General features: G+C 34.0%; 2 protein-coding genes and 1 long non-coding RNA gene across 12 annotated transcripts in view; 2 read left to right on the forward strand and 1 right to left on the reverse strand.

The window, feature by feature from the left end:
- The first annotated feature begins 42,048 nt into the window (after positions 1–42,048).
- LOC145242072 (uncharacterized) lies at positions 42,049–87,353 on the forward strand. Its single transcript, XR_013862651.1, has 2 exons — positions 42,049–44,505; positions 86,553–87,353. It is a non-coding gene; the product is annotated as an uncharacterized LOC145242072 (long non-coding RNA).
- Positions 87,354–95,096: 7,743 nt separating this feature from the next.
- On the forward strand, positions 95,097–105,815 carry LOC145242070 (uncharacterized). Its single transcript, XM_080104977.1, has one exon. It carries the CDS (start codon positions 98,808–98,810, stop codon positions 101,217–101,219), a length of 2,412 nt encoding a protein of 803 aa, XP_079961103.1. The 5' UTR covers positions 95,097–98,807; the 3' UTR covers positions 101,220–105,815.
- A 29,949-nt stretch (positions 105,816–135,764) lies between these two features.
- LOC145242068 (uncharacterized) overlaps positions 135,765–144,179 on the reverse strand; it is a 107,004-nt gene continuing 98,589 nt past the window's right edge. For all 10 annotated transcript variants that reach the window (XM_080104970.1, XM_080104967.1, XM_080104973.1 and 7 more), the window contains exon 3: positions 135,765–144,179. This exon is cut by the window's right edge and continues 4,407 nt beyond it. In XM_080104970.1, coding sequence (XP_079961096.1) covers positions 143,842–144,179 — 338 coding nt within the window. In that variant the 3' untranslated portion in view covers positions 135,765–143,841.

A 144,179-nucleotide genomic window follows, 5' to 3' on the forward strand; every position in this document is an offset into this window, starting at 1 on the left:
AAGACCAATGATCATACTGATGTGCCACCAACAAGAAAATTTAAGTGCAAAGATATTACTGAAGATGCTTACTTTTTTCGTGGCACGAAGAGTTTTATTTTTTTTCTAAGCGTTGTAGCATATCCGTTTTTCACAATCAACACTAATACGAATCCGCTTTCTGGATGAAATAAGTTAATTACAAGCGAGATAATAATCAAAAATAATATTTGCAAATGATACGCAAATTTATGAGACTCTGTGAAATCAATACGATTATCGATTACCTAATATGGAAAGTAAATTATTGATTATCTAATATTAAAAAAAAATTGATGAAAACAAATATTGAAAAGAAGATAAAAACAGCGGAAAATAAATGATCGAATGTCTACGAAGAAATTCGAACTAAGATGTGATAAGCACTAAAAAACGATTCTTGCTATTCCTACGCCAGTAAATAAAGATTGCGCGAAATCGTTCGGAGGTACGAAGAGACATTATTGCTGAGCATACTAACAAAATGTAAAATTGATCAAATTGAAAGGAAAAAAATAAAATAAAATAAAGCACCGTGCGAACGACAAGGGCAGATAACTCTACCACACTCAATCTGCTCGTAATTTAATGCTGGCGCTATGTACATATGTACTCCACGTTGTATCTTTGTAGGTTCTGCTATAATCCTTTATGAACACACTTCCGGAGATTCATGTTTTAACAAATTTGGAGATTTCACAAAACATCTGTAGATTTGAAAGGGTTGCCACAAAATGAAAAATGAATAAAAGTTTTGGTACTTGTATATACTCTCCCTATATTTGAAAAAAAAAAAAAAAAAAAGAAAAATATGTATAATGTACGTAACCGTGACGGAAAAATATCGTACACCAAAATCACGTACATTGATTAAATAGTTTTATTTTCATGAAAAAAAAAAAAAAAATCAAGCGAATTTGAGTTTTTTTTTTCCAATGCTCCCCTCTCCCTTCGCATGTTAACCAATGGCTTTTCTGAAATCTCGCAAATTTGAATTATTTGGAGTTATCTCCCTTCTTCCTTCGGAATAGTTACAAGATGGCATCGCGAGTCTGTCCCTCGTAGCTTAACCGTAAAATATGATTTTCTTGTTTAAAAATAAAACTAGTAGATCAATTTACATGGTATTTGTGTGTATGATATTTTATTTCCGTCGACTATGTACATCACACACGTTTGTCTTTATTTTTTATTTTATTATTTTATATAAATAAGATATTCTAGTAAAAAATATAATAAATTTATAATTTAAAATATTGCAGCATTAAGAATTTATTATATAATGTTAAATTGAATTTAAAAAAAATCTTAATGCTGCAATATTTTAAGTTATAAATTTATTATATTTTTTACTAGAATATCTTGTACTTTTCTTTTCCAGTTTAAACAACTAGTCCTTTACTTTTCCATGTTTAAGCTTAACCATGTTACTTTTCATGCTCGCATTTTTCTATTGTAATCTATGGTTTTCCAGGCTTCCAGTAAATTCACTTGTTCAATTTCAGTCTTATTTTCCCCCCATAAACATAACATACACATATGTAATAACAATGTATGGCACTTGTCTGCTTTCAATAACCCCCCCCCCAAAAAAAAATTATCTCCCTTTCATTCTCTCTGCTTCACTTGTTACTTCTCTTTTCATGAGAGCGGTGAATTGGTAGCAACAGTAGTCACTGAAGCGACGTGGTTGCAATGGAAACCAGTCATAAAAAACGTCACTCACCTCCTTACGTTTTTTTTAAGATATTGAACACCATAAAATTAATTATAACCTTTGATTTACTGAACGAAAATTGAAAATTTTTTTCACAATATAGCTGAGAAGGTGATCTATAAACTGTAATAATTGTATGAAATTTGGTCGAAAAATGTGTGAGCGGTGAAGCTTTAAAACAGTTCTAAATAAATAAAACTGCCACTTAACCATATATTCAAACACGGTAATGTTTGAATATTATATATATATATATATATATATATATATATATATATATATATATATATATATATATATATATAATTATAATATATATATATAGGGGGAAGCACCGAACTTTTAATTCAATTTGTCAATAAATGTTAACTAAATTATAAATATAAGATTTAATCATCATTATTAGAAAATGCGCATACATAATATCATAAAACTAGTGAACTTGATTTAGTGGAACTCTCATTGATAGTTTGCGTAACGACGATACCAAACAAATACGAAGGTTTGGAACACATCTTTCATATTTATATTTATACGCACATAAATTTGAGATTTTTGTCGCACTGACATTGATATTAAAAGCTTATATTTTCTATTTAAAAATTATTAAAATAAACTTCTTAATATACCCAGTCATGGATATGATAGCAACTTCATAAAGGTAAACTTATTTGCATATTTCTCTGAAATACGGGCGTTAATTAATTAATTATTCACTTTTATGGTTTCTTATTGGATGATTAGTTTCATTTAACTATTACGATCAATTCTATTTATGCATATTTTCTACATTGTGCATGATTGCGTAGCATTTAGGATGAAAAAGTTCTAGTACATGTATTTCTCTCTCTCTCTCTCTCTCTCTCTCTCTCTCTTCTTTTCTTTTGATTTTCCTTATCAGTTCAGTTTCTCTCATTTTGCATGACCTGCCTACTGAAGGCGGTTTTAATTTCAATTTAATTTTTAATTTTAATTTATTAAGAATTTGAAGTTATTTTTGAGTGAAATTTGAAGCTCATGTTCTATAATTATAAAAATATTAAATATATCAATTTATACGTTTATTAATAAACAGATCCACCGAACCTATATATATATATATATATATATATATATATATATATATATATATATATATATATATATATATATATATATATATATATATATATATATTACCGGACACATTGTATAAACAAAGAAAATTGCTCCAGGAAAATGCCTACTTTCGACCATTACCTTGTAATGTGGATTACTCAAAATACAGTTTGGATCATTTTACCACACTGCTATCAAAGACATTCACTTCGGATTTTACCTTACTCTATGACATTTAAATACTTCAACAATTTTTAATTGTGATTTTCCATGTTTCACTGAGCAAATAAAGTGCAAACCATTATAACTATTTGCTAATATTTTCTCCTCTGAAGAGGTGGTAAACATCGAAATCCTGTAGGATAAGGAGTTATAATATTTCAAATGTATTCTTTGTCTTGCATAGCAAAATAAAAATCTTTTGATTTGAAATTCAAACATTTCACATCATAAATTTTTAAATTTATTGAATGACTAAAATTTTATATATATATATATATATATATATATATATATATATATATATATATATATATATATATATATATATATATATATTTGTCTTTACATAAGAAGTAGTTTGTTGCTACACAGTCATGAGCATGTTTCGGTCTACCAGTATTTACAAACTAGAGACCTCATCAGGCAACAACCCTTATTTCCGAAAACGGAATTCAAGCATATATGGTTATGAATTCCGTTTTCGGAAATAAGGGTTGTTGCCTGATGAGGTCTCTAGTTGGTAAATACTGGTAGACCGAAACATGCTCATGACTGTGTAGCAACAAACTACTGCTTATGTAAAGACAAATGTAAATTTCTCTACTTCTGTATTGAGCACTCTCATATCAACCTCGTTATATTTCACTGGTTAACCTATCTTTGAAAATAGCAACCTCAAATTATATATATATATATATATATATATATATATATATATATATATATATATATATATATATATATATATATATATACCAAGTCAAACGTATTCAGGAGATAAAATCCATGAATTAAAACGAGGTTATTAAGAGTGCTCGATAAAAAAGAGCAAAATATAATATTTTTATTTGTATAGACAAATATTACATAGTCGCTACGCTGAACATGTTAATGTTTCGGACAATTGGTTTATTAAAAAAACAAAAATTTCTCGTCACGCGATAGAAATAAAGTTTATCTGCTATTTAAAGCATCTAGTTCTTAAATGAAAGAAGCGAAATAGTCTTTTTCTTTATTATTTATAAAAATAAAGTATTAAATCGCTAACTTAAAGTGGGAGGGGTGATATTAAGTGACATGTTAAACTCAAAAATATTAAGCGATATGGGGTAAGGGAATGTCAGGGTTTAATAAGATAAAAGTGAAGAGTAGAAAGAAATAGAGAAGAAAAAGGAAGAGATAGCTAAAAGGATAAGAAAAAAAAGTGAGAAACGAAACAGAAAAAGAAAAAAGGAAAGAACAGAAAGACAGGAGGAAGGCCAAGGGGTCAATATAATTACATTACTATAAGAAATGGGGAGGGGTAAAAACAATATGTCAAGACAGCCAAGATATTCTGACAAGACAAATATATATATATATATATATATATATATATATATATATATATATATATATATATATATATATATGATACATATGATTTTGATGTAGTCTGTGCATGAGCAGTCCTGTCGGAAACCAGCCTGTTTGTCCTGAAGTATGTTATCTAAGGTGATCTTCAGCCTCTCGAGAATGATTCTGCTCAGTATTTTGCCTGGTATAGATAGGAGCATGATTCATCTTCAGCTATTGCAAGATGAGAGATCACCTTTTTTGGTAGCTTTACAAGGTGTCCTTGCTTGCAGTCCATTGGTACTCGTTCTTGTTTTCAGTTCTTGGTGAGAAGGGGGTGCAGCATCTCAGATGCATCAGTCTTGAGTACTTCATGTGGTATTCCATCAGGGCCTGCTGCCTTGCCTGACTTGAGGGATTTTATAGCCCTGTGATCTCTGCCTTGCTGGGAGGGTTGGTGTTGATATCCAGGAGCTGGGTTGGTGGTGGAGTGTCTGGTGGGTTGGGTGGGGTCTGGTTTGTGGAGCGTCTCCTTGAAATGCTCTGGCCATCTTGCTCTCTGCTCATCTTCTGTTGCGATGCCATTCCCATTCTTGTCTTTCACAGGGTGGCTTGGGTTGCTGTTCTTCCCGGAGAGTGTCCTGGTGATTTCATATAGTCTCTGAATGTTATGTTGGTCTGCTGTGGTTTCTGCCTTCACAGTGAGCTCCTCTATGAACCTTCTTTTGTCTCTACATGCAGTGCATTTCACTTCCTTGTTTGTTTCCCAATATCACACCTGTAGTTTTTGTTTCTTTACCAGGTCTTGCCTCTGGTTGATAGTAAATGCACACACACACACACACACATACACACACACACACACACACACACACACAGCAATATCACGTTGACACACCGTTTCTTGTCAGATCACCAACGTTAAGCAACAATGAGCCTGGCCAGTACCAGATGGGTGATCATTTGGGAAGGTTAAGCGCTGTATGTACAGCACCAAAACATAGAAATCTCCAGGTTGGTATCTGGGAGGGCATTTTTTTTTGTTTTTTTTACATGGTGGTCACCACTTATCAAGGCCTGGAAGCCACTCGGGGATAAGGGTTACTGCATGTACAGTAAGCAATGGGATAGTATCGTAATAATCATTAGTATTGGAGATTTGATAAAGTGTCTTACTTAAGGGGGCGGTTCATCAGGAATTTGTTTATGTTGGACTTGAAGACATCCAAGTTGTAGTCAGGTCGGAAACAGGAAAACGGAAGAGAATTCCACAGGCGTGCACATCTAAGAAAGAAGCTTTGTTCATGGAATCTACGTTTTGATTTAGGCACAGATAAAGAGTGGGGAAAATTATTGACAGTGGTTTCAGCTAGACGAATGTTTATCGTGAAAGGTTGGCGAGGGAGGACCAGAGATTGGAGCTCAGATGAGCACTTGCCATGGAAATAACGATAAAACAAAGACAGGCTCGCAACGCCTCTTCTGTGAGAGGAAGGTTGCAGGGAAGTTAAAAGGGCATCCCCTACTAAGCCACGAAATTTACTTTTTAATTCACTGAGAGAGATGCACCTCCAGTTTTTGTTAAGACATGCATTTAGGAGGAGATAAACTTTCATGTAAAGCTTGATGTCTACTGTATATTCTGTCTTGTGGCAGCCATTGCACTGACGAAGAGTTGCAGTTGTACTAAAAAGTGTGATTGGTTCTACACAAATCCTTCGCCACTATAAACAAAATATCTGTGTGGATTTCCGAACAACTTAGTTGTTGTGGCAGGAGCTCATACGTCGAAATCGATGGGAGAGCCATTATATATATATATATATATATATATATATATATATATATATATATATATATATATATTAACGGCCTGGGAAGGCCACAGGGGAGACAACCAAGCAAAGAAAGCCCTAAGCAAAATTCATTTCAAAGCAGCAAAATTGAAGCTAGACTGCCAGGACATTATATATATACAAACATAGGCAAATTTGGGCATATTTTATTGGTTTGAAAATATAGGTTCTTTTTACCAATTGTCATAAAATTGTAACCATAGACTAGGATTATAATTTCCAAAAAGCCTGCAAATTTGCATGTAGTTTCATCGCATGGAACCAAAGATATGAGCTTACATATATTTTAAACGTTTTTTTTTTTTTCAGCACCCTCGAGTGGTAATTTTAAAGGATTTTTTAAGTGTGGAAAGATACTGCACCTTTACCAATGTTTCAATCATAGTCATTTGTTTTCCTAGTTTTGCATATGAATTACAAAATATCTGATATTTCCTCAAAACCTCCGACCTTGATGGAGAGGAGACTAAAACTTGTTACTATGGTTTCAAATGATCTGAAATAATAGCCACGGGAGACTTGATTCCAAATATTTCTCATATGTTATATCTCCCCTCTTTGGTTTTCATGCATAAAGTAAATTTCACAGTGTATAAGAATTATTTGATACTGGAGATATTCATAATCGTACCCTATTTCCAAAAGAGAGGAGATATAACATATGAGAAATATTTGGAATCAAGTCTCCCCTTGCTGTTATTTTAGATCATTTGAAACATAGCAGCAAGTTTTAGTTTTCCCCTCCACCAAGGTCAGAGATTTGGGGGGAAATACGTATATATATATATATATATATATATATATATATATATATATATATATATATATATATATATATATATATATATATTAGCAGAAGTATCGATCGTTGACTGGTGGAGCCTTCAAAAAATGGACTCTGATTCGTATATAACTCTTAAATTTTTTTAAGCTGATATTTATTTTTGACATACATTTTATATCTTATATTCCCTTTCGTCTTATATAGATGTACAGGCAGAGGCACATAAACGTTGAGCTTTATTACATACTAGCAGGGGTGCCCGGCGTTGCTCGGGTGTTTGGAGGTGTATGCTGTGCAAAAAAAGCAAAAAAACAAAAAAATGGTTAATTTTTAAAAACTTTGACCCCTATTATGACCCCTTAAAATTTATTGTTTCGGGCTCAAATCACTTTATTAAGTTAGATCCATGTTCAAGGAACCTATATCTAAAATTTAAGTGTCTAGACCCAAAATTGTCGGAGGAGTTTGGTAGAGTTCTTAAAGGTCAAATCGTTGAAATTTGACCCCTTAACAGCCAAATTTCTGGCTGACACCCGTCACATCGATTTTCCCAAATCTCAGTACCCGGTATTTCAAATTTCGAGTCTATAGACTAAAAATTGACAGAGTTATTGCGTAGGGAAATGTACACAGACAGACAGACACACAGACACACAGACAGACAGACAGACACGTTCACTTTTATAGATATATAGATTACATTACATATTATTCCAAGCAATATTGAGTCTGTGCATCTATCTGTCTATCTGTCTATCTGTACATCTATAGGATGGACTCAATATTGCTTGGATCAATTTTGTTGGGGGAGGGAGGCAATTGCTTAAACGGATAGTGGGAATTTTTATTGACACAAACGTATGAACACTAATTAGGGTTTCCCATTATATGTCACCCCATGGGACCCCACCTCGGTTGGTGGGTTTTCATAGCAAGCTCGGTAGCTCTACGTCAAATGGTGTGAGTTTGCATAAGGTTCCCAGTTATAAGTAACACCACTGAGGCCCCACCCCTGTTGGTTAGAATGAACAGTTTAACCCTTGAAAACTTTCCCCGCCCCATGGTGGGTTAACCCACCATATTTGATAACTCTATGGGTGTACATCAAACGGTGTGAGCATGCACAGGATTTCCAGTTATAAGTGACTCCCCTGGGGCCCCCACTCCCATTGGTGGAAATGAGCGGTGTTACCCATCAAAACTTCCCCTTCCCTATTGTGAGTTATCCTGTCAAATTTGCTATGGTGTGAGCATACATAGGGTTCCCCCTTATAAGTGTCCCCCCCCCCCAGTGCCTTACTTTATCATACCCATTTCAGATTCTTGATACCTCTTCTGTCATTGTATGTGGTCAGTTTAGTATGATAGTAAAACATATATGAGCCTATTCATGTACAGACAGACAGAGAGACAGACTGAGCTTTATAAGTGACCTTGTGTGCAAAACAATCTCTACCAAACTCCTCTCTCAATTTTTGGTCTACAGACTTGAACTTTATATATAAACGATTTGAACCTTTGAAACAAATTTGGTTTGATTTTAAGCTGGTAAAAATAGGTGCTAAGGGGTCAAAATTTAAAAAAAATATGAACTTGGTAGGTGTAAGTCAACTGAACCTGTTATGTCTGTCCATGTGCAAATATACATCAAGAAAAACATAGATATTTTAATTTCGATTCTAGTTGATGGCACCCAGGTCATTTTTTTTTTTTTTTTGAAACTGCTACTATATATTGGGTACAATATAATAATCAATAGAGGATTGGCTGTATAATAATAATAAGTACGAAATCTGCATAAATTAAAATATTATATTTAAGTGGACTTCACGACCTGGCAATGCAGGTCAGTCTGCTGGTTGTTATGTAAATGTAGTATAACATCTACTCAAATGTTTGATTCGTTTCATGAACAAAGGGTTCTTAATTTATTTTTTCACTTGCGTTTTTTTAGACAATATATTTACAAAGAATTCATTGACTACAACTACGATGAATCTTACGAGAAATTGGGTGAAGTACCGATTTGTGTGTGTGTGTGTGTGTGTGTGTGTGTGTACGCGCGTGCGAGGCAATGATGGGCGTCATGTAATGTTAGTAGTTAGTAAGATTGCTGCTTGATACCAATGTTGTAATGTTATTAGTCAATATGATCCTTTGACGTACTAGGAATTTTTAAAAGTAATTTAAATTCTTTTAAAAAGTTGATCACTGAGTGAGCTTCAATGCGGAAGGATGTGGTCATAAGGTCTAAGGTGCGAGGCAATCATACCCATGTGGTGATGATCAAGCTAATGAATAACTGTTAAATCAAGATGCAGGATATCCATTTATGATATAAAAGACTTTTTCCTGTATTTGTTTGTATGTATATTTGTTTTTTTGGGTTTTTTTTGTTATTTTTTTAAATTTTTTCAAGGGAGATAATTACATGAAAACTTCTAGCATCAAATGGCGCTGATATTTTGGAGAATAGATATTAAACCTAAATCTTAGATATATATTTTATTGCAGTCAATTTTACAATTTGAAGAGTTTCCAAAAAATAAAAAATATGCAACAAAATTAGGCACAAGGCCCTCTAAGAAATGGGGAGGGGGTGCGGGGTCTTTTGTAACTATAGTAACAAAAGATAAAATGAAGTCTTTGGAGACTTACTCTTGACTGGCAACATTTACCACAATACCACATTCACTCTGTGGAATAATCCTTACTTGATTCCCTAGCGTTTTTGTAAAACTATACATTGTAAAAAAGATTGTAAAAGTAAGTTTTGTGTGTGTATTGTGTGTGCATTTTTTTTTTTTTAATAAAGTGTGTGTGTGTGTGTGTGTGTGTGTGTGTGTGTGTGTGTGTGTGTGTGTGTGTGTGTGTGTGTGTGTGTGTGTAAAGATAAAAAGTTCAATTTCATTTAATAAAAAAGTCTTAAATTTAGAGCAGCTATGTACAAAAGTTCGTGGTTGGGATTAGGTAAATCTAAGAAAAAGTTCATATACAGAAATAAAAGTGAAACAGCCTAGTCGGGTTAGGGTTAGTAAGGACCCCCCCCTCCTTAAATTTATGTCATAGATTCCCCACTGTTTTCCAGGGGACCGAAAACAAGCAGGAAAATCTCTAATTGGGATTGGGATAGTAGCTATGGGAGTTGGGGAGTAAAAACAATGTGGGGGGGGGGACCACAGAGTTGGGGATGACCGGGGATGGCAAAAATAAACAAGTGGTGCAAGGGGTTGTCTAACACCAAAAAACAAAAACAGGGGCTAGGGTCTCATTATACCACCAGTCAAGAGTCTCTTTAATTTTCTACTGCTAACCTAGCAGGATGGGTTCCGAAGGACCCAGCACCGCCTGTGCCATACTTAAGGAGGGAACATGTATTCAAACTTGGCTCCTCGACAGATGCACAAACTAGTGTTGTGCACCTACCTCTTATTAAATTCCACTCTAGGCAACCTCCTCCAATCGCATCTGATCTTTACTTTAAGCAAATGTTTAAAGTAAACGATCAGATCCCAATCCGGAACAGATGTCCCTTTGTAAACCAACTTCAGGCGCATGATCCAGATGACCATTTGCACTACTGCTAGAATCACCAGGAAAACCATTCTTTCCTCCCTGTGGAACGGCGGCTCCATGTTGTACACAAAATATCTTTTTTCAAGAGCAAATGGGCACTCGGTATTGATTCGAGCCATTACCTTCCTGACGTATTCTAATGAATCTGAAATCGACTGCAACAAAAAAAAGCATGGTTATCCGATTCGACCTTGCGTTCGTCGCAGCGACGACACCATATCAGAGTTTCTTCTTTGTACATGCTCAGTTCGTCAAAAAGGGGGAGTGCATTTTGGACCAGCCGCTAGGTAAAGGAAAATTCCGAATCAGTCAGAAAATCCCATCTCGGCGCCTAACTCTACTGAGAGCAGATCTCCTCCCTCGACCATCCCATCTGCCTCCCAAGAGAATCCTTCGCGGTGCCCTCCACTAACTCCTGATAAAGTCTCTTCCTAGGCTGTTCGAGCACACTGGTCTCTGGCAAAGCTCTAAGTGCAGTTTGGCATTTGGCAAAGAACTTGTGCTCCCCCTTTGGTCTACGACGACCTTCTACCAAAGAGTTGGGTTTGAGACTGGGAAATGAGTTCTCAACCGCAGGGATCCAAGGAGCGTTCTCCTCTAGCGAATGACCCAAGAAGGCCAATCTCTCAGCGCTTTTATGACACAAGAGACTGGGCAGTCCCAGGCCTCCCTTGCTCGGACTCTGAACACAGACTTTTCTGCAGACATAGTGCTTACCCTCGTCCCACAGAAGTGAGCTGAGACCTAAATCTTAGCCAAAAGACCAAACAGGCATAAAATTATTATTATTTTTATTTTTATTTATTTTTTTTGTAACTAGACATTTTTAAATGAATAAAAAAAAATATATAACGCATCAACGCATAGGTTGTTTTTAATAAATAATTTGACATTTATACTTTTTTGGACAATTTTTTTGTCTTATTTTTTGAAGAACTCCTTTGATGGGGAGACAATTCAAGAAGACCCGATCCGAAAATGTTACAAATAAAAAAAAATGCATTAAAGCAATACAAAAATACAAAATAAAACATTAATTATGTGAATATTTATTGAATTAAAATGAAATTTAGGAAATTCTGCAATGAATGAAAGTTGTCATTAAATGAAAATGTATGGCTTTTAAAAATTATAAATAGTTTTGTACGGTCATTATTGGAATGTGTGTGACTTTTTTATTTCATCATTAGAATCCTTGGAGATGAGTAATTTGTATATTTATTTATTTGCGGACTATTATGCTCATACTCATAGTTGAGGATGCAGTTAAGAGACTCAGCATTCCTATCCCATCACGGTTAACCACCTGACGAAGGTCAGAGGAATAGCTGAAACGTCGTGAAACAACAACTATAAAAATGAGGATAATAGCCTGCAAATAAATAAATAAATATACAAATTACTCATCTCAATAAAAAAATAATTTACCATTCGGTAGGGACCTGACGATGGAAGACCAAATAAGGAGGAAAAACTTAAGACCAAAAAATCTAACCTTGATCGCCCTTTGAGGCATGTGCCGCAGTGGATAGAGGTATTGAATCTCTACGATTCCAGGTGAGCATTGTCTGAAGATAGCAGTTTCAATCCTACCCAAATTAGCCAGAAGATTAGTTGGCCAAAATATGATGAGACAACAACAACTATGGAAAGCAGTAATTACTGAGAATACAGTTAAGAGATTCAGCATTCCTATCTTGTCATAATTAACCACGTGATGAAGGCCAGAGGAAAAGTTGAATGAAGATGAGTATAACAATTTGCAAATAAATAAATAAATAAATAAATATACCTTTTTTTTGTAACTGTCTGAAAACGAATTTTTTAAAAGTTTTATTTTAATTCAATAAATGTTCAGATAATTAATGTTACATTTTGTGTTATTAGAATTTTCTTAATTTATTTTAATCCAATAAATGTTCAGATAATGTTTAATTTTGTTTGATTAAAATTTTCTCAATTGTATTTTAATCCAATAAATGTTCAGATAATTAATGTGTTGTGTGATTAGAATTTTCTTCATTTTATTTCAATTCAATAAATGTTTAAATAATTGTTGTTTTATTTTGTATGATTGTATTACTTTAATATATTTATGTTGTTTTTAACTAAAAGTTACACAACACTTTCACATTTCCAGATCGGATCTTTTCGATTTGTTTCCCCCTCAAAGGAGTTATTCAAAAATGAAATATATAACCACGAAAACAGTAATGCACAAGAGTAAATAAGTTAACTTTTAATTTATTCATACTAATAATATTGTGAGATTTGCGTTCGTGTTAGACATTTATATATAAAAAAAAAGGAAATATGTTTTACTTTTAATTTATTCATACCAATAATACCTGAATAATAATAAACTGTCCAGGCCCACTCAAAGTCCACTCAAAATATAGGGGTCATTTTATGTGTGTTTGTTTGTATGTCCGTTAGTTATATTATTTTAAACGAATTTCTTGACCTCTTTTACTAAATAATAAATTCCCAACGAATAAAGCGGATGCCATGATCAGAAATACAAACAGAAACCTTCAGAACTTCAGTCTGATGTTCTACGAACTGATCTATATAAATTTTCTTAGAAACACAGCTTAAAACATTACCTTATCAAAATAATTATACATTTGAAGTGACGTCATAGGTTTATGATTTGCGTCATGTTTCAAAACATGACTTCAGACATAAACGATCATAGAAATAAATGGTTAAACATTCTCAGCTTTTGTTCTTGTTAGTTCTTCACATCAAATGGCTTTACGCGTCGTCTAGAGTAATTTTCATTAAAAAAAATAAAGTATGATTGCTACTTGATGCAAGTGTAGTAATGTGTTTTTTTTTGTTTTTTTTTTACATAGGCATCACTTATCAATTAAGGCCAAGAGGCTACTCGAGGATAAGGGTTAAAGAGTGTACAGTAGAAATTGGACAATATAGTAATCGTTAGTAATGGAAATTCGGTAAATTTGTTAACTTACATGGAACGGTTCATCAAGAACTTGTTTACATTAGACTTGAAGATAACCATATTGTAGTTAGCTGGAAAGCAGGAAAGCAGAAGACAATTCCATAGGCGTGCAGTTCTAAGAAAGAAGCTTTGCTTATGAAATCTACGTTTAAGTTTAGGCACAGATAAAGAGTGGGGAAAATTAGTGATAGTGTTTTCAGTTAGACGAATGTTTCTTGTGAAAGTTTGACGAGGGTGGGGGGGACCAGAGATTGGAGCTCAGCCGAGCACTTGCCATGAAAATAACGATAAAGCAGAGACCAACTCGTAACATCTCTTCTATGAGAAAGAGGTTGCAAAGAAGAGAAAAAGACATCTCCTACGAGGCTACGAAGTCTATTTGAACTCTATCAAGGCAGGATAAAACCTCTCTAGCAGCTCCTGCCCAAATGTGGTAACAGTACTCCATCCTTGGACGTACCTGGCTCTTATATAGATATAGAATTGCATCAGCAGTAAGATATCTACTGAATCGATAGAAGGATACCACCATTTTTCCAGCGGCCTTGGCAACGGAGTTAATGTATGTGTTCCATTTAAGATCAGGAGTTATTGCTCAATTTGATCTTTTGACGAAATATGGATTTTTAAAGAAGTTGATTGTTGAATGATTTTCAATGCGGAAGGATGAGATAATTTAAGGTTTTAGATGCGAAACAATCAGACTCATATGGTGATTAAGAATAACCGCTAAGTAAGGAAGTAGAAAATTGGTTAAGTTAAATTGATGCACAGTAGAACCCCAAGATACGGCATTAAAAATTAGTAACAAAATACAATACAGTATATAATACACATGTATATAATCAAATAACATGATATATAACACAGTAAGGCGGGGAAAATATCGTAACCAGAGGCTGGAAAAACATTGTATCCCACATCGTAACCTGAAAAAAACGTATCCTAGGGCCACTGTATCCTGGGGCTTTACTGTATTTTGTTGTGTCATTACTGTTATACCAGCCTTCCTTGAACAGAGGAATTTACACCGATTAGCACTATAAATAGCGCTAGTAATTCCAACACCAGTGAAAGAGATGCGACTGCACTTCAACAAGCTAGCCGAGTGCCCAGCAGATATACACGCTTTCCTATCTTTGTACATTATTGTTAATACACTTGTTCCTTACCGAACCTCGACTTGATTGTTCTTATTTTCACTGTTGTTCCACGCACAACAGATTGGCAACAAGGAATCAAAACGACCATCATTCTGCAGAGAATCACTAAAAGTGATTGAAATAAAGATTCGTAAAATCTTTACGGCAGAACACCTTCATCATTTCAACAGATATTTGGATACGCAAGGATTAACAGCAAATTAATTACTACAATAGTAATTTAGTGACGGGAAAAAACTTGCTACCAAAATCTACAGCGAAAAACACGAATGTTGTCAATTATTTAATAATTGAACACATCAAGTGTTTTAGAAAGGGGGGAAAAAGGGCTCATTTTTTCTTCACCAGAAGCCATTTTTCCTACGGTAAGAATTTTTTCTGTCAAGTTATATGTCCAAAACCAACTAGCAAATACCGTGTAAGCTTATCGTTATTTCGATAACATCTGGGATTTGAAAAAAACAACAACAACAAAAAAAAAAGAGACAAACCGTAAAAAATAATTATTCACGTACGTCATTTGTGCTTAGCAAACACGTCAAGAATCAAGTCATTTTTTTTTGCAAAAGGCAAAGAGGATAAAAAAACAAAAAAACAAAAAAACTAAAAGTTTCCCATACGAATTCGTCGGATATTTAAAGTGATGGGTTTTATTTTTGCTATGTAAAAACACGTGCAAATGTGTGTGTGTGTGTGTGTGTGTGTGTGTGTGTGTGTGTGTGTGTGTGTTTTTTGTTTTTTTTTCTCGCCTATTCGCATCCTTCTGATAAATATTGAGTTGGCAAAAATGTTCGTTTTTTTGCTTTTGTTTGTTTTTTGATGTCATCTTTCCGGACAACTAAGGATCGTTTTATATTCCATTTCTTCAGATCCTGTATTTAATGCGGTGAGGTTGTTAACAATAACATCAATGTGTAAATAAGCCTCTGAACAGGGGAGTTCTTAAATGGAAGATCAGGCAGAGCATTGCTAACATTTGATGCTTTTTTTTCTTTACCACAAAAAAAATAAATAAATAAAATAAACAAGAATAAAAAAGAAACAAAGAATAAAAAAGAAACAAAAATAAAAAAGAAACAAAAAGGCTACAGAAATCTGCCACTCGAGGATAAAGGTTAATGAATCTAAGATGATAGTGTAGTAATTGTTAATCGTGTAAGTTGGGTAGAATTTGATTATTTAAGGGACGGTTCAACAACAACTTGTTTACATTGGTCTTGGAGGCTACGATATTGTAGTCAGCTGGTAAGCAGGCCAACGGAACAGTGTTCCCCAGGTGGACAGTTATAGGAAATAAACTTTGTTCATGTAATCTACGTTTAGATTTAGCTACAGATAGAGAGTGAGGGAAATTGTTGATAGTGGTTGTAGCTAGTCAAGCGTTGTTTGTGAAAGTCTGGCAAAGGAGGGAACCATAGATTGGAGCTCAGACGAGCAGTTGCCATGAAAATAACGATATTGCATTAACATGAACAACAACAAAAAATACGAACAAACTTTTTAGTCACTTTCATACATATTGAATTATTTTTATCTATTATTTCGTATTAATCGTATATTTATTAAAATTCAAATTAAAATAAGGGGAAAATTGTTAGGATCGAAAAATTACCCTTAAATTCGTAGACATTTATGCTGATGACACTACTATATATGGTAGCACATCTAAGATCGTAAACGACCAAGTTCTCTCCGATTCTTGAGCATGTGGTACAATGGGGAAAGGAGTGGCTGGTTACTTTTAATGCATCTAAAACCAAACTTCTATCTTTACACCATCAACGTTCTGATCCACATCTGGCATCAATTGAAATGTATGGCTCTCGTCTTGGGAAGGCCTCATGTTTTGATAAGCTTCTGGGCTTGACCGTTACTCTTGATCGGAAATGGAACACATACATTAAATCTGTTGTCAAGGCCGCTGGAAAAACGGTAGGATCCTTCTATTGATCCAATAGATATTTTACTGCTGACGCAATTCTCTATCTATATAAGAGCCAGGTACGTCCAAGGGTGGAATACTGTTACCACATTTGGGCAGGAGCTGCTGGAAAGGACTTATTCTGCCTTGATAGAGTTCAAAATAGACTTCGTAGTCTCGTAGGAGATGTCCTTTTCTCTTCTCTGCAACCTCTATCTCACAGAAGAGATGTTACGAGTTTGTCTCTGCTTTATCGTTATTTTCATGGAAAGTGTTCGACTAAGCTTCAATCTATGGCCCCCCGCCTCGCCAAACTTTCACAAGAAACACTCGTCTAGCTGAAAACACTATCAATAATTTCCCCCACACTTTATCTGTGGCTGAACCTAAACGTAGATTCCATGAAAAAAGCTTTCTTAGAACTGCACGCCTGTGGAGCTGTCTTCCGTTCTCCTGCTTTCCAGCTGACTACAATCTGGTTGTCTTCAAGTCCAACGTCAACAAGTTCTTGATGAGCCGTTCCACTTAAGTTAACAAATTTACCTAATTTCTATTACTAACAATTGCTATATTGTTCAATTGACTACTGTACACTCTTAACCCTTATCCTGGGGTGGTCTCTTGGCCTTGATAAGTGGTGGTGATGCCTATGTAAAAAAATAAACAAAAAAAAATCATTATTAGTACTTAACACTGCATTTATTTTTGTTGGTTGCAGATCACACTCTTAAGAGGGATTTGAAAGCAATTAGGATTATCACGGTCATCACAATGACAGGATCCGACCCGGAAGATTGGGACATTAAAAATGACTTTTATCCTTTTGCAAACTTATTAGTTATATAAATGTTTGGAAATGCGGAATCTTAACGGATTGTTTTAAGGGGGTAACTCTATTTTACTAAAGTAGTTGGAAATAAAATCATTTTTTTTTTACTTACAATTAATCGGATGTTTTGTTTAAGAAAAACTACGATATATTTTTCTTGTTATTAATCTTATAAACTTTGTGGCATTGAATAAAGTAGTTGAAAAAAATATGTTTTCTTACAATTCTTAGTAAAATAGAATTACCTCCCAAGGAACAATCAGTTAACATTCCGCATTGCCAAATGTTTCGTTATTTAACCATTTTTTTCCTTGTTTTTTTCATTTACAAAATATTGTTCATATTAAATCAGCAGCACTTGTTAGTCGGTAACCCTAATATTCTTCAACGTTTTATTTATTTCCATTTTAATATGCAAGCAGGACCGTTTAATATGCTTCATTTCCTCCCTTCACTATAAACTAATTTTTATAGAGAGTTTATATTAATTGTCGCCATAGTTCTTGGCAAAAAAAAAAAAAAAAAAAAAAACGCAATGGCCGTTCAAGGTGTCACTAGCAAAACCAGAGAGTACGCTACAAAATAAAAACCATCCACGGCGCAACAATCAAACAGACAGGAAAATAAAACAAAAATAAAATAAATATACCGTGAGATTATAAGGAGTACCTTTCAAACGCGCACACATGTACACACGAAGAAATATTCAAAGTCGACTTACATAAATTAACAATAAAAAGCGTTAAACATTGATCTAAAAAGAAAATAACGATGAAAATAAAAAAGCAAAAAAGATGAGATATAAAAAAAATAGTCAATACAGATATTTAAATGTTTAAAGAAAGTTTTTAGCGATGTGCGATGCACTTTTATAAATTAATAAGGTGCTTGTTTAGTTTGATCAAAATATTACAAAATGAAAATATTGAAAAAAAAAATTATATTGTACGTTATGGAATAAAGTTATCATACAAAAAAATCACTTAATTTGATCAAGTAAAATCAAATTTTAATAAGATTGATCGTGTCGTGGCCATCTTGTTTATTTCGCGGATGAGGAGGGAGGCGCCTGGGGAGATAACTCCAATCACCGCTTAAAGTTTGTCAAAATTTAACGACCTTATTTTGAAACATGGGCAGAAAAAAATACTTAGATAAATATTTTAATTTTTTCACTTATTTTACAGAGTTTCTCTGTCCTTTTTTAATCCCTTTGTCATTTTTTTTTGTTTGTTTTTGTTAATCAATATTTCGTTTAAAGGCACCCCCTCCTCGTTCACGAAATAAGCAAGATGGCCGCGACATGATCAATCTCATTAAAATTTGATTTTTCTCTGTAAAAAAAAAAAGACTATTTTATCAAATTGTGACGTTTTTTTGTATGGGAACTTTATTCCATAACGAGTACGTTATATATTTGATGATGGAGTGTTGTTCTGTAAAGAGAAATACTTGGTGCATGAGCAATGGCCTTAAAAACGTGTCTAAGTAAGAGAATTTCCTGAGAGTCGAGCTAATTGAAGGTTTAGATAAGTCTCCCAGAAGAAAATTAACTATTATTTCAAATACCGAAAACATCAGGAGATGAAGTGAGAGACTGACTCTACTGCTACCAAAAAGCAAAGGGGAGATACATCATAATTGATCGAGCTTACTACTGGTGTGTTAAAAACAGCTGTTAACTGGTTAAGTCCAACCTCTCCCTCCCAAATTTCCCTTTGCTCACAGAAGCCATGCTCATAAATCTGAAAATCACCCCTTCTCATGTTCTTGATATCATAAAAAACCTAGACAACCTCCAAGGTGTGTGGACCTGATCCCATCCTTTCTATACTAATTAAGAAATATTTTGATGAGCTAGCCCATCTTCTCCAAACTCTTCAAATGCCTAGTTGAATCTTGCTTCTCTGATTTTTGGAAAATTGCCTTTGTTATAGCAGAATTCAAGAATTCTGTAAAAAGAACTAACCTGCTCAATTATTGCCCCATCAATCTTCTTTCTCTTTTCACTAGAATTTTTTAGTCTTCAATGAATCATACCCTAGCCCACCATACCGACTTGTTTCTATACTGACGACTCTAATCTTGGCACAACTCGTTACACACACTGTCACGTCATCAGTATAGGCAGTATACTTTATCTGTGCAAAGCCATCAGACAAAGTAATCCTGCGAAGGACCGGATTCACCCTAAGCTTGCACAAAAATGGCTCTAGCAAAGCACATATAACATGGGTGACAGCGGACAACCTTAACGGATAGATCTAGATAAATTGAAGGGCTTCGATCTCACCCCATTCACTTCCACCATAGCATCAAGGTTAGCATACAAGAGGCGAATCCAAGAGCAAAACTGTGGACCAAACCCAGCCAAGTAAAGAACAGCCTCTAGGTAATGGTGGTCAATCTTATTGAACGCTTTGAACTGATCTAAATTGATCAGCGCAGCTTCTGTGTCTACTTTTTCTATGATCAAGTGTATCATGCGCAAGTTATCTTAAATCGTCCGGCCCTTAACAAAACAGATCTGGTCGAGACTTATTAGACAGTGCAAAACAATTTGCAGACGGTTTGCTAAGATCTTGGCCAAAATCTTTAACTCTGTGTTTAACATCATTAAAGGCTGGAAATTACCTATCCCATCCCGACCATTTTTATCTTTGCGTAGCAATTTAATGATCCCCCTAGTAAAGTACTGAGATATGCACCCGTTTCAAAACCAGGAGTTGAAAAGTATAGTCAGCAAAGAAATAAACATGGGAGACAGCCTCAAATACACCTCATAGGGCAGACCATCGATCCCAGGGGTCCTCTCTAACCTGACCTGTTTCAGGGCCTCTATGACTTCTTCCTTTTTTTATGCCACCTTCACACCTAGCCGCTTTGGTCGCCTCAAAATGAGAAAAGTCGGCTAAATAGGTGTCAAACTGTTCAATAGTTAGACCAGGCTCCATGGTGAAAAGGCCTTGAAAATGAGCGCAAAAAATCTCCAGAATCCCATCGTTTGTTGCTACAGTTTGTCCATCTGGCAATGTGACACTGGCGATGTGTCGATCAGTAGACCATCGACGTTCTTCCGCACACAGTGATATGGCCATGTTTGTTACCTCGTTTGGCACTCTTTTTAACCTAGCCCTAATTACAAATCCCTGGTCCTCCCTGTTATCCAAGGAATCCAGTTCAGCCTTAACTATCTTAGCTATTACTATCACTCTTCTCCACCACCCTTCTAATCTATCTTCTAGTGTCACTCGCTGCCCTAGAACTAAGATTGAATCAGCGACTACAACCAGCAATGAAGGACCTAATGACTTTTTTTAAGTTTCCCAACACTTATTCCCAATTATAGCCCCTGTCAGTTCCCTCTGTATTGTTAGTAAAAGCTGTTCCCGGAAGTTCTTCACGTCAAACAATGACGTGTTGAACTTCCAGTAACAAGCCATCCTAGATTTAACACTACTTATGTTATTTTGCAGACATCTTTGCCTGTGAAAAAGGGTTGTTTCTTCTTCCTCGATTCACATTCAATTGAGGGTCTTCAAGGACGGTTTTTGTCAGACGAAGTGGCAAGAAGGAGGGGGAGACATGTCAGTTTTCATTGGAGAAGGGGGACGTGTATTTGGGGGTGTTGCAGGGAGTGTTGAAAGAGGAGGGTTCGGACGTTAACTGTTTTTTAGTCCCTAGGGTGGTCATCTTTTTTTCTCTTCTAGGTTGTGACAGGTGGAGGTAATGTCTTGAATGGGTGGAGCAGGCTTTTGTGGAAGAAGTTGTATGTTTTGGGTCCGGGAATAGGAAGTTGGGGAAAGACTTTGTTTCATTTGTTTTGCTATCAGTTTTTCGCTCCATGTCTAATTTTTTTTTTTGGAGTTCTTTAAATTTATTACCTCCAGGGTCATTTGAATACATAATATCGATTTTACTATTATTTTTTCCAGGGATTGAGCGTATAATTTCGGGGGGGATTTTTTCGGTTTAACCAGTGTCCATTCATCAGCTTTTTTTCAAATTGGTCCGGCATGATTTCCTTAAGAGAACTGGTAGTTGAGCTTTGAGGGAGGGGGATGGGGGTGCTGATGTCTTGTTTGGAATTAAATGCCCTACTTTTGGTATGAGATGCTCTGAAGTGCGTTTTATGGGGTTAGGTTGCGCTGGTATGATCCTTTTGAGGCAAGTGAAAGATAGGTGCTCCCCCCCTTCACTGCAAATACAGCATGCTGGGCGTCTTCCAGCTACTACAATTGGTAACTTCTCCTCTCCTGCTTCTATGTAGTGGGGGATTTTCACAAAAACCTTCTTGTTTCGTAATATCTCGAACGTCCATGTTCCATGGTAACGATCCAGATCCTCACCTGTTATTTCCCCAAATTTTAGTAGAAAGGCGCACAAGTATTCCCCAGGGATCACTGCTAGTACTTTGAAAATAGAGAAGATGATCCTCCTTCATCCCCTGTACTCCATATGTAGTATATATTCTTTTGTAATAATCTCCTTTTTAAACAAGCTTACACAATCTTCTTCAGTCTTGAATAAGGCATTCCAAGTATTGTAGCCTTTACATTTGGTGATCCTCTCTGGTCTGAGTCCTGTGGTTGCTATTAGTTTGGATACATGCTCCTAATTTGAGCATATTAACTTTTTAGTTTTTCTATCCACGATAAATAGAAGAATTGTCTTCTCTGTAATTTCTTCCAGCCTTCGCAGTTCCAATAGTACTCCTTTTTCAGTCACAAATTCTTGGCATAGTTTTGCTTTCGCGATAAAGTCCGTCACATTTATTTTGACTACTAGGGATTTAGTCCATCCTGGTGTATTCGTTGTATTGTCCATTTGACTTTTGGTTGACTGGCTTTCCATCGGCGTACCCATAGCTGATGTCATCGCCGGCGGAAGATAAAGAAAAAAAACAACAAAATCGGGCATCAAATTTTGTATGTCATACTTTCGTTTGATGATCACTTTTTTGTCTTTCACACCAAACAAGGCAAATTGTCACCGAAACGTAAAGGGATACTTTGCATTAGAAACACTCCAAGCAGTAAGGAGTTAAGCAGTAAGATGTCTATACAGATTAAACTGTCACGTGTTAGTACAGTCAGGAAAGGATGATAGATGATGGATGATGCATGGATGAGTCCTTTAATCCTCTGGGATCGTGGGGAGGGGGGGGGCGCTGCATTATTTCATGCAGCGTATCTTGGGCAAGAATAACGTAGCGGCACCATCTCTCTCCAGGCTTTGAGCACATACAGTACCTGGTATTACCAAATGGTCATCCATTTTAGTATTGACCAGGCTCAACGTTGCTTAACTTTGGTGATCTAACAGGAACTGGTGTTTCAACATGATTATGCCGTATAGCATAGGAAGCAGGAAACAGGGAGGGAATTCAAATTCTATCAATCTTATCCTTATCAGAGGACATCTTTGTGCTCCAGCCCAAAAATTTAATGTATAAAATATAAAATTATATGAAATAAAAAATGTGATACGTTGTTATCAGCTTGCGGCAAGAAGGCATAGTTTTACTTATTTATTGCTAGGCAACACAAAGTATTCCTGTTAGTCTATTATATATAATCGTCATAATCATTAACATTTCTTTTTTCTCACCAAGAGCATCTCCTGCACAGTGATTTGGTCACAGAATAAACAGACTCCTGTCCATATTAATTTCAACCGAGCTTTTGAAGGACTGCTTGCAGGCCCTTAGGAATTTAAATAGTAGTCACAAAAAGCTCCCTGCTCCCCCCCCATGAAGAAAGACACCCTTTCAGATGCCTCTGTTAACTGAACAACTGAACGAGGTTATCTTCACTTGGAAATATAACGTTCTAAGAAAATAGATTTGGCAACCAAACTTTATTACTTTATTTTCTTTCTTCACTGGCAACCTATACCCAAAGGTGTAGATTACTTAAATAAATATATATATATATATTATTGTTTATAGAAAGGATTTGTTTTTCTTTCACATGACAACCCTTTTTCATAACATATTATAAGAGTTTGTCTTACAGTCCAATCAAAGATAAGCTTCTCTAGATACAGTCGATGTTGTTGATGCAACACCAGCCAAAGTTAAATCATAGTTACACATTATGAGATTGGTCCGGAATAGGACTGACTGGAAAAAGGAAGTTAATATAGGCATTGGTGGTGGAAGTATGCACTCTCTGTTAAGTGCCATTCTATTTTTAAAGAAGAAAAAAAAAAGAACAATGCGAACAGTTGTAATTGAGAATTGGTATTGTAGTAAGAAATGGAGTTGGAGGAGGAGGAGGAGGAGGAGGAGAAGGAGGAGGAGGAGTTGGATAAGAAAGATTAAAAGTGCCAAATCACAATGCAATCCCCCCCAACACACACCCATCATTCTGCAAACAATTCTGTGAGTGTTGCAAAAATGAAGGGGGGAGAAGTGAAAATGAACCATTAAACTGCCATTCTAGAAAAAAGAAGGGCGTTGCCCGATAATTCGCATAAAATTGACCGATTATATTTTGGCACAAGTGCAGAAAGAAAAAAAAACAGTTGCAAGTGCAGAAATGAAGAATGGCTGAAAATGTGCTACACGGCACCATGTCTTGTTCTTCCTGGTTCTGCTTCCTTCTTCCTGAATACTTTGTTCTTCTTTTCGCCGCTTCTTACTTCATCTTTTCGGTATATACGTTTCTGTCCGCAGTACTAGCAGACTATGGTTTACCATCACAAGAGAGGAAGTTGGAGAAAGTCATCAATAAATGTAAAACTAATAAAGAACAACAAAAAACGCCTTTCAGATGATGTTCCATAATTTATGCATTCATTCTTTTTGCAGACTGTTATCCTCATCTTCATATTTATTGTTTCACCATGTTTCGCCCAACTCATCCTTTGGCATTCTTCAGGTAATTAGCCTCATGGTGCAGTGGATAGAGGCATTGAATTTCTACAGTTTCAGGTTAAGTTTAAGGTTTCAAGCTCGATAATCACACATTCTTTCAAAGCCTATTAGGAGAAGTGTTTTCCTTACTGGTGTACACTGTTGATTGCAATATGAAGTGTAAACGATATAACAAAATAGATTCATGGTAGAATACAAGCCAAAGTGACATCAAAATAAATAAAGTAAAAAGCACAAAAGTTATAACAAGTTTCATCGTACACATCATACACCAAAATAAAAATTTGACAGAAAAAATATAGTTATCATTTTTATAAACTGGTCGAGAACACAGCTAAGGGCAGATAACTAAAGTTCATTTTTTTTTTTTTTTTTTTTTTAATTAAGGACAAGACATCGTTTCTTTTAAACGGTAAAAGTATATTTTACCATTTTTGGAGTTAAAAAATGAAAAAATATAAGATGGTGAAATAATATTTTCATTGCTTCTGAACTTATCTAAAAAAAAATAAAAAATAAATGAACGGATAATAGTGAATACTTTTGTTTAAATTAATTTATGACTTAAATAATTTCATTTCTTTCGAAGTAATTGAAAACTTTAAATTTATCTTCTTCCATGATGTAATGATGATGATGATGATAATAATAATAATAATAATAATAATAATAATAATAATAATAATAATAATAATAATAATTTGGGGAGGCTTATTGCCACCCAAATTCCAGTGAAGATCAATAGTCACTACCAGCGAGAAATTAACAGTAAATGGCTGTTGCAATAACGCATATTCATCTGCAAAGGTTATTGAAAGAGGTGGAGAGTACTGGAATTCTGGGAAGACTTGTTGTCACTCAGACTCCAGATGACACCACAAGTTCTCAAAGAGTAATCTTGGATGATGGCCTGTGTGATTACTCCTAGTGAGTACATAATAATAATAAAAATGATAATAATAATAATAATAATAATAATAATAATAATAATAATAATAATAATAATAATAATAATAATCATCATGAAAACTCTTAGAAACTAAACTATATAGTAGAAATCTAATAAAAGGTTTAAACACATGGGCAGTGTTGCTAATAAGATATTCCGGATTGTTTATAGGTTGGACAAATGAACAACTGAGTCATCTTGATAAGAAAACTAGGAAGCTTATGACCATACACAATACACTTCACTCAAAGGATGATGCTGATTGGCTCTATGTGAAAAAGGAAAGATGGAGGAAGAGGGCTCGTTTGAATAGAAGACAGTCTGAATGGCGCAAAAATGAATTAGAAAAATACATAATGCAGAACACAGAAAGGATAATTATTGCAGCAAAAGACACTGAATAAATGAACAGGACAGAAAACAGAGAGGTAAGAGATAAGACGAGAAAAGAAACAATTACACAAACGATTAATAAGAATGATGAAAGATGAGATTAATGAAAACGCTTGGACATGGCTACGAAAAGGAAACCTAAATAGCGAAACTGACTCCCTGACAAAAGCCACCCAATATAAGGCAATTAGAACGAGCTATCTGCATTAAAGCAAAGCAAAAGTTATAACAAGTTTCATCGTGCCCTAGGCAAACCAAAATAAAAATTTGACCGAAAAAATATAGTTGCCATTTTTATAAACTGGTCGAGAACACAGCTAAGGGCAGATAACTAAAGTTCTTTTTTTTTTTTTTTTAATTAATGACAAGACATCGTTTCTTTTAAACGGTAAAAGTTTATTTTACCATTTTTGGAGTTAAAAAAAAATGAAAAAAAAAAAATATAAGATGGTGATATTTTCACTGCTTCTGAACTTATCTAAAAAAAAAAATTAAGTGAACGGATTATAGTGAATACTTTCGTTTTAATTAATTTATGACTTAAATAATTTCATTTCTTTGGAAGTAATTGACAACTTTAAATTTAGCTTCTTCCAAGATACAACAGCAAATTAAAACTATGTGAGCAAAGAGACAAAATGATGGACCACAATATAAGCGAATGTAGCAAACTAGCCCAAAATGAATACAAAAATAGACACGATTAATTACGAACATAATTGCATCTTGAAAACCCAAACAAATGGTACAAGCACAAACCAGCAGCAGTACTTGAAAACTGAAGTTACAAAATCCTGTAGGACGTGGACATACAAACAGATAAACCTATCCAAACAAGAAGTCTGGAAATCATAATAGTTAACAAGAAGGAAACGATCTATCAAATCATAGATTTAGTAATTCCATCAGCCCACAGGAGATGGAGAAGAGGAGCAAATATACGGAATTGGTCACAGAGCTCAAAGCAATATGGAAAATTGTAACTGAGCCAGGTGAGTCACGCACGGGCCTGCATCACTAGCAGGAATGATGTGCACTAACCCTAAGTCTCAGTTGCTACACCTTTTACTTCGTCTAGTGATGGAATCTTCAAAATATAACCAAATACTTACTGATCACTGGAAACCACCACTATGATGTTCAGAGTACACAAAAATGCTCACAACCCTAAGTCTGTGTGGCAATACCTTAAACTCATTAATTGGCTGTTCATAGTCAGACACTGTGGTTAAGTTTTTTCTTAGTAGGGGCTCTGATGTTGCTAGCAGGCTGCTTCCCTCAGCTGTAACTTGGAGTTAAGTTCGTGTTAGATGTGAAATCAACTTTGTTAATCTCAAACCACAGCAATCAATAATTAATGAAAACATCGAAGATCATTTTGTTATAAATGAAAATAATCATTGTATAAAATAATTTCAGATGTTTTTATTTTTAAATTTTTTACTCTTATGACTTTAACAGTAAAATCCACTGTGAAAAATTTCCCCCACTCTATATCTGTGCCTAAATCAAAACGCGGATTCCATGAACAAAGCTTCTTTCTTAGAACTGCACGCCTGTGGAACTCTGTTCCGTCTGCCTGCTTCCCACCGGACTACAACTTGGATGTCTTCAAGTCCAACGTTAACAAATTCCTAATGAACCACCCCCTTAAGTAAACACTTCATCAAATCTCCACACTAACGTAATGTACTTGCAATAACCCTTATCCCTGAGTGGCTTCCGGGCCTTGATAAGTGGTGATCACTGTGTAAAAAAAAAAAAAAAAGAACTCTATCTCTTTTTCTACCTTTGGTCTTTTTCAATAAAAAAAACTATTTTTCTTATAGATTTATAGGGTCTCTGATGACTTGTTTGGTCAATCAATATCATTCAACACAACATCTATAAGACGCACGATACAACCAATAAAATAAGATGAATGTCTTATACTTGTGGTATTGGAAATATGTACTAACGATATATATATATATATATATATATATATATATATATATATATATATATATATATATATATATATATATATATACGAGCTTGATAAAACCAAATAGGAAATAGAGCTTATAATACGAGCAAACAATTAATAAAACATGTTAAAAAAAACTCTTTGAAATGAGTTAAAAACATATTTAATCTGAAAAGGAAACACTAGATAAATGGATAGTCCTTAATCCACAGAGTTTCGAAGAAATACTTTCCTTCTCATCAGAGGGTAGGAATTAAGGACTATCCACTTATCTAGTGTTTCCTTTTCAGATTAAATATGTTTTTAACTCATTTCAAAGTGTTTTTTAACATGTTTTATTAATTGTTTGCTCGTATTATAAGCTCTATTTCCTATTTGGTTTTATCGAGCTTTTACATCTGGCTGAGATAACTTTATAAATATTAATTCTTTAATATTTATAATATACTTTAATTTTAACATCTTGAATCATTTTGGTAAATTTAATTGTAATTTTTATTTTATATATATATATATATATATATATATATATATATATATATATATATATATATATATATACTTTTCACAATTCCAATACAATTACCGATTCTGTATTAAATCCCCAATTCCGATACAATAACCGATGCCAATTTTGATTCTTTAGTAATCTCTAAATATTTTACTGTAAACTAGTTATTTTGTCCTGATTATTGTAAAAACACATCATAAATGTGCATACATTCTTTCATATGTAAAAACACATTGTGGGGTGATGTACAGATTTTAGTTTTATTGGAAATCTAAATCAATAAATATTGATTATTATATTATTACTACCAGCAGTGGAAGATTTTTTTTCAAGAAAATGAATAAAATCATCTATAACGATACCAATTCCAATACCCCCCCAAAGTTCTGATTTTTCCGATTAATTGTTCCCACACTTATATATATATATATATATATATATATTAGTGGTGGGATAATTCCAAAATTTTTACTGATTCCGATCCAATTACCGATTCCGTTCTAAATTTCCAATTCCGGTTCGATTCCCGATTCCAATTCTTTTAATATTTATAAATATTTAATTAGAGACTTGGGGGGGGGTCATGAATTTTTAAATTATTACATAAATAATAATTTCCGGGTAATTTCCGGGTATATTTTTTCTCAAATGTTTTCCTTGTAATGTATTGCAAATTGAAAGACATTAAAAAAGTTTATTTTGATTTTAAACAAAGCCAAATTATATCAGTTCGTCGACATGCTACTCGAAAGTTTTCATAAACAGTTGAAAATAGTCGACGATTGGTAGATAAAATGAGAAAACGATGTAAGAACAAAATATTAACAACGCACCCCTCTCCTTTGTTGCAAACGAATTTCTAAATAATAATGTTACTATTTAGAAAACCATTTTTTACATGAAGAGGGCGTTGGGCTTCATTAACTATTATGTGCCTTCCATCTATGAATGTTTAAATTTTATTTTAATTATATAAAATCGGTGGGCTATTAAATTTATTTGCTTTGCTGTAAAAAACAAAAAACAAAACAACAACAAAAACGAGATGCAAATAATAACAACTAGTCGGTCTGTGGAAATTCCACAGGAGAGTCATTCATTTTTTTTTTTTTACATGGAGGTCACCACTTATCAAAGCCCAGAAGCCACTCGGGGATAAGGTCATTGTGTGTACAGTAATCAATGGGATAGTGTCGTAGTAATAGTTAGTATCGGAGATTTGATAAAGTGTCATTATTTAAGGGGGCGGTTCATCAGGAATTTGTTTGTGCTGCACCGGAATGCAACGTTATGTAAATGGGACTGAGGTTTTTCTTTGTTTTATTTTTACATGGAGGTCACCACTTATCAAGGCCCAGAAGCCACTCGGGGATAAGGGTTATTGTGTGTACAGTAATCAATGGAATAGTATCGTAGTAATAGTTAGTATCGGAGATTTGATAAAGTGTCATTACTTAAAAGGATGGTTCATCAGGAATTTGTTTATGCTGGACTTGAAGACATCCAAGTTGAAGTCAGGAGGGAAACAGGCAAGCGGCAGAGAGTTCCACAGGCGTGCAGTTCTAAGAAAGAAGCTTTGTTCATGGAATCTATGTTTTGATTTAGGCACGGATAAAGAGTGGGGAAAATTATTGACCGTAGTTTCAGCTAGATGGATGTTTATCGTGAAAGATTGGCGAGGGGGGACCAGAGAATGGAGCTCAGCTGAGCACTTGCCATGGAAATAACGTAAAACAAAGACAGGCTCGCAACGTCTCTTCTGTGGGAGAGAGGTTGCAGGGAAGAGAAAAGAGCATCTCCCACCAAGCCACAAAGTCTATTTTGTACTCTGTCAAGGCAGGATAGGCTTTTTTAGCAGCTCCTGCCCAGATGTCCAGATGTGGCAGCAGTACTCCATCCTTGGACGTACTTGGCTTTTATATAGATAGAGAATTACATCAGTAGTGAGATATCTTCTGGAGCAGTAGAAGGATCCCACCATTTTCCCAGCGACCTTGACCACAGACTTGATGTATGTGTTCCATTTCAGATCAGGAGTAAAGGTCAAACCCAGAAGCTTATCAAAACATGGGGCCTCCCCTAGACGAGAGCCATCCATTTCAATTGATGCCAGATGGGGATCAGAGCGTTTATAATGTAATGATAGGAACTTGGTTTTAGATGCATTAAAAGTAACCAGCCACCTCTTCCCCCATTGTACCACGCGCTCAAGATCTGAGGAGAGAGAATCAGTGAGAACATTGTCATTTACGGCCTTTGATGTGTTGCCATAGATAGTCGTGTCATCAGCATAGATGTCAACGAATGATTTTAATACATGTTTTGGGAGATCATTGATGTAGATCAAGAAGAGAGTTGGGCCCAGGATAGACCCCTGAGAGACTCCAGCATTAATACTGTGGGCCTCTGATTTCTGCTCATCAACCACTACTCTTATGAGCCTATCAGAGAGAAATGATTTAATGATTGAGAAAACATTTCCAATTATACCGTAGCTGGAAATCTTGTGAAGTAAGCCTTTATGCCATACCTTGTCGAACGCCTTTGATATGTCAAGAGCAATTGCTCTAGAAATGAAGCCTTTGTCAAGAGATTTGCTAATCCTATGAGATATAACCGTTAGCACGTCTTCTGTAGATCTAGCAGAACGGAAACCATATTGCGTCTTATTTGAGTGAATCAGCCATTCCCTGTTATGGACATTGAAGTCTACGCAAATGTAAATGTTAGCCGAGGGATGAGCAGACAGGATGTGGTCAATTTTCTCAGATATACTCTTAAAGATAGTAACTCCACTGTTGTGGGGGTGATAGAAGGCAAATATAAATGCGGTGGTGTAAGCAAGTGCAACCCTGAAACACATATAAGGTAAATTAGGGTCTTCTTCTGGAGATATCCTTGCCATATGGGAAGCCATCTTTAATGTAGGTACATATTCCATGCCCATGCCGATCTTGGGGGTCAGATTCATATGTGATATATTGATGTTGGTATTCATGGCATCAATATAGCTGCTTTGATATTATTATAACTCTTGTTAAAACTGCAAAAGTATTTATCTAAGCTAGTTACGCCCGGCATAGCCAGGTCGTAAAGTATGCTTAATTATGATATTTTAATTCTTCCAGATTTTGTATATATTATTATAGAGTTAACGTTCTATCGATTTTTATATATTATAAAGTTGTGATTTCAAAAATAAAAAGAAATATATCCGTATGACTTTGGTGCATCAGCTCGAGTTCTTTCAGCTATACTAGAAACCGAAACTAAAATTTATGAAAATTCTTGATAAAATTATTTATTAAAAAAAAAAAGAGATCACTGGAGTTCCGTCAGCTATAATCGAAATCAAAACCAAAACTTATGAATAATTCTTGGTAAAATTATTTATAAGAAAATAAATGACTTGAGTGCCATCAGCTATAATCGAAATCGACACCAAAACCAAAACTTATGAAGAATTCTTGGTAAAATTATTTATTATAAGAAATGGGAATTCATAATTAAACAATAGTCACTCGGATGTAATCGTGACACACAAAATAAATAACACACACGCTATCATATTAATATATAGTATTGTTAAAAGTCATAAAAACCACACTCCTTTCCTACTACTAACCCTAAGTACGAGTGGCAATACAAAAAATATAGCAATTACATGTGATCTTAAGATTTTGCTGATCGCCTTAGAATTAGTGCTTAAAAAGTTATAATGTACCGAAATAGGATTAGTTTACATTATATTTATATGAACAACTGAACCCCCATTCTAAATTCTAAAATAACGTTTCAATGTGCTCACATATAATCGACTAAAAAGTAGAATCTCATGTCTAGGGTATTTTAAATGTAAAGGAAATTTTTTTTTTAAGTTAACAAACTTCTCAATATTTGCCTTTTCAAAGTTTTGCTAAACTTGTGAGATTTTCATCTATATTTTCACTTGTGCCAAAACCAAACAAAATATAAGGAAACATGAAATATTTCAAAGGATGAGGTGATCATACAAAACCAGCACCAGAAAAAAAAAATTCCAAGCATGTTAAATCTTTGATATTAAAGTTAGAAGTCTCTAATAAATGCCATATGGCCATTTATCAAATAGGGAAGAAAAGATTTTTTAAATCTATGATATTGAATAGGCAAGTGACCTCTAGAATATTTACTTTGCTTACAATAAAAACTAATAAAAACAAATTAAATTAGGTTTGGAGAGTCTGATGGTTTCCTTGTGTCTAAAAAGGTTCCAAACATCCCAATGTACAGCTGGCGCCAAGGAAATTTAACCCCTCCCCCCCTTCACCCAGAGCATTTAAAATTTGTTAATAATCATATGAACTCCCTCAGATGAGGGCAAAGACATTTTAGCGAATAGATGCTAAATGATTACAAAGGCAATAGGGAAGCAGGGGAGGGTAGAACGGTAGCTCTAAATATATCTAAGGCTTTTGACAGGGTATGGCATGAAGGTCTTCTCAGGAAAATCAGATCATACTGGACTAATACTCAACATAATTAAATCCTTCTTAGATAAGAGAAAAATCCAGGTTGTCCTCAACGGTCATACATCTAAATAATATGATATAAATGCTGGAGTGCCTCAGGGGTCTATCCTTGGACCTTTATTATTCCTAATATTCATAAATGACCTCCCTGACAAAACTGTCTCTGAGATGAGTATATATGCTGATGACACCACCCTCTATAACAGGCAGGAAAACAAATGAACACATATCTAAGGAAATGGCAGAAATACTAGAGGATGACTTCCGATCTGTAGTGGAATGGACACAAAAATGGATGGTCACATTCAATGCTGCCAAGACTAAACTTGTTTTCTTCAATAGTTACAAGAAATCTTCTCTACCACCAATAGCAATGGCCAAAGTCTCTATCTGAAAATACATCTTTTAAACTCCTCGGCCTAGCGTTCACAGGAAATATGAGTTGGAACAATTACATTGAGAGTATTGCCAGGACCGCTGCGAAGAAGGTAGGCTCTCTCTACCATGCTAGAAAGCTACTAACGCCCCAAAGTATCCTGTACCTCTGTAAGGCCACCATTCGCCCATGTATGGAGTATTGTCGTCATATTTGGGCTGGTGCATCTACTATTAGTCTATCGCTCCTAGACAAGGTCCAAAAGAGAGTCACCAACCTGATAGGTCCTGAACTGTCATCTAAGCTTCAGCCTCTGTCCCATCGACGAAATGTTGTATCCCTCTGCCTGTTCTACAAGTATTTTAATAGTGAATGCTCTGACGAACTGCAAGCCCTTGTACCCCCTCGATGTAAATACCCCCGACAAACTCGACAAGCAGCAAAATCCCACCCCTTCACAGTTGAGATCCCTAGATGTAAGAGAGCCTTCTACTCCAGTAGCTTCTTCCGCAGAACCGCTAGACTTTGGAATTCCATTCCAGGTCCCTGCTTCCCCAACTGTACTGGCATGCAGAAGTTCAAGTGTAATGTGAACCGACATCTTGCTGCCCAACTCCCTACATAGTAACCCAGTAGCTTATGTCCCTGATAGTAGCCCCCTAAACCAAAGTGGCAATGTGACTTGTTTGGGTTGGAAATGTAATAAAAAAAATATATATATAAATAACCAATAAATGAAATAAATTAAACTCTGCTAATCAATGTTAAATCTGTAAATGAGATTTATGACTCATTCTGTGACCCTTCTCAACTATAATTTAAAAAAAAACAATTTGAGCTTGTTTCATTTTTTTTTTTATTTAAAAATTTTAAAGAATCGGTTTGGAATCGGAAATTAGATTATAATTTTTCCGATTCCAAGAACGATTCCGATACCCCAAAAAGTTCCGATTTTTCAGATTCCCAATTCCGATTAATCGTCCCAACACTAATATATATATATATATATATATATATATATATATATATATATATATATACTAACATGGAGACCTGGTGTTGCCAGGGATTCAGTTAGGATCAACAAATGTTCTCACTTCCAATATTTTTATTGCCATCGAAATTGGTGAAATTACCCATTTTTCAATCAAATCCATTGATTGCTGGCTGTAATCAGAAACCCATCATCTTATAATTGATTTTATAAAATTATTTTTATATAACGGTTTAAATTAAAGTTTAAAATGCAAAAGTCAAGTATCATGGTTTAATTGTGTTCTAAACAGAAACATGCATTTTGAATGTGAATACTCTCTTATCAAAGACGATACTCTTGAATTGATACGCCAGGCCCTTCTACTTGGGAACATGAGCTGGAACAGATACATTGAGAGCAATGCCAAGGCTGCTGCAAAAGTGGCTCTCCCTACCGTGCTAGAAAACTACTTATGCCTTAAAGTATCCTGTATCTCTACAAGGCCACCATTCGCACATGTATGGAGTACTGTTGTCACATTTGGGCTGGTGCATCTGCTACTAATTTCTCACTCCTAGAAAAGGTTAAAAAAAGAGTCACCAACCTGATAGGTCCGAAACTGTCATCTAAGCTTCAACCTGGGGCTGCTGTATTGCCATTTGGTGAGTGGATTCTGGACATGCAGTAGTCTCTGGTGGGGCCTCTCGATGCCAGTGGGTAATTGTTACGGCCTTACCTTATCATGTGCTGCAAAAAAAAAAAAAAAAAAAATTCCTGTCTTTTCTCTCCTACTTTCCCTCTTTGTCCTGCTCTAACCAAGTATGCTAACCTGTTCCACAAATCGCAAAATCCTCAACATGAAATATCTCCAACAATAACACAAATAAACCTAGAACCCCATCCTCCAACATAGATCCCTACTACCATGTCTCCTTCTTCAGGGGTCTACATTCCAACCTTCCAGAGGTTGAAACCAAATTACAGGAGACGAAACCGGACATATTCTTCCTAAGCGAAACTGGAATAGGCTCGACCACCTCCCTAGATGAGTTCATAATTAAAGGATACTGTAACTTAACATCTAAATCTGACCCCCAAGATCGCCATGGGCATGGTATATGTGCCTACATTAAAGATAGCTTCCCATATGGCAAGGATATCTCCAGAAGAAGACCCTAATTTACTTTATATGTGCTTCCGGGTTGCACTTGCTTACACCACCGCATTTATATTTGCCCTCTATCGCCCACACAACAGCAGAGTTACTATCTTTAAGAGTATATCTGAGAAAATTGACCACATCCTGTCAGCTCATCCCTCGACTAACATTCACATTTGCGGTGACTTCAATGTCCATAACGTGGAATGGCTGACTCACTCAAATAAGACTGATGATGAGGGGAGGTTCTGTCATGATTTTGCCATTGCCTATGACCTCACTCAGATTGTTCACGAGCCCACCCGTGTTTTTTTTTTTTTTTTTTTTTTTACAAGATGGTCACTACTTATCAAGGCCCGGAAGCCACTCAGGGATAATGGTTATTGTAAGTACAGTATGTTAGTGTGGATATTTAAAGTGTCTACTTAAGGGGGCAGTTCATCAGGAATTTGTTTATGTTGGATTTGAAGACATCCAAGTTGTAGTCAGGAGGGAAGCAGGCAGACAGAACAGAGTTCCACAGGCGTGCAGTTGTGCCCGATACTACCGGTCAGTATACAAGCCTTCTAGACCTTTTTCTCCCAACTTCCCCTGAGCTATGTTCATGTTCCATTCTATCTCCTCTGTGATCCTCCAACCACTCCATTGCATCAGTTAAGATAAAAATGAAATGTAATAAGTCTACAGACCTTTTTCTCCCCTCTCCACCGTACTGTATACCGATACTCTATGTCTGTCTGGGATAGCTTCCTTATATTCATATCTGATCTACCTCTCCATTCCATGTTTAAAAAGGATGTATCCTCTATAGTATCAGACCTGACCAAATGATCAATTGTAGGCATAGACCGATTAATATCATCAAAAAAATTCCAACAAAAACCTAACAGCCAGCCATGGTTCTCCACTGAATGTGCTACTGCCATCGCGCACAGATCACTTTTTCCATATCTACCAACGTAATAGATGCACTGAGACTAAAGCTGCTTTCAGGACCGCCAGCAACCACTGTAAAAGAGTAATAAAAATGCAAGAGAGCTATATGCTCAATCCATTAAATCAAAAGTAGCTAAGCAGCGGCTTGGTTCCCACCAGTTCTGGCAAATAGCAAATAGGATTCTGAACAGAAGTGTGCGTTCTATCCCATACATTATCAATGGACCAGAGGTCATCTCGTCAGCATCTGACAAGGCCAAACTATTTGCCAAGAACTTCACAGCAAACTCTACCCTATGCGACGAAAGCCATCAACTCCCCATATTTCCTCCTATAACATACAACACACTAAGTAACATACAAATATCTGTGCATGAGGTCGCCAAGCTAATCAAGAACCTTGATTCCAGTAAAGCAACTGGCCCTGACGGTATTCCAATTATAAAAAAGCTTCAACCAGAACTTGCACCCGTACTTACAAAACTGTGTAAGCGTTGTCTTCAGGAGAAGCAACCTGGAAAACCTCATCAGTATGCCTTGTATTTAAGAATTCAGGCAATAAGTCATCTCCCCGTCAATACAGACCAATATGTCTCCTGTGTGTCATGAGTAAGTTGCTGGAATCCATATTAAATAGAGAAGTAGTCAACCACCTCAGCCGAAATAACCTTCTTAGTGACACACAATATGGTTTCCGTTCTGCTAGATCTGCTAACGGTTATATCTCATAGGATTAGCAAATCTCTTGACAAAGGCTTCATTTCTAGGGAAATTGCTCTTGACATATCAAAGGCCTTCGATAAGGTATGGCATAAAGGCCTACTTCACAAGATTTCCAGCTACGGTATAACTGGAAATGTTTTCTCAATCATTAAATCATTTCTCTCTGATAGGCTCATAAGAGTAGTGGTTGATGAGCAGAAATCAGAGGCCCACAGTATTAATGCTGGAGTCCCTCAGAGGTCCATCCTGGGCCCAACTCTCTTCCTGATCTATATTAATGATCTCTCAAAACACATACTTAAATCATTCGTTGACATCTATGCTGATGTCATGACAATCTATGGCAACACATCAAAGGCCATAATTGATAATGTTCTCTCTGATTCTCTCTCCTCTGATCTTGAGCGTAATGGGGTAAGAGGTGTCTGGTTACCTTTAATGCATCTAAAACCAACTATATTTACATCATAAACGCTCTGATCCTCAGCTGGCATCAATTGAAATGGATGGCTCTCGTCTAGGGGAGACCCCATGTTTTGATAACTTCTGGGTTTGACCTTTACTCCTGATCTGAAATGGAACACATACATCAAGTCTGTGGCCAAGGTCGCTGGGAAAATGGTGTGATCCTTCTACCGTTCCAGAAGATATCTCACTACTGATGTAATTCTCTATCTATATAAAAGCCAAGTACGTCCAAGGATGGAGTACTGCTGCTACATCTGGGCAGGAGCTGCTAAAAACAGCCTATCCTGCCTTGACAGAGTACAAAATAGACTTCGTGGCTTAGTGGGAGATGCCCTTTTCTCTTCCCTGCATCCTCTCTCCCACAGAAGAGACGTTGCGAGCCTATCTTTGTTTTACGTTATTTCCATGGCAAGTGTTCGTCTGAGCTCCAATCTCTGGTCCCCCCTCGCCAATCTTTCTCAAAAAACACCCGTCTAGCTGAAACTACGGTCAATAATTTTCCCCACTCTTTATCTGTGTCTAAATCAAAACATAGATTCCATGAACAAAGCTTCTTTCTTAGAACTGCACATCTGTGGAACTCTCTGCTGCTTGCCTGTTTCCCTCCTGACTTCAACTTGCATGTCTTCAAGTCCAACATAAACAAATTCCTGATGAACCGTCCTTTTAAATAATGACACTTTATCAAATCTCCGATACTAACTATTACTACGATACTATTCCACTGATTACTGTACACACAATAACCCTTATCCCCGAGTGGCTTCTGGGCCTTGATAAGTGGTGACCTCCATGTAAAAATAAAACAAAGAAAAACCTCTGTCCCATTTACATAACGTTGCATCCCTCCGCCTGTTCCACAAGTATTTTAGTGGTGAATTTTATTTTTGTTTTGGATGAGCCGTTCCATATAAGTTAACAAATTTACCGAATCGCCATTACTAACGGTTACTATATTGTCCAATTTCTACTGTACACTCTTTAGCCCGTATCCTCGAGTGGCCTCTTGGCCTTGATAAGTGGTGATCCCTAGGTAAAAAAAAAAATGCTACAACGAACTACAAACCCTTGTACCCCCTCAACATAAATACCCCCGACAAACCCGACAAGCAGCAAAATCCCACCCCTACACAGTAGAGATCCGTAGATGTAAGAAAGCCTTCTACTCCAATAGTTTCTTCTCCAAAACTGCTAGACTTTGGAACTCCCTTCCGAGTTCCTGCTTTCCCAACTGTACTGACATGCAGAAGTTCAAGTGTAATGTGAACGGATATCTCGCTGCTCAACTCCCTACATAGTATCCCTGCAACTTATCTCCCCGATAGTAGCCCCCTACATCAAAGTGGCACTGTGCTTTGTTTGGGGTGAAAATGGAATAAATAAATAAAATTAAAAAATTCACTTGTGATGTTAGGTTGTATCAGAGCATTTACTTTATTCAAAATCAGACCGTGCTTTCTTTAATCGGATTCTTTTGATTATCGCTAAAATCTATTCAAGAACACTCCCAGACACAAGTATATTTGTGTGAAATTTTTAAAAAATCGGCCAATCGTTTTGGAGTTAATAGTGAACAAACTCACATACACATGCACACACACACACACACAAGTTGCCGTTTATATATATATATATATAGTATGTTTATTTATGCAAACATTATTGGCTACATATGCGCACACATGTTTCTGTAGTGCCTCTATTCAAAGGAAGCACTTCATCAGGCTGGAGACTAGTAAATTGACTTTTCTTGACGCAGATGAAGTGGTTCCTTTGCATAGAGACGATGCAGAAACATGTATGCACATATGTAGCCAATAATGTTTGTATAAATCAACACGCTCTGTTCATCCATTGAGCACTCTTTGATAAACAGATAAGTTTAAGTTGATTTACATCTAAGAAACTAAAAGTATACAATCATTATATATTGCTTTGCATAAACATTTATATACCGCTACACATTTATGAGCATGTTTCAGTCAGCCAGTTACAAGTAAACAGTGACTTCTTCAAGAAATACTGCTTGTACAAAAATAGCGTCCATAATTATGGACGCTATTTTTGTATAAGCAATATCGTTTGAAGAAGTCTCTGATTACTTGTAACTGGCTGACTGGAAAATGCTAACCTGAAATTTATATATATATATATATATATATATATATATATATATATATATATATATATATATATATATACACACATATATATATATATATATACACACACACACACACACACACACACATATATATATAAATATATTGTATTTATTTGCTTCCCCACCAAAGCAAATCAGACACAAGGCCGTTTTTAATGTGGGATAAAAACCAGCTCCCCTAAAAGTAGGCCAAAAGGGGGCACTCTGGTAACCAAAAATAATAATTGTCCCACTATAGAGGGTTTCCCCTCCATTGACTGGTACAAATTATCTTAAGTGATGGGACGATTCCAATATTTTTCTCGATTCCGATACAATTACCAATTCTGTACTAAATTTCCAATTCTGATTCTTTATAAATCTGTAAATGTTTAACTATAAAAGTGTCATTTCGTCCCGATGACCATAAAAACACATCTTAAATGTGCATGTATTTTCTCCAACGTAAAAACATGCTTGTGAGGGAGTGATCTATGGATTTTTAATTTTACTGGAACTTTAAAATCAATAAATAATGATTATTTTATTATGACTATCAGTGGTGGAAGATGTTTCTTAAACAAAAATAAAAAAAAAAGATCATTTAAGGAATTGGTTTTGGCATCGGAAAATAGGCTCAAATTTTTTTGATTCCGATGCAGATTCTGATACACCAAAAAGCTTTGATTTTTCCGCTTCCCGCTTCCAATTAATCGTCCCAGCACTAATCTATATATCTACAAAAGTGAAAATGCCTGTTTGTGTGTGTGTGTGTGTGTGTGTGTGTGTGTGTGTGTGTGTGTGTGTGTACATTTCTCTACCAAAAAACTCTGTCAATTTTCGGTCTAGAGACTCGAGATTTAACATAAGGAGTATTGACATTTGGGAAAATCTTTTTAATCGGTTTTTGGCCAGAAATTTGGCTGCCAAGTGGTCAAAGTTCAACGAGTTGACCTTTGAAAACTCTACCAAACTCCTCTGCCAATTTTGGGTCTAAACATTTAAAATTTTAAATATAGGTTACTTGGACATGGATCAAACTTTTTAATTTGATTCGAGCCAAAAAAATAAATGTTAAGGGGTCAAAATTGAGTTCAAAGTTTTAAAAAAATTGACCTCTGCCGTCTCTAGCAAATTACTCAGCCAATTTCTTATCTAAACATTTGAAATTTTACATAAAGCGTATTCAGAGATAGGGCAAGCTTTTTAATCAGTTTGCGTTGAAAATTTGAGCTGCCAAGGACTCAAAGTTCAAAAGATTTGACCTTTGCGGTATCTAGCAAACCAACTTTGAGTCTAGACATTTGAACTTTTACATAAAGAGTATTCAGATATGCAGCAAGCTTTTTAATCAGTTTTGGGGCAAAAATTTGGCTGCCAAAAGATCAAACTTGAAAGAGTGGACTTTTGTAGATTCTACAAAATTTCTCTGCCAATTTCAGGTTTAAAGATTTGAAATTTTAGATGTAGGTAACTTGGACATCCATAGCCTTTGAGCCCCTGGAGGGGCATAGGCCATCTACAACTTTGTAGATGCTTTTGTAGTGAGGAGTTCTTTTTACAGGGTGAGGGTGCTGGCCCCACGCCCAACCTTCCCAGAAGGTACATACAGTGTCTAGCCTTCCCAAATGGTCACCCATCTGGTACTGGCCAGGATCAACGTTGCTTAGCTTTGGTGATCTGGTGAGAACCGGTATGTCAACGTAATTGTGTCGTACGTTAACTTGGACATGGGTAAAACTTTTTTATTTGGATTTGAGACTAAAATATTAAATGTTAAGGGGTCAAAATTGAGGTCAAAGTTAAAAATCTTACATAAAGGGTATTCACATGTAGGGCAAGTTATGAACAGTACATAGGGCCCAAGCAAAGCTGGGCTAAACTTCTAGTGTATATATATATATATATATATATATATATATATATATATATATATATATATATATATATATATATATATATATATATATATAAGTGGATAATTATATTTTAAAAATAATATATATATATATATATATATATATATATATATATATATATATATATATATATATATATATATATATATATATATATATAAAAAGATTATGTTATTAAAACGCTTTGAAGTTAAAATCAATTCAGTATTGAGTAGTAATAGAGGGAAAAGGAGGGGGATATACGTTTTAATACTGTTTTCGTCATAAGGGATACAAAAAAAAAAAAAAAAACATGGCGCCGTGAACTAAATGCACTTCCGGTTCCTTTTTGTTAAATTGTTTCGATTATCCTAGCACATTTTCACATTTCACACGTGTTTTTTTTTTTTTTTTTTTTTTTCTTCAGATTACATGCTTAATAACAGTAACTCGAAATGGTTCCTCATTTCATTCTGTTTACATTTCGAACTCTTCATGAGTTGGTAATTTCTTAGATAACAAGATAAAAACGAAACTGTGTTGCGGTTTTATTTATTTAAGAAATTAATTAGATTAAATATATATTTCTTATTTGATTACTTCCTCATTGCAGCAAGAGATGCACAAGGCCGAAAGGTGGGGGGAAAAACGGTTCACTGGGAGATGCACTGCCAGTGCATTGCACTGGTTGAGTGCACTTAGCCCTGAACGGACCTGTCAGCCAGTCAGCCACTACCCACTCGAATAAACCAACCTCACTTTCAAAGGGATAAAGCCTGGAAGAGTATATCTTTTGGGGCTGATACGGACCTTACATCATTCCTACAAATAAGAGTCAGATTTACCCCCCCCATCTCTCTCTGTCTCTCTCTCTCTCTCTCTCTCTCATAGTATAGCATGAATGTAAGAAACTTTTTTTTTTAATTTTCTTATCAGTTTGTTCAAGCTGGGAATGGGGCAGGGGCATCCTATGCGATGTCAAACATACCCGCTATCTCATATATTCCAACTGAAAGATCTTTTTTTTTTTTTAAGATTCTAACCGTTCCTTGAAGTGCACATGCATTTTCTCCCGGCAGATTGTTTTCATTTTGCGGCAAGAGAAGAGTTAATCAACCCTCCTCATATTAAGAATGGCTTTTTAAATTTGCCAAGGATTTTAAAATGCACAAGTGTCCCTATTTTTACAGAATTGAACATAAAGTAGCAAATCGGCAATTTCACTTGGTAAACATTAAAGCTCAAATATTCAGATTATATTTTCCCGCTAATTGGTCAGCTTGATGTAATTTTTTTTTTTTTTTTTTTTTTTAATTTCAGCAATGGTTCGGAATAGATGCTACTTTGTTTTTACGTCATGAACAGTAAACTCCCCCCCCTCTCTGTTTTTTATTATTTTTTTTAAACATGCACATTGCACATCACATCATCACGAAGTAGAAATTTATTTCGAAAAACAGTTGGCAATATTGAATTTTCTTTCTCACACACGCTAGTTCAAATACGTGGCCGTAAGTGGTGGTCCACTGGTCCATCATCAGTAGTAGACTGTTTCTCTAATACCAAAAAAAAAAAAAAAAAAAAAAAAGACACAACGTTTTAAGTTTATTTCAAACGTTTTCGAATTGGTCTCAACTAACTCCCAATAAAACAACATTTTCTTGAAAATAATTTACGACGTTAGAAGTAACCTTTACCGCAAATATTGCAACTTGTCAATTATGGCACGTGCAATTGAAATCAGCGTTGTAAACATTGACAATATTGGGAGTATTCAAACCACTATACTAACCTTGGTTATCATATTTACGTTTTGACCGACGTAACAACCTTTTTTTATTTTATTTTTTATCAGATACATCTTTCCAAACTCGGGAATCTTATAGTCGAATTTGATCATAGCTGACGGAATGACACCGATCTTACTTCAGTTGAATATTCCGTTACAAGTTTCTGAGTTTGATATAGAAATTGCGGCACTTGGGCAGAATACGGTTTGTGCTAAAATCATAACGTTATTATTTAAAAACTCAATCTAAAAATGGGGTGGGTTGGACGTTTTGTAATTATTTTGTACTTTCACCTAACAATAAAACTTATAAACAAAAGATACTATAAAAATTGAGTTTAACTTGAAAATCCTATCTAAAAAAAAATTTTTTTTAATAGTAAGGTCCGTATTTATGAGTGCTCACTGCTCAGATTGCTGTTCGAAAAAATGCAACTGAAGAAGATCGGTGGTTCTGTCGGCCGAAGCGTTGTGAATATGAAAATCAAAATGAAAAGAGTAGTTCAAATTATCAATCATCATCGAAAAAAAACAAAAAAAATGAGAAACATTGACAATATTACATAACATTACTTAACAGTTGAAATTCCGAACTTCAGTATGAAAATAAACAAATCGACATGGGTTAGGGAACACAAAAAATGCGACGTAAAAAAAATCAATGTTTTTGATATTGAGAAAAATAAATTAAATTTTCTTTCTTTTTTTATACAGCAGATATATTTTTGAAGAAGCCATCATTAAAATATAAACGCAGCCAAATGATAGCGTTTATGATGGAGTCTCTACCACTTTTAAAAATGTCGCTATTTTCTTAGCTGTTAAAATTTAATTAACATTACAAAAATATTTAACTAAGCATTTTAAAGCTGATTTTGTTTTTATTTTCGTTTTCTTTGTTGTAAAATAGAGTCTTTTATTAATAAGACGAAATGGTCGAATGACCTAAAATACATTGTACTATTAGGAAAAAAAACGATATCCTCTTTTCATGTCTTGGAAAACGCGTCTCGGAAAACTTCCAGTCGAATCGCAGTTATCTGCCCTTGGCTTGCACCCTCTTCCTCGGCAACCGACTCATTATGTTGACGCTTGTTGGTAAAAAAAATTCCGCAAATAAAACTAATTCTGGTCTGTCTGTGTGTCGTATTATTTCGTGCGAGAAGTGTGCGAATGTGTTTTGCCATCCCGGCCAGGTGCGCGCTTCACGGGTAGACAAGTCCGCGCACCTGTGCGTTTTTTTTACTTTGCACTTGGTTGTTGTGTGGTGACGGATCCGAGCCGGGGCGCTCTCTCTCACACTCGCTCTCTCTCTCTCCGGCCTTCCCCGCTCTCAGGTCTGTATTTCTATCAGGGCCGCCGCCGCCGTCGACACCTCCTCCACCCGCTCTTACCACTTTTTACTGTCTTCATCCACAGTCACATCTCTCGCTTCTTGCTAGTGTCTATAATGATAATAATAATAATAATATAACTACAATCCCTGTGCTACGGTACACCAGGCTCATTTCTCTAAAAAAAAAAAAAATGCATATTTCTTCATCAATTTCTTTTAATTATAAGTAATTAACCCTTCTTTAAAATTAAAACATATTTGTGCTTTTGCTTTATTTCAATTCCCTACTAACTAAACAGAAAAAAAAAAAACTTGCTTAAAAAAAGAGACTTTCTTGAAACTTAAAAAAAAAAAAAAAAAAAAAAACATCTCCAAACTAGGAAAAAAAATTTTGAAAGTTTTTTTTAGCGTCTCTTTCTCCGTATCATTTTGCAAGCGGCCTTTTTTTCCCCGCAAAAAATATCATCTTGTAGACTTGGAATGTATTCTGTTTCAAGTAAAAATGGTCAAACCATTATTTTCTCTATTATCTTTTGCTTCTGTGATTGATGATAGAGATATATTTGCCCCCCCCTCCACAATCTCCATAATTACTGAAGTGACCTGGTGTACTGATATTATATGACATTTCATCGATTTTAACTTCATTTATATATTTTTTACGAAAAACATATTCTTGTAATTTAATTTCCAATCTACAATCTATATTATTATTATTATTATTATTATTATTATTATTGAAATTTATGTTCATTTCAAATATGCGGTGTGTGACATTATCGTATATAAGTTTTCTTTTTTCTTTACATAAAGACTAAAAAACAGCATTTATTATTTAAAATATCTTTCATGTCTGTTTGCTGGCCTTGCAGTGTTCCACGCTTGTTTTCATTAGCAGATAAAATAACGATTACCGAATTTTAAATTAACATCAATATTTTTAATTGGAATGTGTTTTAGAAATACAAAAGAAAGAAAAAAAAATTAAATAATGATTCTCCACACACACACACACACACACACACACACACACTAAGAAGAGAAAAGAGAATCCCCTTCCATTTATTTATTTAAGATTTTATTTCAAGAATTTGAGTTTATGTCGTTTTTCGTTTTCTGGCGTTTGCTTCTTTCAATTTCAAATTTTTTGGAACTGAAAAGGGCGGGGGTGGGGATATTCCCCCCCCCCCTTCAACATCTCGCAATTTTATTGAAGAAGAAAAAAAAGAAATGACAAAGTTTATTTAACATCTTTTTTAATGGAAGGAAAAAAAACAAGACTATTTTAGTTTTAAAATATTTTGTAAATCTTGATAAAAAAAAGAAGTTTAAATTTTATTATTATTTTAATATTGTATTATATATATATATATATATATATATATATATATATATATATATATATATATATATATATATATAGTTACTTTTTTTCCAAAGAAAAAATATCTTGTTTTGCGAACTTACAGTCCCCCACTGCACTTTTTAAAAAATCGGTATCTTAAACGGACTAAATAAGAATATGGTGTCTAAGACTGTAGACACATATAAATTCTTCCAAAAAATAAACAAAAATATAGGTCGTCATTCTTGAAAATTATATTTCATCTAATTTAATATTGATTCGTTTCTGCAGGAAATATGTATCAGTTATTGTATAATATAGAATCATATGTTTTTTTGTGACATGAAATTTTCATATATTGGTGGGCAGTGATATGTGGTTGGGGAGAGAGACGGACATAGAAGTTTTGACCCTCATGGTCATTCATAGATCTAAGAAGCTCTTCTCTCTCATTAAATAGCAACAAAATTTGCAATTTTACCTTTCAATTTTAAAATCATAATATAACTCAGTTTTCATGGTTTCCTTTTTTTTTTCGCGTTAAAAACGATAAAGATTAAAATTAAATGTACACGTTGTCCTAAGAATGTAAATATTTTTTTTTTAATTTAAAAAATTCTTTAGATAAATAAAATGGAAAAGCGAATCTATTATTTCTTGAATTCTGTAGAATTGGTTTAAAATAGAAAAAGACACAGGGTTTTATTATTTTCATATCATTTTTGAAAACGAAACAACAACCTGCTTTGTCTAGACGAGTCACCATCGTCTCACAGTTCCGGAATTTCTTTAAAAAACGTCGGTTCGTTTGAAATAATTTGACTACGTTTTAAATATTTCATCTCCTCTCTTTGCTTTTAATTCATTTCCTTTATTACGTAGGGTCCCTTCCTCTATCATTCATTATTTTTAATTTTGAAAAACTTTTTGCTTTTTCTTAAAAATATGCTGATAATTTTAATGCAATTAAAAAGTAAAAAATACAATTTAGTGCTTGTCGGAATAATGTCCACATTTTTAAACAAGGGAAGGTAATGTCGGCTGTAGGGATTAAAAACAGGAGGAAAAATAACAGAATTCTCGTTTCTAAAAATTCAATTAAATACTTTTGGAGAGTGCACATGATAAACCATAAGTAAACTAAAGACCATGTCCCTCTCCCTCCACACACAATTCACAACTTTTTTTAAGTCATCAATATTATTACTGCCTTTTGTGCGTGTGTGTATATATATATATATATATATATATATATATATATATATATATATATATATATATATATATGTATAATGTTTGTGTCAATATAAATATATATATATATATGTTTGTGTATATATAATTATATACATATATATATGTGTGTGTGTGTCATAAAATATAGATGTATTAAATTTATATTGTTCGTATCAATATATGCTTGCATATATATGTTATGTATTTATATAATGTTTCTGTTTTATATATACATATATATACATATATATATATACTGCTTATATGTTCAATGGTATATATATATATATATATATATATAATGTTTCTATGTTATATATATATATATGTTTATATATATAATGCTTCTATGATATATATAATGTTTCTGTTATATATATAAAATGCTTTTATGTTATATATATATATATATATATATATATATATATATATATATATATATATATATATATATATATAATGTTTTGTTTCTGTTAGAGATATGTGTTGTGTGTGTGTCCAAGTTGGAACAGCTTCGGTCTAAGTACTCCATATTTACTCAGGCGGAGACTTACAACAATAATATATATATATATATATATATATATATATATATATATATATATATATATATATATATATATAAGTTTCAATCATGATTAATATCATATATATATATATATATATATATGATATTAATATATATATATATATATATATATATATATATATATATATATATATATATATATATATATATATATGTGTGTGTGTGTGATTTTGGTTATTGCTTTTGTGTATTTGAGAAATTTACATGATAAAATAATTGTAATTTTTCTTTCTAATATATGAATTTACATTTTATTATTTTAAATTAAAAAAGAATGTGCATATATAAACTTTATGATGCGCCCGCCCGTCAAAATTAACAACTTTTTTTGAAAAATTTTCAATCAATTATTAATGTACGTCAAATAATTTTTCGAATTATAATGAACGCCAGAATATGCGTCATGTTCTTTTGTTAAACCAAAAGATGTGAGTATACTTATTAAATTAAAAACGCCCCGAATGGTTAAAAAATACAAAACGACTCAAACGACATGTGTCCCCCTCCAAAAAACTTACAACTTTTTTTAATCATCAATATTATTATCATGGTGGCGCACCCCCTCCGCTCTCTCCAATCGCTTAAAAAAAAGATCGATACTGAAAGCATCATCGCTGGCATCTGACAAGGTGATGTCTAAAAAGCCTCCATTATTGCTATCACCTCTCACCCCTCTTCCCCCTTTCTTTCTTCATCAATGACCCCCCCCCCCTCTCTTCTCCTCCGACATAATCATCGGTTCTGCCAGCCATACAGGAACAAAACTACTGCCAACACCACAGTAAATATGAGTATGAGGAACCTGCATGTTTGAACGTAACGATACTTTAATTAGACTATATCGAAATCAAGAAATTAATTTGTGTGTATGTGGACAAGCTCGGTTTGTACAACGACTAAGTTCTACTCAGGTATTGAGTACTGTTGAAGTAAATACTGCAATATATATATATATATATATATATATATATATATATATATATATATATATATCCACAGACACGTGTTTCAAATCTCTATGACTTGTGGTCAGTTTAGAAAAACTTTAGGCCGTATACAAGATATTTGTATTTTATATATTTTTCAATATATTTATGAAAACACACACACACGCACACACACACACACACACACACACACACACACACACACACACACACACACACACACACACACATACACACACACACACGTCCATCCATCCGTCATAGCCTTGAACCCCTGGAGGGGCAGAGGCCATCCATAACTTTTGTAGATGATTTTGTAGCGAGGAGTTCTTTTTTTAGGGTGAGGGTGCTGACCCCACGTCCAACATTCCGAGAAGGTACATACAGCACCTAACCTTTCCAAATGGTTACCCATCTGTTACTGACTAGGCTCAACGTTGCTTAACTTCGGTGATCTGGTGAGAACTGGTGTATCAATGTGATTGTGTCGTACTTACACACACACACACACACACACACACATACACACACAAACATATAACTTGAATGCCTACTATAAGGCACTATCCTCTGTACAGAGGCTTGCCAGAACAACCTGGTATAAGAATACTTTTCCCTAGAAGTAAACCCTGACTAAATATTCAAAACCACATATTATTCGCTGCCCAAATAAGATCTCACTATGGCTAACTCACATTATTTCTTACAAGGAATGGTGCACCTTCTCCAAGTGATGTTACCTCAAGTAATAGCATGAAGCTGGATACTCCACCAGACTAGATAAATTCTTGTACTGGAATCCAGTAAGACCAAGAGACCAAAACGAAAAATATACTACAACGTATGAAAATGGTTAATTGGGGAGAGGAAAATTATGTTCTCAATTTCTTTACTAACTCCGTGTTTGAGAGATAAAGAACTTTAATGGAACATTCGGATATCTATGTATCTCATAGAGAGTTCAATTGTTAGCTCCAGATAGTGGGCCCTTTGATTTCTGAGAACTTTAACTGAAGTAAAATAAAACAAAAAGGAATATATATATATATATATATATATATATATATATATATATATATATATATATATATATATATATATATAGTCTTGGAAGTTTCTTTAAAACCTTGAAAACTATAAAACAAAAAATAAATTGTCTTTTATTGGAACATTATTTTGTCAGTAAATCAATTAATCTTCCATATCACTTGAATTACTAAAATGAACAAAAAATAGTACCAATAGTCTTAAAGGGATCATCAGTTATTTACCCTGAAACATTGTTTTGGGAATTTAAAAATAAAACAGTATATTAAATCATAGCTCCCCAACAATGTTGATCAAGCACTACCTCTGTTAAAACACTAACCAATTCTATGTAATTTTAAAAAAATATTTCTTACCTGTATCCTCCGTCCCTTTCACAACAAATTTATGTGCCTATTTACAAACTACTGTTTTTATATAGTGTTTGCTTGAATCCATTCTAATACTTATCACTCTCTTTCTTTGTTATTAGTTTTATTTTTATATATTTACATTCTTATTTACACGTATCATCTCTATAATTATTAGTTAATAAAATATATAAGATATATATATATATATATATATATATATGTATGTATAAAATTAAAAATAATATAAATATATATATTTTTACGCATCATTCTACATGTATTGTTCAGATATATACATTTTTAGATATATTATACAGGTTATGAATATATATATATGGCAATTAAGCTTTTAGAACTCCTCTTATCTCTTTCTCTCTCTCTTTCTCTCTCTCTCTCTCTCTCTCTCTCTCTCTCTCTCATGCACACACACACAAACTCTGTCTGTCTGTCTGTCTCTCTCTCTCACACACACACACTGTCTGTCTGTCTGTCTCTCTCTCTCTCTCTCTCTTTCTCTAATACTTTGAGGATATACAAATGAAACCGGCTTGAGCACATTTAGATTAGAAATGAAAAAAAGACAGAAAAAAAAAATTTTAATTTAAAAATATGGGGTGAAACAATGGAACTATTAAAGAGGATGAAAATGAAAATTGTGGAGTATTTTTAGGGGAAAGAAACATGAAATAAGAAATAAAACAAAGAAACATAATAAGAGTTGGTGAAGAAAAAAGGAAAATTTAAGTAGAAATAAGATAGAAAAAAAATCAAAACATATAGTCAGACCAATTCCTTGGAATGTTAATCCGAATGGGATTTGACTATATCCTCCAATGCAAGGAATCTTGGGTTCAATAGAACCTCAAAAGTCGGCAAATAATCGCTTATAATACCGATTTTTATCCTCTTCTGATGAGAAGTATTTAGCTTTGAAATTCCATGGAATAAGAGGTTCACTTCTACTTTCCTTTCATTTCCTGCTCTTATTGAGCTGATGATGAGTTCTATGCAAAGAGTAGTTCCAAAAGTAAAGTCTCCATTTTTTTTTAATTGAAAATGTTGAAGATCTACAAAGGTGGGAGTGCTACCATTAAAACGAGCGACCTTTTGTGCTTCAGAGTTTATTTTTCTACATAATCACCACCATTCTCAGTGCCCTTTTGTCAGGAATTCAACAACACATCTCTGCTTCTGATGCACGCCCATGACAGGGGTTGATTTCTTACAGTCTCACATAGTCAGTATCTGCAACAGAGAGATGAAACTCTCAGGTCCTGACTGCCTAAGTCCTGTCCTCATAACCATGCAATTTGCAATTCCCTATGATCCATTTGTGCGGAATAAAAAATAGGAGTCATCACTTTTGGAACATCAAAAAATAATTCAAAATAATTTAACTTAATTGAAACAAAACGGTACAATAGAATCATCCAAAGTATAATACAAAATAAAATATTCCAAATCGTTATAGAAACGATCGAACACCAAATTTTGTTGTATTTGAATTTTTGCGAATTTTATTTGAGTTTTTCCTTCTTCTCAATGCATGTCTTAACGAAGACTGGAGGTGTATTTCTCCCAGTGAATATAACGCATCCCAGATGCCAACCTGGAAATTTCTACGCCTCGGCACAGTACATACAGCGCCTAGTCTTCCTGGTAACTCATCTGGTACTGGCTAGGCTCATCATTGCTTAACTTCGCTGATCTGACAAGAACCGGTCTGTCAACGTGATTGTGACAGCCATTGATACCAATGAAGATTAGCATTTGTACCAAAAGAGTGGTTGGTTCTGCACAAAGCCTTTACCACTATAAATAAATCATCTGTGTGAATTTCTGAACAACTTAGTTGTGGTGGAGCCCATACATTGAAATCATGGTCCATGATATATATATATATATATATATATATATATATATATATATATATATATATATATATATATATTAGTGATGGTATGATTCTAATTTTTTTACTCGATTCCGATACAGTTATCGATTCTGTACTTAATTTCCGATTCCAATAGAAGTTCCAATTTGGCTACATATGTGCATACATGTTTCTGCAGTGCCTCTTTTCGGAGAGACTACATCATTAGGTAAAATATGTTTTTCAAGACTTATTCTTTTTATATAAAATATTTTTATCTGCTTTTACAAAAGAGAAGAGGAACTACAATGAATTAATGTAAAGTGGGATTTGAAGTAGTGGAAGTGATGGAGAGTGAAAAGAGTTGAATAAAAGATGAGGAATAAAAGTTACATCGAACTTTATTATATCATCAGGTCAATAAGGACAGAAGAGGATAAAAACAAAGAGAGAATCCTCTTCAGTTTTTTTTTAATATATACATTTTTCATTTCTAATCTAAATGTTCTTAAGCCAGCTTTTATTTATATTTTATATAATGCTGACCTTTCTCCTCTTCTGATGAGAAGCATTTAGCTTCGAAATGCCATGGCCTAAAGAGATTTTTCTCTCTTCCTTCTATCCTCTTCGTTCCTTATTGATCTGGTGATATAATAAGATTCTGCATAAGTTTTATTCCTCACCTTTTATTTAAAATATCAATTGCTCCTCTTAATCGTGTTGACCTTTTTCTATTATTACTATTATTATTATTATTATTATTGGCTCACAAGGAGCTTTCATACAGATCATCAAAGATCTTATTGAATACAGCCTGTGGTGTTTCCTGGAAGCTGAGTGACAACAAGTCTCCACAGATTTTTCAGTACTCTCCACCTCTTCTGATAACATTTGCAAAAAAAACATCTGCTGCTTGCCATTGATTTCTCGTTGGGAGTGGTCATTGGTCTTTATTGGCATTTGAGTGGTAATAAGCCTCCCCAAGGTTCCAGTTCTCTTTACACTTATGCAGTGGATGTCTGGTCAGTGCTCAATCCTCGGTCTTTCCTTCCTCCTTGACTACTTGGCTATTTGGTTTCACTCTTTTCTGTAGGGAGGAGGGACTATGATGTTGTAATGGGGGAGGCGGGATGAGTTAGAGAACTCATAGTTATGTAGCTTCAATTTTCTTGGTTCCATGTAGGGCTACATGTTTTGTCTCTGTAGCAGTTTGTCTGGTCTGCACTTGTGGTTCGTGTGTGTTAGTCTCCACATTCAAGGGTTTTTCCTTAATATTTCAGTTGTTTTCATTATTGTTGTTCGCTGTATTTTTCCAGTCATACTCTGATTCGAATTTCTCCCATTCTTTTTTTCTCCTACTATTATAGGTATTATTTTGATTTTTTTCATCTTCCATATCCCTTTCAGATTATTATTATTATTATTATTATTATTATTATTATTATTATTATTATTATTATTATAAGTATTAATATTTTTTATTATTCTGATATTGAAGTAAAAAGACTTATTTTGCTATCTAATTTACATGTGTGTTTATGGTGTGTATAGAAACATATATAAATTAGATGACGATACTTTAAATTCTCATAGAGACATTAAGAAAAATAAGAGAGTGGTTGAATCAACATAGAGTAAGCGACATTAAGAAAAATACAAGGTGTCTTAAATAAGTTTCCAGACATTTTTTTGTACAGATATTTAAAAAAAATTTTTAGACTCTTGAAAATTCAGTATGTTATTGCTATACATCTTATGAGATGATTAACCAAGTTTTATGATTTCAGATTCAAATGAACAGCTACAACAGGAACTGGAATGCACCCTACTAAAGCCTGATTGTCACAGCTGGTGAATTTTAAAAATGCAATCTGAACATGAGGGCACTTTAGAAGAACGATATGCAATAAAATTCTGTTTTAAATTTTGAAAAAATGACACAGAAACATATGGAATGCTTCAGACTGCTTTTGGACCATCTTGCATGAATTAAACATCAGTTTTTGATTGACATAAGAGATTCCAGGAAGGCAGGGAGTCTGTGAAGGATGATGAAAGATATGGGAGGAGTAAGAAAGTCAAAACACCAAAGTTTCATGGATAAGGACCGTCGTGTGTCTATAGAGACAATTAGTGCACAGTTTGATGTAAATGTGAGAACTGTACAAAAATGATTCATGAGGAACTGAATATGCCGAAGATTTGTGCAAAGTTTGTCTCAAGGGTGTTCAAAGAAAATCAGAAAGAAAGACGTTGTCATGACAGCAGGGAGATGGTCGAGCTGATTAATTCAGATCACTAGACAGACAGTCAACAAGTAATACTATATTGAGGTTTTAAGAGAGTTCAGGAAGAGATTCCATTGGAAGAGGCCAGTATTCTTCAAATCAAGTCAGTGGTATTTCCTTTGGGACAATGCACTAGTCCACAACTTCATCTTTGTCACAGACTATTTTACCAGGATGGGCATCAAGACAGTTCCTCACCCTCCCTATACTTCAGACCTTGGTCCCTGTGACTTTGGTTATTTCTTAAACTCAAGGAAAACTTTAGAGGCTGTCGTTATGAGAAAATTGAGGAGATGAAAGAAGCTGTGATAAGAGTCATTAACACACTCACACAAAAGGACTTCCATGCGGCCTTCCAGAAGTTGTTAGAATGGTACAACAAGTGCATTACAGCCAGAGGAGATTACTTTGATAGGGACTAGAGTTTCATGTGCGTACTATCAATAAAAGTGCTCATATGAAAAAAGTCTGGAAACTTGTTGAAGACACCTTGTATATCAATAACTGGTTTGTTTAATTAATTAAGATTAATTAAAACAATTAAAACATAATTATTTTCAAGCATAACTCAATCCCAAATTTAAAGTATATTTTAGCATGTATTTTGTGTATATATATATATATACATATATATATATAAGAAACAAGCTTTAAGGAAACAGACGTTGACCAACTCACATTTGGATATAAAAAAGAATTATGTATATTTTCTTGTTATTTTTACAAACATTAATGTGCAGAACTAGCTCCCATACTTACAAAGCTATTTAAGCGTTGTCTTAAGGAGGGTTGCTTCCCAACACCCTGGAAAACCTCATCAGTATGTCCCGTCTTTAAAAATTCAGGTGATCGCTCATCTCCCTCTCAATACAGACCAATGTGTCATGAGTAAGTTGCTGGAATCTGTGCTAAATAGAGAAGTAGTCAACCACCTCAGCAAATATAACCTCCTGACATGCAATATGGCTTCTGTTCTAATAGATCTACAGCAGATGTGTTAACAGTTATCACTCATAGGATTAGTGAATCTCTCGATGAAGGCTTCCTTTCTAGGGCAATTGCTCTTGACATATCAAAAGTCTTTGATAGAGTATGGCATAAAGGTCTACTCCACAAAATCTCCAGCTATAGTATAGCTGGAAATGTTTTCTTGATTATTAAATCATTTCTCTCTGATAGGTTCATAAGAGTAGTGGTTGATGGGCAGAAATCAGAAACTCACAGTATTAATGCTGAGGCTCCTCAGGGATCCATCCTGGGCCCAACTCTCTTCTTGATCTACATTAATGATCTTCCAAATCACATCCTAAGATTATTTGTGGACATTTATGCTGACGACACTACCATCCATGGCAACACTTCAAAGGCCGTAAACAACCAGGTTCTTTTTGATTCTCTCTCCTCTGATCTTGATTACATGGTGCAATGGGGAAAATGGTAACTGGTTAATTTTAATGCATCTAAAACTAAGCTTCTATCTTTCCATCATCCCCGTCTGGTATCATTCGAAATGAATGGTTCTTGTCTTGGGAAAGCTCCATGTTTTAATAAACTTCTAGGTCTGACTTTTACTCCTGATCTGAGATGGAACATGTACATCAAATCCGTTGCCAGGGCTGCTGGGAAAATAGTGGAATCGTTCTACCACTCCAGTAGATATCTCACTGCTGATGCAATTCTCTACCTATATAAGAATCAAGTACGTCCAAGGATGGAGTACCGTTGTCACATCTGGGCAGAAGCTGCCAAAGGAAGTTTACCCTGCCTTGACAGCGTGCAAAATAGACTTCATGGCCTAATGGGGAATGCTCTTTTCTCTTCCCTGCAACCTCTTTCTCACAGAAAAGACGTTGCAAGCCTGTCTCAGCTTTATCGTTATTTTCATGGCAAGTGCTCATCTGAGCTCAATCTATTGTACCCATGTCCTGACCTTCACGAAAAACACTCATCTAGCTGAAACCACTATCAATAATTTCCCCCACTCTTTATCTGTGCCTAAACCTAAACGTAGATTCCACGAACAAAGCTTCTTTCTTAGAACTGCACGTCTGTGGAACTCTGTTCTGTTTTTCTGCTTTCCAACTGACTACAATATGATTGTCTTCAAGTGCAATGTAAACAAATTCTTGATGAGCCATCCCCCTAAGTAATCCAATTTACCAAATTTCCACTACTAAAGATAACTACAACATGTTCCCCTTAACCACTGTAAACTCATTAACCCTTATCCTCGAGTGGCCGCCGGACCTTGATAAGTGGTGACTCCTTTATTAAAAAAAAGAAGGAATTTTTGATCAGTGTAAAGTGATATTATGTGGTCATATTTTTCTTTTATTACCAAATCCTTTTCTATGCTAACAGAAAAGAAACTTTCCAACTATTTTCTGAAGAGCATACTTTTGTCTCTGGTGAGTTGTTTGGTGGGCTTTCGCTATTTAAGATATAAGATGTATTTCATAAAAAAATATGTATAAATACATATTTTTTTATGAAGTACATAAGCCTACCAAACAACTCAGAGATAAAAATATGTTCTTCGGAAAATAATTGGAAAGTTGGAAAGTGAGAAATAAATACATCTTATGGTTTTGCAATGTTGACTAATCACACACACACACACACGCACACACGCGCACACACACACACACACACACACACACACACACACACGCACGCACGCACACACACACATGCACATACTCCCCCCTCCCCCCACACACATACACCTGCACACATATACTAATGTTAACAAGTTCCTAATGAACCGCCCCCTTAAGTAAACACTTCATCAAATCTCCTCACTAACGTAATGTACTTGCAATAACCCTTATCCCTGAGTGGCTTCCGGGCCTTGATAAGTGGTGATCTCTGAGTAAAAAAAAAAAAAAAAAATACACATGCATGCACACACACATATACATGCATGCACACACACATATACATGCATGCACACACACATATACATGCACGCGCACTTGCACGCACGCACACATGCACACACACAAATATAAAGTTAGTTCGTGTTCTCCATGATAAAAGTGTTGTTTAAATCTTAAAATGTAATATTCATGCTATACATATATAACGTAAAGATTTTGTAAAATCAACAAGTATTCATTTGTTTAAAATTGATATTTCGACATTCTATTCCCGAAGTTTTTATTTGTCTTTTCCGTGCCATGATGTCAAAAAGAAAAGAATTTAGTAGTAAAAATATCCATTTGTTTTGATTCAACAGTGATATTTTTTTAATGTCCAGAAGAGAATGTGTTGGCGGGCATAGTATGAAATAGTTAGGTTGTGTTCTCCCTCTTAAATTTCTGTGAAACCCCAGACACACACACACACACATACAAATTATTTATTTAGAAACTACAGTGTATCACAAAAGTGAGTCCACTCCTCACATTTCTTCAAATATTTAAGTATATCTCTCATGGGGCAACACTGAAAAAAATGTTTTTTTGACACAATGAAAAGTCGTCTGTCTGCAGCATATATTTATTTTCCTCTCAAAATAATTAAAAATATAGCCACGAAAAGCAAATCCCTGGCAACAAAAGTGAGTACGCCCCTTACAAAAAGTTGCCAATATTAACATACAACATGTCAACTCTCAATATTTTGTGTGCCCATGATCATTATCAAGCTTCACATGCTCTTCCACTCTTTAATTACGACATTGCAGAGCTGGCAGATATTTGAGAATTTGCGCACCTCCACCTTCTGCTTGAGGATGCCCCAAAGATGTTTTATTGGGTTCAAGTCTGAAGACATGCTTGGCCAGTTCATCAGCTCCAGACCATGACATTCCTACCAACATGCTTGACTGTAGGCATGACACACTTATCTTTGTACTTCTCACCTGGTCGCCGCCACACATGCTTAAGGCCATCAGAACCAAATAAATTAAATTTTGTCTCATCAGAAGGACGTGGTTCCAGTAATCTATGGTTTTTACTGACATGTCTTCAGCAAACTGTTTGCGGGCTTTCTTGTGTATTGCCTTCAGAAGAGGTTTCCTCCTGGGGTGGCAGCCATGCCCACCAATTTGAAGAGTACAAGGAAAAATGTGCCATGCCTACAGTCAAGCATGGTGGTGTGAATGTTATGGTCTGGGGCTGCATGAGTGCTGCAGATATTGAAGAGTTACATTTCATTGAGGGAAACATGAACTCCAACATGTACTGTCAAATACTGCAGCAGAACATGATCCCTTCCCTCCAGAAACTGGGTTGCAGAGCAGTGTTCCAGCATGATAATGACCCAAAACACTCATCCAAGACAACCACTGCTTTACTGAAGAGGCTGAGGGTAAAGGTGATGGACTGGCCAAGCATGTCTCCAGACTTGAACCCAATAGAACATCTTCAGGGAATCCTCAAACAGAAGGTGGAGGTGCACAAATTCTCAAATACCTGCCAGCTCCACGACGTCGTAATTAAAGAGTGGAAGTGCATTCCATGTGAAGCTCTGGTAAACTCTATGCTCAAGAGAGTAAAGGCAGCTTTGAATAATGATGGTGGTCACACAAAATATTGAGAGTTGACATGTTGTATGTAAATATTGACAGCTTTTCGTAAGGGGTGTACTCACTTTTGTTGCCAGGGATTTAGCTTTTAATGGCTATATTCTGAGTTATTTTAAGGGGAAAATAAATTAACTCTGTTATATATGCTGCAGACAGACGACTTTTCATTGAGTCAAAAAAATCATTTTTTCAGTGTTGTCCCATGAAGAGATATACTTAAATATTTGAAGAAATGTGAGGGGTGTACTGACTTTTGTGATATATGTTACATATTTCAGAGACAAACCATGGTTTCATTGATGCCATCTAAAAGGCCATTAAATTCAATTAAATCATCAGTAGCTCACAAAATGAAAATAAATCAAATTTGTTTTCATTTTAACAGTGGCTGATGATTTGAACTGAATTTAACCACCGTTTAAACCGTGAATATCTAACATACAGGCGTAGCTGGTAACAATACACACAGCTTCTCTATATCTGATTCCCTAATACAGACAGTCACATTCCCGATTTACCGCTCAGATCGTGATGATGAGTAAGCTTCAATTCTAGACGGATTTCTAACCACAGTACCCATATGTGACAAATGCCTATAGTCCACTAGGGAACACCGATCACTTTGTTATATTGGTTGATATTACCTTAAGTTCTCGATCGCAAGCTGAGGATCCGTTGCTCAAAATAACAAAACTCTAATTGAGAAATCATTAGAGAACACATCAGAAATGCTCTATGGACCAATTACAATCTTCAAAAGAAGAAGGAACGAAAGAGCGTGTTGGTTACATGAACCATGAAAGTTGTCCAAAATGGTGTTTTTATAAGTTTTTTTAAGGTGAACATCTGATGAGTACGTGACTAAATATGCAGCAATAACATAATTTTGCAGATTTACTAGTTGCAATATGAAACAATATCGTCATGGATACCTTTTGAAAAGTAATAAATGACCAACTGAGAAAACTTGATATTTGGCATTTGGAGAATTATTATATTACATTATATTTGCTCTGGAACCCAATAAAAAGGCATTCACTGGGCTTCAACTTTTTTCAAAATTTATATAAAAAAAATTTTTTTTTTATTATCAAAAACTTCATTTATAAGAAAGATTTTTTAATCCATTACGATTGGTATACAAACTGAGTATGTTTCAAGTAAAGGATTAACTTATATATATATATATATATATATATATATATATATATATATATATATATATATATATATATATATATATGAGGATAGTTCCTAAAGTACATCCTCCTATTGTTTTTAACTCAAAAAGTTGAAAAGCTACAAAGATGGGGTTGGTACCATTAAAACGAATGACCTTTTTGTGCTCCAGAATTTATTTTTTTTTTACATATTCACTTTTACATTTTCGATGCACTTTTGTCAGGAATTCAAAGATGCATCTCTGCATCTGCCCTGCATCTATGACAAAGGTTGCTTTCATCAGCAATATTTGCGACCGAAACATGAAATTTTTAGATCATGGAAGCGCAAGTTCAGTCATCGTAACAATGCAATTTGCAATTCCCTCTGTTCCATTCGGACGGAATAAAAAATAGGAGGCATTACTTTTTGAAAAGCCTCTCAATTTTTTGTATTTTTAATAAATATTAACAATTATTTTTATACCTACAGACATTAGTGCTTCATGTTTACGCAATCAACAGTGTAAGCAGTGATAATTACTGTTGGTCAGGAGATTCAACTCCAGTCACAAAGTTACTCTTGACTTTGTAGGCTAGCATTTTACCTCAAGACTACCCACAATTAACACAAAAATTTGGGAAAATTAAGTGCCTCTAAATACCAAATCAGCAGAAATAAATAGTAAACATTGAAAGAGTATCCAATGACCGGAAGTCAGAATATTGCATTTGTGCTGAAGTCGACCTAGAGTATTTATATGAAAGTCATTTTTAAAATCCTGTTTTAAATAAAGAGCATAAAATGGCGTTACAGTTGTTTACATTTGTTTTTAAACTGTGTTTATTTTAAGTCATATAAAGAAACATATTCTTTTTTTTTATTGTTTGAACAAAATTTACGTAGGTATCCAGAAAAAAAAAAATGCAAATCAGCAACAATGTGAAATAGAAAAGTTACAAATTCCACGAAAAACGAAAGCACAAATCACAAGAATATATTCATTGTCAAATACCTTGGTAAAATTTTTACATTAATTCCACATCACAATGCACAGCATCTTAATTCAAGAGAGAGGGTAAAGATATATATATATATATATATATATATATATATATATATATATATATATATATATATATATATATATATATATATATATATATACAACTTTCCTGATTCTGCTTATTATTTTTCTATTAAAAAATTAATGGATATGCGATATTGATGAATTTCACCTTTCTGGACTGATATTTGAATTGCAACCATTTATTATTGACAAAATGCATACAAATCTCATCTTTCATGTTGCTATTAAACCATTGTTCTTGTTCATTCTGGTCATGAAAAAAAGTAAAACCACTAACCTTACTTTGATCATCATAACTGTCATGACAACCTGTTACACAGCATTCTTTTGACCATTATGAGAAAGATTTTGAAATCCTGAAATTGAAAATTATTAAGTAAACGGGTTTGTTTTACAATACGCATGGGTATGAAAAAGTGGTAAAACAAACAAATATATAACAAATAAATGTTACCAAAGGCAAGATAAGTTACTTTTCTACCTATCTGGAAATTTTTTTAGTGGTGTTACTCACTTTAAAAATGCTGTTAGGAACCCACCCAATAAGTATCACAGTAACATTTAGTGAGTGAGTTTCTAACAGTATTTTGTTTTATTTTTTATTTTTAAGTCATTGTGAAGACTTCAAATATTTTGGTATCAAATCACAGCCATTTTTCTTGTTCTTGCGTAATGCTAGACACTGTTTGTTTTTTGAACAGAGTAAACTTTTTGAAGTGAGTAAAAACACTAAAACCGTTTTCTAGATAGGTAGAAGAGTAATTTACCTTGCCTTTGATAACCTTTATTTGTTTCTATTTATTTGCCTCCCCACGAGGGCAGAGTTAGACACACGGTCGGTTTTTAATTATTTATCTATATCAATAAAACAGAAGATGTATGTATGTGTGTCTGTCTGTGTGAAAATATTCAACCGATAAACTCTTAAACTACTGGTCACATAACACTGAAATTAACAGGAAATAGTAATCATACACCAAGGATGGTTTCTAACGAGTAAAATCTTTGTTTGGATGGATGAATAACGCGTACAGAAATATGGCAAGTTGAAATGCAAAATATTCATTTCAACTTGACAACATATTTCTATTAATTTTGCGCATGCGCAAATTCATTCATAGTTTGAAGTTTTTTAATTTTAAATTTTTCTTATCTATCTGTCGATAGCTAAAATAGTAGAGAACACAACTGGAGCACTAAATGTTTTGGTTTTGATTCTAGCTGATGACACCCAAGTCATTTCTTTTTAACTTTTGAAATCAGTACTATATATATATATATATATATATATACTAGCAATGGGTGCCCGGCGTTGCCCGGATGTTTGGAGGTGTATGCTAAGCAAAAAAAAAAGAAAACGGTCAATTTTTTAAACTTTGACCCCTATTATGACCCCTTAATATTTATTGTTTTGGGCTCAAATCAAGTTATTAAGTTAGATCCATCTCCAAGGAACCAATATCTAAAATGTCAAGTGTTTAGACCCAAAATTGTCGGAGGAGTTTGGTAGAGTTCTCAAAGGTCAAATCGTTAAACTTTGACCCCTTAACAGCGAAATTTGTGGCCGAAACCCGATCACATCGATTTTCCCAAATCTCAGTACCCTGTATATCAACTTTCGAGTCTGTAGACTAAAAATTGACAGAGTTATTGCGTAGGGAAATGTACACAGACACACACACAGACACACACACACACAGACACGTTCACTTTTATAGATATACTAGCATTTCAGCCCGGCATTGCCCGGGTGTTTGGATGTGTATGTTGAGCAAAAAAAAAAAAAGAAATGGTAGTAGGAAGGCAGGCTCAAACCCATACCGCAAAGGAGGAAAAGAACAAGGTAAAATCTGACGTTTATGCTGTTACGACCACCACCAAACCGGAAGCAACATTTTTTAAAATTAAGGCTAGATAATCTAGAGGAGAGGATAACTTTCAAAAATATCGTCGAAAAAAGTGACCCTCCCCCCTGTAGAAAAGTGCCTAGTTAAAGGGGAAGATATTAATGTTTTTAGCCAATTTTTCAATATTTGTCGTATGAAAGGTCGAACTTTAAAACGATACTGATCTTGGTAAAATTCGTCGCTTCTATTGAAAGTTTAAGGCAGACATGCAAACAGACATACATACATACATTTATATATTGGTAACTAAAAATTTTCGAACCAAACTGATAAGAAAGCTTGTCCTATCTCTGAATACCCTTTATGTAAAATTTCAACAATTTAGACAAGAAATTGTCTGAGTAATTTCGAAGAGACCGCAGAGGTCAATTTTTTTTTAACTTTGACCCCTATTATGACCCCTTAAAATTTATTGTTTTGGGCTCAAATCAAGTTATTAAGTTAGATCCATGTCCAAAGAACCTATATCTAAAATTTCAAGTGCGTAGACCCAAAATTGTCGGAGGAGTTTGGTAGAGTTTTCAAATGTCAAATCGTTGAACTTTGACTCCTTAATCGCCAAATTTCTGGCCAAAATCCGATCACATCGATTTTCCCAAATCTCAATACCCTGTATATCAAATTTCGATTCTGTAGACTAAAAATTGACAGAGTTATTGCGTAAGGAAATGTACGCAGACACACAGATACACAGACACGTTCACTTTTATATATATATATATATATATATATATATATATATATATATATATATATATATATATATATATATTCAATAGAGAATTAGCTCTGTAATAATTAATACAAAATCTGCATAAATTAAAATATGTTTAAGTATTTTTTATGACTGTGCAAAGCTGGGCGCCTCCCTTCTCCTCCTCCCTCTCCGCTAGTGTATATATACATACATAACTTAATTAATAGACATTGATCTTTAAAATAAGTTTTTTTTCTTACTATAGAGTCACTACTTATCAAAGCGTAGAGGCCACTCAAAGATAAGGATTAATGGATGTCAGGTGATGATTGGTGATGGTGGAAAATGGATAAGTTAATTTATTTTAGAGGACTGCTCATGAAGAATTTTTTTGCATTGAATTTGAAAACAACCATGTTGTAGTGAGCTGGAAAGCAGCTTCAGAAGATTGTGTTTCACAAACGAGCAGTTTTGGGAAAAAAGCTTGGCTCATAGAATTTTCATTTGGTTTTAGCCACGTATAGAGAGTAAAGAAATTGTTGACAGTGGTTGTAGCTAGACGAGTGTTGCACATTAGCTTGCAAAAAATAATTGGGCACCTCTCCCTCCTATCAGTATTTCCCAGTAGGGGCACCTCAAGCAATTAGCAGTAATCTAACCCTTCACAAAAGAGTGAGAAGGAAAAACGTGTTAGAATGGACCTCCTAGAATTGCACAGGACCACAGACACTAACTCTGCCAATGGGAACAAATAATCTCAAGAATGACCTTGACTTTGGTTGCTTTGGAGCCGAACAAAACCCCCAGAAAAGCAAGTGGCAAATATCTGTGTGGGTGTATTTTGAAGAACTATATTCATACACCGAGTCATACTGTTGGTTGATGGGCCAAATAGCAATTAACTTTGTTTACATAAATAGAAAATAGTGCATTAAAACATGTGACCTACTGTACCATACCAAGGTGGCACTATAGGCGTGTTGAATCAGAAGGAAGTTTCATGGGAGTATAAATTCACAAGCGGCCTCCAGTCGCATCTATATCCCTGTTAAGGGAAATGACGATGCTAGCTTTTTGCAGCTCTTGCAGAAAGGTGTTAATGTTCTCCTACATACAGTGCTTGGTATTCCCAAATGGTCACCCATTTGGTACTGATCAGGCTCAAAGTTGCTTAACTTCTGTGATTTAAGGAGAACTGGTGTGTCAACATGATTATGTTGGATATAAAACATGTGACCTCTGAAAAACATCAGTTTTAACTAGCAGAACCTGTGGAAATTTCATAGGGGACTCATTCATATGCAATATATTGATGTTGGCATTCTGTAGATGTTCAGTGTAAATGGAGATGCTCTGATATTATTGTAGCTTTTTTGTTAAAACTGCAAAAGTATTTATCTAAGCTAGCACGAACGCCCGGTAAAGCCTGGTTGTAAAGTATGCTTAAATATGATATTTTAATTCTTGCAGATTTCCTATATAGAGTTATAGAGTTAATGTTCTATCAATTTTTATCTATATATATAAAAGCAAAAATGTGTGTTTGTATGTATGTATGTGTGTTTGTATGTCTCATAAAAACTTTCGACATGGGTCACGGATTTTCACAAGATCAGTATCATTTTAAACTTCCATCCTTCGCCGGACAAATATCGAAAAATTGGCCAAAAACATTAATTTCTTCACCCTAAAATCATCAGTTTTCTACAAGGAGGGGTCAGCAAGAACCGTCCTCTAATGACAAGTTCACTTCTACGCATATGTCATACGACGTCGGAACATGATTTACTTTAAATATTTGAAAAACCAGCGCAATTTCGTCGATGTCGTCTTAGCTCAGTTGCTTAGAGCGCGGCCTCATTATCTAAAAGTTTTGGGTTCGAATCGTGGTGTGAGATGTCTTCTTTTTTTTTCGATTTTTTAAATTTTAATATTGAAACAGGGTTATTTAAGCCATTTTTCACGTGTTTTTTTTGGGGGGGAGGTTATTTTTCAGATTTTTTAACGAAGTTTTAACGTTCGTTTTTCTGTTTCGCATTTTCTTTTTTTGTTTTTCCCATTTTTACATTTAACATCGTTCGTTTGCCTTACGTTAGTTTTTTTGTATGTTTTTTAAAATATTTACTTCGCTTATTCTTATGTTTTGATTAACACCCCCACCCCCGCCCGAGCATACACACCTCGAAACACCCGGGCAACGCCGGGTATCCCCCGCTAGTATATTATAAAGTTGAGATTTCAAAAATAAAAAAAATATATCCATATGACTTGGGTGCATTAGCTTGAATCAAAACCGAAATAAAAACTTATGAAAAAAATATATGTATATATATATATATATATATAACTTGAGTTCCTTCAGCCATAATCGAAACTGAAACCAAAACTTATGAAGTATTCTTGATAAAATCAGTTATAAAAAAAATAGATTACTGGCTTGCCATTAGTTATAATTTAAATCAAAACCAAAACTTATGAAGAATTCTTGATAAAATTATTTATAAAAACATAGATGATTAAATGCCATCAGCGATAATCGAAACTGAAACCAAAACTTATGAAGAATTCTTGGTAAAATTATTTATGACAAGAAATGGAAGTACATAACAATTAAACGACCCGGATGTAAGCATGACACAGAAAATAACACACACGCTATCATGTTAATATATAGATTAGGAAATAAGAATTTCGAAACATATGTTTCGTAACATATGTTTCGTAACATGTTTCGTAACATATGTTTCGTAACATATGTTTCAAAGTTTACAGATTTTCAAATGAAATCATAATGGATTCTACTTTATACTGATCAAAATTTTATTATTATTTGTCAAATGTGAAGAAATTCATTATTTTTACAGTTCTGCCTACTACAACTTTTTTTTTTTTTTTTGCTCAACACACACCTCCAAACACCCAGGCTAGTCTACTATGTAAAATGTATGTATGTGCGTTTGTATGTCCAGATAAAAGTCCAAAACTACTAAAAAAAGACCCATCAAGTTAGTATTTTCTTGATTGGTGTTGCCCTGGATGAATAATATCTAAAATTTAGAAAAATTTATTCATTCAATGGGGGTCAACTGGGCCAAGTTTTGTCAGTGATGGTGTTTTTTTTTTAGTATTATTTTTGACTAAATTGAAAAGAAAATGAAAAATCTCTTATATAAAAGATAGTTCTTCATGTGTATGTCTATATGTATATGTATAGAAAGGAATGGGCTGAGCAGCCGGAGGAGTAAAACAGAAGGAAGGGGAAAGAGAGAAAGATAGGGAGATGGATAAAGTGAGGTAAAGAGGCAGAAGTTTTAATAGAAATATGCTGCACTTTTGCCCTGGTAGTTCTATAATAAAGGTCAATGTGTATTTGTATGCATTTATATGAATAAATATTATATATTCATCCCATTACACAAAAGTTAACTGAAAAGACCTGCCTTTTTTCTAGCCTCCAAGGTCAAAGAAAGTATGGATGGAATTCCGAACACAAGCAGTCTGAGGAAATAATCAATTAGAGTAGAAAATCTTCTGGCATTTACGGACCACTAAAGTGAAGGGGTGGGATTTTTCTGCTAGCCGCTTAGCTAAGGGTATTTATGTTGAAGGCGGGGGGGGGGTACAAGTGTACTAAGTTCATTAAGTTGCCTGAGAATGTCAGTCTGAAAAACTTGAATGTTGCACTTTAGGAAAGAGTGCTATCAGTCATGAGAAAAATTTCTTATATTTTTTAAAGGCAGAGTGTTTTTCATTTGATAGCATTAAATGTAAACATCCAGTTTTGGCTCGATTCTATTTCAGAACACAGGTGATTTATCATGGTTTCAGCCATTGCCTTGCTTATGTCGGCATTTGATTTGCCCTCCTGTTGGGAATAAGGTATGATGTCTTCAACAAATTACACGTTTCTCAAACGTGATTGTATCAGGGAGGTTGTTTATGAAGATCAGAAATAATATTGATCTCTGCTGCACATCCGCATTGATGTGATGTTGTTTTACCGTACAGTCATCGAGAACGACCTAGATCTTTCTTTTGGCTAAGAAACATCAAATTACCATATATTTTGGTGTATAAGACGACCTTTAAAGTCGAAAAAGATACCGGGTGTTGCAATATTTAGCCTAAGCTAAACAAACATGGTTTTGTGATTTAGCAGTCGTCCCATACAACTGATACATGATAAATTTATGAAAATTGGCTACAATTTTGTACCTCCGCTTATCTGACGGTTGTCTTATATATCGAAATATACGGTATATACATATTTAAACAAACGTTGTTAAAAACAATAGAGAGCTTCCATTTGATTAAACCTTTTTCATGTTTTCAATTCTTCTGATGATCTGTTTAGTGTTTGAATCAAGAGAATGGATATAAGTTCCATATGTCGTTCAAAGTTTCTGTCTTTTGAAAAAGATATCTTCAAGAAGGCTATGTGAGTATTAGTGCTAGGAGGGCAGGGGTTTTTATATATAGTAGCAGTAGTGAATGTGTACGAGCTGTGAGTAGCCAGTGTAGGAGAGAGGGGTGCCCAGTTCTATATATATTTCTACAATATATAAATATCACTTTGTGTGTGTGTGTGTGTGTGTGTGTGTGTGTGTGTGTGTGTGTTCCTTCTTCATAAGCTCCAAAACAGCAAATTTCACACAAAGCTAATTTATATGTCTGACAGTGTTCTTAAATATGTTTTGTACAGAAATTCATCCAATAAATATCGAAAATCGAAAAAATCCAATCTTAAAAATAGTCTTTCTTCTCTTATAGATAAAAAGAATTTTTATAGGGGAATATTTTACGTTACACCGGTGTAATCTTGACTGGTGTAACGTAAAATATTCTCCTGTAAAAATTCTCATGTTTTATCTATAAAAGAAGAAAGACTATTTTTAAGATCATCAAGCCCAAATATCAGCTGACATGATATTGGAAACACAGGCGGAATTTGATTTTATTACGTTTTTATTTTTTTGGGAATTAGTCTGCGGGACAAATTATTCCTCATAATATTCAATAGAGGATTGATTCTATAATAATACATATACAATCTGCATAAATTAAAATATCATGTTTAAGCGTATTGTACAACCGGGCAATGCTGGGCGTCTAACTAATATATATATGATACGGTACAATCACGTTGACGCATCGGTTCTTGCCAGATCACTGAAGTTAAGCAACGTTGAGCCTAGCCAGTACCAGATGGGTGACCATTTGGGAAGGTTAGGTGCTGTATGTACCACACTGAGTCGTAGAAATTTCCAGGTTGGTATCTAGAGACACATTAATTCACTGGGAGAGATGCACTTCCAGTCTTCATTAAGACATGCCTTTAAGAGAAAGAAACTCTGATGTAAAAACATGCAGTCTACTGTATACTCTATCCTATGGCAGTTATCTGCACTGACGGAGGTTAGCAGTAATACCAAAAAGTGTGGTTGGTTCTACACATAGCCTTCACCACTATAAACAAATCATCTGTATTGATTTCCGAGCAACTTCGTTGTTGTGGCGGAACCTCATACGCCAAAATCAACGGGAGAGTCCATTTTTATATATATATATATATATATATATATATATATATATATATATATATATATATATATATATATACTAGCAGGGAGTCCCGATGTTGCCCGGGATTAAATAATGATCAACAAATATTTCACACTCCTATATTTTTATTGTCATCGAAATCTGTGAAATCATCCGGGAGGAAGCTTCACATGCCTCCATGCAGTAACTTTGTCTAAAATATATGTTATTCTACATTGCACTCTAGAGAACCTATTGTTGCTTTTATAAAATTATTTTACATAAACTTCTTTCCAGTTAACAAAAGAAAACATTAAGAAATTCATGTGTGAGGTTTAAACCTACAGACAACGTCATGCAAAAACAAGAAAGCAAAAAACAACACATAAATTTTCAAGTCTTCTTTGCAGTTAATGAAAAAAAAATGAAGAAATTTACATGCGGAGTTTGAACCTACAGACCACATCAAAAAAAGAAAACACGCTATCAACTTACCCACAGTAGAATTTTCATGGCCTGTTGTTCTATCATTGTTGCTAAGCGACAGCATAGAAAAAATAGCTTTACCGATGATAGATAAATTAAAATAGCAGTTTCGATTATCGGTAATTATCGGGGGTATTCTGAGACAAAACTTAACTAAGATCACTCCTAGACTTACATACTAAATTCTGTAAATTTTAAAGAAAATCTGTTCAGCTGTTTCGGAGTCTATAAGGAACGAACTCAAACACACACACATACACACACACACACATACACAGATAAAGTTGCGTTTATATAATTGTATATATATATATATATATATATATATATATATATATTTGGGCATCATTCTTTTCATTTGATGCATTTTTCATTAAACAGCAGTGACAATTCTTGCTTGTTTCTTTTTGGATCCATATTTTCGAGTTGGCGGACCATCTAATATTCTGCTCGAGGTGAACAATAACTTGACATTTGAATTTTGACAATTGGGAATTGTTTAGACAAAGGTGAAAACTTTATATTATTATATGAATCATTCGGACTACTGTTTTCATCTTAGATGTCATTTCCTCAACGTTTCGACTAATGTAACCTCTGATCTTCTTCAGGTTTATCTTGTCAAACTCAAGAATCTTTATGTCAAACTAAGAAATCTGTATAGAATTTCAAACGTAACTCTTTATTTAATCCACGGGTGTAGCTTTCTATCATTCTGTCAGGGTAGAAGTGATAAGTCATAATTGTATTCTTAGTATCGCCCTCACTGATGATTGAACCTTCAACCTTCAGAAGACTGTCACTTAGAACTGATTATTACTTAGTACTTATATCCATTACACCTAAGTTTCTGTACAGATTCCGAGTTCAACAAAACGGTAAAGTCCGTCTCCAGCCCAAATGGCTCCATCGAACCTCCGACATTAACACTAATAGGATGGCAATACTAAACCTACTTTTGTGCTCCACCAACACTATCAAGAACAGCCTCAAAGAGTGACCTGCTGGCAAATCTGAAAAGAATGTTTACATATGTGATGCGATCTACAACTCCCCAGTGAACATCTTTGGCAGAAAGAGAGGAAAAACCTGAACCAATTTAGTCAGATTTACTAAATTACTGCCAGCAGCCTTTATCAAGTTCAAAATGAAGCCTTCTATGAAAATAGTCACTGCACAAGAAGATCATGAACGATGCTCAAGAAATTGCTTAACACCGTACCAACGATTACTAGCTAAACCTCTATTGACTGCAGCAATAGTCATGGCATGTGACAATAGTTTGAAGAAAGCTTTTAGCCCAAGCATAAACAAAATTGTATTCTGGAGATCAACTGTCGGTGACATATTATTAGATTGAAGTAGGCAGATGAAGGTGGGTTGAACACTATCAGGAACTTTACTTGTTAGAAAACGTTGTTATGCAGCCTCTGAGAGTATTATCAGCCTAGTTATTAAAAAAGAATGCCCACCCCCTCTGTTACAGAATCAAACAAGGCCCAAAACACACTGACTTGCAGCAAAGCTTCAGGAAAAGATGACATCCAAAAATTATGAAAATGGGAAAGAAAACAACTCTGGGAAGAAAAAAAAAAAAATAGTACCCAAAAAGATGTGTGAGTCGTGCATCATCACTTTGTACAAGAACTATGGTGACTGTAACAACTATAACAACTACCGTGGAATATCCTTCCTTGTTAGGAAGATCTTTGTCCATGTCATCCTCAACAGACTGCAACTGCTTGCAGAGCGTGTATATTCCGAAGCGTGATGTTGTGTTAGAGCAACAGGATGACTGGTACAGGGTCTTCTACTTAAGACAGCTTCAGGACAAACAGAGACAACTGCTGTACATTGCCTTCATTTCACTCCTCAAGCAACCCTGTACATGTATAAGAGCCAGATACGTTTTAAGATGGATGACTATTGCTACATATGAGGAGGAGCTGCTCAGAGTACCATTTCTTGCCTGGTCAGAGTACAAAACTGGAAATTTAGTGAGCGATGCCCTTTTCTCTTCTCTGCTACCTCTTTCTCATAGAAGACATGTTGGGGGGATCTATCTCAGCTCTATCATTATTTTCATAACAGGTGCTCAACTGAGCTTCACTCTATCGTTCCTCCCCCTGTAAGGCATTCACAGCAAACACTCGACTAGCTATAACAACTATCAGCAATTATCTGTGCATAAAACTAAGCAAAAATTCCATGAACAGAGTTTCTTTCCTAGAACAGCTCGTCTGTAGAACAAAACACTGCAGAGCTCCTTTCTAGCTGACTATAACATGGTCGTTTTCAAGTTGATGAGCCACCCTCTAAAGTAAATTAACTTATCCAATTTTATCCATCACTGGCCATTGTGGTAGCCATTAACTCTTATCCTTTGGTGGCGTCCGTAGAAAAGGACCTTTTACTTTTCATGAGGACATACAGAGTGCAATACAGTACGATGGCTCTTCCTTGGATCCTTTCCCAATCAAGAGCAGGATGAATCAGGGGTACGTACTCAGCCCAACACTCTCTCTCCCCCCCCCTCTCTCTCTCTCTCTTGATCAGAGTGCAGAAATGAATAAGTTCCACATTGTCTGCTAAGCTTCAGCCCCTGTCACATCGATGCAGTGTTGTGTCTTTACGCTTGTTTTACTAGTACTTTCATAGAATGTGCTTCGATGAACTTACACCCCACCCCATCCGCTTATCAATATATAAAGACTCTCTGCTTCATCCAATAAGCAGCATCTGTCGATACTGGAAGATTTTCCACTCTAATATCTTCTTTCCTCAAACCGTTTCTTTTTTGGGATTCCAGTCCTGCTCTTTGTTACATCGGTTGTACAAACATGCAGAAATTTAAATGTTATATAAATAAACATCTCTTGCTGCCCACCTCCCCACCCCTGTTGAATCTATATAAATCCTACTCCTATCACAGTAGCCCCTTACACTTTAGTAGTAGTACCTCTTGTCTTGGGATGAATAAAAGTATTAAAAAAAAGACACATGACAAATTTTCAGTTTGAGATAATATTGCGTAGATAGCTTTCCCTCTTTGTTCTTTACATAGTGTTGTATTTGTTTTCATATCTCGACTTCCTTTTTTTCTTTTTTTTTTTTTTAATTATACTTTCACCCCAAACAAGGCACGTTGCCACTTTGATGTAGGGGTTACTATCAGGGACCTAAGTTGCAGAGGTACTATGTAGGGAGTTGAACAGCAAGATGTCTGTCTACATTACCCTTGAACTTCTGCATGTCAGTACAGTTGGGGAAGCACGAACCCGGAAGAGAATCCCAAAGTCTAGCAGTTCTGGGGAAGAAGCTATTGGATTAAAAGGCTTTCTTACATCTAGGGATCTCAACTGTATAGGGATGGGACTTCGCTGCTTGTCGGGTTTGTCGAGGGTATTTTCGTTGAGGGTGTGTAGTTTGTCAGAGCATCCATTATTAAAATACTTGTAAAACAGGCAAAGGGATGCAAAATTACGTCGATGGGACAGGGGTTGAAGTTTAGATGACAGTTCGAGACCTATTGGGTTGGCTACTCTCTTTTGAACCCTGTCCAGGAGCGAGAGACTAGTAGCAGATGCACCAGCCCAAATGTGACAGCAATACTCCATACATGGGCGAATGGTGGCTTTGTAGAAGTACAAGATACTTTCAGGCATAAGTAACTTTCTAGCACAATAGAGAGAGCCTACCTTCTTTGCAGCAGCCTTGGCAATAATCTCGATGTATCTATTCCAATTCATGTTCCCTGTGAATGTTAAGGCAAGGAGCTTAAATGAAGTGCTCTCAGTTAAAGTATCGCTAGCCATAGCTATTGGTGGCTAGAAAGGTTTCATGTAATTATTAAAGGAAACGAGCTTTGTCTTGGCAGCAGTGAATGTTACCATCCATTTTTGACCCCATTTCAGTACAGACTGAAGGTCTTCCTCTAGGGTTTCAGCCATTACCTTTGATATGTGCTCATTAGTTTTCCCCACGTGCCTACTATAGAGCATAGTGTCGTAGGCAAATATACCCATCTCAGAGACAATCTTATCAGGTAAGTCATTTATGAATAACAGAATCGATCCTTGAAGCACACCTGCATTTATATCAAATTGTTTGGACGTACACTCATCGAGGACAACCTGGATCCTTCACTCATTTAAGAAGGATCTAATTATGCTAAGCATTCGTCCAGTAATACCTTAGGATTTAAGTTTTATCAGAAGACCATCATGCCATACCCTGTCAAAAGCCTTAGATATCTCAAGGGCTACTGCCCTCCCCTCTCCTGCCTTATCCAGTGCTTAATATAAACGTTCAGAGATTACAGTTAAAATATCTGTAGTAGAACGGGCTTGCCTAAATCCATATTGATGGTCTGACAGAAGTTTAGCAGCTGTAAGGTGGTGGACAAGAGCTTCATTAATTAAGGACTCAAATATTTTGGCAAAAAGAGGGAGGAGGCTAATTGGGCGATAATTTAATGGGTCAGTTCTTTCGCCAGAGTTTTTGTAAACTGGTACCACAGAAGCAGTTTTCCAGCAGCCAGGAAAGCAAGATTCGTTAAGGCATTTGTTAAAGAGTTTAGAGAGAACAGGAGCGACCTCAGCAAAGCATTTTTTTAATAGCACAGCCGGGATGAGGTCAGTTCCACATGTTTTTGAGGTGTCTAGGTTTTTTATAATATCATGTACTTGGGAAGGCGTGATCTTCAGATCATCTAGCATGGTTTCTGTCTGTAGAGGAAAATTAGGGAGGGAATGGCTTGCTGGATCCAAGGTAAAGTTTGAGACAAACTGACGGGCAATCATGTTAGCTTTCTCAGTTGCTGTGCAAACAATCTCATGATTGTTTGATAGTGGGGGTATTGTCGATTGCCTATTATTTACTACACTATTGTAGATTTTCCAGAAATCACGAGTTCCTAATTTTTGCACTTCAATGCATTTTCTAGTGGTTTCAGCATATTTACTCTTAGCTGTTGCTACTTCTTTCTTGCAATTATTTCTAGCTTCTATATACTTTTGTCTGTTTAAACAGGACTTATGCCGGATAAATCTATGGTATGCATGTTGCCTCTGAGCAATGGCAGCTGCGCATGTAGAAGTAAACCATTGGGGAGAATGGGGTTTACTGTAGAACTTCCGTGTAGGATATGTGTTTCAATTGCTGCTTTGAACCATTCAGTAGTCTCATTTGCGCACTGTTCTGCTGGAAGAGAAAAGATGTTTCCCCATGGGGCGTCTCTGATGTGATCTCTAATTGCATCCCAGTCAACCTTATTGTAGTACTGTGGAATTAGGCAAAGTACTATTGTAGTACTGTGGAAGTAGGGAAAGTCCTAAATATCAGTCTCGGTCTCTTATGATTTACTGTACCTAGGGTTTATAAATATGATTTAATACCAAAATTCAAAGGCAGTATAACTAAAAGTAAACACAATTGTAACGTCACTTCCGATTTTGTAATCATGCCTTTTGTTTTCTTTTAAAGTTGAAGAGTTCCCTTTCTTCTAATGAGTTAAGGGCAGAATAAATTCAAAAGTTGACTTAATAATTACATGAATGATTCTGCACTACGAAACATGTGCTGTCAAAAATTGAACATTTTAACATGCTTAAAAAAATAAACAGTAACATGCACAACATTTGGAAATTTGGAATATAGACTTTTGTCTATTATATATATATATATAATTATTCCCACAGCCAGACAACGTCGGTTTGCTTGATCTGTGTTAGTTAATAGATATTCTTGTATGTTGTGCATTTGCACAGTTGGTAGAGCGCTCGCTTCACATGCAAGAGGCTTGGGTTTCGAATCCCGAGTTCAAATGTGTCTAACTGATGAGCTGAAATGAGAGCATTGCTCGAGTCTTGGACTTCCGGTTTGTTGGCTGTCATGGTTCTTGTGAGCTGCGACGTTGTCTGGCTGTGGAAATAATTATATATTCTCTCACATTCTGAAGGTTGTATATATATTTTGACGATGGATCTTATTTTATTTTAACTGCTTCGGATTATTCATCTTAACAACGTCGGATTGGAATATTACCAAACTTGATCATTGCTAATTGAGATTGATTGAAATTCCGAATATATATATATATATATATATATATATATATATATATATATATATATATATATATATATATATTTTCAAACGAACTTTCTTCATTTCTTGATCTTTCCAAAAGACTTCATTTCATTCTGGAATTACCTATTTCGGTTTGTTTTTCATTTTTATTCATTTTTATAAACATTACACAAATATTTTTTTGTATTTTATGACCACCCTCATATAATGCAGTTTCATACAATGCTAAAACCAGCAAATTTTTAGCTTTGCTATAAGTATAAATTTGCTAACTTATTCTTTTCCTCTGAAGAGAAGAATTTTGCATTCTTTGAGACTTTGTGGAAAAAGGATTTATTAATCATCTTTGTTTAGGTATTCTATTGAAAACATAAATTTTATATGTAAATTTTTGTTTACAGTTTTTATTTATGCTTCTTATATATATATATATATATATATATATATATATGCAGAATCTTTTTCAATAAATAACATTTATTTATTCATAACAGAATCTTCATCAGGAAAATCCAGGATTTTTTCTTTTTTTTTTTTGGTCCCCCGACAAAAGAAGGGTGGACCTGTAAATTCACCCTCGTCCGTTCGTCTGTCCGCACTTTTCTCACTAACTACACCATAGAATTTTTTTTAATTTTGCACAAACATTAAACATGATATGAGTAAAAAATAACGGAATGGATTTTCCGGGAAAACTACGGTTTCCCCCAGAGAGGTGCCTTTCAGGTTATAATAGCTAAAATTGACACTTTTGTGCTTATTAAAAAAAAAATGATGCCTTGGATTTTTATAAAACTTTCTAAAAAGTCGTAATTAACTGATTTCTATATAATTTTGTTTATCTATACTTTGTGAAAACTCTTGGGTGTGCCCCAAGGGCTCTTTTAGGGCTAATAAAACCACTCCATTTTTGGGACTATTTTATCATATTTGTCCAAAATTTTCTGTGTATGTCTATTTATCAGTTTTGTATGGTGCTAAATTCAGATTTAAATATACTAAGGCCTTGGGGACTTTGGGGCTAAATGGGGTGGGGTGGGGCAAATGATGGACTTAGTCATTTCTTTTTTTTATGCATGGTGCAGAACTCAAATTTACATATGTTGAGGCCTAAAACTGTACCATTTGTTCATTTTCACCAGGATTTGCGTACCCTGGGGACTTTTGGGGCTTAATGGGGGTGGGGGTGATGCTGAACTCAGTCATTTTTTTATGCCTCGTTCACTGTGCACTTACGGGGGACCATGTAATGCTTGGTATGTCTTCAGATGTTGGTGAAGTATAAAGTTTAGATGTCTGATACAGAAGCGCATATGTGTTAAATAATAGAGAATACACTTACTATGAATACTGGATTTTCTATTATTTAAGGTTCAAGGTATTCAAGAGTGATAACTAATGAATTTAATAAGGTTACCGGTTTGTTCTGTGGAAAGTAACTATTTATTAAGTCGCATGATGAAGACTTCTGGTTTTATTGACCATTTGTTTGAAATATCAGCATGTCCAGTCTCGCAACGATGTAAATTTGTTTACATTAATAAAATTACGTTATTTAATGTATATATATATAAACAGTATATATATACATATGCTTGACTGGCGTTAATCGTGACACCCTGCACTGATGATTCCCGAAAGGTTGAAACACTAGTGTCTGTAGGTATTTAATAATTATTATATTAAATAATAATGCCAGCCCCTTTAACAAACTTGTTTCTTATTGTTGAGCACTTTCAGTTGAAATAAAGTTGGTCAACTTAGCTAATATGCGCAGATCGTCATTTAATGATAAGATCACTCTGACTGACGCTAAAAGCATTTAATAAGAATAAATGTTTAACTTCAACTTGTATCTCTCACAGTTTGCAGTAGCCTAGTGGTTCGGGTCCTTGCTAATGAAGTCAGACATAACTTTTATTGCCAGGGTTCAAGTCTCTTGACTGGCGTTAATCGTGACACCCTGCACTGATGATTCCCGAAAGGATGAAACACTAGTGCCTGTAGGTATTTAATAATTATTATAGCAAATAATATATATATATATATATATATATATTTATATATATATATATTAATAAATAGTGATATATAGGGATAAGTACTAAGATTGTAATTCTAAAAGCAAAAAAAAATAGACTTGTCCACAATCTGTGGTACAGTGGATAAAGTACTTTGTAACATTCAGTTGGAGGTCGAAGGTTCAATCCCCAATGTTGCCAACATTCAAAATACAATTGCAAATCACTTAGGACTTCTACCTAGACATGGCTGATGGAATGAGAGCATGCTACACCTGTGATTAAAGAAAGGGTTCCGTTCGAAATTCTGTGTTGATTCCTGAGTTTGACAAAAAAGTTCCTAAGTCGGACAAAATACACCTGAAGAAAGCCAGGAGTTACATTGGCCGAATCGTTGTGAAAATGGCAATCAAGATGTGAACAGTAGTCCAATAATCCAAATAATCCAAATAGTTTAAATAATTAATCAAGTTCAAAAATTCAGAAACAAGTGCTACGTATATCGCATAGCAAAACTGAGACTATGGGCACCACTTTTCAGAAGTTTGTCTTGTGAGATCTTTGTGATTTATTTACTAACTTTTTATGTTAAGTTTTGTGTTGACATAATGTTTATGTTGAGTTATGTGTTGACATGATTATATTCAGTTGTGTGTTAACATGATGTTTATATTGAGTTGTGTGTTGACATAATGTTTATGCTGAGTTGGAGATATAGATGTGCCTTTATGGTTTAATCTACAAAGAGGTTCAATTGTTATGAGGATTGTTTTCTGTAGGTGTTTTCTAGTGAGGATTATTATTCCTTCTTTGGCTCTAATTGTATTTTTTATAATTTCTTTATATTTAATTGTATTTTTTATAATTTCTTTATATTTATTTTTCTGGTTGTGGTGCTGGGTCCTCCTTGGATTATCTAGAAAGACGCTTTATTGTTAGAATTTGATTTTATAATCTTTTGTACCTCTTGATATCGGATACTTTTTGCATGTTTGATTTGAAAGATTTTCTTGTCCTTTCTGGAAACTTTGAAATGTCGTGATGGCCATCTCCACAATTTGGACACTTGAAAGGATAACTGATGGGACGATTTCAATATTTTTTCCTGATTCCGATACAATTTCTGATTCCGTATTAAATTCCTGATTCCAATACAATTCCCGATTCCGATTAATCGTCCCAACACTAATACTCCACAATTTGGACACTTGAAAGGATAACTGATGGGACGATTTCAATATTTTTTTCCTGATTCCGGTACAATTTCTGATTCCGTATTAAATTCCTGATTCCAATACAATTCCCGATTCCGATTAATCGTCCCAACACTAATACTCCACAATTTGGACACTTGAAAGGATAACTGATGGGACGATTTCAATATTTTTTTTCCTGATTCCGGTACAATTTCTGATTCCGTATTAAATTCCTGATTCCAATACAATTCTCGATTCCAATTAATCGTCCCAACACTAATACTCCACAATTTGGACACTTGAAAGGATAACTGATGGGACGATTTCAATATTTTTTCCTGATTCCGATACAATTCCTGATTCCGTATTAAATTCCCAATTCCAATACAATTCCTGATTCCGATTAATCGTCCCAACACTAATAGGTACATTCCTTTTACACTGTCCCAAATATTTTATGTCCTCTGTGCATGTCTTCATGATGTCCATATCTTGGACATTTGTAAAATCAGAAATGATTTGAAAAAAAAAACTGTTCCACTCTCACCATGATGTACTAAACGCTGATTTTATTTGGTATTCTCAGTAAATGATAAGTGAGAATATATGCTACCACATCTCGTTCTCTAAACTAATAGGCACCACAGTCTACCAAGCTTCAGCCCCTGTCTCATCACTGTAATGTTGCATCTACAAGCTTATTTTACAAGTACTTCCGCAGAACATGCTCCGATGAACTTATTTCACTTGTACCCTCTCAACGAGAAAACTCGGACACATCTGACTTGCAGCAAGATCTCACATCTTCTTTGTTAAGGTTCTTAGATTCTCAAAGATTTTCTGCTCTAATATTTTCTTTTCTCCTACAGCTCGTCTTTGGATTTTCTTCCCCGTTCCATGTTTCCTAGATTGTACCAACATGTAGAAATTTAAGTGTAATGTGAACAAACAACTTGTTGTATAACTCTCCATTGAGGATGTCCCACCATAAGTCTGATCCCTAATAACAGTAACACTTTATGTCTCAATGGCAAAAATGTGTAAAAAAAAAAAAAAGATTTATTTATTTATTTGCGGACTGTTATCTTCACCCCATAGTTGTTGTTTCACCAGGTTTCAACCAACTATTCCTCTGGCCTTCATGGTGAAACAACAACAACTGTGAAAATGAGGATAACAGTTCACAAATAAATGAATAAATATACAAATTATTCATCTCAAAGGATTCCAATAAATAATAATAAAAAAAATAATATCTAAAAAGGATTTGCCTCAAGTTTCTTTCTACATTTTTTTCAGTATTTGCTTCAATTGTATTATGTCTTGTTCCTTTAGTACATACATAGAGATCTGGGCTTCTCAATGTTATTGTAATATAACCGAGTTTAACTGACTCAATTCTCTTCTGCCTTGCTTGTTTATATCGACCTGTTCTCTCACAGGTGTTTCAACCCCAACAGCTGTGAGATCAACTACTTGTCCTATTCACATCCAGCGACATCAGTTTTGACAGATTTACCCCATCACTCGGTGCCTTTAGCCTCAGTCTGCCCTGCCCTGCATGTGTGTGCACAATCTCAACACGCAGCATTATGGCATAAGCTGGTCTACCCATTTCAGGAATAAATGGACTCACCCAGACACAATAAATACAGTTACATCTAAACTATGAAGACGGTGAACAAACATGACATTGCCAACCCTGAAAACTTCTCAAATGCAAAAAGACTTCTAATTAGGAGGAGTTGAAAGGCGTGTGGATTATGATGAGGCAAACACGCCCTGTAGAATAACACCTTCACTTGCATTCTTTAATGATAAACAGTTAATTGAATAAAAAAAACTGTATGCTAGGAGGATCCAAGTTAAGATGCACCCATCATTTTATAGAGCAATTAAATTAACGCTCCCCTTAGCTATCAGGAATGTGTCCCTAGACAGTCTCATTACTAGGGCTCTGACAACAGCATATTCTTTTCATTGTTTTGACTCTCAAGTATATATCCAACACAGTTAGACTCAGTTAATCCACTGAGAACCACACATCACTCTAAATAAAAACATGTAAGATATTAACAGATATTTACTCGAGAATCAAAACAATAAAAAGAATATTCTGTTTTCACAGCCCTACTCATTACCACTGAAATGGGATAGAATTATTTAGGGGCAGCCGCTAGTGTCTTAAAATCGGTCATGTTCATGATACCCAACTTTATAATGGCACTCAAATGAGCTATTTTGAATGCCCAATATTGAGAGACCCCTCTCATAAATTCCGAGTTGCACGTGACCCTTAATGCCTTGGCATATCTGTTCTATACAAGAGATGAACTTTATTACAAGTGATTATCACATGTGCTGTCTGGAGACTTTCAGCTCTATTTAGCATATTTTGTATTTATTTAACATATTTTGTATTTATTTAGCATATTTTGTATTTATTTAGCATATTTTGATGCTCACTAAACCACACTTTGAATGCATCATGTGACCCAGTATTTGCAGATCCAGAGGGAAGGCTGTGCATGCTGGATCTTACCATAATAATGTGTCATTTCGAGTTATTGGGGTTTGTAAGCCCAATGACTAAATTGAGAGGGTTACCTTTTTTCAGTGGATTGAGCCCTTCATGAATATGTCTTGCCAGATTATTTTATTGAAACTGGAACACAGTCCTGGCTCCCAATTTAGACTGCAGGGTAAATTCTTCTATGGATTCTAGCACGATCGGAGCTGTAAAACTATTTGGAGACTTTATTGAAAAGTTTGATCTTGTTGATAAATTCTGGAATGAAAAATCCTCTGATATAGTATGGACTTGGACTCCAATTCACTGCAACTCTTGAGTTACATCGATTAGTTTTTAATAAGGAGAGTTGACGTAAGATTTTTAGATTGTCCAAGTTTTCATAGGATTGTCCAGGTGCACATAAACTTAAATAGCCATAAACCTAGAATGGCTGGGTACTGGAAGTTCAACACCTCATTATTTGAGTTGTCAGACTTCCCAGAACAGCTTTTACTTACCATATAGCTGGAACTGACGGGGCTATAATTGGGTGTAGGTGGTGGGATTCCCTTAAGAAAGTTATTAGGTCCTTCATTGCCAATTATAATCAACAACTCAACCTTAATTCTAGGACAACGAAAGTGACACTACAAACTAGATTAGATTGGGTGGTGGAGGAGATTACACGTCCAGAGGTAAATTCACTTCCTTTGATATGTCAACATTATGCAAGCAGTATTCGCAGTTTAAGAATGATTCAGTGCATCTGTTCCTAGTTTAGCATCACTTAAATTTTTGTATAAAGATTTGGTGCCATGCAGTCATATCCAAACTATAATCTCATGAAACTAACAGACACTTGACCATTTCTTTGAAGAACTCATAAATGAATAAAGATTCGAGATTGCTCAGCAGATTGTGCAGATGACTTTATACTTTAAATATTTATTTTGTTTATGCTAAGCTTGATATGATCAGTCAATTATTTAGATTGAGCCACTCTGACACTGTCTAGCACAAATCAAAGCCAAAGTATTGCAAGTCATATGAAGTACAAACTGTTCAATCAACATTCTTCGACATTACGGATCACCAGCCATACCCAACAGTTTGCCCACAATTAGGAGGGGGGGGGTGTCTAACCACGACCTTCATAATATGTCATTAATATTATTATTACAGAGGTTTATGGTCTAATCTATTTGTAGTCAGCCTCAGCTCACTTTCTTCTTGGATGTTGTTTAATGGAATTTATATTTTGGTGTGATTCACTTACTCATTCACTATCACGGTTTATCATCTATGTCCCTTTCGTAACACGTTCGACACTGTCTCACGGTTTTCATGCTATTTATGTTAATACGGCAAAATCACATTTATACACTGGTTCTTGCCAGATCACTGAAGTTAAGCAATATCGAGCCTGGCCAGTACCAGATGGGTGACCATTTGGGAAGGCAAGGTAAAAATACGAGGTTGGGAAACTGGTGTGTTCTATCCATCTCTCGAAAGTAGATGGGTCTCTCGTACAGCAATGTTTCGTGCTGATGGAACCAGCGTCACGTCCACTGTCAGCCCGTACTCTTTCACGAGCTCCTTTAGAGTGCTTAGACGCTTCCTAATAAGCATCTCACTTGCTGCTTTGGTGCGCACTCGTGCCTTTCCAGTTAGCGTGTCCAAGACCCAATGGTATACGCAGACAGAATCTATCTTTATGTGTAGCACTTTGCTCTGCCACTGTAGAGCCAAACTGATACCTTTCAATATGGCATCCAGCTCGGCTAAGTTGATATGTTGAGAGTCACCTTCAGGTCGCAGCCAACATGCATCCTCCAACAGTTTCGCGCATCTCCAAGGCTGCACCAATTGCTAGGGAGCTAGCATCGACCCATACATTCAGCTCTTTGCCATCCACACACCAATTTCCCCGAACTGGATCGTTCCGCTGCACAGATTCCAAGGTTTCGAACATCATACGATGCAGTACGGCGTCCCTTGCTTCATCATCCCAGCCCTTCGTTACCGAACTTACTCTCCTTCTAAGTATTCCACAAGCCACACGAAACCAACCGCACACTGGAAAGTGCCTGACAAGTCGACCACACAGGGAAAACATTGTTCGTCGCGTAACAATGCTGGGAGCCTCTGGAATTGCATTTCTTCGCTTCCACCGTAGTTCACTGTGTTCCATCCAGACCGCCAATCCCAGCACTCGTGCACCGTCCTTCAACCGCTCCGGGTTCTTGCACTCCAACCCGAACTGCGCTTACATGGGTCGTGGGCACCATGTCCTCATTGACAAAAATGTCATCGATGTAAGCAGATGCTGCGCAGCTTACAACTTCTTCCTGAGACAATCCTCCGCTAACAATTGCTCTCATGATCAGGGGCGCCACATTCAAACCGAATCCCAGACGGGTCAGGCAATATTTCTTCCCATCGATTTCCACATTCTGGTATGGCCACAGTGTCTCATGGACCCGGATTTGTAGGTATGCTCTCCTGAGGTTCAGTAGAGACACGTTAGCACCTTTTTGTCTCCATTCGCGCAGCTTAGCCGCACAAACATCTGCGTTGGCCGTAAACGCGTCTACGTAATGATTTACCTCCCGGTATTCCATTACCGGGCGTACTTTGGCTTTGTTCTGCTGCATCACAGCCATCAGGGGAATTAGGCCTTTGGGAGGTCCCAATTTATCCTCTGGGTACGGCATGAGCCAACCATTATCTATCCAGGTGCGGAGCTCCTGCGTGTATTCTTCACGGATTTCTGCCGGCACTGGGTATTCTGACACTCGATTGTGTAGTCTTTTAGGGGGGTGGTCCTCAGACCACTTCCACGATGCGGTCCACGTTCGGTTTGGATGATCAAAGTTGGCGGTTAAATCTGGTTCATTAATAGAAATGGCTGCGCATTTAATATTTTTCCTGTCGTCCAGCCGCACTGATCCTGTAGGGTGACAACGACACCGCCCAGAGCTTTTATGGCGTCGATCCCTAGAAGTAAGTCACACCCCAGCGGTTTGCCACGCACCACCAACACATCGATTTTGGCACACACACCTTCGTCAGTGGACACAGAGGCCGCTCCAACACCGCAGCACGCATGGGACATTCCACCAATCGTTTTGACATCTACGTTCGTTTTTCTCCAAGACCGACACCGGTCTGCATGTAAAATAGTCCTAGAGCATCCTGTATCAATAAGCGCCAAACATTGCGTCCTGTCAACGTGGATTCTTATCACCGGGAGCGTCGTGTTCGCATCTTGGTGGGGAAGGAGACTGGCACTTATGCATCCTCCCCGTGCTCGTTTCCCGAGCAATTCCGAGCCCAGTGTCCACTCTCACCACAACGGTAACACCGTGTTCCACGTTTTCGACAGTCCTTTGTAAAGTGGCCTTTCATATTGCACTTGAAACAGGTCACACTAACAGGAATATTCTGGGCCCTGTGGTTGTTAGGTGAGCGTGTGGCCGCAACCACGTCCTGATTGTGTTCCCCAGTCGTCGTCAAAATTCTTGCTCTCGACATTAGTTCCCCCATGGTCAGGACTTTGATGTTCGGCACCTATTGAAGAGCAATTGAGATAGCGTCAGGGAACCCAGTGACGAAAATCAATTTTGTGAGTCTCTCTAAGCCATCTCCTGTGAATCTGACCAATCCAACCAACTGCCTGATTTTGTTGGCGTAAACATCCACACATTCGCCAGCCCATCTAACCATAGTTATTTTTCTGTATGCTGCAAACGCGTCGTCGGTAAATGCCTCCTTTAATCGGGCCTCAATCTGGTCTATTTCTCTTTGATCGTCCTCCTCCATTTCCATGTAGAGGGCCAGTGCATCACCTTCCAGATATAAAGGTAGCAGACTCGCTACATCATCCACCTGCTGAAGTTGTGCGACAAGTCTCACTTTTTTCAGCCACGCTACAACGTCTTCCTCTCCAGAAAACGGCTTGATAATATCGCTGCTTATCCACACCTTCGCCATAGTCGTGCCGAAATAGCTTGAAACAAAAATGTAGTAGGCAAAACAAACAAAACAAAAATACAACTAAAAACAGACGGAATAAAAACTTGCTTCTCGCAGACACATGGGTCATAACAAGCACAATCTACTCGCCAGAATCACCTACACACAATCTGCAGAACGCTCCCTCTCCTTTCCAGTGTCCTGCCTTTATAGCGTCCGGGAACGACATATTTGCATAATCGCACGAGAGCAGACGTGATTCAACGATAATTACATTGGGTAAACGCTAATAAAAGCCCATGGACACCATCTTGGAACTCTCTCTTTCGCTCAGCCCAAAACAGATGTATCCGAGGTAAGCTCTCTATTTCTCATTTGGTTACTGCTAATTCTGCTACACCCTGGTAGGCAACCCGTCTAGTGATGGTGTCACAATAAAAAATACCCTTCATAGCCCTAGCGAAGCATCAAATATACAGCTATGGACAAGATTGGAGTTACACTACAAACTCGTGTAATGAGTTCAATCTCAGCTGCGGCCGCATGTTACATTTTTTTTTTATGCTACGTTTCCAGTGATGACGATTGTGGAGATTGATTCTGGTCATTTTCTGTTTATGGTTTTGCCTGTTTATATTTACTGTTTATGGTTTTGCTTGATGGTTTGTTTCTATATCTTCTTCAGGCGCCCGCCTTTCTTTTTACTGTCCAGTCTTTGGTATCTGCACCTTGCTTCTTACAACATACCCAAACCAGCACAGATGTTTTTTCCTTATTAGGACATCAATTTTTGAGATTTCTCAAATAGAATACTTGATCCACTGCTTTGCATCTGGTGTGGCTTTATTGTTCCATATCCATCTAATCATTGCTCTGTCATTTCTCTGGAGTCAGGATTGAAAGGAAAAATGAAAAAAATACTGCTCTGTACAAGGATCGAACTCATGATCTTTATTCCAATGATGTTTTGTGTTTGCCCTTTTCCCATCACTTTTTGTCCCATTTGCCCTTCATGTTACCTGTTACATCATATGTGGTAGTGTTCAGATATACACACATACACATACACACATGATACATAGATATACACACACATACACATGCTTCATTGTTACATTATTTGTTATCATTTGTGAACACTATTCTTTTCTTTTTCTTTTCAGTTTTTCCGACAAAGAAACAAAAAAAAACTTCCCTTCAAAAAGATGAAGCGTAAGAGAGAGAAATTGTAAATTCAGGAACGGCACATGCTGGCACCGTCTAACCAATTCCATGGCCAGCAACCTTGCAAAACTTAAGCAAGAACAATGTGAAAAGTGAAAAAAAAAGGAAAAAAAAAAAAAGCAACAACAAAAATAACTTTGAGATTATCTACCCAAATGTCTTTCTTCCACAATTTCCATTAAAGGTTTGATGAGACCAAGATTTTTCTTTTTTAAAACTACAAATTTTCAAGTTGATTACATAGCAGGCTAGGACAACCAAACACAATGGGACCACAAATCAGTAAACAAATCGTACTCCATTACTGAAGAGTTCTATATGGAAATAATTCACCAATACATTTTTTGAGAAATAACACTCATTTATTTCTTTTCTACCCATTTATGTATATTTACATATTAACTTCTGCTATACATAATTCTACAACTGAATATATTACAACGTATATTGTTTTTTACAATCCAAGTCTATTACAGTAAAAAATATTATCCCATAGTAGAAAAAGAATGCACTTAAAATCGAGTGTTTAGAAACGATTCTCAAGATAGAAAAATTTCCAAATGTGACAGAGATTTTCAAATGCCTGATTATATATGGTCTAATCTTTTAAATTAATTCGAAAATGACACATCAATTTACAATTGTTTTGGAAATATTTTAATTCAAACCAAGCATTTAAATAATACAAAATTCCAATTTGTTTTTCATTTCTTGCAACAATAAAAACACAAAAAAATAAACAGTTTATGAACAAAAAAAACTTCTGTTCAGAAAAGCATTTAATAAATATATATACACGTTTATATGGACAAAAAATTTTTTAATTAATTGTCCCATTACAGTAAAAAATATACATAAACATACATATATTCATACACACACACACACACACACACACACACACATATATATATATATATATATATATATATATTGTCCTATCAGGATGGCTAGAATTCTAAAATTACTTTAGAAAAATCGAATCAAATTTTCTTTTTCGTTTTATGTACAATCTCACAGGCAGGGTTGCTCATCTTTAAATTCAATCAGGGAAACATTAGAAAAACGTTGGCTCAAATCAGAAAACATAATTTGAATGATATTTATTGTTATTGATTGTGATTTTGATAAAAATAAAATAAAGGAAGTGTTTTATTTACAAGATAATTTAAGACCGCAGTTCCGCATGAAATCCTTGAATCAGGAAAACAAAAATAAAAACATTGAATTGTGTACACTCAAACAGATTAAAAACTAACTAAATTAAAAAGCAGGCTTGCCCAAAAGCAATATATTAACTAAATGTGAGAAAATATTCTCATGATTGATTCTATTATTAACTAATTGAACCAGTTTCTTTAATGTTCAGGCTAGGCACCTTCTTGACTGGGACAATTTCTTTCTTTTTTTTTTTTTTTTACATTTTCCTTACATTAAAAATACAACCTTGTATCTTACTTGGCATTCATCTCAAGGCAAGTAAATAGGAACTGATCTATTATTAAATGTGTGAACAGTTTTCAGTACATACAAAAACTGCTTTATTAACAACTTTTATTGTGACCGGATTATTATTACATTGGAAAACTGTGTTCTTAATCTTACTATTAGTACGTAGGGAAACTGCTTTATTCCCTGAACTTTTGTTACATAAGAAAACCGCTTTATTGAACTATTTTTACAGAGAGGGACTGAAATTTTGTTGCATTGGAAAACTGCTTTATTGACTGAACTTTTAATACATAAGAAAGCTGCTTTATTTAACTATTATTACGGATAGGGACTAGACTATTGTTATATATAAAAACTACTTTCTTTACTGAACTATTATTAAATGGAGAAAACTGCCTTCTTGACATTTAACTATTATTACATAAAGAAACTGTTTTCTAAGCTGAACTCTTTACATAGGGAAACTGCTTTCTTAGCTAAACACATTATCCATGATAAACTTATTCTCATATTTCCCTGTGAAAACAGATATCCCTAAAAATACTGTTTTCTGTGTAGGAAACGATGTCTCTCGGAAATTAAGACAGATATAAATAAACAGTAAAACTACTAATTGATCAAACATAAATTGATATATAAGTATATGTATAAATATATATATAAGTATAATATTTCTCTATATAATGAATGATATTGCCTTAGGAACCAAAGTTCTCTAAGTTTTGGTTCTATGGCATGAAAAAAAATTAATATATCATTCGCAAATCAATAAATACAATTACCCAGTAACTGCTGCTTCAACAAATCTTTGTACAAATAATATTAACATTTACAAAATAAAGTTATAACAGTGAAATAAATAAATCCAAAAACCTTCCTCATATAAATATGGTTCAAATTTAGAGATCAATTTGTAATTATTTCTATATGTAAAAAATCCTTTTATACTAGGGAAAAGAAAATAATGCTCCAATGACATTTTCCAGATTTAAGGGAAAATACTTTATATAAATAATCTCAGTAGTAACAAATTAAGTAATTTGATAACTATAAAACCCAAGAAACTTCTTTATATAATTATGTTCACTACTAAAAGGATCAAGCAAAAATAATTACCCAGTAAGTTCTAGATTGAAAACGCTCTTTAAATTCAATATTTACGAATTAAATAAATCAAGAGATTTTAAATTCAATATTTAAAACCAAGTAAAAATAATTACCTACTTATTTCTAGATTTTAAAAAATCCCTTCACTAAATCAATTCAATATTTAAAATCAAATAATAATTACCAACTTATTTCTAGCTTTAAACAATCCATTTACTAAATCAATATTTATAATCAAATAAAAATAATTACCCACTTATTTATAAATGTTTTTAAATCTCATTATTAAATTAATCTAATATTTAAAGTCAAATAAAACTAATTGCCCAATATATAAAATGTCTTTCAATATTTACAAATCAAGCAAAAAATAATTACCCTCTTACTTTTTAGAAATAAAGGAGTTGTTATATTAAACGCATGCATTGTTAACAATTAAAAAGTAATTAATCTGTATCTATTAAACAAAAAGAAGGAACATTTACAAATATATGCAAATACATACAAACCGAGGAAAATAATTATCAAAAATGTCTAAAATCCATAAAGAAACATATCAAATTAACCTAATTTTTAATAAAGAATGAGTCCATATAGCTTGTAAATTTAAAAGCAACTCTTCAAATATATTTACCCATTGCTTACAAATTAAATAAAATTAATTACCAAGTAACTTTTACATCTCCAAAAGTAAATATAATTACCCAATAATTTGTAGAATCAACTTCCTTACATAGTTTATAAAGTAAGTACAAATAATTCCCCTATAAAAATAATAAAATAAAAATATTTTCAGTATATCTAAAACTCAGTAACTTATAGATCAAAGAAACTATTTTTTGAAAAAAAAAAAAAAAAAATTGCTCAAAGCCTAAATATTAAGTGCAGATAATTATTTGATAGCTTTGCTATCTATTGCTGCACTTAATGTAAAGAAAGCCAAGGTTTTCAAAGTAGATTAATATATAATTGCTCTACAATTAAATTCAATTGAAATACAAATCAGATGACAAATAATTTTCCTGTAAGAAACTCCTTCTAAATACAATGAACCTTTTCATTGTTTAAATTATATTTTTGAGCATTTTTTCGCATGTTTTTGACAATGTCATTACATATCTAATGCTTATCTATTAGATAAAGTTAGTTTGACATTTTTCAAACAAATCAAAAAAAAGGTACTGAAACAAAGATGTAAATTGAATTACAAACGAAAATTAAGAAATATCTCACATACTAATGTCCTAAACATTTGCACATATAATTATTGCTTCAAATGCAACACTGGGTATTGTCAATATTATTATTATGTACTTACATATTTCATCATATAAAACAATAGTTTTCTTTTTATAAATAATAATTAGGAATAATAATATTTTAATATATTGTATGCTACTACTATAATTATCAAACCATATAAATAAATATAAATTAATATATATACTACATAAGATTAAAGTATTAGTTTTAAACTATTATCAAAATTAAGTTGTATGTCGCTATTTTTTTTTTTCAAATAAAGTTTGTATAGAAAAATTTTTATGAAAAATTTGTTATATTTTATCATTCTGTTTGAGCTCAATTGGTCATTTTGTAAAACTGAAACAAGTTTTTGATGTTCAAAATCGTCAAAGACACTGAAAATTTCTATGTACTTAGCCTTTTTATATCAAACTAACAAGCTATATAAATCTTCTTATTCATTTATCTTAGTTTGTTCAGAATTTATTAGATAGTTTGTGAATTGTTCTGTTATATCAAAGTTAGTTCATATTTTACTATCTACTTTGTTCTTGTTTTCTATGTAAGTCGGTTAATGTCTTACTAGCTGTCTAAGTTTTATGTTTTTCTTTTCTATGTCGGTTCATTATCACATTAGCTAAGTCTTATATCGATCTTCTTTTCTTTTCTAAGTTGTTTCTTATCTTACGATATTAATTGTATATATTATTCTATTTATCTGTCTAAGTTTTATAATCTCATTTTCTATCTATGTAATTTGGTCCATATCTTACTTGCAAAGTCTCATATCGTTTTTCTTTTCTATCTATTTCTATATCTTAGTCAGTTTATATTGAACTGGCTATCTGGGTATCCTTTTTTCACTTTCCATCTATCTATCTATCTATCTATCTATCTATCTATCTATCTATCTATCTGTCTGTATTCAGCTTATATTTACCTAACTACACATCATATATACTTTTATTTTTAAAGCTAATGCTTTTAATTTGAAATATGTTTTTATTTGATTTCAAAATCTATATAAAAATATTAGTTTGAACTTTTTATATGCATAATTATTGTTATATGTTTTTCTCAACTAGTAGATATATTTTTTATAATCAATATTAATTTTTTCACACAAATAAAATAACCATATATATATATATGTGTGTGTGTGTGTGTGTGCATAAAGTTATAGACAACATAAAATAAAAATAGATCTATATGAATTTATCTGTTCAATAAGGAAAAAAAATATCAACTGGAAGAGGGGCTATAAATGCTCTTTATATCTAGGAATTTCGAAGCCTAATGCTTCTATTCAACAAAGAACGGGACTAGATTACAGATATTTGTTTATGCTCTACCACCGCATGTTGAGCTTCTTATCTCTTGATAAATCTCTATATAAAAAATCTTTTAATATTTTTTAATCCCCTCTGATATATATATATATATATATATATATATATATATATATATATATATATATATATATATATATATATATATATAGAGAGAGAGAGAGAGAGAGAGAGAGAGAGAGAGAGAGAGAGAGAGAGATTTTAAATTCTTGTTCCTTATCGAATGTTAATGTTTAACGATATTCTCAGTATGAAATCACTTGTTTCTTCATAATCTATCTATCTATCTATCTATCTATCTATCTATCTATATATATATATATATATATATATATATATATATATATATATATATATATATATATATATATATATAATCTGGATATTTTTAATGACTGAACTAAAACCTAACAAGAACGTCAACACATGGACTTAAACTAATATGTAAAAGGAAAAGCGATTGTGATAATAATCTCATCAGAGATTAATCTTTAAAATTCCTGCAGATTAACTTTACATTTGCAATTATTATCTTACCTTAACGATTACTTATAAATCTGAGCCGTAAATTTAAATCCTAAACAATTTCAGGGTTATAATAAAAACTAAAATTCGCTCATAAGTCCAACTCAGCGAAATAAAAACACGGCAGAATAATATTGCATAGAAAGATTTACATCCTGTAGTAAAATAGTCTTATACATATATCTATAAAAATAGTCTTATACATATATCTATAAAAAAATTTCATTCAAAGAAGGTAATCTTAGTTTTGAGAGTTTCTAACTAAGGGAAATAATCTCTAACAAGGCAGGTATAATACGTATGACATTAACTTATTACACTTCTGGGTTCTTTTCAAGAATGAATATGCAGTAACTATAAAAGAACTATGTAAAATCTTGCTAGTGGTAATTTTCATTCATATGTCACAAAATTTAGACATTCTTAAATTTCAGAATTCATCCAATGTTTTTTAAATGCTATATAAAGCTTTAATTATTTTCATATAAAAATCAAATTTCCAAAAATAAAATTTAGTAAAAGTGATGCTAAAATTCAAATGATACTTGTTTATGCAGCAACATAATACTTACTCCTACAACATATATGAAAGGAAAATTGCAGATATGTTTATTAAAAATTTGATGAATACATTTTGCTTCATTTTTTAATTTTGTATTCATTTAAATAACATACATTGAAATTGCTAATGATAAAAACTTCTTACTTTATTGATAAGTAAACTAACTCCAAAAGTTCTAGGATCAAAGTGTAATATTTGTGGGTTTTTTTTTTCGGTTGGCAAGGGAGAGGTTTTCTGTACTAAAGGCAATTTGTTAAACTTTTGTACCAATCCAGGGTGCCCATTTTTAGGAAGATAGATGTTCCCTTCATTAAAAAAATAGAAAATAGACTTTGTATCTAACTGTGTCTTTGTGGACAGACAAATAAATAGTCTCCAAAAATAACAACAATAAAAAAAAAACGCTTTACGAAATGTAAAGAAGTTGTTGGAGGTCTATTATACAAGGTGATTAATTTATATAATCTTGTCACTGTTTCCACAACGGATATTTATTGTTAACCACCATTTCTAAGAAACTTGGGTTAGGATCAAAGTGTAATATCTGTTCTGATACTATACTTCACCTTTTCTGATCTTGATCAGTGGAGTAGAAATCCTTCTAGATTGAGGCAATTTTTCATTTTTGTTCCTATCCAGAGTGCTGGATTTTCCCCACATTAAAAACCGACCTTATGTCTAACTCTGTCCTCGTGGGGAGGCAAGTAAATGGGAATTTTATGAAACAAGAAAATAGCTTGCTTAACACATACACAAACGTGTCAAAAAAAAAAAATTAAAGAAATAACAGACATTTTAAAAGTAACAATAAGATACAAAAAATGAATGGAATTTCAATTTTAGTTGAAACAAGTGAAAAACAAAAGAGAAATATAACAGCTGCTTGAAATATTCAAATTTTGAATGCTAATTTGTACTTAAATTAAATTCTTAAAAATACCAAAATAATTATAAGTATAAGTTCACTGTAAAAAGACTTCATCATTTTTAATTTGTTTTACAATTTTTACACCTTTTTTATTTAAAAAAAAAAACAGCTTTCTAATATACCATATTTATGCAATCGATGTTGTAAGATTAACTAATTTGCATATTGCTTTACAAAGAGAACCTTCATTAATTAACTATTCATCTTTATTGTTTTCTTATTCATTGATTGTTTTTGTTTTACTATTAGCCACCATTCTATTTGCAAATATTTTCTATATTGTGGCTTAAAGATTAAGGGGAAAAGATTTTTTTTAATGTTTTAAGGTGAAAAAGAGCCTTTTTCTGTCTTCGAACATAATTTTGCAAACGTACCTGATTGATTTAAAAATAATTATATTTTGGTATAAGATAAAAAGCGACAAATTTAAAAAAAATAAAAATAAATGCAAAACTTTAATAAAAGTATAAGTACTACTGGGCAATGCCGAGTCAGGACAGCTAATATGTAATAAAAGGCACAAGTGTCCGATATATTTAAGGAACTTTTATTCCGTTTACAATAACCGACAAGCATCAAATATAGATAACTATTTATAGTTATTTATGAACTAGAGAGTTCTAAAACAAGGGAGATAATATGTAATATTACCTAAATTTTCTGCTTTTTTTTTGGAATAGATTTATGTAAAAATCAAATTCAATTGAAGAACAAATCTTCATTAAGAAATGTTCATTATGTACACATATCTTTGTTGTAAATTTTTATAAAACAATTAGAATGCATTAAACTAACCAAATAAGTTTTCACAAAGCAGTAAATAAATGTATGGTTTTTATAATAAATAAAAAAATATGTAAAATTAACAAAAAAATGAATATCAGGCAATAGCTAAAGTATACTCTAAATCACAGTACAATACATTTGATTATTAACAATATCTCTAACTTTTAATTATTTTATATGAAAAAAATAATTTTTAGCTTTTTCTCTACACCACAAAAAAAATTAACTGTATTTTTGTATTCCTTATAAGCTGGAAAAATTTACAAAAAAGTAATATATACATAATACTTTTTTTGTTTATTGAACAAGACAAAAAATAAAAAAATAATTTAGTTTATGGGGCGAATTTTTTCTGGGACTTTTCAAAAATCATTTTAACTGCACTTGAAAATTTTTTATTTTAATTTTTCACACTTAGATTATAGTTTAATTTTGAATACAGTAAACCGGTAAGAAAACATTTTTTTTTAATTTTCTTAGCTTCTTCTTTAAAAATATTTTCTATGACACTACGATTTCATTAAATTCTGTCATGATGACACTATGATTTCAGTAAATTCTGATTAAATAGATGTATTTAGAATTCTAGATTTTAAATATTAAAACATTGAATTCACAAATTATATACAAATCAAATTTTCAAAATATGTGCAATACAATACAATAAAATACAATACAATACAATAAGTATTACTTTATTTTTTTCTTAGTTATTCAACAAAAATATTGTTTACATCAAAATCTGAACACATTAAATTCAGTTAAAATTTATTCATATCAAAATCTAAACAATTATAACTATATTTTTGTATGTTTTTATTTATTTATTTATTTTTAAAACTTTTATTTCAATTGCTTTCAAAACTTAAACCTCCCACCCTCAAACACAAAGGAGATCACATATATATAATACAAAAACAGTTTCCTCACATGAAAGAAACAATTTATTTCAACAGAATTTTGTACTTAACATTATTTACAACTAAAAATATTATACAATTATACATCTTAGCCACTATCCATAATAATTTCTTCTTTTTTTTCAGTAAAGATCTTTTTCTTAATTTAAATATTTGGAAAGTCTATAATTATAATTTGGTTGGAAATTAAAATACATATTAATGCCATCCATACATGAAAGGTTACATCGTTATTAATCCTTTATTTGGTTCTATCAGATGAATAATAATTTTGTTGGAGCAAGTAAATAAGCAAATATAAGAGATGCAGCTGAATATGTATTCTATTTTAAAATAAAGTCATAACTCTCCATAACTATAGTCAACATTTAAATAAATTTCATAGAATCTGATTGAAAAAGGGATAATATTAACGAAACTTTCTAAAAATTTACTTTAGTGTTCTATGATTAACAGCTGAATTATGACTTCCTAATTTTATGATCAGTATTAATGCAAAAATTATTTGTCTTCGTCAATCATATTTTTTGTTTTTCATTTTTTTCAATTGGCTGGGTTAATTTTGAAAATTCTCGAATTGTCCAAATAAATTATTATTTTTTTTAAATATGAGTGCTGGGATCTGTGATAACTTTTGAAATCAAAAATAATTTGGACTCATACAAAATATTCAAGTAAATAAAGATATTTGTTTTTATTTCCAACATTGTTTTAAAAAGAGAAACAAGGTATTACATTGTGCATTTCTTATTTAAATCCAAAAAAGAAAAAAAAACATAATTTTCAGCCTGCTTATTACTACAACTCTATAATCTAATATTTATTCAGCCGAATAACCCAGGACCAAGGAATGAATAATAATAATAATAATAATAATGTGTACACTGTAGAAAAATATAAAATAACTTTCAATAACATGTAACTTAATAAACCAAACCCCTATCATGCGATTATAAATATGCCATAAAACCTTCATAAAAAGTTCAATCAAGTTCAACAAATTCTACGTTCAAAATCAATGATTTCTAAACATTTAAGTAAAGTTTTTTTATAAACATCGATTCGTAAACCTTTTATTCCAATATATATCAGCCTGATTATATAAGAGCTTATAAATGAGAATCAATACTTCATAAACATTCAATTTTTATAAGTGTAAAAAGAATGCTTCACAAACATCAACTGGAAATATTTTATAAAAGTTTTTAAACATTGGAAGCATTCAACCAATACTTTTTTAAGACTGAAGAATTTGTTATGCTTTTGTATTATATCTGTGGTTTGATAAAACATACTGGCCATCTTGTTTAAAGTTTTGTGGAAAAGCAGACAGTACAGTAATCTATCAACACTTTACTGCAATTTTATTATTTAATTTGTGACAAGGTCCCCTTCCCTTCGGAATTGGGCTACATAATTCTAAAGTTTAAGCTTTCTCATATACATCTGCATCTTTATCTGGTCAAATAATATATATTGACTGCACTATCGCACCACATCCATTACTGTTTCAATTCACACATTTAGTTGTCAACAGTCACATCTGAGAATCTGGGAATTATTGACTTTTTTTTTCTATGTGAAATCATACTTTTATTACCATTCAATCAATCAATGCTTTTTTAGTTTCAAATATTTGTCAACACTGAGCAATTTATAAGCATTCAATCAAATGTTTTGTAAACTTTTAATCAATTCTAAACATTCAACAGACGTTTAGGAAATATTCAATGAGTTATGAGTCAGCATTACATTGTAAGCATTCAGTCGATTTTTTTGTGAACATTGAACATTTTATAACCCTGAAAAACTGCTTTCAGTACATGCAACCATTGGGATCATTTAGTAAATTGTTTACAAACGTTCAACGAATGCTTTTCAAAGATTCACACATTTATAAGCATTCAAAATAGCTTTGCAGACATTCATTAATTTCTAAGCATTCAGAAAATGGTTTATTAATATTCAAAAATTTTAACGCATTCAGAAAATGCTTTGCATACATTCAACAATTTATAAGCATTTAAAAACTGCTTTGCATATATTTAACAATTTATAAGCATTCAGAAAATATTTTGCATGCATTCAACAATTTATAAGCATTCAGAAAATGCTTTGCATACATTCAACAATTGATAAGCATTCAAAAAATGCTTTGCATACATTCAACAATTTATAAGCATTCAAAAAATGCTTTGCGCACCTTAAATAATTTCTAAGAATTAAGAAAATGCTTTATTTATATTCAAAAACGTATAAGCATTCAAAAAATGCTTTGGAAACATTCAAGAATTTATAATGCTTTAATAATTATATTTTATAATCAGGTGTATTTGGGTTTTCAATTGGTATGCACCTGTCTTAGAAAATCAAATGAGTTTATGAACAAAAATAACTTCTAAGAAGTTTCTTTTATTGAGATGCTTTGCAATAACAAATGAAGAAAATCTCTCATCTAAACGATTCTTGTTCTTAAAAAATTAATTGTACAAGTTTAAAACCCTAGAAGTGTGAGATGGAATTTGGGAAAAACAATCTTTTCTTTTCAAAAGAAAATGAAAATGATTTTAAATAAAACTTGAAGTTATACAAAAATATTTTCATCAATAGGAACTTTATTGTTTGTAAATCTAACATAAGAAACATTTTTAATGGAAAAAATGAACAAAAAAAAGAAACAAAATTTGTGATTTTTGAAAATATTTTAAATTGAAAAAAAAAAAGAAAATCAAAAGTTTTAAAAACAGAAAAATAAAAAATACTTATTTGAAAACATGAATGAAATTGAAAATGCAAAAAAAATGGAAAAAGATTTTTTTTAAACAAAAATGTAATAAAAAATATTAAAAATAAATTTTAACCAAAACAGAAACAAAAATATAACGTGAAAAAAGAAAACTGAAATCATTTTTTTGACGAAGAAAGGAAATAAAGAAATTTATTTGCAAATATGAAAAAAAAATCTTGAAAATACAAAATAAGTTTGTTCAATAAATACAAAAAAAGTCATTCATTTGGAAATCGAAAAAGAAAACAGAAGTTGTTTTTTTTTTTCAAAGTGGAAAGTGAAAGAACATAAAGAATTAAAAGACAGTTCTACCAATAAGTGATTGCAACAAATTCAATTTCAATGGAAACTTGACAATTGGATTAAAAGAATATTTAATACAATTTAAAAATAAAAAGAATATAGTTAATATGATGTTTAACCATTGGAAGTAATTTAAAAAATACATTTTTATAGCAAAAAAAAAAAAAAAAAAAGACGAGAGCAACAAACATTTTACAGTGAAAGAAACAATTGAAGAAAACCCTTCATCATGTACCCAGTTCAGCCACTGTACCCGGCTAGCAATCAGTTTAATTTTGATATGCACAGCCAGGCTTTTTATCAAAGCCCCCATTTAAAATGTCCAGATAAACCTCTCCCTATGGACAAGCCATTTAATTATGACTTCTTTAGCAAAGGTTTCACTCGTCGGGTCAATAGTGGCAGCATTGCCAGTACAGCATCGACCAATCTTGGCGGAAGTGGACACCATCACCTTGGAAACAGCAGTGGCGGTAATAACCATAGCAACGAAGGAGAACGCCACCCTTTATCTGAGAAATATTATTACTGTGGCTTTTGTAAAAAACCCTTCACTCAGCGGGCACATTTGGAGGCCCATGAAATGACTCACCTTGAGAAGACGTTCAACAGTTCGTTTTTTAGTCGAACTTTCCCGATACAACCAGATCTGAAAGGATTCGACCGTTCTCAGGCTCCGGTGAGCATGGAGAAGCCGTATGGCAACACTAGCAACAACAACAACAACAACAACACCAGCAGTTCTGAGAATTGTAGCCCGAATTCGGTGTTTAGTAACCGGACACCTTTCCCGCTACATCTGTCGCATCCACAGCATTTACAACATGCGCATTCGCATTCATCTGGTGGTCAAAGCCACAGCCAGAACCCGTCGGTTCCACCGGATATGAAAGATTTTGATCTGATTCGCTCGCAGATTACGGATAACAACTCTGTGAATGTTGCCGCGTCAACATCAGGTTCGTCCTCGTCGGAGAAGCTATTCAGCTGCGGTATTTGTGGCAAGACGTTCGCACAGCGCACTAATCTGGCTAACCACCAGAGGGTGCATACTGGTGAGCGACCATATGCATGCTTAGAGTGCGGAAAGTCGTTTAGCCAACGAGGAAACCTGAAAATCCATTCGCGAATCCATTCTGGGGAAAAGCCGTTTAATTGCGAGACATGCGGAAAGTCGTTTAGTCAACGAACAAACCTTGACAACCACCGACGTATCCATTCAGGTGACCTATTCAATTGCCGATTCTGTTCCAAGGCATTCTCATTGCAGATCAATCTGCGCAACCATGAACGGGTTCATACGGGGGAAAAGCCGTTTAAGTGCTCGTATTGCCCAAAAATGTTCAGCCAGCAGGGGAACCTCCGGACTCACCTCAGGACTCACACTGGAGAAAAACCCTATCACTGCCAGACGTGCGGGAAAGCATTTTGCCAGAAAATCAACCTGGACAATCACCGTCGGATACACACGGGCGATCTGTTCAGGTGCTCGTTCTGCCCGAAGGCTTTCTACCAGCAGATCAACCTTCGCAACCACGAACGGATCCACACAGGTCATCGACCGTACCACTGCGCTTTCTGCGATCGGACGTTCTGCCAGCAGACGGAGTGGCGGAACCACGAGCGCGTCCATACGGGCGAGAAGCCCTTTGGGTGCACGACGTGCGGGAAGGCGTTCAGCCAGCAAGGCAACCTGAAGATACACATGAGAACACACACTGGTGAGAAGCCCTACTCGTGTTTAGACTGCGGCAAAGCGTTCTGTCAGAAGATCAACCTAGACAATCACCGTCGCACACACACGGGCGAGCTGTTCAAGTGCACGATGTGTCCCAAGGCGTTCACCTTGCAGATCAGCCTGAAGAACCACGAGAGGGTCCACACAGGGGAGAAACCCTTTGTATGTACGGTGTGCCAGAAGGCATTCAGCCAACAGGGCAACCTCAAGACACACATGCGAAAGCACACGGGTGAAAAGCCCTTCCAGTGCCACGTGTGTGGCAAGGCCTTTTCGCAGCGGGGCAACCTGAACCACCACCAGAGAACTCACACTGCTTCCGAACTATCCCAGAAATACTCTTCGCTCATAACCGGAACCACTGCTCCCGTGACGAAACTCAACCTAAACCCCAACAGCAAGCCTCCCACCATGCTACCACTCACCCCGACCTACGACAGCTGTGATAACCGCTTGAGCAACAATAATGGAAGCATGAATCGAGATAAATTGCTCGCAAGGAGCAATCTGAAGCTGAGCGGTGAAAGTCACCTGAACGGTGCGCAGCTTGGCGAAGACGATCACCATCTCGGCTCTTCGTCGATCAGTGCCAGTGGTTTGAAAGATCGTTACCGGGACTCGCAGACTTTAAGCGCCTCAGCGCGTCTACAGGCGTCGGCCATGACATCATCATGGATGACATCCCCTTACCTGCAAGACATGTCCCAGGGATGGGAAAACAACTATCTCTGGTCTAGGGGATTTCCCGTGCCCCCAATGTCCAGCGCGTGCTGGCCAAATGTGCCGACTCCTCTCCCCTGTGGTGTGAAACAAAGCAAGCCAAGTTCGTGGACAGGTCTTCAGAGTATGCACACTTTATCTTCCAAAGGTAACGCAGACGCACAAAGTGGCAACGCCAAATAAAATGCAGAGTTAATTTCTTGTCAACTTTTTTGCAAGAGAGGAGATGATGAAGGTGAGGCCGATATTTGGCAACGTTTGAATTAGAACCATTTTGCCTCCCCCCCACCAAAAAAAAAACAAGATAAAAACACTCTTTCGTTCAACACCACTTTTTACTGTAACGTGAAAATTACTGCTTTTTTTTTCACTAATAATTTAAAGAGTTTGAATGCAGAATGTGATAAATCCAACTTCTTTCAATTGAGACGTTAAGTTCTAAAAGGATGACTATATCAAATGTAGATTTTGACTAAAAGTTTATTTGCTAACATTTTAAAATTTAAACAAACCGTTCGCACATCATTGTGTACATAAATGTGCATTTTTTGCATGTGTATGTTTTCGCCTGTGAGCGATCAAGTAAGCAGATAAATCAAATAAAGTTTCTTTTATAGATACGTGCGCGGTTGCTGGTCTTCCATTCTTTTGATTGCCGCTTTTTCATGCATGGGCCGTGATCCCCTCGTGGTTTTTGATCTTTCTGTTCAAAGATGAATAACTACTCATGCATGAAAATACAATGAAAACTTATTGGAGTTTTCAAAGGTTTTATTTAGAGAGATTATTCTTTGGGGAGGAGAGACCAGGTCACTAATTACTCATTTACTTAATTTTCTTAGTCTTAAGGATGGCGACACATAGACAGAGTCTTGAGGTAAGGTTCGTTTAGATTTCTATATTATCAGGTACACCTCTCATATGTATCGCTCCCAATGATTGGCCTACTAGAAATCTGTTCTATTCACCAAACATGTGATGTCATCTCTATGTAATACAATTTGACACGTGCATTTCTAGTGTTTTATCTTGGGATCCTCCACTTCAATCACACCACATGCAGGTGCCTATCATTACAGTTTAAAACACCAAGAAAATGACAAGCTAACTTGGGGTGGGCTCTGTGTTGGTTTTCGTGCAAAAAATATTTTTTTATTTCAAATTTAATAAAAGTTTTTTTGTCAGGATAAGCGTTTATTTTTGTCAGGAATAATGAACATATTTGTCAGGAAATGTCAGGAATTTTATGTCTCCAAATTTTAATATTGTTAAGTTGGATTTTAAGGAAAGCAGCCACTGACCCCTTTTCAGCAAGGATAATCGTGGCATTTTTTGTTTTCATCTGAAAGAGAAGTTATTCGTCCCCAATATGCAAGTTAAAAAAACCTTTTTAGCAATTTGTCTAAGATTCAGCCACATTTTTACTGGACTACTGGGGTTTACCTATAAAATAATAGATTACCTACATTTTAAGTTAAGCACTTAGAAGAATGCTATGGAAAGTAATGGTATTATAGTAAATGCTACGAAGACTAAAGTGATGATTAGTGGTTCTAGTGTTGGAAAAGGGAGTAACATGCTCCTGTCTAATTTGTAACAGTTTCAATGTTAAACAAAATCCGCTCATCATCGTTATATCAACGCGTTGGGTGTACATGTCATTCTCACCTGTGAGTGATAAAAAAAAAACAATAGAATAATGTCTTGTCATTTTTCCATGTGCGGGCTATGTTTCCCGCGTGGTTGCTAGTCTTCAGTTTAATTTACAATAAAGTTACTCATGCATGAAAACACAATGAAAACTTGCTGAACTTCCAAATGTTTTATTTAGTCTTTGGGGGAGAGACCATGCAAATTATTTCTTACTTCAATTTCTTAACTTGTTTTTCTAACTCAGTCTTAATGATGGTGATGCACGGTCAGAGTCTCAAGCTAACATTGATTAAGATTTCTACATTGTCAGGCACATCTTATCTATCCCGCTTTCTGACTTGGGCTGACTAGAAAAACTCTGTTCTTCCTCAAACACATGACGATCTTTCTATCACCATCATGTTCACTTATTTATAGCACGTTTTGTCGAGCGAGTTTTTTTTTCTCGCTTCAACTGCGCCATCTAAAGCTGAATCTATTTCCGACATGTACTAATGTAACCTTTGCCAATATTCATACTAGTTAACATAATCGCTACTTACTTGCATAGGGTCCCAGAATATAACAATCTTAATTGAAAACAAAAAGAAATTACGATGGTATCGCATTATATAAAACATAATTTGCGAGGTTGATACTGTTGTAATATTATATTACTTTGTAATGATTGTTTTATAATTTTGAAAACGGTGTTTATCGCATTTTGCATTCAAACTCTTGAGTTATATAATAAATCTTCACTTTTGTTGCAATCAAACTTTAATTTATTTTAAATGAATCTAATTGAATAAAATTATTTACAATAGATAGATTAAGACGTGCTTGATCAGCATAATGGATACAATTTCTGATTATGGAATCAGCAACGTCGATTTCTAATCACATTTAGCAAGGTATGAATCCAAAATTTATTTCCTCATTTTCCCTTCCCCAATCTCAGAGTAAAATAACAGCTTGTTTTCAATCAATCGTATGCAATCATTTACAATAAATATTGTGTTTCAGCATCAAACAATCAAAAAATGGTTGATGCGCTATCAACCAAACAAAACCAATAATTTTTTTATGTTGAATTCGTGAATCTGTACAAAATTTCAAACTGAACCTTTTTATTTACTTCTCAAGGATAGATTGCTGCTAGTTTTGTCAACCATGAATAGTTAAAAAAAAGTCTCAAGTAATATTTATAATATCCTTTGTATCGCTTGTACTGAGTATTGGACCTTCAAGCACTTGATTTGTTGCACTGTGAGATCATACTTCTTTTGAGTCATGGCTGAAGGAATAACAACAAACTACCCCCGTGAACTAAATAAAGGGTTCAGTTTTAAATTTGATAAAGATTCCTGAGTTCAGCAAGATGCACTGAAAGAATTTGGAGGTTAAATTGGCTAAAATGTTATGACAATAACATTCGAGATAAGAACAGTAGTTCAAATAATCCAAATAAATTCAAATTATTCCTAATCTCCAAAAATCTGAAACATAAAAACCAATAAAATATTTTAGAACAACAACGTTAGAATGAACTCATCGTCTAAAGTGTTTGTGTAGCTGAAAGAACAATAACAACTTTGAAAGGTAAAATAAGTGCTGCCTTTAAAAGTGTCATCGAATGAATAGAAAATAAATGAGTCTTTAAAGAAAAGTGGTCTTGAACGGAAAGTGTCTCTCTCTCTTTTTTTGTTTTTGTTTACAGTCATTGTTTTTTCTCTCTCTCTGTTTAAACTTTGCCCAATATTTTGATGAAGCCATATTGCTTAAAGAAAAAAAAAAGAGTCCTAACAATACCGATTGCCTAATAAATGATTCATCAATATATTTGTCACTCATCAAACCAGCTGTAACCCATACTCAAGCAGATTTCCGAATGCCACGTTCACCTCCCTTCAAATTGTCGTACTTACGGTCAAATAGTTATACATTAATACTCAGTCCAGCAGAGAGTTGGCGGCTGTAGCATCTGCTAACCCTGCTGAGGTATTTATTCTGGGTAGTTCTAATAGATATACTCTCCCAGGCTCTCTTTGAGAAGAGGTTAGTTTATGGTTAATCACCTATCAGGGAATGCTGACGGGGCTGCTGAGACATATTTTGTGAGGCCTCTTGTGCATTGGCTTATTACCCCCCCCCCCCATTTTCCAGCCTTTTGTCAAATTTTCCTACAGTGGGAGGGATGTAGATACTGTATTTATATTCACAATAGTTATTTTCAATCAAATTTACACACATTTGTCAGGAGCGGATGAATGTCATAGCAATCAATCTAGCATTAAACTCCTTCCCCTGTAAATATTCATCATACAAACATTCTCTTGAATAAATTGTTATCTCTCATATGGCCACAGATGCAAAACACAAATATCTTGCTTTTTTGTAGTCTATCTATGCCATGGCTAAGTTCTTTTTCCTATTTTTGACATCCTTCAGAATCCTTTGGTCTATGTATTGTAGGTCATGTGTTCCTTTTTTCCTTTTTGGCATCCTTTCTGTTCCTCTGGGAGTAGTCCGTGGTTATGAAAGTACAGATAAATTTGTCCACATTGTAGGTAAACAGGTTATAGGCCTGTAGTTGCTGGGGATGGTCTCTTTTTCTGTGTCTTTTTGCACCAGTGTGGTTATACCTTTGGTCATCCATTCTGATACATATGCTTCATGGATGCATCTTTTCGGTTGCTGAACTAGCCTTTCATGTAGTGTTGTAAATTTCTAAAACCAATAGGCATATAATATATTCCGTCATGACCTGGTGCACTCCAGTTGGCCATTTTTCGTAGAGTTGTCTTGAGGGTTTCCTTGTTGATTTCATTCTCTGTTCCTTCTTCGATTTGCTGTGACTCTTTTTTCATTTCTTTCAACCACTCTGCTTTTCTATGATGTTCTTTTCGTTCTTCCAATATCTGGCTCCAATAGCGTTTCATTTCTGTCGGGACTGGTTGTTCTGTTTTTGTTTTTCCTCCATTTACATTTGGTAGAATAGGCTTTCATTATTTTCAAAGGTCTTGTTTTTCTTGCACTGTTCAGATTCGTATCGGTATCGTCTTAATCTTTCTTCTTTTGCTGTTATTTTTTCCTTCAATTCTTCCTGTTTCTTGTTGAGTCTCTCCTTACTGGTCACATTTTTTTCTTTCCCATCCTCTTCTAGTTGTTTTCATCTTGTTTATTGCTTCTTCTTCTTCTTCTTCTTCTTCTTCTTCTTCTTATTATTATTATTATTATTATTATTATTATTATTCATGTAGCCTATGAAATTTTATAAAATGATATGATATTTTATTCATCGGTTTTCAGTATTTAGTTCAACAGGGCTCAATACGTGAGTAGAGCTAGGTGGTAATTTATAAAAATATATATGATGGTTAAGCTAGATAGAATTTTCTGCATTCCACCCTCCTAAGGAGTCATCAGGCTAAAATGCATTTTAGGCTGATGAGTCCTCATAAGAATGAAACATGGAAAATTTTGTGTAGCTTAATTACTCTCCCTATATATAGTATATTTTTAAATGAAATGAATTGGTTAGCCTAAATTTATGTGGAGGAACAAACTATATCCAGTATTAAAAATAATTTTGTTCATGTGTTTTAAGGAAGGTGATGTGAGATCAACACTGCTGAGGAGGCATGATTTAATATACTGTTTTGTTTTTAAATCCCCGAAACCGATTTTCATGGTAAACAACTGATGATCCCTTTAATAACATTGATAATATTGTTTTTTCATGTAAGTAAAACTATTCAGCAATACGGGAGATTAATTAACTGACAAAATAATGTTCCAACGAAGGACAAGTTTTTAATAGGTTTTAAAGAAGCTTCCAAGAGTACACATATATATATATATATATATATATATATATATATATATATATATATATATAGAACATTAACCTTGCTTCCCGCCAGTCATGGCAGAGTATATTTTCTTTCTTCTAAAATTGAAAATGGTCTTCAACCCTTTTTAATTTTTAACTCTTCTTATCTGATGAGATCACTTATGATCGAAACGGTCTGCTCATTGTAGCAAGATATGATTGTATTTACATAAATAATAATAAATAATAATGAAAATTATATATATATATATATATATATATGTATATATATATATATGTATATATATAATTACTTTTATACTTGTCTCTATAAAATACCTGTGATATCGTAAATTTGCACATGAAGAAAAATCTATTGAATGTCTTTAGTTTAGATGTTTGTAGTTTGGAAATCAGTTCAACCATTGAGACACCTCCAACTACCTCACTTCTCAGTGATACACCACTACCTTATAGTCTACCTCTCTTTTGTATATACATTTTTTGTTACTGCAACCCCTTCCTCATATGCATGTATCTACCTCAACTGCAAGGCATTCTCTTCTATTTATGCACTCATTTATCTCTCAACCTTTAAACAATTTTGGATAGGATCAAAGTGTAGTATCTGTTTTGATACTACACTTCAGCTTTTCTGTCTTCGATTAGTGAAGGAGAAGATCTTGTAGACTGAGCAATTTAAATTTTTGTTCCAACTTAGAATGTCTCTTTTTGGGGAGCTGAATATTCTCCACATTAAAACCCGATCTTGTGTCTAGCTCTGCCCTCGTGGGGAGGCAAGTAAATAGGAACAATGTCACTCGGTATTGACCCATTTTTTTATGTTCCTTCGCCAGAGATTGAACTCACAACCTCCCTATAGAATTTACTCTAGAATGTTTTTCATGAATTCGGAATTCACTCTAAAAAAGTTGTAACTTTTTTAAACTCATAACTTCAGCTGTGAAATCTTTATTTTGCGCACTTTTTGTAAAAAGGCAATTATGTTTCTGCTGGGATTGAAATATCGGATGATTGTCTAAAAAATGTCATCTTATAGAATCGTTAATAAAATTCACAATCCCTTATGCAAGTCAGCCATATTTCGTACAAATAAATTGCAGTTTCATATATCTGACTTGTCTATCAAATTTCAGTCAGGAAGTTTTAATAGTCTTTGTTTTATCACGGAAATTATGCAGAATTTCAATCTGACCTGTTTATTTAATTCTTAGGGCTAGATTGTTCTTATTCCATCAGCCACAATTGAGCAGACGTGTTAATTAATTATATTATTTTTATATTACTTGTTTTGATCAGACTATTGTTCTCATATTGAGTGTTTTTTATGTGACGTTTCTGTTGGATTGGCCTTTGACTGTCTTCAGGCGTGTTGGTTGTTGTCTTGGAAAAGAAAGAAGAAAAGTTAATGGCTCTATAGATATTTTCGTGTTCTTGGAGTTGGTCTCTATTTTATGGCTGTGGTTTCGTAGGTGTGAAAAAATTGGTTCATACATACAAAACCGCAGCCATAAAACAGAGACCAACTTCAAGAATACGAAAATATCTACAGAGCCAGTAACTTTTTCCTTTCTTTTCCAAGATAACAACTAACATGCCTGAAGACAGTCGAAGGCAAAACTGACCGAAACGTTGCGCAAGTATTACTCAAGATGAGAACAATAGTCCAATCAAAACAAATAATATAAACAATCAGCCCTCATCTCGAAAATTCAGAATTGTTATATTATCATTTAGTAAGAACTGAACCTTCAACTTCCAGAAGACTGTCAGAACTTATTGTAAATCAATTACTACAGGCGATAATAAGTGAAAATAACATAATAGAAATAAGAAAATAAGTCAGTCGTGAAACTGTTAAGATGAGCTAAAGTTTGATTTGAGCCTTACTCATCTATAGTATTGTTGAAGTTATGCAATGGCAACTCAAAAACCATTTCATTTAATCAGGCTGAAATGTTGCCATATTAAAGAGCATCAGATACATTATATTTGGAAAAAATTAAATTGGGGCTACAATATGGGCCAAGTAGTGAGTACAATAAACAGAATCAAATTAATCACTAAAAGTGACACTGATCTTTGATCTAGATGTCCACAAATTAAATCACATCTAAGTTAGATCATAACCGATATCTGGACTAAGTTTGGTGACAATTGGTCAAGTGATTTGGACACTAGGCTGGACACAAACAAACAAACATAATGACAAACAAACTGAAACTGAACTGAAAACATAACCTCCTTGGCAGAGGTAATTTATCAATCCCGACCTTGAAAATTCTAAAACATTAACGCTTGAGCTGATTTAAAGATTAGCATGGAGAAAAAAAAAAAAACTTGAGGCGTTATAAGAAATCCAGTTTACCAAATTTGCACTACTAATGATTACTACGATATTGTCCCACTCATTAACCCTTATGCTCGAGTGGCCTCCGGGCCTTGATAAGTGGTGGCTCCTTTGTAATAAAAAGAAAAAAGAAACCTGGGTACAGTTTTCAAAAATTTTCCAATGTTTATTGAAATCATGTGAAAAATTATTTCTTTTAAATGAAAAATGTGATAATTTGTGACATCGTAATTCAAAACTGATGGATATTACTTTATTGGATGACGAACTGTGCTTGTTGTTCTGACATATCATATCTACCTCTGTATCTTAAACAGTCCTATCGCTATTGTTACCTCGCTATATACCTCTTTGAACTTAGTTTACATTACATTGAGATACAACTGCACACACATACAGTTATTACTAATGGAGATTTGACATCTGTCTGCCTGAAACGAAACTATACTATTACTTCTATTACTGATATTATTGTATCATCTTCCAATGCTCTATTCAAGGGAGAGAGTAGTGTAGTATCTGTTCTGTTGTCTGAAGCCGAAAATAGACTATTAGTTCTGTCTTTCCCTCTCTCATATATATATAGTGAATGAATGACAAAAGTCTATATTCCAAAGTTCATGATGTTGACCATCTTATAATTTATTCCTTTAATTCAGTTGACATTTACAATTTTTGACAGTATCTGTTTCGTAACGCAAAATCAATCACTTAATTATTATATCAATCAGTGAATCTATTTTGCCCTTAACTCATCAGAAGAAATAGCAACAATCAATCCATCAAAAGGAAATATATATATATATATATATATATATATATATATATATATATATATATAAAGAGAGAGAAAGAGAGAGAGAGAGAGAGTTATATGGTAATTTACTATCTAGCTCTACTCACGTATTGAGCACTGTTTAAGTAAATACTAAAAATTGATGCATAAAATATTATATATCCTTATAATATGAAATCAAACCTAATTCTATTAATTGTGCTATTGTATTATCTTTCAATGCTCAATTTAGAGAGAGGGGGTTAGTGTAATAGTTGTTTAGTTGTCATGAGACCATCCTTCCAAGCATTGCCTCCTCATTTTTGGGGGTGGGGGTGGGGGAGGAAGAGATAGTGTAGTATCTGTTTTCTGGACCATTACAACATTTGGAGTGATAGCATAGTATCTTTCCTATTGCCATGAGACCACTCCCAAGTATTACCTTTTCGTTTGGGGGGAGGAGTAGTATAATATATGTTCCTTCATCGTGGTATCGTCCTCACATGTGCTACCTCTTCTTTTGAGGAAGGAGGCAGTGTATATGTTCGTTATGGTACCATCTTAGGCTATAAAAATATATATAACTGTAAGATGCATGTATTTTTTAATATTTATCTCTATTATTATATAAAAGTAGAGATAACAAGGAACTTTGTCTGTATAAGAGAGAGAGAAAGAGTTCCTATGGACTCGGAAACGGTTGGGCTGATTTTGATGAAATTTCATTTCACACAAAAGGTACTTTATATGCCTGGTAGTGTTCTTAGATAGGCTTCCTATTGGAATGTCTTTGCTAAGTATTAATAATCGAGCAGGTAATCTCTCGATTTCATTGAAAAATAGGTGATTTCATCGATTTCGATGACAATAAAAAATATGGGAGTGTGAAACATTCGTTGATCATCATTCAATCCCAGGCAATGTCGGGTCTCCTTGCTAATATCTTATGTATAGAAAAAAATTAATGTAAAAGTCAAGCAATTGAAAAATATAAAAGAGAAAACCACATTAGAAAACACCCATCAGTAGATTAATATCAGGGCTCTTTTTTTTTTTTTAACAGAAAGTTTGTATTTAAAATGATCAGAAATATGAGCATATATAATACAAATAAGAAATGTTCAAAATACCATTTTAAAAAAAATTTCATCAAAAAATGAAAAGAGGAAAAATAGATGATAACATTAAGCAATATGGCTGACTTTAAAAGATGTTCTTTTTTTTTTTACAGACCTGCATTTTACTCTGAGTTGCCCTTACAAGTGTGTGAAAAAAAATAAATAAATAAACAAACAAAAACGAAAAAAGCTGCACGGTACGAAGAGAGTTGTCCAGTGTGTAGCTTGTGCCTCAGGCTCCCTTTGCTCCGATTGGCTATCTAGGCCGCTGTTCCAGTGACCCCCCTCCTTAATCTCCCAGTAAATGAAATAAAACACATCATCTTTGGAGACTTTGTAACATCCTCTATTATACAAAAACATACATACATACACACATATATATACAATATATATATATATATATATATATATATATATATATATATATATATATATTGTATAGTTAGGCAGCATTCATTCTTTTAAATATATTAAAATTGAATAAGGTAGACATTATGAAGACTAAGTTTTTCCAGCACTTCCTAACTTTGGGGCTGGGATCAGAGTGTAGTACCTGCTTTGTGTTTGCTCGGAAAAGAGGAAATCTTTTTTGACCAAGAAAATTTTTATTTTTGTCCAAATCATTTTTTTTAAGCTGTATGACACTCTCTCCCAAGATTAAAACCCGACCATGTTTCTAATTTTGCCCTCCTGTTGAAGCAATAGTAAATTGAGACATTCTGTGTCTATTTTCATCTGTGGAGGATTTTCGTTTAAACTTCTAACAAACTAACGCCAACCACAGTGTAACAAACACGTATTAAAAAATAATATGAACAGCAAAGAAATTTTTTAGTCTTTTTTCTTGCGAGATTTTTCTGTTCTCTCACCAATACCGATTCTTTCTTACTAATGGGATGAAGAAAATTTCCAATTCAATATTTTAGCTCCATTATTTCTCCATTCGCATTTAACTACTTAACACATTTTCAAAGAATTATGCATCAATAAGTAACGCACCCTGGAATTTCCACGATTGATTACCTAGCGTCTTCTTTGGCTTCTTACCATAAAAATATTTGCCAAGTAAATATTTTTAGATAAATTAAAACCTATAATTGCATATCGACCGAGATTTGCCACTTCCGATTAAGAACATGTTCGGCAATCAACAGTGAATTGTGACAATCAGTTTTCATACAAAAATCTAGGACAACACATAAGAAACTGATTTCTTTCATTGGAAAGTTTGAGTTTTATTTTTTACTATTAATTTATTTATTTATTATAATTGGAATGCTTTTATTTATTTATTTTTTTTTTTGCAAATACTCAAAGGAAATATTTTTAACAAAGTCCCCTCTCCTTCCTATATTAAGAATGGCTTTCTGAATAATAACGTTATCATTTAGAAAGACATTCTTAATATGGGGAGGGAAGTTCTTTGTTAACTATTATTTCACCTAACAGTTGAATAAACAAAAGAAAAATATGTTTATTGTCCAAACAAAGCCCTTGGCGACGACAACATGATATAGCAGAAACAGATTTTCATAATTTACCTCTGATTACTGCTGAACATAACCGGAAATGTTGAATTTTAGTCGTTATGTCACTATGACAATTACAACGTATATTTAAACTTATTTACATTCTATAGCAATTTAAATTTGTTTGTTTGTTTTTAATAAATAATCCAGGCAGGTGTATGCAGTGTGACGATCTATTGAAATGAAACCTGGCTAGTGAGGGTTGGACATACGTTGCATGGAGAGAAATTGTATGAGTATGACACGAAAGATTTGTTATGTAAGTGTTAAAAACAGTTAAGATAAGCTCGGGAGGGGTTAAATCTGGGCAGTATAGATAGATGTCTGCAGAAGACTTTGTTGGTATGGTCACATTGAAAGTTCTTGGGAAAGAGTTCAGGTGGTAGGGTAAATTCTCAGCGGAAGGTGGGGAAAAATATGGGATTGAAGTGATAAGAATGGATTTGAGGGAAGGAGGGATAAATGAAGATCTGGCCAGGGATAGATTAATTTAGAAGTCAATTTTTAAAAGCAGTCCAGCACATGCCAGTATGTAAAATGGACCTTGTATATGACGTTTCATGACATTTTATTCGATTTGGGAACAATTTATTTTTAAATAGGTATTCTTGAATTAATTTTTCACATTTCATCTTTGGCAGTCGGACTGTCATTTTTTTTAGGGGGGGGGGTAAAATGATAGTATACCTATAAATGAAGACACAAACATAATATTCGATAGATGATCAGTAACCACCACCAGCACAACAACCATATCCAACTTTTTTTCCACACACACTGAACGATGTAAGTAAATTAAATAAACCTTTTTCGCTTTTGTTATGAAAAAGGTTTTGTTTTTCTTTTCGTGCGCCAGTGTTTGTTACATAGTACTAATACATAGAATATTGTGTCATGACTATTGTATGTGGTCAAGATATTACGGCTAGATTCGAATGCTATGCTTTTGTTAGTGGTCAGTTCTTTAGGATAATGTTAATAAAAACATCCAAACATGAATTGGAAATTTTATTTATTCCATTAACAAGAAAAAAAAATCGGTATCCGTTTGAACAAAAGAAAAACTACTGATAAAAAAAAGAAAAAGAAAAAGGCTAAAAAGTTCATTGTTGTTCTTATACAGCAAAACATGCTTAAAGAAAAGTCTGCTGCCTAAATATACTTTGAGTGTGTATATTATATATATGAGGGAAACGGTTTATAAATTCCACATACACTTTTAAATATGTACAACTTTGAAACTATACATGATAGAATGAATTTGTAAAAACACCATTTATAAACTGATTGTGTCTATTCATTTTAGTATTCCTATTCGTTTAACCTATTATTTGAACCTATTATTTAGCCTATTATTTAGCCTATGATTTTATTTATTTATTTCATTTTCTTTTGGGCCGGGTGGGGGGATGAAAGCGACAAGATTTTGGATTCAAAAATTGTTAAGTAGCATTGTTGCCTATCTCTTGGACCATCACCATCTCTAATTGGTTTACATGTGCATGGCAGCCGGGCAGTCCGGGCACTTGATCCATACTATATCGTAAGAATCCGAAGATTCTATTGTTGGCATTGATTTCCCCAATATTTTTCTAGTCAGAATTATTTCTAGAAAGACATCAGGTACTTTATGGAAGGAACCACGTGAAGGTTACCAACATTCAAAGTAAAAGTGATTTTTTGTGGAACAAACTGGATGCGAACTTGAGAAGCCAAGGTCGTCGGTCTGTGTCGCTGACCCTGAACCGCCATACCCTCCCAGTCAGTTCATAACACAATACGAACATTAAGTCATATGGTTCTAATAGTAGTAGGTATTTTGAAATATACGTTACAATAGCTGTGTCAGAAAATTCGTGAAAAATATTGAATAATTCGACCCCCTGTCTTTCCAAGCTTATAGCTACTCGAAAAATGTAATTCAAGCCCTATTTTTTTTTTTCAATTAAAGGAGCAAGGACCAAGGTTTCATTAAAAAAAACAAACAAACAAAAAAAAAAACAACGTGATTAAAAAAAAAAGGTTTTAAACTTCGGACTTTACAGGTAAATTTCTAAAAAAACACTTCTTTACAGGTAAATTTCTAAAAATCATTACTTTTTTGTTTTAAATTTGAATATATTATTTATTGATCTTTTATCTTCAATTTGTGATATATAAAACTTTGGTGAGTAAATTAATTATTTACTTTTTAATAGACATTTCAAAATGGGGGCATGAATTTAAAAAAAACAACGTTTGTCTAAAATATTATATTCGGTTTATTGGAAAGAGCATAAAATTTCACATTGACCCTGAAAATATCGTAAAAATAGAATCAATAGAAAAATTTTGATAGACTTTTTGATAGTTTAAAAATTGAAAAATACTGAACTCGTAAAATTCAATTAATTTCATTACTGTTTTTTAAAAAATAAAAAAATAATATTTCTATTACTTTTTATACAACTTTAATAGTTCATTTTGGAAGTATAATCCATAAAGAAAATAAACAACCCACTTTTAAAAAAGAAATTATGAGTTTTTTATATTTTATTCGCAGTTTCGTGTTAGGAGTATCAAAAATTCCTACAAAAATTCTGATACACCCAGTGTTACACTCTCTTTTTTTTCTTATCCTTTCACATATTGAAGCTATCATGTATAGTTCCCAAGATATAATTATTTAAAATAAAAGTGAATGAACTTTATAACCTCCCTTTATCAGTGGTAACTCACGCTTATTCTTATTTCTTTGGCTCAAAGAATAATTCAGAAATGATGTTTTCAAAACGTTCTATATAATTTCTGGTAACTATATTTGAGACGATCGTTTCATTCATTTTTTTTTTTTTTTTAGGTTTGGAGAATCAAATCAGAATAATTTTTTCTAACCTGACTATGTTAATATTTTTCACTTAAAAAATGAATTTAATTCCGATGTTTTAAGCAATTTATGTTTCTGGAAAATAAAAAAATTAAAATTGTCAGGCAGATAAAGTCAGGTTCACTCTAAATAACCAAAGTAGCCTGACTGCTGGAGTTACCACTGATATATATATATATATATATATATATGTATATATATATATATATATATATACATATATATATATATATGTATGTATGTATGTATGTATGTATGTATGTATGTGTGTGTGTGAGTGTGTGAGTGTGTGAAAGGGTGAGTGTGTGCGTGTGTGTATGCATGACATGATTTGGTTTTTCTCTGCTGTAGCGGAGGTTTGCTCTTGCCATACATTGAATTTATGAACATTGCTGAAAAAATTTTCTTTTTAACTTTTCAAAGTTTTCAAATTTGCTCATTCTAATTGCACTCGCGATATTTTGCACCTTGAGAATATTTTTACTAACACATTTGAGAGACATTTAGAGTTATATACTTATGAAAAAAATTCTTACATATATATATATATATATATGCTGATATATTTGAACACTATATATATGTATATATATGCATACAATACTGATATACTTGAACCATGTGTATATATATATATATATATATATATATATATATATATATATATATAAAATGTGTGTGTGTGTATTTATATACAATACTAATATATTTGAACCATGTGTATATATATATATATATATATATATATATATATATATATAAAATGTGTGTGTGTGTATTTATATACAATACTAATATATTTGAACCATATATATACATATATATACACATACACACATATATATACATAATACTGATATATTTGCATGATACATATGCATATACATATACACACAATATTGATATATTTAACTATAAATATGTATATATATGCAATATGTATATATATGCAATATGTATGTATATATATATATATATATATATATATATATATATATATATGTATGTGTGTGTGTGTATGTGTGTGTGTGTGTATATATTAGTGATTTTAATATTACATTAGTATATGTGCATATGTTACATGAGCTCATGCATCTGTCACCTTTCATATTTTTAACTCTTTTAGTTGAGTTTCCGATGTTTCCATGAAACCACAGTTACCGATGATGGATGATCAAAATAATATGTAGTGTCCATTGAATATATATATACTTTTTATTTGTTTTTACATAAGCATTAATATGTCGCTTTTGTATAACCTATATCGCCTGAAGAGGTCTCTAGTTACTAATAACTAGCTGACCGAAACATGATCATTAATCTGTAGCGGCATATTATTGCTCATGTAAAAACAAATAAAACGTATATTTTTTCCTACTTCGGTATTGAGCACTCTTGCATTAACCTCGTTAAAACTTCTATTGGTTATTATTCCACTGGGAAATATTAACCTGGAATTATATATATATATATATATATATATATATATATATATATATATATATATATATATATATATATATATATATAATGTAAGCATTTACATTTATTATAGATATACCTACCTTACTTACAAAACTACCGTTCTATAAAGGAATAAAAATATATGCAATATGTTTTATGATTTCTAAATATTCACCAGTTTATTTATCGAACCCTTTTTTAGAACGGATACATTTGATATAATTTATCAGGAATTATTTTGAGAGAAGCGAAATGATCAGACTGCTGAATTGTATTAGAAATGACGCTATACAACAATTCCGCGAGTCATTAATACCTGTGGTTCCACAGAGAAACTGGAAATCCTACTAATTGGGTTTGGTTATTCTCTTGTCTTGGAGCCAGTAAAAAAAGGGTTGTTAAAGTAACGGTTAAAAAATGGTAATATAATATGAATAGTGCAACACTTTTTTTTTTTTTTTTTTTTTTTTAGTTAGCCTACCAGGCGAGATTAGATGTTTCCATTAAACCACAGGGATTAGTGGACAAGCGAATTATTGTATAGTGTGAAGCATTGTATAGTATGTAGTTAAATAGAATTGTAGAAGGTGTTACAATGCCGAGGTAACGGAAAGACACAAGCTGAAGCAGGTGAGAAAGTTTTATTAATAGAACTTACAAATACATGTGTACATATTCATATATTTCTTATATGCATTATATTTATATTTGCACATTGGTCACCTGGGAAAGTCTGTCTGGTGGTATATCCGTGTTATATAATATTTCGAGAAAGATCTCTTCGTCAGATATTTATTTGACTTTGGTTCAAACGTGCTGTTGTAAACAGTAACTATTACTGTTTACAACAGCATGTTTGAACCAAAGTCAAATAAATATCTGACGAAGAGATCTTTCTCGAAATATTATATAACAGTAACTATTACTGTTTACAACAGCACGTTTGAACCAAAGTCAAATAAATATCTGACGAAGAGATCTTTCTCGAAATATTATATAACACGGATATACCACCAGACAGACTTTCCCAGGTGACCACTGTGCAAATATAAATATAATGCATATAAGAAATATATGAATATGTACACATGTATTTGTAAGTTCTATTAATAAAACTTTCTCACCTGCTTCAGCTTGTGTCTTTCCGTTACCTCGGCATTGTACCGCCTTCTACAATTCTATTTAACTATATATATATATATATATATATATATATATATATATATATATATATATATATATATATATATATATAGACGAATATTGGCTGAAGAGAGCTTCATAAGGATACCTTAAACGGGCCTTATTATCGGGCTTGAAACCGACGGTACCAATGATCTGTCTCAACTAACAACTTTCTGTACACAAAATATAAATACGCTCTTAAAATTTGGATTTTCCTTTTAATTGAGCACTCTGCTGGAATTCTTTTTCCAAAAAAAACTAATCACAATTATATATATATAGTTATGGAATTTAAAATCCAACATAATGAAAAATGAAGAAAGGAAAACAAAAATGTTTTCGTCTGTATTCATCTTGAGAAAGTCTTTGAATAAAGATAAAATCTTGATGAATATATACACGATTTTCGGTTTTAAATACATGTATATTGTATATAATCTAAACAATTTTTGCAAAAAAATTGACCCGATTGTTCAATTACCGGGATAAGAGACAATCTACCTATTAAAACCTGCCTTTGAACTGAAACTATTCTCCCAATATTTATATTAGAACAGCTTCATTTCAAAAGCATGATTGAAAAGTCATTAATGAGTGCTGTAAAGTATGATTTGGTATGACGTATGCCTACGTCTAAATATATTTCTAAATAGATAAATAAATACATTAATATAAATAGTAAAAACGTCTGTGTGCACCTCTTGATTTAATCTATAAATGAAATCTAAGCTAAGCATTTTTTGGATTTAAATATAAAAGAATAATTTTTTATGTGTAACAAAAAAACAATTGGTAAATTTCATTATAAAGGAACAAGCAAAAGTTACTAAAATCAATAAAAAAAAGTGCTTCGTATTTAATGGCAGTCTCTTTAAATAAATGTTTTGTTTTTTCACTCATTTTTTTTTTTTTTTTTTGTAAAAGCAAACATTTATGATTGTTCCAAATTTGTGAATTCCTCTGGAAAGCACATTATGTTTCTTCAATTGATTTTTTTTTCTATGGGCAACAGCTGACTTACTGAAGTCAGATTGTATGTTAAACGTGGAAACAAATTACGTCTTTCTCCGCCTTGGAAATCTTCAAGTCACCCTCAACTGAATTTGAATTTTAGTTGTGATATTTAAACGGTACTGCTGGTTAAAAATAGAGTATCTGCTGTAAAAAAAAATGTTTTATTTATATATATAAGAAATACTGAAGTGATGAAAAATAAAATTGTAAAATTTAAAAAAATCATCAAATGCTTAAGCAAGTAAAATAAAAAAAAAAAAAAAGGCTTAAGCAAAGAAAAAAAAATGCTTAAGCAAGGAAAAAAAAAATCCATGGATTTTTTTTTTTTCCAGTTTTATTAAATCATCATATGAATATTTCTTATATTAATGCTCTATTTACAATATTGATCATCCTTTTTATCATGATAGGATTTAATATATATATATATATATATATATTTAAAAATTTTTTATTTATATAAGCAGTAATGTGTTGCTACACAGTCATGAGCATGTTTCGGTCTTCTAGTATTTAGTAACTAGAGACCTCTTCAGGCAACAACGCTTATTTTCAAAGCGGAATTCTTAATTCCGCTTTCGTAAATAAGCGTTGTTGCCTGAAAAGGTCTCTAGTTACTAAATACTAGAAGACCGAAACATGGTCATGACTGTGTAGCAGCAAACTACTGCTTATGTAAAGACAAGTTTAAAATGTAACTTGCTCTACTTCCGTATTGAGCACTCTTGTATTAAACTCGTTATATTTCACTGGTTACCCTATTTTTGAAAAATAGCAACCTCAAATTATATATATATATATATATATATATATATATATATATATATATATATATAATCTAAGAAAGAATATATGAATGTTTTTATAATTATCAATCATTATACCTTGCTACACACACACACACACACACACACACACACACACACATTTATATATCCATGAATATATAAATATGCATAATATATCAAATAAAACAATATTACAAGTATTTCCCTGATATATATAGATATATTAGTAAGTTGTGTTTCGTGTTTTCCCTTTGTCAGTAAAAATCTTGTATTTTAAATTAAGGAAAAAACAAAAAAGTATTTTAATTTGACATTAAAAATAAAAAAGTAAACAAGAAAACGTTAAAAAAAATGTTGTTATGTGCAGTTAATTACAAATTACATCTTTTTGTACAATTTTGTAAATTCCCCAACTTTTTCAGTATCTGTTTTTTTTTTTTTTGTACTTTTTCTTTTCTTTTTGATATGGGAGGGGTGAAAAATATTTTAACAAAAAATTTCATTTAAAACATTTTTTTTTTTCAAAATGTACAGAGCAAAGATTATCGAGGAGGGCTGTACTAAAGGGAAACAATCAAATATTTCATTAATAAGAAAAGAAAAAGTGACTTTTTTAGTGAAATTTTATTTTATTTTCAGATGTGAGATGGCAAAATTTGTCTCCTTAAAATAAAATTGAATCCTAAATTAAATTATAATATATATATATATATATATATATATATATATATATATATATATATATATATATAGATGAAATATTCATAAATATATAATTTAACTTTTGAACTATTCAATTTTGAACTGTATGTATAAAACCTAATGAAAATAAACACATTTGAATACGGCTCTTCCATTCTGTTGTCAATTCTTTATTTTATAAACCGGTTGTCAAAAAACAGTTACCAACATTCTTGAAGAATTATTATTTTTTGTTTTTTATTTTTGGAATCCTTTGAGATGAGGTTTCATAATTTGTGCATTCATTCTTTTTGCAAACTGTTATCCTCATCTTTCATAGTCGTTGTTGTTTCACAATGTTTTGACCAACTCATCCTCTGACCTTCTTCAGGTGATTAACCACAGTGGGATAGGAATGTTAAATCTTGTAACTATATCTCCAGTAATTACTGCCTTCCACAGTTGTTGTCTCACCACATTTTGGCCAACTAATCCTCCGGCCTGCTTCAGTAGGATTGAACCTGCTATCTTCAGACAATGCTCACCTGGAACTGTAGAAACTCAATGCTTATATTTGCTGTCCTATGAGACCCAAAGTGTTTCAACCCTACCCAAGCAGGCCAAAGGATTAGTTGGTCAAAACGTGGTGAGACGACAACTATGGAAAGCAGTAATTACTGAGTATAAGTTACAAGACTCAGCATTACTATCCCATCACAGTTAATCACCTGAAGAAGCCCAGAGGATGAGTTGGCCGAAATGTTGTGAAACAGCAACAACTGTAAAGATGAGGATAATACGCCGCAAAAAAAATAAAATGAATTCATAAATTATTGAAGGATTGACATTCATTTTTGGGATGAAGTGTTTTTCTTTTGCTTTTTTTTTCTAACGTTTCTGAATTTTTTTTATGAAGCTTGGTTATTCGCATTATTTTGATTCTTTGGAGTATTCTACTCATCTTGAGTGTCATTTTCACAATGTTTCGGTCGATGTAACCTCCAACCTTCTTCAGGTATATTTTATTGATCTCTGGAATTTTTCTGTTGAACACAGAAATCTGCACAAATTTTGAACGGAACCTTTTATTTACTTCATCAGCCTTAGTTGCTTAGAAACTCTAAACAGCTAAATACTATCAGGGAGCCGTTCTCGACAATCAGTCTGACAGAAACTGAGCCATTTCGGTGGCCTGTTATCTGTCAGACATGACTGTATAGAGATTCTAAATAATTCACAATTGTATTTTTCAGTCGCCCACACTGAAGATTGAAGTTTTAGTCTTCAGAAGAATGTCACTTTTGCAGCTGAACTGTTCCAAGTACTCTAACGACTGTGCCATGGGTTTTTGTAGATGCAAGGACTTGTGTTAGAGTGTTTGGAAAAATGGTTGATGGAACGAGAGCATGCTATCTTCATGAATTAAATAAAAGGTTCCGTCTGAAAGTCCATACAGATTCTCGAGTTTGTCAGAAAGATTTCCAAATTCAATAAGATACACCTAAAGAAGGTCGGAGATTACATCAATCGAAACGTTGTGAAAATCACACGCAAAATGAGAACAGTAGTCCGACGAATCAAAATAATTTTTTTTTTTCTTCAGACAATGATCATTATTTTTTATGTTGATAGTTGAATGAAATTGCAAAAAAGTTGTGCAATGTGTTAAAATAGTTTTTGCTGGAAGAATTTATTCAAACAATTTCAAAATAATGATTTTCATTTTCCATGACATTCTTTAAACAACCTGCAAGCTGTTGAATTTAATCAAAACTACCAATTCTTCAACTTTTGATAAAATTTAAAATATTTCGATAGGCTTTTTCATTTTAATGGGGTGCACAAATTTTTCATCATCATTCTTAATACGTTTTGATCAATGAAAACAGAAAATGTATTTTTTTTAACTATTTCTTTTCCAATTAAAATCAACTAGATACTTCGAACTGGAAAAAAATTTTCAAAAGTTAACACGGTTTTAAATAGTTTCATCAATTATACAATTTTATTCTCGTAAACATCAAAATAAAACTGTGGAAATAATTTTGTAAATCAATAAACAGCTACTCAACGTTAATGAAGGAAGAACAATAGTCATGTCGACTCAGTATATTCAACAATTATTTCCCTTCAAGTTATCTCCTCTGAATCATACTGGTCAGCAAGCAAGAAAATTACCTCTTCAATTAGGAAGTACAAAAACAATACTCTCTCTACACATGTGTGAGATTTGAAAACAAGGCTTATCTTCTTTCTTGCTTTGAGCTGATCTTTCTCCAGCCTTAGTTGCTTAGAAACTCTAAACAGCTAAATACTATCAGGGAGCCGTTCTCGACAATCAGTCTGACAGAAACTGAGCCATTTCGGTGGCCTGTTATCTATCAGGCTGAAGTATTGGTCCTAGGTAGTCCTAGGAGGTCTACTATTCAAAGCCTTGCCTTTTCTGTTTGGTATGGAATAAATTTATTGCTTACTGCCTGACTGAGAAATGCTGATGAGGCAGTCTCTGATATATATTTCCCCAAAATCTCAAAAAGAGGTTTCTTTGGCTTTTATACATAAAGTAAATTTCACAGGGTATACAGATTATTTGATACTAGAGATATTCATAATCATACCCTATTTCCAAAGAAAGGAGATATAAAATATGAGAAATATTTGTCATGTATAAATATAAAAAGAATAGTATAAAGAAATTTAAAATAATATAATGGATGTTTAAAATAATATTAGGTATTTTGTAATTTATATGCAAAACTAGGAAAACAAATGACTATGGTTGAAACATTTTATAACTGTGAAATGGGTTGTATAAATTTGACAAAAAATGGATGTTCCCTTTAATGCGTGACATCAAGTTTGCACTTGCTATTACATAAATTAAGCTAAAGGCTGTTCAAAACACCTTAGTTTGTGAAAATGTAAAGGTGACCATAGATTGGAGCTCAGTCGAGCACCTACCATAAAAGTAATGTTAGAGCAGAACAAACTCACTACATCTCTCTCACTAAAATTTGAAGACAGTTTTGTACTCTGTCAAGGAAGGAAAGGATACTCTTAGGAGCTCCACCCCAGATGTGGCAACAGTACCCCATCTTAGAGGATTGTGCCGAGATATTTTCACCTGAACATGAAGGGACATTGTTGAAATACTGACAACAGAGTAGAAATTGGACCTTGGGTTTACTTTCGAGAGTTTCATAGCTCTCAGTGTTTTTATTTTGTCCTTTAGTCCTCACATTCCAGGAGTAATATTTCTGACTTCTGACAATGAGAAAAGAATTTCTGTTTTCTGGGTGTAAAGGTAAGTGAGAGATGAACAAATTTCTATCCAGAACTGTCCATCTTTCCCATATCGTTGGCTGGTTTTATCTGTAAGTATTATTTTATTTATTTATTCTTTCTTGAGCTCCTTACATCAGTAGCTTTATGCCTTGTCTGGAGCGATTTCCATCAAAATAATTCTCTGACACTCTGCCAATAATTGTTATCAAACATTCATTGTCAAGAATGCGTGGCTCAAGACTATGAAAAAATATTTTGCTATTTTGTTATCAAGTATTCAATTTCCAGGACTTATGGTTCCTTTTGCTGAAGTTCAAATAATTAATTCAGGAATCACAAATATTGCGGCCTACATAAATAGAAGGCCGTTCCACTAAAGTCTTGGGTCTTGTCTGTGAGTATTTGGTCTTTGTGACGCTTGTGTGAGGAGTAGTAAAGATCCTCATTCAGTGCTTTTTTCGTAGTCATCACTCAGATGTTTATATTTCTCGCCAAAATCTGTATTGCCTTCCGTGGATGTTGCAAAACCATTTTCCTGCAATTTTGACAAATTTTGTTGTACAGACACAGAACGCTTGCTATGATCTTTTTCCTGCTAGCCAATGATTCCACATCACCTTTTAAAAATATTCAAGAAGCACTGATCTATGATCTCTTCACTTTTTAATCTAACACGAAACATCCAGATGCAAGTCTCTGTCTTTCAATATTCTGGTCAATGCTGCACAGAAACAGCTATCCATTGCATTTTATTATTAAAAAAAATTTCAGATTGTTCTGAAATTAAAGAATATCAAACGTATCCGGAATATCATATATGTTAAAGAGTTTGGCAGATTACGTTTTTTTGTTTTTTGTGTGTTAATATTGTCATTCGTCCCACTTTGTCAATGGCTAAAAGTTGTTAGTTTACTTTTGCACGAAAGCAAACAAAGTCTAAGTCATTTTTGAAAAAAGACTTTTCCCTGTTAACTGTGGTATGTTGCTGGTCCTTTGCAGTTCTAGGCGATCCACTCTCCCAAGCTTTGTCTTCTCTCTTTGAGAAAGGTCTAGTTTATTGTTAATTGCCTGACGTGCTCCTACCAGGGAATGTTGATAGGGTTGCCCAGGAATTTCTTGACAGCAAGAGTGTTCCTCCTCTAGGGCACTGACTCTTCAATCCCTGTTTCCGACCCTTGTGTCACATCTTGCGGCTGTGGGAGGGAGATAAATAAATTACATGTTTGCCATCTTTAATTTGAAAGATTTCTTGTTGATCACACTAGAAAAAGGAAAACTGACCCGAAACAGAATACAGGATAACGTGAATAGATTCACAGTTTATTAAGTCTCCGGAAAGTCAAGTTTTAAATACCCCAATGGGGAAGTTGTCAGTGGACTTAAACCAGCTGCTTGTGGACAGATGTTCGACACGGACAAAATCCCCAACTAAAAAGGTTGAGCTCACTGGAAAATGAAAATCGTTTGACTTATGACGTCAGTGTACCTCATATTATTCAACACGGAGTGTCCGTAAAATCTGGATATGTAGGTTCAAAAAGAAATCAGTTGGGATTTATGTTGTTTCTCATCTCAGCAAGATGTGACACAAGGCTAGAAGGTGAGTAAAATCAGCTTGCCCAATGTAGTACTCTAGTCAAGTAACAAAAATGGTTGAGAATTCCCCATCTACAGCAGTAGCTACTTCCCTTCCATTGTAGACAGATGTGACACAAGGTCAAAAAGCGGAGATTGAAAACAAGTGTACTGGTATGAATTGTCAAACAGAACTTGACCACCCAAGGATGAACCAAGCCATCAGCAATAAATGATCACCCCTTCCAAAGGAAGAGGTAATGCTTGGGAAGGTGCATCTCTTAGGACCAAGCTGAACTATACTCTATTCTTACAAAGTTTGGAAAATTCAAGTCAGCTCCTAGGTTGACAGAGTGATATCAAGGCAAACCAATGAAAACTTGCGAATATCCAATAATCCAGAGCAAGAAAAAAAACTCAATTTTATAGGTATATAGATCGATAATAAATTCCCAACAAATAAAGCGGATATCATAACCAGAAATCATAATCAAAACCTTGAGATGTTAAGACGTTTTCTATGGACTGAACTATTTAGATTTCAGGTACATAAGCAGAATACGAACCATGCTGAAATAATAATGTTATAATTTAGAAATCCATTCTTAACATGAGGAGAGAAGAACGGTTTTTTTATTAAGCATATTGTACTTTCACTTAACAATTTAAGAAACAAAAGATGTTGTGAAATTTGAATTTAACTTGAAAATTACATCTAAAAAAAATACCATGATCCATATTCTGCATAAATGCCAGAGTTTCTTATAAATAGAGCTTAAAACATTACCTTAAGAAAATAATTAAAGCTTTGGTATGACATCATAGATTTATAATTTGCATCTTGTAAACATACCAAAGAATAGTTTTTAAATAAATAATTTGTATAAATCTAATTTATAAAACTCATTGTGTGTGTCTGTCTGTTTCCATTTTTTTCAAAGTGCATCTCCTCCGAGACACAAGATTGCAGAACAGTGCAAGAGGGGTCAAATGATTTCATTTTTTGTGAACTGTTATTTTCTGTGTTTTTAGCCGAAAAGAATAGCTGTTAGAGGGTAAAAATTGCAAAATATTTGGAACTTGGCAGGCATAAGTCGACTTAAACTGCTCTTGTAATTATATACATTTATACGTTAAAGTCAGTTCATTTTTAACCATTTCTTATCCATCTGACGATAGCTCAAACATTAACGACTAAGGTTGGAGTGCTATATGTTTTGGTTTCAATTCTAGCTGATGGCACCTAAGTCATTATTTTTATTTATTTTTGAAATCACTATTATATATTGGGTACAATATAATAATCAATAGAGAATTGACTCTGTAATAATAAATATGGAATCTGCATAAATTAAAATATCATATTTAAGCATATTTTATGACCGGGTAATTCTAGGTATTCAGCTAGTATATATGTAATTCTAAAAATCTGTCATATTATGAGTGCATCTACCAGCCTAACAAAAATATGTGACCGGAGGGAGAATATATTTATTAGTCTCTCATATAAAAGGCAATTGTTTGTTTGCATGTGTGTCCATCTAAAAGTAAAAGACTACATAAGGCACATGCACAAAGCTTTTTTTTTTCCTTCTTTTTTTTTTTACATGGGGGTCACCACTTATCAAGGCCCGGAGGCCACTCAGGGATAAGGGTTATTGCGTGTACAGTAATCAATGAGATAGTATTGTAGTAATCATTAGTATTGGGGGGTTTGATAGAGTATCTTACTTAAGGGGGCGGTTTGTCAGGAGTTTGTTTATGTTGGACTCGAAGACGTTCAAGTTGTAGTCAGGTGAGAAACAGGCAAGCGGCAGAAAGTTCCACTGGCGTGCAGTTCTAAGAAAGAAGCTTTGCTCATGAAATCTACGTTTAGATATAGGCACAGATAGAGAGTGGGGATAGTTATTGACAGGTGTTTCTCGTGAAAGATTGGTGAGGGGGGGGCGAGAGATTGGAGCTCAGACGAGCACTTGCCATGGAAATAACGATAAAATAAAGACAGGCTCGCAACGTCTCTTCTGTGAGAAAGAGGTTGCAGGGAAGAGAAAAGGGCATCCCCCACTAAACCACAAAGTCTATTTTGTACTCTGTCAAGGCAGGATAGGTTGTTTTTAGCAGCTCCTGCCCAGATGTGGCAGCAGTACTCCATCCTTGGATGTACTTGGCTTTTATACAGATAGAGAATTGCATCAGTAGTGAGATATCTCCTGGAGCGGTAGAAGGATCCCACCATTTTCCCAGCGTCCCTGGCAACAGATTTGATGTACGTGTTCCATTTCAGATCAGGAGTAAAGGTCAAACCCAGAAGCTTGTCAAAACATGGAGCCTCCCCAAGACGAGAGCCATCCATTTCAATTGATGCCAGATGGGGATCAGAGTGTTGATGCATTCTTTTCTAGCATCGGACAAACGGTCAACATATTTTTTTATTCCTTAAACTATGATGAGGATCGCCATTATTTTTGTCAAAATTGGAAATATTTTCAAATTTTCACCATTACAGAATTTGCGTTTCTTTCGCCTGAATTATTTTAAAGAAGAATCTCTTAAGGATTTCGCTTTTATTTTGATATAACCATAACTACAATGGGAATCTCCGTTATTTTCGTACAAATTGGAAATATTTTCAAATTTTCATCAGCTATGGGCAAATAGCTCAACTGCCTTATTGATGCCTACGGAAAGGAAAAGGCTATGGGAATAAACCTTGACAAAAATCTGGTTTGAGTCCTGATAGGCCGATGGTGAGGCACTGCAACACCTTTCCTGCAGCTGCGCTGGCTCCAACCGTATTCACATGCCTTTCTGTTGGACTTTGTCTGCATGCAATACCGATAACTGGGAAGACCTAGATTCCTTATCATCCGCCCAGGTCTGCATCTGAAGAAGCAACTCCAGCTTCAACTGTATGGTCATAGCAGATATTGCAGTGCACCAGACTAGATGCAGAACACTATTGTCTTACAAGATAAAATGCTGCGATCATCATTAGCATCAGTGCGATTTAAAAAAAAAAATTTATTATGTAGTCATTCCTAAACAATCTTTCCAAGTTGCTCGCAAAAAGTGATACCCTGATCAACCATGTCTCTGACAGTATAGATGCAACATCTGCGCCCATCCTTACAAAACTGTTTAAACGTTGTCTTAAGGAGAATTGCTTCCCGTCACCCTGGAAAATCTCATCAGTATGCCCTGTATTTAAGAATTCAGGTGATCGGTCATCTCCCTCACAGTACAGGCCAATAAGTCTCCTGTGCGTCATGAGTAAGTTGCTGGAATCTGTGTTAAATACAGAAGTAATCAACCATCTTAGCAAAAATAACCTTCTTAGTGACACGCAATAAGGTTTCCATTCTGCTAGATCTACAGCAGATGTGCTTACAGTTATATCTCATAGGATTAGCGAATCTCTCAACGGAGGCTACCTTTCTAGGGCAATTGCTCTTGACATATCAAAGGCCTTTGATAGAGTATGGCATAAAGGTTTACTTCACAAAAATTTCCAGCTATAGTATAGCTGGAAATGTCTTCTCAATTATTAAATCATTTCTCTCAGATAGGTTCATAAGAGTAGTGGTTGATGGGCAGAAATCAGAAGCTCTTAGTATTAATGCTGGAGTCCCTCAGGGGTTCATCCTCGGCCCTACTCTCTTCCTGATCTATATTAATGATCTTCCAAATCACATCCTTACATCATTCATAGACATCTATGCTGATGACACTACTATCTATAGTAGCACATTTAAGACAGTAAATGACCAAGTTCTCTCTGATTCTCTTTCCTCTGATCTTGAGCATGTGGTACAATGGGGAAAGAGGTGGCTTGTTACTTTTAATGCATCTAAAACCAAGCTTTTATCTTTACATCATCAACGCTCTGCCCCATCTGGCATCAATTGAAATGAATCGCTCTCGTCTTGAGGAGGCCTCATGTTTTGACAAGCTTCTGGGCTTGACCTTTACTCCTGATCTGAAATGGAACATATACATAAAATCTGTTGCCAAGGCCGCTGGAAAAATGGTGGAATCCTATCGATCCAGTAGATATCTCACTGCTGATGCAATTCTCTATCTATATAAGAGCCAGGTACGTCCAAGGATGGAGTACTGTTGCCACATCTGGGCAGGAGCTGCTAGAAAGGACTTATCCTGCCTTGAAAGAGTTCAAAATAGACTTCGTAGCATGTGGGGGATGTCCTTTTCTCTTCCCTGCAACCTCTTTCACACAGAAGAGATGTTGCGAGTTTGTCTCTGCTTTATCGTTATCGTTATTTTCATGGCAGGTGTTCGGCTGAGCTCCATTCACAAGAAACACCCGTCTAGCAGAAAACACTATCACTAGTTTCCCCCACTCTTTATCTGTGCCTAAACCTAAGCGTAGATTCCATGAGCAAAGCTTCTTTCTTAGAACTGCACGACTATGGAATTGTCTTCCGTTTTTCTGCTTTCCAGCTGACTACAATATGGTTGTCTTCAAGTCTAACGTAAACGAGTTTTTGATGAGCTGTTCCATATAAGTTAACAAATTTATGGAATCTCCATTACTAACGGTTACTATATTGTCCAATTTCTACTGTATACTCTTTAACCCTTATCCTCGAGTGGCCTCTTGGCCTTGATAAGTGGTGATGCCTATGTAAAAAAAAAAAAAAAAACCCCACTCTTTGGATACTAGCGTCCATGTACATATATTTGATTTTTATGTCCACTGGAGTAATTGCCTTGGTTTCTCAACCTATACAGACGCAGCTGGTAGTAGAAAGATATCTCATTACACGGAATGTCACGTTCTCCACCAGCTTCACTTCTTGATCTATACCTGACGATTGTGTTACAAATGCTGATAGCCAACTCGGAAATACTAATCACCTTGTGATATGCATGGATATCATACTTAACTTTTAACCCCAAGCTGAGAAGTCTTGCTCAAAATGACAAGATACTTTGAAAAGTCTGACTGAGAAGCCATCAGAGATGCACCATGGAGTTTTTTTCTCTTTTCTCTTCCTGCTGAATGGTGTGCATATCGGTTAACTAAATGATTCAAAGCAGCCATTGAAAAACATGTTCACACAGGGAAGTTATATAGCAAATCCTTTCTCCCCATTTGTTTACTTAAACCTGTGCAGCTGCCATTGCACAAAAGCAGCATTTCAAGTATAAAAAGGCAAAAGTTCGCAGATGGCAGCCAAAATAATGCATACTGAAGTGACCAGAAAATGCATCAAGTTGCAAAAATTAGGAATTCGCAATTTCTCGAAAAGTTATAATAGTGTAGTGAATAAAAGGCAACCAACACTTCCACCACGATCCAACAATCATGAGGTTGCTTGCACAGCAACCGATAAATATGAACTACTTGCTTGGCAGTTCATCTTCCAGTCCACATTAGACTCCACAAACAATTCTCTCCCAAATTTCTCTTGGCGGAAAAAAGCTACACTCAATGATCTGAAAATCACCCCTTCTCATGTTTGTGATATAAAAAAGTTAGACACCTTCAAGTCATGTGGGCTCGATCTCATTTTTTTTTTTTTTTAACAAGGGAGTCACCACATATCAAGGCCTGAAAGCCACTCGAGGATAAGGGTTAATGAATCTAAGGTGGTAGTGTAGTAATTGTTAATGGTGTAAGTTGGGTAGAATTTGATTATTCAAGGGAACGGCTCAACAAGAACTTGTTTACATTGAACTTGAAAGGCTACAAAAACTGCTATACTAATAAAGAAATGCTCCACTAAGCTTTCCCCTGTTCTCTCCATACACCTTGCTGAATATAATCTTGTGGGCAAAACCCAGCTTCCCAATAAGGGTCACTCTGGATAGGAACAAACATAATCTCAGTCATGAAAGATTTCTCCTCCACCGACCGAGGACAGAAAAGGTAAAGTGTAACATCAAAACAGATACTACACTGTGATCTTGTTCCAAAGGCCAAAAAATATTAGTTTTTAATGTTTCTTTAATTGCTTGTTCCCTAAATTGATAATTCAGTTTTATCAGTATTAAATTGTATATTGCTTTAAAAGTACGTAATTTTACAAAGATAACATTTATATTTTATATTGAATAAAGTTCAGTTTCAGTATTAATCGAACTGTGTTCCTTTTTCTTTTTAAAAATGTTTTATTATTCTTTCTCAAATGGCCCTCATATAGTACAGAAAGTCTGACAAATCTTACCTAAATTGCTTACAGACTTTTCAGTTAACAGGCCTTCTTCCTCTCGGTGGCCATGTCTCTACTGTGTAGGGGTGGGATTTAGCTGCTTGTCAGTTTTGTCGAGAGTACAAGTAATTGTAGTTCATAAGAGCATTCACCATTAAAATACTTGTAGAACAGGCAGAGGGATACAACATCTCGCTGATAGAACATAGGTTGAAGCTTAGATGACAGTTCAGAACCTATCAGGTTGGCGACTCTCTTTTGAACCTTATCCAGGAGTGAGAGATTAGTAGCAGATGCACCAACCCAAATGTGACAACATTACTCCATACATTGGCGAATGGTGGCTTTATAAAGGTACAGGATACTTTCAGGAATAAGTAGCTTTCTAGCATGGTAGAGAGAGCCCACCTTCTTCGCAGCAGTCTTGGCAATGTCTTTGACAATGTCTAGCATTTAAGGAGACAGCTCAACAAGAACTTGTTTACAATGTCTAGCATGAAGGTCTCCTCATGAAAATTAAATCATATAATGTTACTGGACAAGTACTTAACATAATCAGATTCTTCTTAGACAAGAGAAAAATTCAGGTTGTGCTTGATGGCTGTACATTCAAGCAGCATGATATTAATGTGCATGTGCCTCCTAGGTTGATCCTAGAAGGCACATTATTTCTAATATTCATAAACGACTTTCCGAAAAAAAAAAAAAAAAAATTGTGCTTGAGATGAGTATATTTGATGATGACACTATGCTCTTTGATAGACATGAAAGAAAAACGAATGTACACATATCCAAGTTAATGGCAGAAATCCTAGAAAACGATCTTTAATCTGTAGTGGAATAAGGCCGAAAATGGATGGCAATATTTAGCACTAATAAGACCAAGCTTCTTTCCTTTACAACTACAAAAAAAAAAAAAAAAAAAAGACTCCTCAACCACTGATTATCATAACTAATAACACTACCTGAAAACTCTTCGGCTTAACATTCGCAGCCAATATAAATTGGAACAAATATGTTGACATTGACAAGACTTGTAAAAAAAAAAAAAAAAAAAAAAAAAAAAAAGGTGGGCTCCCTTTATCATGTTAAAAACTACTTACACCTGACAGTATCCTGTATTCCTACAAAACCACCATTTGCCCATGTATGGAGTATTTTTGCCACATTTAGGCTGGTGAATCTAACCCCCCCCCACCAACTTCCAAAGCTTCTACACCAATCCGAACTATCAAGCACGCTCAGACCCATCTCATCACTCCAATATCGCATCAGTTTGTTTTACAAGTAATTTAATGAAATTTGCTCTGACAAACTTGTAGCACTTGTGCCCTCTCGCTGTAACTACCACAGACTAATCGTAAAATCACACTCTTTCACTATAGAGATCTGTAGATGACGGAAAATCTTCTACTGTAATATTTTCTTCCTTCAAACTGCTAGACTTTGGAAGCCCCTCCTTGTTTCCTGCTTCCCTAACATGTTGAAATTTAAATATAATGCTAACAAATATCTCACTTCTGCACTTGTTGACATGGTCCCAAATCATAGCCTTTTATGTCCAAGTCACAATATGCGTTGTTTGGAGTGAATAAGAGTAAAAAAATAAATAAAAAATCATGAGGTGATTGCCCACACAGCAAGAGTACTGCAGCTGCTCTTTATTGATGTTTAAAAAAAAAAAAAAAAAAAGTTGGCAACATGAAACAACCAATGTGTGAATCCACCATTTTTAACTGAGGCTTTTGTAAATTTTTTCAGTTTTTTAAATTTCTGTTTTCGATCAATAATCGATAAATTGCCTTCTTAAAATTAAAAACTGTCTTAATTCTTTTATTGACAACTTTTTACTGAAGCTCAGCCTTGCCAATCCATTAAGGATTTAGTGAATCAGAAGAAGCTCTTTCAGCTGTCTCAAGTTGAGTGCCACTGTAAGGAAACGCAACACTTACTTGACTAGCACGTGTGCATGATTCAAAGGGTCGATCGTGGAATGAAATGAAAGAGAAAGAAAGGAGAAACTAACATGGCGTGATTGAATGTTTATGCAAATGAAACTGGTCTATAAAAGCGGACGTGAAGCGAACATGAGGTGAGTTGAGAGAAGGCGTGTTACTTACGCAGACGTGTGGAAATCAGCTGAAAAGATTGTTGCGTTTCGAAGTCGGAAGTTTTGACAACAGTGTCGAATTTAACCGAGAAATTGGTGATTTGAAGTGCAGAATAAATAACAATTGAATTATTTAATTATAAGCTATTTCGGCCCTTGATAAGCAGTTAACAGGAAAAGAAAAATATGGACAGATTCGACTTTCACTTTATATCCGAGTTTGATGGATCTACCACTGGACCGTCTGTCGTTGAATCGGTTGAGAAGGCTGTGAAAATCTGCAAACCATGCAAAATTAAAGAACCAGCCACAGACATCCCATTGAAGTTAACCGGAAGGGCCTATGCAGTTTACCAGAAACTCAGGGATGAACCAAACTGGGGTGAAATCAAGCAGAGCCTGTATACAGCGCTTGGTACGGATCCGTTTGTTGCATAGCAACAGTTCATGAACTGGCAACTTCACCCCAACAAAACGGTTGACGTGCATCTAGCTGATTTACAGATGTTATCTGTACCGTTTAGTGGAGTCAATGACAAGATATTAAGTTGTACCTTTTTAGTAGGCTTACCTGAGAATATCAGTAAACTGTTGTGGCATCATCACAAATTGATGACTTGATAACAGACGAGTTATTGGCCCGAGCTCGAAACATCTGTAAAGGACAGAAACCAATTGCAGCAGCAGCTAGTATTCGACATGCAGCATTTGAACCGCATGGAGACAATATGGATTCTCTTCCAGGTAGCAATAAGCGTGAGAACCTGGTATGCTATAAATGTGGGGAGGCCAATCATTTTGCTAAGGAGTGCCGGAGTCAAAGTGATATGAAGGCCGTGTATCCACGAGCACAGAGAACAGTACAATGCTATCGTTGCAATAAGTTTGTAAGTTTGGGCACACATCTCGCAACTGTTCGGGAAACAAAGTTGGGGCAAGATACTATCACCACCCTTGCCGCCTGCCAACCAATAAACACAGGATTTCATGTCGTTGGCGTTAAAATTGACGATGTGCAGTGTTCGGCACTCGTAGACATGGGGTGTACCCCGGTCTATAATCAGTGCACATCACTGTCAGATGTGGCCGAAGCAACTAATCAGCATTATGACCATCAATGGCTTATCCCGAGCATGTTGTGGTGTAGGGACTGTCATGATCTGTATTGAGAAGGGTGACACAGGCGAAGTTGACGCTCTGGTTATGCAAGAAAAAACCCTTGCGCTATGGCATGTTGATTGGAATTGATGCAATACAAGCACTAGGAGGCGTCATGCTAGCTATTATTATTATTGTTGTCATCATTATTTTATTATTATTATTATTCAGGAGAAATGAGAGGAAAATTTAATTTATTTTGGGTTGGCTGTAAATAAAAGAAGACCAATTTTTAATAAATAAATGCTTGTGAAGTAGAAGCTTTTTCTCATACCTGAGTATACCAATGAAATCCTAGTTAAGGAATAAAAAGTTTCATTTAAATTAAATAAAATTAAGACAGATTATTAACACACATGTACTACCAGTAGTACTCTATGGTCTGGAGTGTATCATGTCAAGAGTCAAAACGCTGATAAAAATTCAAAATAACATTAGAATAATTTTTTTAAATTAATAAATCATATTAGAATAATCTTAGTAAAAAAAAAAAAACAACAAAAAACTTGTGAACAGATCCTTTCTAGATTTCTTTACAAAAATGAGATAAATTAACTAATGTCAGCAAAATGGTTCCTGTAGTTGGCAAATGAGCCAAACAATGGATAAAGTAGAGGATAAAGTTCCAGCTTCTGATTTCAACAATAACTGAAGAGTGCATTTTTTCAACCAGTGTGACAACTCAGGGAGAAGTTGTCTCCCCTTAGAAGAGGCGTATTTTTCCAAATACGGTTATTTGGATTTTTTTGATACAAGGACATATAATAACAGTTGCTGAGTAGCACCAGCAATCAATGGTGTTGATTAGGGTGGAGTCTAGTAAAACTTAAAAAAATATATAAAACGGTGAAATAGTATTGAGGGATCTAACCACTGCCCTCCCCAGCTTTAAAAAAAATTGTTTGCAAACTAGTTGTCCTGAATGCGACTTGAAAACTGACACACACAAAAACAAAAAAGATAAAATACAAATTACACAAAAGATAATTGCATGCTTTTATTGTTGCTTCATCATATACAATGAAAAGAAACATTTTCTTTTAAATTTTCATTTTTTTTTTTTTTCATTCATATTGATAAGAGTTTATATGATACAGCTATTAAATCTATATTTTAGCTGTTAAAACTTCTAAATATTCCCTGGATCAGTTTTTGCTTGTATTGAATTTTTTTTTTTTTTTTTTTTTTAATATAAATTACAGATTCGATCGTCTCCAGCATTTTTTTTAATTTCTTTTTTATAATCTTTTAAAATTATTTTTTAAGTCTGGAGGCTTGCAGCGGTTATCTGGCCCCAGTAAGAGGCTATATTCCAAGCCTTGTGAACCCTGAGTAACTGAGACCAGATCGAAGGAGTGTATGCCTTACAAGTGTGTATGTATTTGCGTGTATTAGTGTGCATGTGTATTTGTGGCAGCCATTTGCATTTTTAGATTCTTTTGCAATGTGAAATTTGATTGGTTAACTCAGAAGTTTTGTCATACATTTTTCGAAATTTTATTGGTTTAATACATATTTTGTTTTTGAAATACGATAAACATATCTGTCAATAAACTACTTGACAGTCAAATACAATGTACTCTAATCGATAAACATGCTAGGAGTATGGAAGATTTCATTTTTTTTTTCTTTTTACAATTTGGGAGATGGAATACAAAATTTACTATGAAACAGTTTTGTGAGTTTGAATGCATACGCAGATGCTGCGTATATGTTGCATGCATATGTTTGTGCATTTTACGCTGAAGAAGCCGATAATACAGCGATACAAAAATTTAGAATGATATATGGCATCAAGGATTTTGCTGATTCATGGCTTTAACTTGCACATTTTCGGATCTCTCAATTTTTTTATGTGTTTCAATTTGCATGATGAAAAACAAAACAAAAAACAAAGAATGAAAAAAGTTATTTTACAGATCTGATCAATTCTTATGGGAATCAAATTCCAGAGCAAAAGTGAAGTTCAATGTTCAAACTTTTAAATAGTTATTTCAAAATTTGTAATAGATTTGCTATAAATATAATGACAGATCAAAGTTATGTCACACTGATTTACTGTCAGTTTCGAAGCAGATAAAAGTTAACAGGTGTTTCTAGGAAAAAAAAAAAAAAAAAAATCAAAACATACTTGGATATTTTTTTCTGAATATCTGAAGGATTCAAATCTTGTTTAAAGTAGATCAATTCCCAAATCGCCATTATAACTTTTTTGTGTAATGTTTTGAAGACTTCTGTGATTTTTTTGTTGTTGTTGTTTTTGTGGACACTTGAAAAAGCTTTTGTATGGAATATTATTTTGATGGTGTACTGTCTCCATTTGATAACAATGCTCTGATAATGGTAGAGTTCCTATTTATAATCCCTCCCCATGGGACAGAGTTAGACACCAGGGTCGTTTTTTAACGTGGAGAAAAGGAACAAAAATTAAAAATTGTCTCAGTTGTGAAGTACTTCTCCTTCACTGACAGAGAACAAGAAATTGAAGTGTAGCATCTGAAGAACAGATACTACACTGCGATCTCGGCCCAAAAGCCAGGTAAGCTGATGATGGTAGAGTTTTGTTTACTATTTGAGTTTGTTTGAAACTATATTTTGATTATTCTTGAAAAATGTGTAAACTTTTCACTGCTGTGAAACTGACAATAAACTACATAATACATAGTATTACATAACTTCGAACTGTCAGTTTTATACACAAACATATTAGATTCCCATATCTCATAAAATACATTTTGTAGATGTTCAGTTATCAGTGATGGATGCAAATTTGGATTCTAAATCATCAAACCTACTTCACCATCAATCCAAGCAATCTAATATATAAAAGGTTGTATGTCTGTCTGTCCCCATACTTTCAAACTATCCCTTCCAAAATTAAAAGTCGCAGTGCTAGGGGCCTCAAATGATTGGATTTCTTATGGACTATACTTTTATGGGCATTTAGCCAGTTAAAATAATTTTTAAGGGGTCTAAAATGGGTCAAAATTGAAAAAGAAAATCGTTATACATTTCTTACATTCATCTGAATTTATTTTTAATCAGTTCAAATGCATGTCACGTTGGTACAGTGGTAACGTCATCAGCTTTGAATGCTACAGTTTTGCTTTCGGTTTAAATTCTAGCTGATGGCGCCTGAATACTTTTTTTTTTTTTTACTTTTGAAATCATAACTCTATAATAATATATATGAAATCTGGACAAATTAAAATATATTTAAGCATATTTTATGACCCCCCCCCAGTAATAAAGTTAATATGGACCATTGGAAACATAACTACAGTTCCAAGTCTCATCAGACATCATAATTATCAGACATCTCATATTGACAATACTTTTAATTTCAATATGACCTGGCTCTTAATCACTTTTACTCTGGAGGTGACAGTGGTCAAGTGGTTAATCATACGGACTGACAACTTGAGTGTTCAAGTTCATATCCAGGTAGTTCCATCAAAATCAACTTCTGTTAAGATGCTGGTAACCTTTCTGTGGTCCCTTCTTTAAGTACCCAATGACTTTCTAGAAAGAACTCCGATTAAAAACATATCAGGGAAACCAATGCCAACAATCTTTAGATTCATACAATATGATGATGATAATCATCATCATCATATGACCAAGGATTAAGTCAACAGTTTTTTAGGTTAGCTATACTCAATTTATTTACATAATTTTTAAAGTTTTCCGTTATTAATAGTGCTCAATACATTAGTAGAGCTTTATCATTATAAAAAATTATAAATGGTTACACAAATGCAATCATATTAGGTAAAATGTCATCTACGATTCAAATGTGATCGCATTTGTACTGCCATTCAACATATTTTATTATACATATCTTAATACTCATAGCAAGAGAGAATGGGAAAGCCTACTAGATACAGAGCTCCTGTATCTTCGGTCTCTCTGTAAAGGAGCTTATTAGTGTATCTCAGAATGTCCCTACAAAGGGACATGGGTTGATATATAAACATGAGGATGCTTCTCTCAGGAAGTAAACTCCAACCAAATGTTCCCAAAAAACCTATATGAACAAGAAAATTATAAAAAGTAAACACTGGCAGGACGACGCCCAGGATAAAAAGGTCCCCTCGTCATGGCTATGCACTGGGCCATATGTGGAAAATAACAGTGCAACTTTTCCCAGTGATACTACTACAAGTAGCAACACTACGCTGGTGAATCTACCAGACCAGGCAAATTCTGATCCTGGACTCTGGCAAAACCAAGCAAAGACCACAAGAATCCATACAGCCAGACATTGTAATATGGAACAAGTCCGAAAGAACTGCATTCATTATTGATGTCAACATTTCAAATGACTTTGGCTTTAATAGAATTGAATGGGAAAAGATAAAATATCAGAACCTTAAGAATGATCTAAAGATGACATGGTCTCTGATAGAAATAAACATTAATCTGATTGTGATAGGAGCAACTCACCTAATGAAAGAAAATCTTATGAAATATTTGGAAGCAATCCGTGGAAGACCAAGCTGTAACAAAATACAGATAGCAGCCAGAAAGGGAACAGCGTCTATTCTTAAAAGAGAATTCAGATAAAAATTCAACTCAAGTGTTAGCCCTTTGATCTGTTAAAACTAACTAAATAATAATAATAATAATAATAAACAAAGATTTCTCTGTTGATTTGTGGGCTTATATGTAGGAAAAATAGGAATCAACCTTTCTTTTCTGTTTACCACAGATAAAATAGTAGGGTAGACTCAACTCATGACTTGGTAAAGATATTAGTCGAGATGAGCACTCATCCGTGATCAACCAGTCAAACTGTTTACTCCAAGCTGATGCTTTACATTTGATAAGGTTCAAAGTTGCAACAGAAGGAGGAGTCGCTTCTTAGTTGCTATTATTGCGAGGTTCATTCTAATCCAGCATGGTAATGCCTATCAGGGTTCCATTTATAAATCAAATAAATCTAGCATTTACAGGCTATTTGTTTAGAAATCATATGCCTACAAACAAATCTATAAATATTTCAGGATATTAAGAACTGACCAAATTTGGTATTAAATTGATTCCACAAATTGTCGATATGCCGCCAAAAAAAAAAAAAAAAAATATCTGAAGATGAATTACTTAATTTGGTTTTCGAATATTTGATTTGAACAAAAGAATTTTTTTCATTTGGTTTTTAAATTAAAAGAGGATATTATACGAAACAAATCTGTTTTTTGTTTTTGCTATTTTTCCATCTCACTTCAAAGAGCATTTTGGTAACCATATAAAAAGAATACAAGAATTCAAAATAAATCTCTTAAATAAAAGAAATCCTTTTGGGGGTTGATTTATAATATTTTATCAAAAAAAAAGTTCGTTCCCTTTAAATATGAAGGTCTTGCAAGGATGAGAAAAATGTATATATCAGTGATGATGAGCCCCACCCCACCCCCTCTGACCACTGTAATCTAGTTAAAATGAGGAAAAAGAGTCTACGTAAAATATATATTTCTTTTGTTATAGGATTTACTAAATCAAAATAAAAAATACAATTCATTTGATTAAGTTCCCTTAACAATAGATTTTTAATATTTATTTGCAGCAAAATGAAAATCCAACTTTCCCATTACATAAATATAATCAACAAAGAGTTGTCCCCCTTTCAATAATGCCAGGATTTTTTTTTTTACAGAAAAAAAAAAAAAAAAAAAAAAAAAAAAAATTCAGTTTCCACCACTGCCATGAACGAGATTTCGATAACAGCAATGATCAATCTTGACATCATCTTTATTTTAATATTGAAAACTAGTCAAAAGTTGTTTCCTCTAAAGCAGGGGAGTTTTGTTTTTATTTGTTGTTATGGCCAGCATCAGTTTCAGCCTCTAAGAGGCGAAAACTAATGCTGGCCATAACAACATTGAACTGGAGTTTGAACATATAAAAAAAAAAAAAAAAAAAAAAAAAAAAAAACGCACCACATTTCTTATATATTGGAAATACTGGTAGCCATTAGATTACCAAAATTAAGCTACATTGAGCCTGGTCAGAGTGACCATTTTGGAAAGTTGCCAATCTTTAATATTCTTGGATAAATATAAATACCCGCCCCGCCTCAGCTGTTTAAATGGAAGGATAGACTAGACATAAATTTTGGTAGGGGGACTAATTCTGAAGAAAGAAAACACTGAAATAACAGCAATAGTTTTCTGCTCATCTCAGCAGAAAAGATTGATCAACCCTTGTTTTACCATAAACTCTTCATTGTGTAGGCAGTCATTGTCTTCTGCAGTAAGAGGGTGTTGTGTTCTCTTCAGGTGCCGTTTTCTTGTAGTTGGTGATGTTCTTGGAATTTCAAACTAAACCCTTTATTAAATTCGCTAGAATACAATATCCACCTCCCACCATTCCTGGACAATGCAATGAGCGAACAATTGTATCTCTAAAATTTGATGAATGTTATTGTTGCCTTTTTTCTATCCGTGAAATTGCAAGGCCATGTCCAGCTTCTGATTTTAAAATTAACTGAAAACGGCATTTTTTTCTTTTTTTTTGAATTTTTTACAAATATGGAGAAGTTGTCTCCCTTTGAATAGTATTCTTATTAAAATAAAGTCAACTTTGAACTGATTGAAGTTTGGATTTTTTCATACGACATGGACAGGCAAGAAAATGTTTCCATGTTTTTTCATACAAGAATGAATCATAATTTATTTTCATTCAAACTTGAAATTATTTTTTATCTTCGGTTATAAAGGGTTCAAAATTACTTTTAAAAATGGCCAATGCTTAGTACCATTACATTTCTAAATTCAAAAGCACTTTCAAAGTTACAAATAAGACAATTAAATGTGATTTCTGCTTTTAATCAGTTTCATAATTCAACTAAATGAAAGCATCTATTTTCTTACACGAACATGTCTTAACAATGCAATTGTTCAAGAGTTGTCTCCCCTATATTAGATGAGAACTCTCCACATTAGGAGGGGGAAAAATCAACTTCATATTGACGCTAAAGTTCATTAAACAGGAAATGCTTCGTTTTTTATTTATTTTACTTCGTTCAAATATTAAAATGTTTAGAATTACCTTCCATGAGATTCAAATGATAATCATTCTTGCAGAAAAATATCAATTTCCAATTGTATATTGGTAATAGTAGAAATAAAATACTCAGATCAGTTTATTATTATTATTATTATTATTGGTCCCCCTATGTTATTGTTTTGCTTTTCTCAAAATTGGGTTAATAGTTTAGAAAAAAACATGGACGACACAAAAGCTAACTCGGCAAAACTTTTAAAGTAATTCTTGTTTATCACTCAGCGAATCAAAAGTGTTGTTTTTTGTTTTCTGCCAATATCTCGTTTCAATATCTTCAATAATTTGTGCTCCAAATCTACCAAATCTTAAGATCAATGGTTATTTACATGATTCAAATATCGATAAGTGGCTGGAAAACTTTGCTTCGTTTCCGTGGGTGACTGAAAAGTGCCCCCTCTACCGGGTAAACATTGCCCGTTTTCTAGAAGTACACTCAAAAGTTTTTTTTTCTCAAAAATCAAACTAGTTGTGATCACAGGAAAATCCAGCTTTTGTTTCCTCTGGAATGCAGAATATATCTTCCTCCCTTGCAATTTTGCATATATCTAAAAAATCTGCTCAAAATCAATAATGATCAATGTTTGTTCAATTCAAGAAGTGATCATAGGGGGAGACCACTGATGCGTTACTGTTTTTTCATTAAAATAAAAAAATAAAATAAAGAGTTATTTCCCCTTGCATTAGGCAAGAATTTTGGTTGTTTTTGTTCGACGAATTTGAAAATCCAAATTCAATTTCACCTTCCAGCTTGGATAGCATTGATCACAATAAAAGTAATATAAGTTTCGTTTTTTTGTTGTTAAAAAAAAAAAAAAAAAAAAAAAGAAGGATTTAATAAGGTTTTATTTAACTTTGAATTCTCATCTTTTATTTCTTATACTAATAACGCCACTTTTTCGTGTAAAGCTTTTGGTTACTTGATAGTTTTTTTTTTATATAAAGATTATATTTTTTTCATTATATATATATATATATATATATATATATATATATATTCATGCCTCGTTTTTCCTCAAACCTCGCTGAATCAAGTTTTACGTTCATAGACCATCATATCATAAAGTCATCAATCCACATCTAATAATTTTTGTAAAATGACTTCAAAACTCAATTTTCCAAAGCAATGCCAGGACACTGATGCTTCTAATATAGAGCAAGACTATCCACATTTTAGTTGTTATTTTCACATTTTCGCCAATGTAACTTTTGGACCTTCTTCAAAGGTGCATCTTTTTGAACTTGGGAGGTTATATGAAATTTCAAACAGAACCCTTTATTTAATTCATAGGCGTATATTGTTCTCATTCTGTCAGCCATGACCAGGTAAAAGTGTTGATTATTGCATTATGCTTAGTTATTACCACATGTAATGAGGACTGAACCTTCAATCGCCAGAAGACCGTCACTAATTGTTAATCAATGACTTTAAGCATTGCGCTACAAGTGCGTAATAGCAATAATTTGAATTCCTGAGTTTTTAAGACTCATATTACACATTGTATTGTATCATTCCGACATCATTTCCTTCCATGCAACATATGTCCTCAACTCTAACCAGGTTTCACTTCCATAGATCATCACACAATAAAAATTATCCTCATCTAAAATGTTCTGGAAGAAGACTTCAAAACAATTAGATAGATTTTAGCTTTCCATTTAATTTTTTCCATATTCCATTATGATCAAATGTATCCGTGGTAACATATCACCTCGGAAATATTGTCATGCGTTTGATCTAGTCATCAGTATTTCTCATGGAAGATCCAGTGATTTCTTTTGGTGAACAGAGTCCGTTGCAGTCTCTTGGTTGGACTCGAGTTCATTAAACATGAAAAAAACATTACGTGTTGAAACATGTTTTCATTAGATCACCAAAGTTAAGCAACTGAGCCTGATTAATATATAAATGGGTAACCATTTCGAAAATGCCAAGTACAGCAAGTTTGCAATCTCTAATATCCTTGGAAAAGTATGCATATATTTCCTCTGAATAGTAGGATAGACTGGACTCTCAAATCTTGGTAGGGCAACTAGTCTAGAAGTAAAACTCTGAAATAATAGACTGTATCTGCTTTTCCCAGCAAATCTTAAGCAATGATAGGTGAGAAAAATGCAGCAACTTACTGTGCAACTCTTGCTGCACTACAAACTCTTCACTGCGTAGACAATCCTTGCGGATTACAAAAGCCACAAGTAGTTGTTAACAGGCGTATACTCCTCGAGAGATTTCACGGGAACCAACATCGCTTTACTGTCCTCTTCATCTTTTTTCTCTTCGACTGCAGTTGATGAAGTTACCACCTCGGTGACTTCCGGTTTGATATCAATGTCAACTTCGCTTTTGACGAGATTGAGCTTTTTATTGAACGCCATGTTGGCGACGAGACCCTGTTTGTATTCCGGATGCGTCCGTCTGTGACGCCGCAACTTGTCCGTCTGGGCAAATTGCTTGCCGCAAATTTCGCAACGGAACGGCTTCTCCCCAGTATGGATCCTCCGATGGATGACGAGCGTGT

Source organism: Euprymna scolopes, chromosome 21 (assembly GCF_053919585.1).
Source record: "Euprymna scolopes isolate OS-2025 chromosome 21, ASM5391958v1, whole genome shotgun sequence".
Classification (NCBI taxonomy): domain Eukaryota; kingdom Metazoa; phylum Mollusca; class Cephalopoda; order Sepiida; family Sepiolidae; genus Euprymna; species Euprymna scolopes.

Excerpts from the sequence above, each read along its gene's own strand:
- LOC145242070 (XM_080104977.1), top strand. The coding sequence starts at position 98,808 with ATGTACCCAGTTCAGCCACTGTACCCGGCTAGCAATCAGTTTAATTTT.